Source organism: Pinus tabuliformis, chromosome 2_1 (genome assembly GCF_031772625.1).
Source record: "Pinus tabuliformis cultivar Carrire ecotype Pingquan chromosome 2_1, CPIR1, whole genome shotgun sequence".
In the NCBI taxonomy this organism is placed as follows: domain Eukaryota; kingdom Viridiplantae; phylum Streptophyta; class Pinopsida; order Pinales; family Pinaceae; genus Pinus; species Pinus tabuliformis.
In genome coordinates, this window is record NC_142299.1 from 460,047,975 (window position 1) to 460,192,153 (window position 144,179).

The following is a 144,179-nucleotide window of genomic DNA, read 5'->3' on the forward strand; positions in this document are numbered from 1 at the left end:
AAAATTTTCCCAGTGTTCAAATTGGACAAAATTTATGTCGATCTTACACTTCTCAATGACATGAACCTGATGGCGTAGTCAGAATTTTGATTTGAGCAGCAGAGATTTAGATGACCGGAAGGAGGGAATCTTTGAGGAATCTAGGGGGAATCCAAAAGATTCCTTAAGCCCTAGATTTTCACTTTATCAGAATTCAGAAATTTGAGAGTCGATTTTACACTATTTGATGCCACAAATCTGATGGTGCAATCGGATTTTCCATTTGATCATTCTATTTTTCGGCCACTTTTCAAAGTGGAGTGCAATTGTCAACGTTCAACATGCGAGCAATCATTCCATGAGATTTGCTGTTGCGAGATGGATGGTACAGCCAGCTTCAATAGTTTGACATCCTTTTTTTCAGATGGCCCCAGGATGTGAGGTATATGCAGTGTGTTCATGTACTTCTTTTGCTATGAGATGCATTGTGCTGCATAGATCCCTGTTTAATGTTTGATGTGGGATCTTGTTTTCTTCCTTGTTTTTATGATTCTAGCTTTATGTGACGCGGAATCATCTGTGGGATGTACTTGTTGTCATGATTCTTCATGTTTTGTTTGAGATCCCTTTGTCGTCATGTTGACGGGATACTCATGTGTCACCATGTATGTTTGCATTGAGATCCCTTTGATGCCATGTTGGCGGGATGCTCATTATCATCGTGCATGAGTTTATGTCATACTTATAGGAGTTGTTTATGCGTGAGAGTTCCTTTAGCGGAACATCTCATGGAGCAATTCCTGTGTGAGAGAATTTTCCTTGTATGATAGCGACATCACCACTTATGTACATCATCACTATTAACAACACTTAATGCAACGACCTACACCATCTTGACACCAGGGCCCGGAAACGTAGTACCTCCTGGACGAACTCCGTTATCAACGTCTTGTGTCTTATGTTGTTGATTCTTGTCATGTTCCTTCTTCTTTATAGCATGCATTTATGTTCTTTTATGCTATTTTAAATGCAATTCTAATCACATTAAGAAAGCAACAAATCTTGGTTAAATCTAGGAGCTGAGTCAAATTGGATCAAGTTTGGTATCATAGCGGTCTTTGTGTGGATGTGAATTGCAAGCGTGAACAATGGAACGTGCAGTGACAGAGGATGAAAAAGCGATGTACGAAACCATGCTCAAAATTTCCCAAGGGGTGGAAAGGAGATAGAGGAAAAGGAGTGATTCACAAATATTGGATGTTATAAGGAGAAGAAATATTGGTACATTATAAGGTGACAATTCACAACCATAAATCCTAATCTCTATTAAGCTTTGATATAGATACCAATCTCCTACCTTTTTCTGCTCACTTAAATGTGAAATTCTCTTAATGTTAGCTGAAATCCTTGGGACTACATCACTACTAGGAAGACAGAGTGATATATACAAAAACTGGTTAAGAAAATCATTGAATGAATACTCTTCTGAATTCTTTATGACTAGTGAGGCGAATAACAGATTGTGGTCTCCCCTACAAATCCTGCTTTTGTAGTGGCATATTAAACCTCTCAGGTTGATGATATAAGAATAGGTAAACTAACACAAACTGATGTTTGAAGGCTCTTTTTGCATTGAATTTTAAGAACTGGTCATGAATTTTATATGAGATAAACTGGCTAAAATCGAATATGATAGAAGGCTTTTTCCCAGATGAAAAGACAGACAAGAATCATAGAATAACCTCATAAACCCATTCATCTCTTTGATCGACTAAAATACAACAAACCACAGAAATTATTTGTTTGGACATTTCTGGAAACATGTATGAGGAATAAGGCAGATTATGACATGGAAATTTAGATCCTTATGGTAAAAATGACTCAAAAATATGGGCTCTCTCTTGAAATGTAAGCTTCTGATAATTTTCCATTAATGAGTTCACTGAAAAGGAATGCAAGGAATTTGGAGGATTGATTTTTAAAGTTTGAAAAATGGACTCTGGTGTTATATAAATGAAAATTTCAATAAGATACTACTTCTCTCTGACTGGGTAAATCCTTGATTTCGTACTAGGAGACAAACATGGGAAAATGATGAATTTGGGGAAAAATAAATTGGGGTAACATGGATTCACAAAAACTAAACTCATCACTAATGTCTTCAAACTTCTTAAAAACCCTATTATGTATTCATACAAATAAAACTCACACTTTGTCTTTACAATTTTGAAATATGAGTCTACCTGAGATAACTCATCCAAGTTCAGGATTGCAGGAAGCATAGAGTTTTCAATATGTGACTTACTTTTTCATTTTGAAGTATTCATTGTGAGATTGAACAGAAAGAAGGAAAATTGGAATACCAGGAAAGATTGAAGACGAAGAAAAATAATTGTGCAGACTTGGAAGTTATTTTGTTGCTTAGTCTGGATGTGGTCCTTACACTCGAGTATACAACTGGTCCTTACACTTCGTATTAGAGCGAGTTCGACCTCTAGGACCTATGGACCCTTCTTTTGGCTTCCTTCTCAAATTATTTCTTTAATTTCCCTCCTCTTGCATAGTCTAATTATTTTAAGCTCAAAAGCCCCCTCTTTGGACTTTTATTTAAAAACAAAAAACAAAAAAACAAAAAAAAATACTTTTACATTATGTGCATGCTCACGCTCCTTCCGATAACAATCTGGTCAAGTTTTAAGCCCCTTCACACTTCCATTGGTTTGCCTAGACAAGGACATCCATACTTGAATGTCTTAGAATGGACCATCGACTGACCACCATGTTTCATTATGGGGCCAGGCTTTCTTCGCTAAATGAATCAAAATTGAGATCATGTCACTTAATGATTTTACACCAGCCTACATTACATGCCTAGTCAGTGCATCGTGATTGGATGATTTTTATATGGTAAAACCCAAGCCAAGAAAAAAAATAAAAATAAAAGAGTCATCCACACTCTTGCTCCGCTTTGATTGGGTATGCCATGATTCTTTTTTTTCATGGGTTGTTGGGTTAGATCGAGGCTTTGGGTCATATTATGTAAGCTTATCCAAGGCAAAAATATTCCCATTATGTTAAAACATCATCACACGGAAGACCCTGGTGGGTCTTGTAAATCTACTGCTCCTGAGATTACAAAATCAACCGATAAATCACCGACTGGATCAACATCTGAAACTATTGTTATAGGCTATGATGGCTCAACTTAGATGGCCCTTGTATAAAGAACAATATTTAATATATATTCTGACCTTGCCACAACCACTGAAAATATAATAAATAGAAGTCCAAACGTATAGAATAAACCAACACCAGAATTTAAAAAAAATGTATCAGTTGTAGACAAATTATAACTTTGTTTTGGCAAGATGGACGGGTATTCTAATCTTGAATCTCGCATGATACTTCATATCAAAATGATCGCCTATTGAACTTACATAACAAATAAATAACACACGAGATTATTATGACCTTTAATGGCAAACAAAGCTCTTGTGAAGCCCTACATTCCAAGACTCCATGAGCGAAAGCTGAAACTTCCTTATGTGCGGAACCATCTCCCGTCGCTCTGATACCAAGTGTAAGGACCAGTTGTATACTCGAGTGTAAGGACCACATATAGACTATATACATTTTTTTAAAATCACAGCAAAATACAACCAAAAGAGAAACACATTGGGAATTCATTTCAGGAAACATATCACAACATTTACATACATTTAACTAAAACCAAAATAGTATTGCAACACATATGTATCGTTCACCAGAGGACGAGACTCTGTTTGCTTTGTTGTTGCTAGTATTCCCTTGTTGTCGGTCACCTCCGCGAATGAATGGCGAGGTACTTGATCCGAATGCGATGACCCACCTGTTAACCTCCTAGCCTACTCCTTGGGTACTCTTCTTCCCCGCAGACCCCCAAGCTACAATGGGGTTGTACAATGGAGAATTGCAATAGCTGGTAGAGGAGAAGAGTCCCCTCTCTAAAATCCTCTACCTCACCAAACTCACTATAGGATCGCAATCACTGCTTTGACATCATCTCATCCATCCAAAAATAGGGTTCCCAAAAAGTCCCTTCTCTCATGGCTTGCCCCTTATTTTATAGGAGTCCTCATAGGTGACACTTGGCATGTCATGCATAATTAGTTATTTTTTATAATTCAATAGCTTGATTATTCACCCACGCAAGTGTCACTCTCTCATCAAGGGTCTCCCAAAATTATTTACTTAAATTTTAATTTAAAACTAATATTTTCCTCACCTCAACAAGATTCCTATTTCTTCTCCTAGATGCCTCTTTAACCCCCTTTTTATTCCTTAATTTGGGTTCATTACTAAAGTCAATTAATGAGTCAAGATTTGATCCCCTATCTACCCCCCAATTTAACTCAAGTTATCTCTTAGATGGATATTCTTATGTTGGTTGTTGCCACATAGAGGTTCTCTACATTTCTCTAAATTTAATTTATTATTCTTATTTTAATTCACCTTCCTCTTCTCTTAATTAGGATTAATTAGTTTAAGATTAATCTTTATCCTTAGAATTATGTCCCTCTTTCCCCTTTTACCTAATTAAACTACATAATCTACCTAATATTTTCCAACATGGGGAGGGTAGAGTTTTTAAGATAAAATATTTTATTTCTTCCTATGATCCTCTTAACCCAAGTTTTATTCTTGATTTAATTACCTTGGTTTCTAACATCATTTACCCTTGATGTAAATTTACCTAGTTTTCATTTCTTGATTATATTTATTAATTTATTTATTTTTAATGATTGCAAGGCGCCAAGTTTGGGTCGTGCCCTTCAAGAACTTCCCTTGAAGCTCCAAGGGTGCCACGCCTAACAATTTATTTGTGATGCAAAGGGTGCAAAGTTGGTCGTGCCCTTCAAGAAATTCCCTTGAAGTTCCAAGGGTGCCATGCCTAACATTTTATTTGTGATGCCAAGGGTGCCAAGTTGGTCGTGCCCTTCAAGAAATTCCCTTGAAGTTCCAAGGGTGCCACACCACTTGCCCTTCAAGCATTCAGTGACTACGAGGGGGAAGTATAGGTGCAGCGTCATAGACCGCTATCATCTCTTATGTTGCCTGCTATAGTGATACTAATGGTGTCGAGGATCAAGGAATCCACCTTGATGCGCGACCCCCGGTAAAATCCACGTGAGCGACCCAACTTGGGGACCTGCCCTCATGGCATCATGATCTTCAAGGCAAATGTGTTTCAACCCTTACAGCCCAAGTCACGGTGGGAGTGCTAGCGGGTGAGATCAGGGACACTGTCCCACCCCTCCCATGTAGTTCCATCCACTTGTACAACCCCATCACCCATATGTGAGTCATTCTGCCAAGAAACTAATCAGTGCCTGCAACCATTAACATATCATCAGAATATAGATAAACAGATATAACAGGTTTCAAAATCGACTTAGAATTTCAAAGATAAAATAATATAAATTTTCATCAAACTAGGTGTTTTCAACTCGTCATGTGCGAGTGCCTCTGGTGGTTTCCTGCCATACTCAATAATAATCAGTAACAAGGTTTCTCAGTGTTAGTCATTGTCAGAATAGCATTATTACCATCACCTGGTCATTCACATCATTGTTCATTGTGAACCAGAACAAATGCAAGTAGGTAACATAGGGGACACATTCATCATGGCTATCATCATCATAACATCAATGGAAGCATACATATTCATCAAAGTTATCAACATCATAACATCAATTAGATAACAAACATAACCATTTATGCCACAATCATCATAATATCAATAGAGAACATGCATAACCATTAATGCTATCTTCATCATAATATCAATGGAGATCATACATAAACATCACAACCAATAATAATAGAGTCATGTGTCCGAATCCTCAACCTGAGGTCCTCAAATAATAAAGTGTGGGCCTTAGGGCTAAATAAATGTTAATCTCATATCACTCTCAGTCAACTAGAGCGGGGCACTACAATACTTGTGCAGACTTGGAAGTTATTTTGTTGCTTAATCTTTATGTAAGCACTGCAAATCTAAGCAAATGACCAAACTAATTAAGAAAACTAGGCTTTTGAAGAAAATTCTAATACTTGTTGATGATTTAATGTTTAGACAATTTAACGATATTTTTTAATTTTGGCGGGAATTAATTGCAGTATTTGGCAATTTTAAATCGACAAGTAGTGGATGAGATAGCAAGATATTATTTGGCAGAATGGATAGTGGAGGGATAGATTTGGCAAGAGTAACAACTAGCGGGAAGGTGGTTTGGGGCGGTAGGGAGGGTAGGAAGTATGTGGTTTTAGGAGAGGGCGTGTGCGCAATGCACGAACACCTACCACATATTTTTCCATGGTTTACGAAAACCATGGATTTTAGACCTCCCACCCTCCCCTTCGTTAAATGGGTGTGGGGGGGGGGTCTGCAGTCACTTATGAGCTCTTGATTGCGGCAAATAAAATCTTGGTCATTGAAACAAGGGAATAATTTACCATGCAACTTTTATTTTTAGAAATTTTCAAATAAATAATATTTACTTATGAAATAAATAAATTTTCTAGTGGCATTTATAAAAATACGCCCAATCCTTACAAAGTGCATCATATAAACCTTTTTTTTTTTGCAAATTTATTTTAAGAGAAATTTATGGGTAAAAGAAAAGTTACAATTGACTAGGCCCGTGTCATTATTAGTTTATTTCTCTCACGTTTTTTACTGACAAGAGTAACTAGATGGATCTTGCTATTGCAAGAGTTTGATATCATTATTATCGATAAGCCTGGTAAAGATAATGTTGTTGTAGACATTTTATCTAGATTGGCTAATTAAGGTGAAATTATACATGTAGAAGATAATTTTCCCAGTGATCATCTATTTGCTTTATCTACTTACTCACCTTGGTATGCAAATATTCTAATTATCTAGTTGGAGGCAATTTTCTGAAGCGCATATCATGAAAAGAGTGACAATGGATTGTTTGACAAAGTTTTAGATACTCTTGGATCCATGGTTGCCTCTTCTATACTAGAAATGACCTCATCGTTAGGTTTTGTGACAGTGAGGATGAGATGTATGAAATCCTTAAGGCATATCATGAAAATACATGTGGAGAACATTTCATGGACAAAATAAATGCTAATAAGGTACTCAATATGAGATACTTTTGGCCCACATTATTTTATGGTGTCAAGAAGTCTGTACAAAGTTGCAATAGTTGTAAAAAGTTGGGAAAGTTAGTAAGACCAAATGAAATTCTAGTACATACCCAACTTTTCATAAATCCATTTGAAAAATGGGACTTATATTTTGTAGGGTCGATCAACCCTCCATAAAAAAGAATGCTCACATTTTAGTATGTATCGACTATATAACTAAGTGGATCATGGCTAAAGCACTTACACAACCAATATAACAAGTAGTGGTATATTTCCTCTATGAGGAAATATTTTTTCATATTGGGGTACCAAATGAGATTTTTATGGATTGTGGACCTCAATTTAGTTCTCACCAAAGAATATCAACTTTGACACCAGACTACTTCTCCTTACTATCCACAAGCCAATTGGTAAGCACTAACAAAGCGCTAGAAACCATTCTAACAATAATTTCAAAGTACCATCATTGATATTGGGCCATTAGACTCCCAAAATCTCTTTGGACCTACAAAACAACATGGTGGAACACCATAAGGTTCACTCATGATCTTGTTTATGGTAATTCCCATCAATTTTGGATTAAGTTTGAGATAAAAAATCTATGGACCACTCTATATGTGAGACTAGGTTTTATATAGGCACACTAACACCAATTGGATCAACTTAATGAATTAGATGAGCTTCAAAAAAGTTCCTACATCATACTAACATCATTCAAAAGAAGTGAAAGAAATGGTATGATTAATTCATCAAGAACAAATCATTCAAATGTGGTGTCTTGGCATTGTTGTATGATTCTCGCTTTATGGATTTTAAAGGAATATTCCATACATTGTGGTTAGGCCCCTACAAAGCATACACTATCTATAGCATTTGTATTTTTAAAATTAGAACCATTGATCAAGATCATACACCCCTACTTGCAAATGGACATGAATTGTGATTTTACCATCATCCACTCTCCAAAGAGGAATTTGTAAAGATTGTAAAAGCTCAGTGAGACCTTGAAGTTGTTGATCCATATCTATCTATCTATCTATCTATCTATCTATCTATCTATATATATATATATATATATATATATATATATATATATATATATATCACTGAAAACACAATCCAATTATGGGTGCTATAGGAATTAATGTTACTAGTAAACCAATTTCTGGTTGCCATTGAGAAATAGTATATAAATAATATAGATATAAAAACATATTTTGAGGAATAATTAGAAAGGTTTCATGTGAAAACCAACATGTTGGCAAAGGATTGCATATGGAAAAAAATAACATTAAGAAAAATAATAAAAATCATTACAAATCCATCTTCTCATATATATATATATATATATATATATATATGTATATAGCAGGATCAGATACCTAGGGTTTGTTGCAAACCTTAGATCAAAGTTAAATCATATCAATATCATCGTGCCCTTAGAATATCAATTTCTACTAGGGTTTTGTTACAAACCCTAGGTTTTACAAACTAAAACATGTGCATCAACAATTAAGTTAGCATATTCACATATACACATCTAGGATGTATTATCATATACTAGAGACTTATATCAATACTTACTTGGATAAACCCTAGATACAAACATCAATATATCAAAGTTAGATATGCAACAATTTCAATCTAGGGTTTTGATTATGCAGAAGAATACATACCCAAGGTTTCATTCATAGGACATTTTTTTAGCTAATACAAGGGTCTTGCTCACAAACCCTAATTCACCAAACCCTAAAATCTAGGATTTCAACTTATTAACAACTAACCTTAACTTATCAAAATCTTAAAGATTTAGGGTTTTGATTTATAACTTGGATAATAACAATCATCCCTAAAAGACTAGGGTTTTTGCTAAAACAATATCAAATGAATAGAGTTTTTATCATAGGTTCTAGATCTCATCAACAACCCTAAGAGGATTAGGGTTTCAACATTATTGTTAGCACACCCTAAGCACCAAAAGGCTAGGGTTTTTACAGTGAACCCCAAAGGTTAGGGTTTCACAAGAATGATCAAATGATTGTATAAAAGGGTAGATTCAATCTAATGATTAATCACCCTAACAAAAATCTTTAAGATTCAAATCCCTAGACATAACGACGTCAATAATGTAAAACAAATTTCAAAAGAAAATGAACATACCTTTTCTATCAAGAGAACCTCGTAACAAAACTTGTATTTTAAGACATACCTTGAAATGTTCTTTAACAAACCTTATAGGACATCAAATCTTAACGGGCTTCCTTTACAACATAACTTCTTGCATGCTTCAAGTCTATCCTTTGAAGTTTCCTCCATAACCTTTAAGCATTCAATAAGCTTTCATGACCAAGGAAAATATAAAGAAAAATTTATTAGCATATAATACAAATAAATCTTGATATGAGAGGGAAACCAAACATAAAATAGGAAACAAAGAACAAGATACTTATCTTTTGGTAAAATGGTGAATGCTCCCTCTTAATCCAAACTTGAGGGATACCTACAACTTCTCAAATTAATTCAAAAATGTTCTATCAAGACATGTTAGACCAACACATTCTAGAAATCGAAACACAAGGAAAAACAATACACGATTAAGAATGATATGTAAGAGAGGACTTAGTAGTATAAGTCTTTGACTTTCGATCCTTCAGTTTTGTTCTTCTTAGGTGGAGCTTCATCGATAATATTTGCTTTTTCTCTATCTCTCTTCTTATTCCTTAGATCCTCAAGACGTTGATTTTGGTAATGACCCATCTTGTGACAGTGGTAGCATTCAACCTTGGATAGGTCAACTTTCTTCTTTGGTCTTTTGAACTACTTGAAGGTTCCCTTCTTGTGATGAGAAAAATAGGCATTAGAGGTGTTTTCTTCTTCATCCTCTTTCTTGTTGTTTACTAATGATATTTTGGCTTCTTCTTGACTGCATGCCTTCCACATTTGTTCGATTGTTGGAGTATCCTTCCAATTGCTAATTCCTGATGCAAAAGCACTCCAAGATTTTGATAGTCCTAGAAGAGTAGCAATTACGAGTTCTTTTTTAGGTACAACTTCATCTATTGTTGGAGTTCATATCTTATTCTAGATATCCTTACGAAGTAGGATGATACAGTATCGTCTCTTGTTATCTTTGTTGAGAAATCTAGGGCATCAAGATTAGGTGATTTCTATTAGTTAAATAACTGCTTGTGAATGCTTTTTACGTCTTGATTAGGATCTTCTTTTACTTATGTTATTATAATGTTCTTCATCAAATAACTACCAAGCGTAAACTATAAAGAGACAAGAGACACAAATTATAGGCTATCATCCTGGGCCAACACCTTTCACTCTTGAGAGGAAACCTTGAACAAATTCTTCTTCTTATAGAGATTCCAATTTCCCTTGACCTATTTGCCACTCCAAAACCAAGACAAAAGTTCCCTTGACGAGATCCTTAGACAACGACAATAAACCTTCTGCTCCTTTCCTTTTCTCGGCTCCTCTTCCACTTCGACCTCCTTTTGCTTCAAACCTTTGGCTTCCTTGAATTAGGTCTGCAATCCTAATTCAGAAACCCTAGCTCATGCACAAGACCTTATCTTATGCCTTAACTTTCTTCGCTTTGGATAGGGTCTTCTTCTAGCTTGTCTCAGTCTCCCTTCTTGACTTGACCTTCTTCCAACTCGTCTACCCAAGAGGACTGTTACTCTTCTCGACTTCTTCTGTTGCAACTAAACTCTTGTTGCCTCACACGTGTAGAGTATATAAACCCAAAAATAGACAAGAAAAAAGCTCAGATTATACTTTTCTCTCCTTCTCTTGATAATAAGCTTCCTCGTTGTACTTCACACCTTTTTACTTCAGACTTGATGATGACTGAAATTTGTGCCAGAAAAGTGTTGAGCAACCCTATTTGTCGTTTATGTTGAAGGAAATGTAATTAGGATCGGTCTTCATAAATGACTTTTGATATTTGTATTTATTCAAGAAAAGAAATATTATTTTTATAATATATGGCAATGAGTTTTTTGCTCATTGAAATAGGTCTAGCACTATTTAAAGTGCTATAGGTGAGTCAAATAGTCAAAAGAATAGGTTGAAGACCTTAAAGGCATGTTATACCTTGTATGTATATGTGTTATGGTCAAGAGAATACCTGCAAGCAAAGTCACAAGCCTCCTCCAAGCAATGACATCCTAAAAGAAGAAATTTGAAGCATAAAAGTCAAGTCGGCCTCAAGTCGACCTAAAAGAAGGAGCAGACTCTGAGTTATTTCACCTCTCCAAGAAAAGGAAACTCATCTCTGAAATCAACGAGTAAGAGTAGCTGAGAAAGGAGAGAAAGAAGAAGCGTTTAAGGAGCCTCTAGTGTAGTGAGGAAGGAGAAGACAAGACCGAAGGTTAGAGGGTTGTTCTAAGGGTCAAGCACAGCGACACGTGCGAAGGAAGGAGGCCTCTCTGTGGCCATAACAACAACAATACATCAGTCTAATACTTGTCACTGTTTGGGCTAGAAATTAAGGTCTTAAAGGCCTCCCTTTAAGAGCGAAGGAGAGACCCTCACAAACGAAGGAAGAAGGAATAAGGTCGAGGAAGAAGAGGATCGTTTCTAGGGCTAGAAATAGTCACACATACGGAAAAGAAGAGGACAAGTCTGCAACTGGTAAACAGTCCATGACATATCATTGTTTGGGTGGGAAATCAAGTCTACAAGTACTCCTAAGCCTAGTGAAGGAGCCTATCTCTCCAGCGAAGGTGGAAGGACCCTAATTCACTAAGGGTACCTTCCAGACATAAGAAAACTAGGGCAACAGAACAACAATACAATCATACACCCATACATCAAGAAGGATCTCACTCAAGAAGTCTACTTGAGCAAGGGAGAGAAGAGGAACATCTCATCTAAAAGGCTCACTCAAGGATTGTCTATCTCTAGATAGTAATCAAAGAAGGAGGACAAAGTGTTGGGGGACAAAGTGCTGGGAGAAGGAATCCTATGTGCCGGGGAACAAAGTGAAGAAAGGGGAAAGGGCTTGACTTGTGCTTGGAGGATATTCTAGTCAAGGTTCTAGGGTTTGGCATTGATCAATAGAAGCTTCAATAAGAGAAATTCACTAAAGGGTTTTCCTCTCGAAAGAAGAGAGGTTTTGGTCCTGGTAGAGAGCCAACATCTTGTGTTCTTGTTCTTATGTTCTGGTAGCAGTTTGATGAAGTACACACACATGCATTAGTAATAAGAAGAAGAAGATTAAGCTAATAAGGAAAAGTAAAAATACTCCACAAATTGTTATCAAGTAACGAAGAATCACACTACACTACTTAGCCCTAGATTCTTCAACATGGTATCAGGGCTAAGGTGTCTCATCAAGGAAAGGGCATCTCAAGAACACCCATAAAGGGAGAAGCATCTACAAAGTTGAAGCATCACACCTAGAAGTCTCAATCACTTCAAGAACAAGAAGGGTATACAATCCATCATTCATTGAGGAGGTCTACAAAGCTAGAAGAATAGCCTTACATAAAGGCACCTACAAAGAAGAGCAAATTGAAGCAGGTCCTACGTAAAGCTACAAGTCTTCAAGCAAATCTCATCATGCAAGTGCACTTGGAGAAGGCAACTTGAAGAACATCAAAATCCAAGGAAGGCAAGCCATCAAGTCTTCAAGGAGGAAGCAAATCAATCACATCTCAAAAATCTATCAAGTACATGTCCCTTTCTGAATATACATCAATGTCTTTTTGCAAGGAAAGCAATAAATTGGTAGGTACCAATAACTTTCTTGCATGGAAGAAGAGGATTGATCTACTTATTAAGGAGAATGAACTCTTAGAACATGTCGAAGGTAATATCACTGTCCCTGCTAAGGAACAAACTCAAGCCTTAGCCAAGTACAATAAGAATGAGACAAGAGCTTAAAGGATTATGATAGAATCAATCAAAGGCTCTCTCATTCCGTATGTATCCAAGTTTGAGACATCATTTTTTATTATTATCATAAGCTAGTAGAGCTATTCTCAGTATCCACAACCAGAGAAGTAATATCTCTAAGGAATGAATTATACAAGATGAAGATAACAAGGGAAGGAATAACTCCCTACTTCATGAAAATCTTTGAAATGGGAGATCAAATTCAAGAGCTTGGGGAAGTCATGTCTGACAGAGAGATGACCACTGTAGTACCCAATGCTCTACCTGAGGATTGGGGCAACTTTACATCAAGCATATATGTTAATAAGGAAGCAACCACTCTCAGTGAAATGTGGTCTCTATGCAGGACAGAGGAAACTTGACTCAAGGCAAAAGAAAATGTGGCCCTCGTAGCTAAGGGCAATAAGTTGGCCAAGAATGGGTCTTCTTATGGAGCCAAGTAGCAGAAGGGGAAGCAAATGTACAAGAGAAAGGGTAAATTTGGCAAGTTTGGTCTACAAAGAACAAACAACAAAGACCAACAAAGACATGTCCAAAATCTAATGTTTTGGATGTCAAGAATATGGACACTACAAAATGAATTGTCCTGAGCTTAAGAAGGGCAACAACAACAAAAGAAAGAGGGAAGAAGCTTACATGACTCAAGAGGTGAAAGAAGAAGGAAATAAGCAAAAGAAGGAAGATCCTCATGATCTCTACTATGACTAGGTCAAACTCTTTACTTCTAGACTTCTTTCAAAGTTTTGAGTAGTATAGGAGCATGTAGGAATAAAATAGAATTACATGGCTAGAAACATCTTCTAGAATCTAGAAGCATGTAGTACATAGAGTTCTAGATACTCATGAAGATGTAGCATTTATAATGAGAATAAAAATGCATGGGTAGAAATATCTTCTAGAATATAGGATCATGGTAGATATAGCTCAAGATATTCATATAGAAGGATCATACCTAGCATAGGACCTCATCCATGATGAAAGGAAAATTGATCATGATCAAGATTCTTAGAAGACCTCCATCATCAAAAGAAAAGAAACATTTGCAAGGCAAGGGTCTTTAAGATCCTATGATGGAATCTTCAAAAGAAGGTTCATAAACCAAAGCAGATGTCTCATTGGGAATCCCATTCATGGGATTCAAGAAAAGGATGATATGCAAGCAAGCTAAGATGAAGCAAGAAGGGCCACAACAAGGACAACCAAATGAAGCTAAGATGATCAAAGGATAATCAAGATGAGGTATGTATACATCAAAGTTTAGTCATGTTATCATTTGTATATTATTGAGTCACAGGAATAGTTCTATAACATGATCAAGTATGAAAGAATCTCTTTCACCAAGGACATGCTCAAAGGCATGTACTACAATTCATTGAAGGTCAACAAAAGAATATGCTCACATAAGGAGTATAAGATTGCTGACTACGAAGCAAGAAGAAATGTTGACTACTCTAGGAAGCAAGCAATGAAGAAATACTCCCACAAGAAGCATAAGATGGTTGATGTATCTATGTAAGAAGAAGAAAATGAAGAAAGAAATCAAGCATGTGAAGAACACCATGATCACTGAGAATCACTATCTGACAAGACACTCTAAAGATATCTCTCGAAAGAAGGAAAGACAACTATGACAAAGGAAGGAAGGACCCTTGACACCTATGAAGGCCTTGGAGATATGAAAGATGCAGATAACTGATTCTACTCTGCAAAGATGTCGTGGTGAAGAAGCCATCCGACAAAAGAAAAATCAATGTTGAAGCAATATCATGATGAAGTCATGATGGACTACTAGCATGTAAATAAGCAAGTACAAAAAAGCATCCATGAGAAGAGTATTCCGAAGCATGAATAGATGACAAAGGAGTAGCTAGATGACAAGAAAACCTGATGTAGGGCAAGAAAGACACTTTCCACGAAGGAAGCAATGACATGACAAACCAGGAAGGAAAGTGATCAATGGATGGTGCTCTACCTAGAAGAAGTTCAAACAAATATTTCATGACATCAAGCAAGAAAGGAGATCAAGCAGCTGAAGGACCCACGAAGAAGAAGTTGTTGATGAATGAAAGAGTCCCTAGTTAAGAGGGAGCTCTGACAAGTCCCTAATCAAGAGGGTGTTTTGAATCACCCTTGATTACAAAGGAGTGACAATTGTGTTTTCCATTTCATGGGTCATGCACTAGACCGGGACTAACAACCATAAGTCTAGATGAAGGCCATGAATGGAAATGTAGACACAAGATAGACACAACATTCTTGTCTTCACTTGGGAAGAAAGAATGGGAGGATTAGGTAATCATCTGGCATTCGATACTCTTTGAGGATGTGTAGGGCATCCAAGACAAGAGTAGGCAAGAGGACCGATATTCTTTGAGGGCTGGGAACCCAAGATAAGAATAGTCTTAGAAGGTCATACTGAGAGAACAACCGGGTGGGTATGTACCTTGAGAGACAATGATGGTGTCTATAAATCATTGGTCTCGCCGGCATTGTAGCTCATGGTGTCGTAGAGAGATGGAGTTGTTAGTCAAGGCCTTGCACTATGACAATGCTGATGAATATGATACTATAACAAATGGATTACAAATCCAATTTCTCTTAAGTGAATTCTTCAAGATTGATAATAGCCAAACACCTCGGAACATTGTATGAATACCTCCCTAGTTAAAAGGGAGTGTTTAAGGAAATGCAACTAGGTTTAGTCTTCATAAATGTACTTTGATATTTGTATTTATTCAAGAAAAGAAATATTATTTTTATAATAAATGACAATGAATTTCTTGCTCATTGAAATAGGTCTAGCACTGTTTAAAGTGCTATAGGTGAGTCAAATAGTCAAAAGAATAGGTTGAAGACCTTAAGGGCATGTTATACCTTGTACGTATATGTATTATGGTCAGGAGAATACCTCCAAGCAAAGCAACAAGCCTCCTCCAAGCAACGACATCCTAAAAGAATACATATCCACACATCTCTATATATATATATATATATATATATATATATATATATATATATATTGTCAAGGGCCTGTTTCTTTTTTCTAGATTCCATTAGAATCTTCATATCTTTCATGGACATATCCTAGTAAAATATTCTTGGTCTATGGATGTTGATTGCATTTTTCCATGGTTGTACATCCCACGATCTCTTCCTTGCTTTCTTCACACATTTTATTCCCATGAACTTCCAATTAGAGTTCCTCAATTATAGTCAACCACCTCATATTACATATGAGGACATATTATGTTGATTTTGTCTAGTGAATGTGTGACCCATGCATTTTTGCATTCCTTCGAAGGAGGAGATCCTTCCTTTGATTATGATCTCAAGATAGAGCATTGATCCATGTTACTTGCAACCATATGATATGACTCTTCAATATAGATTATAAGCATAAAGACCTCATTTTCCTTTGGGTCATCCATACTTCTTGCAACTTCCTTGATTGAAAGAGCTTCAATCCCTTGATTTGCTTCTCCTTTTATGTCATCATACCATCATCCCATGAATTCCACAGGTTTGGAATTCTTGATGAAACACTTGCTTCCTCTCTTGATTGGTGAACCTGATGAAGATTCCATTAGGGAATCTTGATGATTTAGAGTATCCCCATCCAATATATGTTTCCTTGTGACAAATGTATGATGAACCTTATACTAGATGACATTGCCACTTATGTTTCCAATGAGATTCCCAAGAGCTATATCCTTGACTTCCATAGATTCTAACCATCTTTCATACTTCTCTATGATGATGTCCTGAGCTCTTTCTTTCAATGCTTCTATGATGCCTTGATGCATCCCATCATGCTCTTACTTTACAACAGGAAAACTTAGAAACATAAACTATAAAACTAGGTGGGGAACACTGTCTCAATAATGGAGATCTATTACTTCCTCCTTCTTGGACTTCTTCTTTTTAGCTTCCTCCACTTCCTCGGTCATGTGGGCTTCTTCTCTTCCTCTTTCGTTATTGTCCTTTTTGAGCTTAGGACAATCTCTCCTATAGTGCCCATATTCTTGACACCCATAACATTATATTTTAGCCATGCTCTTTTTCTTTTTTTGAGGACCAAACTTTCCCTTTCTTTTTGCAATTGCAGCATATGCTTGATTTTGCTCACTTGCTCCCACATCAGATTTTCCCTTTAGTCTAGATTATTCAATCTTGCATAGTGACCATAGATCCTGGAATGGAGTAGCTTCTTTCTTCCCATAAATACTTGAAGTAAAATTACCCCACTCTTTTGCTAGTGCATTTAATACAACTGTAGTCATTTCTCTATTAGACATGAATTCTCTCAGATCTTGTAGTTGATACTAGATCTCAAATATCGTCATAAAGTATGAGGCTCTTCCATTTTCCCTTGACATCTTCAGCTTGTAGAGTTCTTGCCTTAATGAAATGACTTCTCCAACAAAGCCCACAAAATACAATTCTACCAGTTTGTCATAGATTTCCCTTGAAGTTTCAAGTTTTGATACATATGGGATGAGGGGATCCTTGATGGATTCTATGAGAATCCTTTGAGCCCTAACTTCCCTTTTCATATACTTTGTAAGAGCTTGAGCATCTTCCTTTCTTGGTTTAGTGATAGATCCTTTAACATGTTCCATAACCTCATTTTCAATGAGATTTAGATCTGCCCTTTTCTTCCATGCAAGATAGTTTGAAGCCTTAACCAATTTAGTGATTTCCTTGCAAAAAGATATTTTGACAGATTCAAATGTGGACATAAATATACTTACTTGATAGGATTCTCCTTCCCCTTGCTACTTCCTTGATGTTGATGATGATATAGAGAATATAAAACTTCTCCTTGATGAAGGTAGTTTTCTTCAAGAGTGATCCTTGATCCCACAGAGAGTGAGATCTCTTTGGATCGTTTGATGAAGATCGATGATGAATTCTTGGTGATGTCTTCATTGGTAAGGACCTTGATTCGAAGATCTCTTCAACTTGGCTTTCTTTTCTTGATGATGATCCCCAGACTTCTTTGTAGACTCCTTCTTCGATCTAGGGTTATAATGCTTCCTTTATAGATATTGTCTTAAATATGATCTTTGCTCTGATGCCTTCCTCGAGATTTGATCCTTGAGTGTCCCTTGATAAGATGCCCTTCTTGAATTTGTCACCTTACCTCTGATACCATGTTGAGAAATCTAGGGCATCAAGATTAGGTGTTTTCTCTTAGTTAGATAACTGCTTGTGAATGCTTTTTACTTCTTGATTAAGATCTTCTTTTACTTATGTTATTATAATGTTATTCTTCGTCAAACAACTACCAAGCATAAACTATAAAGATTTAAGAGACACACAATATAGGCTTTCAGCCAGGGCCAAAGCCTCTCACTCTTGAGAGGAAAACCCAAAAAAATCTTCTTCTTATAGAGATTCCAATTGGCGAATACCAAGACCAAGACCCTTGACTTATTTTCCACTCCAAGACCAAGACACAAGTTCTCTTGATGAGATTCTTAGACAACGACAATCAACCTTCTACTCCTTCCCTTTTCTCGGCTCCTCTTCCACTTCGACCTCCTTGAATTAGGTATGAAATCCTAATTGAAAAACCCTAGCTCATGCACAAGACCTTATCTTATGCCTTGACTTTCTTCGGTTTTGATAGGGTCTTCTTCTAGCTTGTATCGACCTCCCTTCTTGACTTGAAATTCTTCCAACTTGGCTACCTAAGAGGACTGCTACTCTTCTCGACTTCTTCTGCTGCAACTAAACTCTTGTTGCCTCACACGTGTAGAGGATATAAACCCAAAAACAAACAAGAAAAGATCTCGGAATATACTCTTCTCTCCATCGCTTGATAATAAGCTTCCTCGTTGTTCATCACACCTTTTTACTTCAGACTTGATGATGATTGAAAATATGTGCCAAAAAAAATACCGAGCAACCCTATTTATAGTTGTTTCCCCATCAAAATAAGTTGACTTGTTGGAGGGTGAGTCGACATGTCATTTGGAGGAGATCATTTATTCTATTTTGTAGCCGACTTGAAGGAGAGGTCTTGTGCTTGTCTTGGAGGGCTTTCATACTTAATTTAATGACTCTTACAAAATGTAACATGCCCAAGAAGGGTCCATACATGACATTGACTCAATTTGACTTTTATCACTAGATGACAAAATCTAAAGGCCCACAATGGTAGCCATTACTAAAAATAAAATTTCTTGCTCATGAAACCCATGAGACAAACATTATAATAATAATTTTATTTTTCTTTTCATCAATTACATAAAATCACAATTACACATGTCATTATGAAGACCGAACCTAGTTACAATTTTCAACAATCTTTATTGTCCTTAGTTCATTCTTGAGGCTTGCTTTTTGACCGATGTTCTTGATGGTGAATAATTTGGACAGAGCCTCCTACATTTCTTGAACGGCGTCTATGTTGGATATGTATGGAATTAGGTTATCCTGTACTGCATCTACTATTTGATTCATGGACAATATTTCGATTTCTCTAAACTTTTCTTTCTCTGCTTCATCTGTAGGCTTCTTCACTTTTCGTAGCACAAGCCCAAAACTTTGTGTTTAATGAGGATAAGGTCTATCCTCTTTTATCATGCCTTGTAGTTGGAGGCTCCTTCTAGTTTTTTTTCTCCCTTCATTGAGTTTGTCATATTGCTATCTTCTATGCCTTGTGACCTTCCTTGAAACCCTTTTTCTTATATCTCTCTTATCAATAGATCTTGAGTTTGCCTTTTTCTTCCTTCTTCACCTTAGCTCTGAAATCATGTTAGAAAATCAGAAAGGCAGGACGATTTTCGTATGTTGATAAATTACTTTTGATATTTTTGAGTTTGTATTAAATTTCTTAGGTTCTTTTATCTTTGTTTCATCAAGCAATTATCAAAAGTAAAACATGAAGATCAAGATACCAGATGTAGGCACTCTGCTAGGGCTAAAACCCCTCTATAGGGGAAAACCCAATCAAACTCTTCCACTAGCAAATTCAAGTTGAGATATACCAAGACCCTAGATTAAAAGACCTTCCTCCTCCACCAAGTCATCCTTCTAATAGATTAAGCAAATTTCAGTAGTCTCTTCTTGTCCAGTAGCTTCGGCCCATCAACAACCCATAATTTCGGCCCTAGAAAATCTAGAGTTTCTGCCCAGCTATATTACAACAATTTCGGCCCTTCCAGCAACTCAGTAGCTTCACACGTGAGAGAGAGGAAATCTCAACTTCTTGTGCTTGATAATGACCTTATCCTCCTTCGCTAGCCCTTTCCATTGTCTTCCTTGAATTTCACACTTTTCACTGCCCTGAGCAACTGTAGATTGAACTTGGTGAGTGAGTGCTCCAAATGAGGGCGAGTTGCTGCCTTTATATAGGAGATTCTACCCCTCAGTTAGGTCTACTTGGTGGAGGAGGTCTAATTGACCTATTTTAATTAAATAAATTTCTTTCTTGACTGCCAGTGCCCAAGAAGGGTCTATTACATTATGACATGGACAATGACACTTGACATAAACCCTAGAAGCCTACAATGGAGGCTTTGACCTAAACAAAATTGACCTAAGCATGAAACCCATGCTTTAATAAGTCAAATTCTTTTATAATAATTTTTCTTTTTCTTTCTTTTGAGAAACACATTACATCATGACTCATACAATTATGAATATCGACACTAGTTACATTCTTCAACAAGCCTTCCAATGTGATTCAACAAACTTCAGTAGTATCTTTTAGTCTAGCAACTACAACCCAACAACAATTTAGAGTTTTGGGTGAACTATAATACTGCAATTTCGACCCTTCCAACAACCCAACACCTTCGCACGTGTGAGACAAGGAGAGAGAAATTTGACTTCTTTTGCTTGACAAAGACTTCCTTCTTCTTCGCTAGGGGTTTCTTCCTCTTCCTTGAACTTCACACCCTTTTCTGCCTCCAACAACTATAGATTGAGCTTCTTGAGTTGATACTCCAACCGAGGTTGAATTGCTGCCTTTATGTAATGTTTGTGTGAGGTCGAATTCCCTTGATGAGGCCGACTTGTCCTTCTTTGAGGTCGACTTGATGGAGGGGACCTAAAAGACCTATTTTACATTAAAATAAATTTCTTTCTTGATAAATGAAATCCAAGAATGATCCTTTACATATTGACAAAGACAAGGAATCTTGACATAAACCGTAGAAGCCTACAATTGAGGCTTTTACCTAAAAACCATTGACCCAAGCATGAAACCCATGCTTTAAATTGTCAATTTCTTTAATAATAAAATTTATTTTTCTTTCTTTTGACAAATACATTACATCATGACTCAAGTACAATTATGGAGACCAAAACTAGTTACATTTTTCAATACTCCCTCTTAATTAAGGAGGTATTCATAATTACATACATACAAAGGTACATGGAAGATCTCAAAATGTTATGCTCTATGTAGAGTTCATAGTACGCGCAATGCTACTGATTAGATGACCAAAGTACTCTAATCAGGTGGGACTAAGGCGTATTCAAGATTTAGCCACTTTAGGTACCATCAGGGTTTTAAGCTCTAACACCAATCTAGGGATCAAGGTGCGTATCTAAGGTTGGATCTCCATGACCAACGCCACCTCCCTACTTCGATATCTAGATATCAACACATAGGTTGACTAGATGTCCTCGCAAGCCTCTTGTTGCCACACAATGCTTCATCTATGCTTTACGCCTAAATCAAATATATATCCACCACTCCAAGCATGCTTCAAACATTCAATCTTTTCACGGAGAGATCCTGCATAATCACAACCCCGATTAGTAATAAACTTATATATATATATATATATATATATATACAAGTCAACAAAAACCTTCGGGGTCCTCAATCATTCTGATGCTACTCATATCATCATCAAGTTATCCAGATACAACTTTGTCGGAAGCTTTCTTCTTTCACTTCTTTAGTAGCACCAAATACAACCTTAGTACCTCTCAAGTATTTTGTTTGTGAATCCAATAGTAGTACTTTCATTCAATATTCGATTTCATTCTTTCTCATGGCGTCAAGGTCATCTTGATCATCATCATTCTTTAGCTACTTCATCATGCTTATCATGCTTATCAACATCTTCAACATCTTGAAGATTATGTACCTACAAAACTTTAATAACAAGTACAACCAAATACAAATATACATAAGCATCTAGTCAATCACAATCATGTCATTACAATGGAAGCATCAAATCATTCAAACTTTAGACATCAAATACTTAAACCTAGTTAGGCTCATAATTAGCAAGGGTCGCATCTTTTTACATACTATACTTTCACTTCTGGCTAAGGTTTTGTGATAAACCCTAGTCTCCATCTTCGAGACACAAAACCTTAGATTCCAGTAAATAACAATCCAATCATAGTACATCTTTTTACATACTATACTTTCACTTCTGGCTAAGGTTTTGTGATAAACCCTAGACTCCATCTTCGAGACACAAAACCTTAGATTCCAGTAAATAACAATCCAATCATAGTACTATACATCAAAGGTTTCAACAATATGCTTTTAGAATTATATGACGGACTCTACTAGGATTTGTTGCAAACCCTAGATTTTATCATCAAAGCTAAATCATATCAATATTAGAAAACAATATCATCATGTCCTAGATATCAATCTCTACTAGGGTTTTGTTTAAAACCTTAGGCTTCACAAACTAAAACTTGAGTATCAACAATTAAGTTAGCATGCTCGCATATACATATCTAGGATTTCAAAATCATGCACTAGCAAATACTAGGTAAACCCAAGATGAATACATCGAACAATTTAGGCTAGGGTTTCAATCAAACAGACAAATATATACGTAAGGTTTATTCCTAGGATCTTACTATAACTATTACAAGGGTTTTTCTTATAAAACCTAATTTACCAAACCCTAAAGATCTAGGGCTTCATTTAGACATTAACAACAAACCCTAAAGGACGAGGGTTTTTATCATAACATTATCAAAATCCTATACTTCAAAAGAATATGATTTATGGACTTCATCAACGATCCCTAAGTAGACTAGGGTTTCATTATTAAAATTGACATACCCTTAGCAATATAAGAGGCTAGGGTTTTATAGTGAACGTTAAGGGTTAGGGTTTCACAGGAATAGTTGAATGAAAAGAGATAATATAATGAGGGTAGATCTAATCTAATGATTAACTACCCTAACAAGAATATTTAAGATTAAAAACCCTAGACATAATGTTGTTAGTAATGTAAAACAAAATTCAAAAGTGTTGAAAAGTGTAACTAGGTTTGGTATTCATAATGACATGTAATTGTGACTTTTGTAAATGATGTAATGAAGAAAATAAAATTATTATTGTAAGCCTTGCTTCATGGGTTTCATGAGCAAGTGATTTTATTTTTAGATGGCTCCCATTGAGAGCCTTAGGATTGGTCATTAAAAGTCAAAGAGTCTATGTCATGTATGAAGAACCCTTCTTGGGATATATCAATGTATATGAGTATACAAAATGTCTAGATAGCCCTCCAACGACAAGCACTAGCCATCCTCTTCAAGTTGGCCTCCAAATGAATAAATTAAACTCATGTCAGCTCACAGTTAAAGGGACACATCCCTTCGATAGATCATGTTGGCTTATTTATGGAGACAAACTACTATATATACACAGCTAGGCTCTTCGCATTGATACACAGAAAAATTCGGATCTGTCTCTGAGATTTTCGGATGGCAACTACATTTAGAAGTTTAGTGGTCTTTCTGTGATTTCGGAGGACAAAAGGCAATAAAGGAAAAAATTGATCAATTCAGATCTCTAAATAGAGATGAACTTAGTTGGAAGGAGAAACAAGGAAGTTAATGAAGGGACAACAAAGAAGTCTAATAAATAGTGGCAGCAAGGAAAAATTAGATCCCCTTTGTTTCAGGTCTCCTACTCGGTGAAGAAGGCTACAATTATGTGATAAAGGGAATTTAGATCCCTCTTGAGTATAGTTTGGGTGCCTGGGTTCAGTACATGAGATGAAACTCGGATAGAGAAGGTAGAGACAACTAGGACATCTTCAGTTTGTTGATGATGACAGTAAGAAGGTCCCATGAGAAGAGATCTAGATGAGATCTCAGTGATGTCAATGTTTCAATGCTCAGAAGATCAAAGAGGAAGAGGAGTCAAGAGAAGAGAAGACAATTAAGAGGACTTGTGGCTTGGTCTTGGAGTGGCTAATAGGTCAAGGGTCTTGGTCTTGGTATTCGTCAATTGGAATCTATAAAAGAAGAATTTGTGCGGGTTTTCTTCTCAAAGAGTGAGAGGTTTTGGCCCTGGCTCATAGCCTACATGTTGTGTCTCTTGTCTATTTATGTTCATGCTTTGGTTACTGTTTGATGAAGAAGAACACTAATAATCTAACAAGAAGAAGATCCTAATCTAAAGAATTAAAAAGAATTCACAAGCAGTCACTAATAAAGTATAACTCACCTAATGCTAATGCCCTAGATTTCTCAACAAAAAGAAGAATGATCAGAGCTTTTTCTGCAACAAGTTAAATCAAATCAAACATACCTTGAATTGTTCTTTTAACCAACCTTGTAGGACATCAATTCTTGAAGGGGTTTCTTTGCAACAAAACTTTTTTCTATCCTTTGAAGCTTCCTCCATAACCTTTGTATATTTTGCAAGATTTCCTATCGAGGAAAATATAAAGAAAAGATTATTAGTATACAATACAAACAAATCTCTATGTGAGAAGGAGACAAACATAAAAGAGGAAACAAGGAACAAGATACTTATATTCCTTTTTGGCAAAATGGTGAAGGCTCCCTCTTAATCAAATCTTTCTGAGGGATACCTACAACTTCAAGAATTTATAACAAGACATATTAGATATATGAATCCTAAAATTCAAACATAAAACATTACAAACTTAGAATAGTGGATTTAGAAGGATATGAGAGAGAAGACCTAATATTATAAGTCTTCGACTTTAGATTCTTCAGTCTTGTTCTTCTTAAGTGGAGCTTCATCGACAACATTCACATGTTCTCTTTCTTTCGTCGTATTCTTTGGATTTTCAAGATAATGACTTTTGTAATGACCCATCTTATGAAAATTGTAGCATTCAATCTTGGATAGGTCAACTTTTTTCCGAGGTCCTTTAAACTTCTTGAATACACCCTTCTTCTTGTGTTGATCAGTGTAGGCATTTGAAAGGTTATCTTCTTCATCCTCCCTTTTGTTATTTACTAATGAGATGCAGACTTTTTATTGACTGCATGCATTCCACATTTGTTCAAAGGTAGGCATGTCTTTCCAACTACTAATCCCTAATTCAAAAGCACGTAAGATTTTGGTAGACCTAATAGAGTAGCAATCATGAGTTCCTTTTTTGGTACAACTTCGTCTATAGCTTGGAGTTCATCTCTTATCCTAGAGATCCTTACAAAATATGATGAAATAATATCATCTTTCGTCATCTTAACTGTTTTTAGTTCATTCTTGAGACTAACTGTCTGACCAATATTCTTGATAGTGAACAACTTGGAGAGGGCTTCATACATTTCTTGAGCGAAATCTATATTGAATATGTATGGGATTAGATTGTCCTTTACTCCATCCACTGTCAGATTCATGTCCAAAACGTCAGCTTCCCTGAACTTCTCCTTTCCTGCATCATTTGTAGGTTTCTTAACTTTTCCTTGAACAAGATCCAAAACTTTATGCTTAGTGAGAATAAGATATATCCTCTTCTTCTATGTCCTATAGTTGGAGGCTCCTTCTTGCTTGTTTTTTGTCTTTATTGAGGTTGTCATAGTCTCTACATATAGTACACTTATCTTCTTATATGATAATTTCATTCTGAACTCTTCTTTCAATTGACCTTCACGCTGCCTTTTCCTTCCTTCTTCACCTTAGCTCTGATACCATGTTAGAAAATCAGAAAGGCAAAAAGATTTTCTTATGTTGATAATTACTTGTCTTATTCTTGTATTCTTATTATCTTCTTTATGTTCTTCTTTTCATCAAGCAATCACCAAATCAAAAACATGAAGATTAATGACACTAGATGTAGGCACTCAGCCAGGTCTTAAACTCTTCTCTAGGGGATAACTTAGACAAACTCTTCCACTAATCAAATTCAGATAGACCAAGACCTTAGACTTGACCAAAAGACCTTCCTCCTCCCCCAAGTCAACCTTCCAATATGATTCAACAAAATTCAATAGTCTCTTCTAGTCTATCAGCTACCACCCAAAAACAATCCAGAATTTCAGCCCAACTACGGTGTTACAATTTTGGCCCTTCCAATAACCCAACAAATTTGCACGTGTGAGACAAGGAGAGAGAAAATTCGACTTCTTTTTCATGACAAATACTTCCTTCTTCTTTGTTGACACCTAATCCTCTGCGATTGGGTGAATTTGGGATGTGAACAGTCATCAAGAAGATGAACTGATCAGTCACATTCATGTATATAAACAATAACTACCTAATGAAATAATCGAATCAGTTTTTCTGAGTTTTTCTGCCAAGTCTGGAGTTACTCCTGGCCTGACATGGTATCAGAGCCAGCACCATTTTTGGCTTCCCTCTGCTTTGTAACTCCTTATTCTGCCTATGTGCTGCCTTTCATAAAAGCGTTGTTTCTCCTGGTTCTGGCAATCTAATAACGCTCCTCTCTCATACCTGCAATTTAGGGTAACAGTCTTCACTGCTATGGTCAGTCATCTACTCATCTTTGTCATCATCTTCTGTGCATTTTATTCTACTGTTGAAGAATCGATTCGTTGCATTGAGGCAATTTTCGCTATGTTGAATGGTGTGGCTGTTGGAAAACGATGTGGTTTTACATTGTCTTGAATCTATTGTGGTATACATTGTGGTTTTACAATGTTTTGAATCTGCGTACCTCCACTTCGCCAATTCCATCCTGCACATTGTAGCCAGCACGCATGCCATTTTCTGAATCCCCTTCGCTATGCCTCTTCTGAATCCCCTTCGCTATGCCTCCACCAACGGCTTTGTTCGTATACTATAACGCCACATACCACCATATCTCTGCTCGGTCATATCTCTAAGCAGCCATACCACCATATCTCTGCTTGGTTGGTATATTGTAACGCCATACCACCATATCTCTGCTTGGTTGGTATACTATAATGCCATACCATCATATCTTTGTGCGCCATTGGTGATGTTGCTCAAGTATGATATTATGCGTTCAATGGTCACTGAGTGGTAGTTGCGGAGCCGATGCTCGCCTCCGAGAACGCAGAAGTTGATGAAGCCTTCCGAAATGTCGACGACGCCATCACAATAATACTGCTCAAAACGCAATAGAGATCAAATATATAAACACCCATAGAGTAGGCCGTATACATGATGGACCTCTGATGTTGATATGGATCCTCTGCCTTTATCTATTGCATAGCGAATATAAACTGTGTCTATCACATTGTCTAGAATACGAACAAAGAAACTGCTTATATAAGCAGTTTTCAAAGCATTCAAAGTATTGCGCAGTTTATACATATCAGTCAAAGTGTTTTACATATCAAAGCATTTGTGGTATTGCGCGTTTTATAGTAGTATTACACAGTTTTTTTTTTTAATGGTCATGTTGCATTGAAAATTTATCATTTCAATGAAATTTTGATGCTTCTATCAAACATTAGAGGGATTTGAACGCTGTAACATAAGGAAGTTTTTTTTTATCAGCAGAAGTAATTTTTTACAGAATGCATTCAATCATCTCTATGGTAGGAATAGTTCTCACTAGCAAGGAGAACTATCATGAATGGTCCTGGATGGTAAAACACACCCTCATCTACAATGAGTTGTGGAAAGGAGTGTGTGTCGGAGAAGAAGACAGAGACCTTGTGCAGCCTACATTAGACAAAGAGCTCATCATTTGGGAAAACAAGAACAGCAAAGCCTATGCATTAATCGCAGCATCTGTAAATGAAGAATTAAGTCGCCATATTTCATCATATTCAACTGCCTTTGAAGCTTTACAAAAGCTGAAAGAACTCTATGACTCACATTCTGCACTTGAAGTTGTTCAGCTTATGATTAAACTCTTCACTCTTGAACTGAAAAATAATGATCCTCTTGCTCTTGCATCTGAAGTAAAATCCATAATGCATGATATCAAATCCACTAAGGTTTAGTTGGATATCCCTCTTATTGCTTTTCTCAAGGCACTCTATCCTACTTACTCCAATTATCTTGAGTCTTTACAAGAAAATGGAAATCTTAAAGATATAACCTTTGACTCTCTTGTGAAAAAGTTTGCTGAAAGAGAGAAAGCCTTTGGAAAGAAGACAGCCCCTGAATCTTCTGAAGAAACTGTGTGCCTTGCTCATAAAGAAAAGCATCCTGCTCAAGACTCTACAAAAGGAAGAGGTGGACGAAGAGGAAGAGGAAGATATTTCAGAGGCAGGGGGGGCAGACATTCTTAAGGAGAAAAGGCAGATCTGCATTGCATTCGCTGCAAACGAAATGGATCACATGATGCTTCTACATGCAAGCTACCATGGGACAAAATTGAGCAGAAAAGAAATCAGCAGAAAGGTAAAACTGATGATACAGACAAAGGTAAAGCACCTGAATCCGCTCACTATATTGAGGCACAATGTAACATTGGAGTAAATGAAGATTTGTTTAATGCTTCACTTGCCTCTTCGAAAAATGATTGGTTGCTTGATTCATGAGCAACTTGTCGTATGACTCATAGGAAATATTTTTTTGAAGATTTCACTGACAATGTTGATGGAGCAGTATACTTTGCAGATCAGTCAAAAATCAAACCATTAGGGCTTGGCACAATCAGGCTTAAACTGCCTGGTCTTCCAGACTTTCTTCTGGATCATGTTCTATATCTCCCACAGCTCAAAAGAAACTTGTTGTCCTTGGTCCACATCCACCAGCAAGGTCACTCCATTCATATGTTTGATGGAAAGCTTGAGGTAAGAAAAGCATCTGACCACTCACTTGTCATGAGGGGAATAGAAGAAGAAAGACTTCTCAAACTGCAAGGAACCTCTGCTCATGCACAACATTTCTCATATATTTCTCATCATGAAGAAGGTACACTTCCATCAAGTTTATTATGGCATGCTAGATTTGGACATTTAAACTATGACAGCCTCCGCTTATTGAAGAAAAATGGTGTTGCTGGTTTTCCTACAATTCCTAGGAAACATAAGGAATGTGATGCTTGCATTCTAGGAAAGCATAGCAAACAGTCTTTTCATGATTCACATTCAAGAGCACATAGGAAGCTTGAACTCATTCATTTAGATTTATGTGGTCCAATGCCTGTTCCTTCTGCAAATGGAAATAAATATATCATGACATTTATTGATGATTACACCAAAATGTGTTGGGTTTATTTATTGAAGAACAAATCTGATGTTTTTCAAACATTCAAGAATTTTCATAAATGGATTGAAAATGATGCACAATCTCATATTGGGTCTATTCGCACTGATAATGGAAAAGAATATACATCAAATGAATTTGACAACTATCTTCGCCAACATGGGATCAAACATCAAACAACTGTACCTTATAATCCCCAACAGAATGGTGTAGCAGAAAGAATAAATAGAACAATTTTGAATATGGTACGATCCATGCTTTTCTTCAAAAATGTAAAGATAATGTTTTGGGCTGATGATGTTCTATGTGCTGCATATATAAAGAATAGATGTCCATCTAATGCTATAAGAAACAAGACTCCTTATGAATTGTGGTATGGTCATGTTCCTTCGGTAAAACATCTCTGGATCTTTGGTTCCACCTGTTATGCTTTAATACCAAAGGTACATAGAAACAAACTTGGTGCTAGAAGTCGTAAGTGTATCTTCCTGGGGTATTCAAACACCTCTAAAGCATATCGTCTCTATGATGAAGTAAATAAAAAGTTTGTTGTATCTAGAGATGTCATTTTTCTTGAATCATCCAAATCTGACAATGTTGTTGAGCGGCAACTTGATCGCTTGGATAGATTCACAAAAACGAAATCATTTCAAGAGTTTGATAATCAGATTCCACATCTTGAAGGGGGGATTCCTATACTATATCAACATATGGAATCTTCTTCTGAAGAACAATCTCCCCTGCATGAAACTCCAACAACGGATGATCCTTTAAGTGATGTAATTGATAGAATTGGGAGACTCAATCTTGATTCAGTCCCAACTCAATCAACAGAGCAGCCTGGACCATCTCAGAAAGGTCCCCCAAAGTGGCTGACAAAGACACTTGAAAGTGTTCATCCTGATGAAATTGGAAAAACAGGAACCAGAAGTACAAACCGACAAGATGGAGGTGATGTAGATGACTCTAATTCACCTGTTGATAGGGATGTTACTTATGATTGTGAATTGAACTTGTCTACATATTTTGAACCAACTTCCTTCAAAGAAGTTGCTTCTCATGATGAATGGAAAGAAGTGATGCAAAAGGAGTATGATGCCCTCATAAAGAATGGCACTTGGAAGCTGGTTGATCCTCCATTTGGAACCAAACCAATTGGCTGCAAGTGGGTCTACAAGAACAAGTACAAAGCTGATGGCTCACTTGAAAAGCACAAAGCTAGGCTTGTGGCAAAAGGTTTTGCACAGAAGGAAGGGGTCGATTATGAGGAAACTTTTGCCCCTACAGCAAAATGGGCCACCATCTAGACACTCTTTGCACTAGCAGCTCAGAACGGTTGGGAAGTCCATTAAATGGATGTAAAAACTGCATTCTTGAATGGAGATCTAAAAGAGAATGTTTTTATGTCCCAGCCTGAAGGATTTGCTGTGAAAGGACATGAAAATAAAGTATGCAAACTTGTGAAGTCCTTGTATGGCCTCAAACAAGCACCACGAGCCTGGTATGAAAAACTAACTGAGCATCTTCTGAAACTCAACTTCAATCATTTTGATCTTGATGATGCAACTTTATTTGTCAAGAAAGTTGGCAAAACAGTTGTATATCTTGTGGTATATGTCGATGATCTTTTAATGATAGGGAACAATGAAAGCTATATTGCATCCATAAAGAAAGAATTAGGAAAAAGTTTTGAAATGATTGATTTGGGCTATGTTCATTACTATCTTGGCATTGAAGTAAGACAACATCCAAAATCCATATTTCTTTCTCAAAAGAAATACATTGGAGATTTGCTAAACAGATTTGGCATGACAGAGTGCAATCCTTTTTCTACTCCAATGGAACAAAACTTAAAACTCACATCTATTGAAGGAAAGGAATTTGAGGATGCAACAAAGTATAGACAACTTGTAGGAAGTCTCATCTACCTCACTACTACCAGACCAGACATTTCATTTACTGTTGGAATCCTCTCCAGGTTCATGCAAAAGCCTTGTGAGGGACATTGGTTTGCTGCAAAAAGAGTTCTAAGATACTTGAAGGGAACTCAAGACCTTGGAATCAAGTATACACAGGTGGAGGACTTCAGCTTAATTGGATACTCTGATTCAGACTTCGATGGAGACAAAGAAACTGGAGTATCTACTTCAGGATATGCTATGAGTCTTGGATCAGGAGCTGTCTCTCGGAGATCACGCAAACAATTAGTTCCAGCAGATTCCACAACAGAAGTAGAATACGTGGCAGCAGCTGAAGCAACGAAAGAAATTGTGTGGCTCAGGAAAATTCTTGAAGATTTGCAAGTAAAACAAGTACAATCAACTCCACTCATGATTGATAACACCTCTGCGATAAAGTTGGTCAAGAACCCAAAGTTCCATGATCGTACTAAGCACATCAATGCTAAATATCATCTGATCCGACATCATGTTGAGGCCAAAACAATCCATCTCCGTCATTGTTCCACAAATGAACAAATTGCAGACATCTTCACCAAAGCGCTTGGAAGAGAAAAGCTTGAAAGATTCAGAACGATGCTTGGACTCACCAACATCCCTTCAGATTAAGGGGGGGAATGTTGACACCTAATCCTCTGCGATTGGGTGAATTTGGAATGTGAACAGTCATCAAGAAGATGAACTGATCAGTCACATTCATGTATATAAACAATAGCTACCTAATGAAATAATCGAATCAGTTTTTCTGATTTTTTCTGCCAAGTCTGGAGTTACTCCTGGCCTGACATTCTTCACTAGGGTTTCTTCCTCTTCCTTGAACTCACCTTTTTTTGCCTCCAACAACTATAGATCAAACTTTTTGAGTTGGTACCCCAAATGAGGTCGAATTGTTGTCTTTATATAGTGTGTGTGAGGTCAAATTCCCTTGATGAGGCTGACTTGTCCTTCTTTGAGGCTGAATTGATGGAGGAGACCTAAGAGACCTATTTTACATTAAAATAAATTTATTTCTTGATAAAAGAAACCCAAGGAGGGTCTTTTACATATTGACAAAGATAAGGACTCTTGACATAAATCCTAAAATCCTACAATGGAGGCTTTGACCTAAAAACCATTGACCCAAGTATGAAACCCATGCTTTAATAAGTCAATTTATTTAATCATAAAATTTCTTTTTCTTTCTTTTGACAAATACATTACATCATGAATCAAATATAATTATGAAGATCAAAACTTGTTACGTTTTCAACACTTGGTATTATAGTGGTCAAAGCATGGGTTCTTGAAGTATAACTTCCTCATATAGAGTTCAATTAAGATGCCCTTTGCACTATTGGAAAGTCCTTGATGAGTAGGACACCAACAAGGGGTTTGGAATTTGGTTATAAAAGTTTTTCCCTCCCCTAAAAAAACCATATAAATCTTGAAACAAGGTTTGAACGTTCCATGATCCAAGTCACTAAATTAGAATATGCCCTTAACATGGGTTTGACAAGGCCATGCCTCTAATTTTCCACCTTTGGAAATGTCAAAATGGATGACAAATAATATAGTAGTCCATTTTAGATCATTCCATGCCAAACCATCTTTTGCTTAGATCAAAATAAACACAAAGGTATTTCATACTTTCATAGAGATTGAAAGTCCCCAAGAAATATAAATTTTAGCACATGTAGATAGCTTTGTCCAATGTTTTCTGGCACCGTGTTGAAGAAAAAGAATAAAAATTAGTGAACACCATGGGTTTGTTTCATTACTTTTGGGTTTATGTGTTATGGGAAAAGTTTTCCATTGATTTCAACGAGTGTTGGAAAACTGAATGAATCTTTGTCATACTCACCTAAAATATCAAGTTTGTATTTACTTCCTAAGTAATCTTGATTTACTAAGCCTTGGGGAGTCTTGTTACTATGACACTGAGATAATCTATTTTTGGATAAGTATGGTGTAAATATTATCTCACATCTAATAATAGATTTATATATTTTAAGCTTTATATATTTAGTTGAAAGAGAAGCAAGGATACTGAAATCCTCTATTTTGGGGTGCCCTTGCTCTGAATTCTTTATCCCTTTCACACCATTGATCTGTAAATTGAGATGGATATTCCAATGGGCTATTTGTCATAATAGATTTGATAATTATGCTTAAAATCCGAAATCTACACTATGAAGGTTAATTTCTCATTATATGTTTGGATTCGTTATTCATTGTGTTATGGATGCAATACACAAAATATGCAGAAAATATAGAACAACAAAATGAAACTCACAAACCAAAAATTAACACAAGATATAATTTGGGAAACCCTTTAGGAGAAAACTTAGTTGGAAGGTGAGGCCACTTTACTGTCTTTCTCTGAATGGAAGATGGATGCAAGTACAAAGAAGTGAGGCTTGTGGCTCGTGGAATGCTATAGTGCATAATCCTCTTTGTTTTCTCTCTCCCTATCCATTCTTGGATACTCAGCTCATCTATTGAACAAAATACACTTTAATAAAATGGAACCCCTTTTATTCCTAGTGGCCCGGTTATAACACAACTCGATAACCTACTAGTGGGTAGGCTTGACTCCAACTCTTAACTAGAGTTACAATATGGAATCTTCTAGAGCTTTTTTTATCATGATCATGTGGCTAGCCCTTTTTTCATAAATAATGAGGGTTGACATGGCATTCTCTCGAATTATGGTGGTCAAAACAGGAATGTTAACTTCTGAGTGGCATAAATTTTGCATACGGACTCCAATTGAGGCAATTCTTATGCTATTGGAAAAATATTTGTTTGTTAAATAGTACAAAAATCTGTGACGATTAAGCGAAAAAGTTTTACCCCTTGGAAAAACGTCGTTTGATGCCTCAAACTCTGCTTGGAAGGTTTAAGATCAAAATTTTTAAAACTAGGCCCTGTTGGTAAAAATGATCCTCTAATTTGATTTTTCCTCTTTTTACACTTTGAAAGCTTCAAGGTGGATGAAAAACAATATAATGGTCCAATCTGAATCACCCCTCCCTATGTTTGGATGCTTTTATGCCCAAAAGTTTCTACTGAATGAGGTGGGGAAATTTTTCCTCCACCTTCTTTTGGGTGTAACTTTTAGCTTTGCTTGGAAGATGTCCTTTCAACCTAATCTACCAAAGGTCATGCCGCCCCTGTTTAGTGGTTTTGGACCTCTTTTGCAAAATTGTATCCTTTGTCAACTTTGCTTGCGCATCTGGTGCCAAATCCTCTACAAAAGGTATGACCTGTTCCTCATCCTAATCTAGAATATAAAGCTCATAGGGTTTCAAATTCTCTACATTCACCACTGAGTAAATGCGCATGTATGGAGGGGGACTGAGTCTATAGGAATTATCTTCCAACTTTTCCAGTATCTCAAATGGACCATATCATAGAGCCTTGATATTCTTACCAAGACCTTGTAGCCTCTCCTTGTTCAATTGTAACAACACTTTGTCTCCCACTTTAAATGACCTCTCTATTTTGTGTTGATTATGCTTGGCTTTGTATTTTTCCTAATTTATGTGATGCCTCCTATACCTTTGGATGGATCTACCTTATCTTCTGAACAATTTTTTCTGCCCTTAAGGCATTCCTTGTCGATGTTTAGAAATAATACAAGTTATTTCTTCAACATCCTTTGAATTCTTGGTGGGATAGACCAAGAAAGATGGGTACGTAGCTTGGGATTTTATAGCCCTGTTAATTAGGAAAAGTAAAAGAAATCTAAAAAGTAATGGTTATCACAAAATAAAGTGTAAAATAGGTAGTAATACTAAACATTATTACTAGTATCATCCTAAGGGTTATAAATATTCACAATATATAATTCAATGAGCTGTAACATCAAAACATACAATAGAATTGTATCATATGTCTACCATAAAATTAAAGAACAAGAGAGTGATAATATACAAAATAAAAGAAACTAAAATAAGGGAAGTACAGAAAAGAAATATAAGCAAAAATACACAAGGTAGTAAAATAAGATAAATATCCTTCATTGAATTTATTTGAGAAAATTGTTCAGATATAATGAGTCTACTAAACATATTACAATAACATGTGATCAAGTAATTCTTTTACAAATGATGATGTTTATGACTGCGCGAGTCAAATGAAAATAGCTAGAAACAAAATATAGCCCAGGACTCACTACAACTGGATCATACTCAACTTCTTGTACATTGGTATAACTACAAAAAATTCAATGGTCAACAATGATAAATAAATAACAACATTAAAAAAAAACTCATTAATGACCAAATTTAATGATATGCCTTCCTAGCAAAACTAGACTTTCAACCTCCATTCATTACTATTTTTTAAAAGAAAAATTGTATCTAAAGTTTCATAAGACTCAAGATATCTAATCAATCTTAACAAATCATCAAAACTAAACAAGTCTTAACTAGATCATACCATACTCTTATGTGAATAAATTCAGGGCAAAATATCCCTATAGTTGGATAACTTCTCTTGAGATGTTAACAAAATGGTTACATCCTTTTAGCTTTGTCTAAAGTTACATATGGTAACTAGTGTTTTCTATTCATAGCTATCCACTTAGTTTTCAAATAAAGGAAGGAAAATCATGAAATACAAGATATGAAATGGGACGAGTGGAAATATGACTTAAAGGGAGGGAGTGTTGAGAAATCAATGCTAGTAGAGTTAGGGTTAGATTTCTCTTTTTTAATAATTACTTGTGAATTATGTTGGCTTCTTTTACTTCTTTGTTATATTATTTTTCATCAAGAAATTACCAAATTATGTGTATATGAAGATCACAAAAACACAAGACACAAGATGTAGGCACTTTGTTAGGGCAAAACCCCTATCTAGGGGAAAACCCAGTCAAAATCTCTTCCTTCAATAGTTTTCTTGGGACTCTTCAACCTAGACACAAAACTCCTCCAACCTCCAAGTCAACGTCTTCTTCCAACAACTTCGACCTTGAAGCAACAACACTTCGACCCAAGAAATCCATAATTTTGGCCTTCCAGCAGCAGAATTGTCGACCCAACACTTCCAAAATTTCGATCTCTCCAATAGTAAAACTTCGATCCAACAATTTGTCGAGTAACTTCGCATGAGAGAGAAAGAGATACCCAAAATCTTTGACCTTGATCCTTCCAACACTTCTTCTTCTCTTCTTGGAATTTCACACTTTTTTTGCCTCCTTTTCTTGGATATCGAACTTGTGAGAGAGATACTTCCAAATAAATTCGAACCGCTATATATATAGGCTTTAGGTGAGGTTGAATTTCCCTGTTTGAGTCTGAATTAATCTCCTTGACGCTGACTTGGTGTGGAGGTGTCAAATACCTAATTTAGCTCTATAATAAACCTTTTTACATGATTCAAAAGCCCAAGAAGGGTCTCTTAAAATGTACAATGACTCTAATGACTCAATATAAATCCCAAGGGTCCATAATGGAGACTTTGACTAATAGAAGATGGCCCAAGCATGAAACCCATGCTTTAATAAGTCACTGTAATAATAATAATAATTTTCTTTTTCATTCTTTTGAGAAGTGCATTACATAATGACTCAAATACACTTATGAAGACTGAACCTAGTTACATTCTTCAATATTCCTTTTTAACTAGGGAGGTATTCATAATAACATATACAAGGACAAAGAAGATCTCAAAACATATGAACTATGAAAAGTTTAGGCACCACAATGCCATCGATTAGATCCGTGACGAGGGAAATTTATCCATGTGGGACTAAGATGGGCTAAAACTTTAAGCCTCTCTAGGTACCACCAGGCTTACTTGCACCAAGTTCCTAATGTAGTGGAACTTATTGTTGATATGCTTCGTCCTAGCATGAAACCAAAAATTTTTAGAAATCTTGATGCAACTTTGATTGTCACAGTTGATCACAGTAGGACCCAGAGGTTTCTTGAATAAATTTGTCAGAAGCTTCCTTAACCATACAACCTCCTTTCCTACCTCACATGCAACCATATACTCTGCTTCAACACTACTCAAAGCAACATGGTCTTGCTTTCTACTAATCCATGAGATCATGACAAATACCAAACTAAAGCATCCACCTGTAGTGCTTCTTCCATCGGTCTTAATGCCATCCCATTCAGAATTTGTGAAGCTAATCCACTTGACTTCCTTGCTATCGTACTTTAGGCAGTGATGTATATTGCCACGAAGATATCTCAATATATGCTTGGAAGCTATCCAGTGATCATGATGAGGCTCCAACTGAAACTGGCTACGAATATTCGCAGCAAAACATATATCCGACCCAGTATTTACCAGATACATCAAAGAACCCACCAACATACGATAGGAGGTAGGATCTACGAGACTTGAGTTAGAGCTCCTCAACTTCCTGAGATTGGTGATCATAGGAGTAGTCAAGGGCTTGGAATTCATCATTCCAAATTTGTACAAAACTTGATGATATACTTTCCTGTCCCAGATATATCTCCCCAGGTCTCTCCCATACTTTTAGACCTAGGTAATAGTGCATCAGTCCTAGATCCTTCATCTCAAATTCAGTTGCCAACAACTTTTTGCATTCTTCGCTCCACACCTGTAATGAATAGATCATCCACATATAGTAGAATAATGACTGGCTCATTATCTACAAACTTGATGTAGAGATTTAGATCAACAACACTTTTCACGAACCCAAGTATGCATCTATTCTTGCATACCATGCCCTAGGAGCTCACTTCAAACCATATAGGACCACCTTGAGTCTACAAACATGAGTGTCTTTGCTATTTACTTCAAAGCCTTTAGGTTGTTTAATGTATACTTCCTCATCGATGGTCCCATTTGATAATGTTATCTTCACGTCCATTTGATGGATATTCCATCCCATTGTAGCAACCAATGAAACCAAAGATCTAATGGTAGTATACATTGTGGTGGGTGCAAAGGTTTCTTCATAATCAATGCCTTCCTTTTGAGGGAAACTCGTTGCAACAAATCTAGGTTTGTATTTATCTATACTTCCATCTTTGCTTGATCTTGTAGATCCATTTGGATGTGACAACCGATTTGTCACTAGGTCTAGAAACGATTTCCCAAACCCCATTCTTCATGATGGGTCGATGTTCTTCTACATTGCCTTCTTCCATACTTCTCGATGAGCAACTTCTTCAAATGTAGATGGTTCAACTTCAATCAGTTTTGTCATATATGCAACATATCCATAATATCATTTCGGCCTTTTACTTTCTCTAAAGGTTCCTTTCGTAGCTCCATGTCCTTCAACATCTTCAAGAGTAGCTTTTAACCAATTTGGCCTCTTCCTTGTGTTTGGTATGATCACAGGTAGAATAGGCTCACTTGGTTCGTCTTCTTCTTCTTGAATTGTAGATGGTGTGTTGTGTTGTACTTCTTCTTCTTCGAATATTGGTATATCTTCGTCATTATAATCAATAGGAATGTCCTTGGATCTTTTGTAGGAATGATTTTCATAAAATATAACGTCCTTCCTTACTTCAATATGTCTTCCTTCATTGATGTAGATTCTATATGCCTTTGAAGAGAGACTATAGCCAACAAAGATCCCTTTGATGCTTGTAGAATCTAACTTATTTTGTTTGTGTTTTTGAATGTGGATATAAGCAGGACTCCCAAAGTTTCGGAGATGGTACACCCTCGACTTTTTCTCTGTGAATGCTTCCTCATGTGCCATACTCTCAAGAATTATGAGGACTTCTATTTTGTATATGTACTACTGTCGTTGCTGCTTCTCCCCATAGAAATTTTGGTAAGCCTTGATCAAGGAGCATTGTTTGTATACCTTCTTCAATTGTCCTATTCTTTCTTTCGACCACTCCATTTTGTTCGGGATAGTAGGGAATAATGAGCTTCCTCTTAATTCCTGCTTCTTTACAATATGCAATCAATTATTTAGAAGTGTATTCCCAACCATTGTCGGATCTCAAAGTATTTATTTTTCTTTCGGTTAGGGTTTCCACTTTAGATCTAAACTCCTTGAATTTCTCAAATACTTCATCCTTTTTCTTGAGAAGGTAGAGCCATGTCTTTCTAGAGTGATCATCAATGAATGTTACATAGTAAAGATGACCTCCAAGTGATTTGTCAGACATAGGCCCACATACATCAGAATGAATGAGGTCTAATATTTCTTTATACCTTGTTTCACTATTTGTAAATGGTTTTCTTGTATGTTTACCGAAAGAACATCCCTTGCAAACTCCTTCACGATCTTCTTTGATATTGGGGATGCCATGAACTAATTGATTTAGAGTGGGAATGACCTTGTAGTGTAGATGATCGTATCTTCTATGTCATAGCTCAATGGGATTGATTTCCATATGAACAAGAGCTCGAGGAGGTGGTGTAATGACTCTATATAAGCTTCCTTCCCGAACTCCAATAACCCTAGCTTTATCAATATAGAAATATTTTCCCCAAGCCAAAACCTTTCCATCAAAAAAAAACAACTCTATCCCCTTTATCTTCTAAGCAAGAAATTGAAAGCAAATTCTTTTTCAAACCTGGAACATATAATATATTATTGAGATGTAGTTTAGCTCCATTCTCCAGCGTCAAAGATGTTGATCCCAGGCCTCTAACATCATAGCTTTTGTTGTCTCCCAATTCTACTGCATGAGAAGATGGTTCCTTTCATAGAGTGTGAAGTTGTTTACTTTTCCTTGTCATATGCCTTGATGCTCCACTGTCAATAATCCATGCATTATCACCATTAAGTGAACCTGTAAGTGCAACTAAGAACCCTTGACTTTTGACCTTGTTGAATAAGTATTAGAAGATCTTCTTGATCCAACTTCCCGCAATATTGAATCCCACTCTTATCATAGAGGGAGTAGTAATTTCCTTCAAGCCAACATAGTGATCTTCAATCTTTCTTGACCTTAGCTTTAATACCATGTTGAGAAATCAATGCTAGTAGAGTTAGTGTTAGATTTCTCTTTCTTGATAATTACCTGTGAACTATGTTGGCTTCTTTTAATTCTTTGTGATATTATCTTTCATTAAGAAATTACCAAATTATGTGTGTATGAAGATAAAAAAAACATAAGACACAAGATGTAGGCATTCTGTCAGGGCAAAAACCCTATCTAGGGGAAAACCCAGTCAAAATGTGTTGAAGAATGTAACTAGGTTCGGTCTTCATAAATGTATTTGAGTCATTATGTAATGTACTTGTCAAAATAATGAAAAAGAATTTTATTATTATTATCACAATGACTTATTAAAGCACAAGTTTCATGGTTGGGTCATCTTTTATTAGTCAAAGTCCCCATTGTGGACTCCTAGGATTTATATTGAGTCATTGGAGTCATTGTACATTTTGTGAGACCCTTCTTGGGCTTTTGAATCATGTAAAATGATTTATTATTGAGTCAAATTATGTATTTGACACCTCCACACCAAGTCGGCCTCAAGGAGATCAAGTCGACCTCAAATAGGGAAATTCGGCCTCACCTAAAGCCTATATACACAAGTAGTTCGAATTCATTTGGAAGTATCTCTCTCACAAGTTCGATATCCAAAAAAAGGAGGTAGAAAAAGCGCGAAATTCCAAGAAGAGAAGAATAAGTGCTGGAAGGATCAAGGTCAAAGTTTTTGGGTATCTCTTTCTCTCTCTTATGCGAAGTTACTGGACAAATTGATGGATCAAAGTTTTACTGCTGGAGAGGTCAAAATTCTGAAAGTACGGGGTCGAAGATTCTACTGCTGGGAGGCCGAAATTCTGGATTCGCTGTGTCAAAGTGCTGCTACTTCAAGGTCGAAGTTCTATGTTGAAGTTGTTGGAAGAAGAGGTTGACTTGGTGGTTGAAGGAGGTCCATGTCTAGGTTGAAGAGTCTCAAGAAAATTATTGAAGAAAGAAATTTTCACTGGGTTTTCCCCTAGATAGGGGTTTTGCCCTAGCAGAGTGCCCACATCTTGCGTCTTGTGTTTTGTGATCTTCATACACACATAATTTGGTGATTGCTTGATGAAAGATAAAATAACAAAAAAGTAAAAGAAGCCAACATAATTCACAAGTAATTATCAAGAAAGAGAAATCTAACCCTAGCTCTACTAGAATTGATTTCTCAACAAGGAGGACCCATTTTCCATATCATCATGTCATAACAATTTTCAAACCAAATCACTATGCATGATAAACTTCTTGTGCATTCCATAACATGCATTGCACTATTCAATTATTTACGTGATTGATCATCATTTAAAACTAAGAACATAATACATACATATATATTAAAAGAAATATATGTGCAAAAATATTTGTTTACATCTGTGTTTTCTGCTGCTCAAAATAACTATCTTTCTATTATCATGAAAGTAAAAAAAAAAAAAAAATCTATTTAGTAGAAACTAAAATGAAGTTTCAAAACTTCAACAGGTGCCTTGTCATTTAAAAATACTCTGTGCAAAGTGAACAAAATGAGAAGCTATTCCAGGAAAAAGGTCTCCATCTGCAAGTGGTGAATGACATGTAGAAATTTTTAAATGTTTGTTGGTTGAAACAACTTCCTTTTTCTCTCTCTTCCATATTTCCATATACTATGAGGCTTATTACCTTTAGCACAACCTCTTCTATCTAATCAAAGATAAAATAAACTTATTTCTTCCAACATGAGTGTAGAATGAACACTGTATGTATTAAGCTATTTTCCCTCTTTAATCATTACAACAAGTTGCATTTAAAACATAAGTCAAATGAACTCTATATAACAAACAAATATACAATGGCCGAGGGAAGGGTGTGGCGAGTGGTACACAACAAGAGATATAATAGGACTACACAACATTTCTACGTTCTCTGCCAAGCTTAAAACATTCTTAGCACGTTTACATCGAAACTTTCACTGTCTTTTGAAAAATATAACTTATGATTGTTTTAATGCTTCTTATATCTTTCATAGGTTCACCACTCTCTATACTAGAACAAGAGGATAATAGTTTCCATTTGATTGTCTCAATATCAAGCCCTTAGATGTTTGCATGAATACATAGTTTTGTGGGAGATGGAAATTTTGCAAGAAGGCATGTGGAGGTGGAATGACCGATGATTATATGACTGAGGGAACTGAGATTCGACTTTAGAAGACAAGAATTTTGATTTCCAATGTTGTAATTTCCATGACTAGATGATGAAATCGGTGTTGGTGGCATGCTGGTGGTAAAAATTATGTTTCTTTCTGTGAAAATCGATGACAAAGGGGGGGAGGAATCATTATATAGAGCATAGGGGGCTTGGACTTAGAAATATAGAATGAAATGACCATAAATGAATGAAAGGCTTACACATTTTCTAGATGAGGAGTTTTTTTCAAAATGCAAATGAACATCATTCCTTGTCATCAAATGTATGATATAAAAAAATGACTTTCAAACATCTATTTTAAATTTGTGCCCAAATAACCATTCTAACAATTTGTTTTTAAATTTGTTGTAACCCACAATACACTTTTTTACCATGAAGAAGCAAAGTCAGTTTTGAGGTTGATGGCAACTTATATCAAAGGTAAAGAGAACAATTTGAGGTTATGGGTTTGTGAAACATAGCAATCGAGGAAGGGATTAATGTTGATGGAGTGAGTCCCAAATACAAATAGAGGAATAACTTCCCTTTTTCAGACAAATTCTCTATTTATTTGGGTCAGGAACATAGGGTTTTAAATGTTGTATTTAACAAATAAACACAAATATGCTCTATTGCATATTAGTGTTCTTGTTATCTAAAGTCTTGAAACTGACCCTTCCTTTTTTTTTAAATTTTATTTTATTAAGGGAAAATGTCGAATAGGGATTTTCAACAAAATGGGGGCTTGGGGTAGAAAATACGGTGATAGGGAAAGCCAGAATGTGAACCTTAAACTTAGTAACAACGAAAAACAACATAGTGCAAGTTACACGGGACAAGCGAGGGAAAACAAAGTCCATCAATATATATTCAAAATATAACCACATCGCATGATTAACCATGATGGTTATTGATGATGATCTCTTTTATGTGCCACGTAGACCTCCAAAACCTCAGGTGTTGGCCAATCAAGCAAGACAAATCCAACATGAGAACTTAAAATTTCTTGTTTTGCACTAGATGTTTGACAAGAATTAGGGCGAAATTCGTGGACGTGCAAGCTTCTTAGATAGCCCAAGGCATGCAAAGAGGACTCAAGTTTTTAGGAAGGTATTTTCTCGACACATAACAGAAACTTACCAAATGGGGGGAAAACAAAGTCTGAATGATACATGCATTCCATTTCCCTATGAACCTTGTCACATGGCAAGTATAACCAGGACCAATGATCACAAAACCCTAAGAATCTACACAATTTATTTGAGGAGTGGTTGTTGCTTGAATTTATTTAGCCATACTTCAGTCGAATTTTTGCATAATACCATTGCCAGCACAACTTGCACTATGAGTTTAATATTTCCTAGTAATAATATATGCCAAGCACATCATGCATAACAAGTCTGCCATGATCACTACAAGACCAAGACATGACATTTCCTAGTGTGCCTTTCATAACAATGTTTCTATATATTCCATTATGCCATAACACATATGGCCATAACCAAGAATTCATATATTATAAACTTTGTATTTAATGTGCTATGACAAAGTCTATTAATCAACAAAAAGGGTCCCTTGAATAGGTGTAATAAAATTCATGATTTAGTACATTACTTTTTTCCTTTCCATTTGGTCACACACATATGTTATATTTGTATATGTACCTTCCTTTGCAAATATTTTCAATGCACATGCATATATAATACATTTTGAAACCAAACAATATTATGCATTCCATCTAGTCTTCATGTTTCATAATTGAATATGGATTCAACCATAAAACTATATGCTCATTAATTCTCATGTGGTGTCCTCCCTCCCTTTGATCCTAGCATTGTTGTAAAATGTATCTAGGTCTAGTCTTCATAATGACATGTAATTATGATCTTTGTAAATGATGAAATAAAAAGAATAAAATTATTTTTGTAATGCCTTGCTTCATGGGTTTCATGAGCAAGAGTTTTTATTTCTACATGGCTCCCATTGAGAGATTTAGGATTTGTCAAAGAGTTAATGTCATGTATGAAGATATGTCAAGAGTATTCTAGTTTATAGGAGTGTCAAAATAACCCTCCAAAAGACAAGCACAGTCCTCTTGATGTTAGCATGCAATATGTATTAAATAACTCATGTCGGCTCATATAATGAAGACACAACAGTTCACTCTCTCATGTTGACTTATATGTATGACAAACCACTATATATAGGTGTGTAAGGATCCACATTATAGGAACACAAAAGTTTGACCATACTCTAAATTCAGATAAGAGTGCAGAAGACAATTCTGATAAGAAACTCGGATACCTCTGAACAATTTCAGTGGGTAATTACAATGACAAAATTCGAATGACAAATCACAGTGAATAGACTTCACTGATCTGAGATTTCAATCGTGGAAAGTTGGAAATAGAGAACAAAGTTCATATGACTGAGTAGACAGAACAAAATTTGGAAAATTTTGGATCGGTACAATTATGATCCCTCTGTGATTTTAGATACTTCTATATTGCAGTGACAATGTTTTGATGTTGAAATGAGTCTATAGTTCGAAGGCTATGGTTCGGTATAATTTCATATGGACAAAGGAATCTCGGTGCTGCCACAAGAAGAAGGATCCAGTGCTAAACACAATCTCAATAATGATGCAATTCAGACATGCTTGCAGTGATATTACAATGATGAATTTCATATTGCTCTAGTAATGAAGCCTCAACAGTGGAAGAAGAATCTAAAAGACAAAAGTAGAAGAGGACTCGTGTCTTGGTCTTGGAGTGGCTAATAGGTCAAGGGTCTTGGTCTTGGTATTCATCAATTGGAATCTCGATAAGAAGAATTTGTGTGGGTTTTCCTCTCAAAGAGTGAGAGGTTTTGGCCCTAGTTCATGTCTACATGTTGTGTCTCTTGTTTATTTATGTTCATGCATTGGTTACTATTTGATGAAGTAAAACACTAAAAATCTAACGTAAAGAAGATCTTAATCTAAGTAAGTAAAAAATCATTCACAAGCAATCACTAATGGAAGAGAAATCAACTAACATTAATGCCCTAGATTTCTCAACAAGGTAATAGAGCTAAGGTGTTGAAGTCAAAGGAAGGGCATCTAATCAAAGAGACATTCAAGTATCAAGTTTCAAGGAAAGGCATCAAAGCAAGTTGAAGGCTATCAAAGAAAAAGATCAAGATCTACATTGAAGAATCAAACCCTAGATCTAAGAAACAATTTACAACAACAATAACTTTTGTTTCTATAGTCATCATCAAAAGGCCACAGATACCCTCATCAAGTTGTCTACAAGGAAAGATGGCTCGAAGGATTTTAAAAATGAAGATTACATCATCTTGGAGAAAGTCAAAACCCTAGAAGCATTTCTAATCTACACTATAAGAGGAGTCAAAGTATATTGAAGGGAAGAAGGCATTGTCATAATTTTCAAGGTTATAAAGCAAGCAAGGATTCTCTCCTCGCCTTTGAAGAAGTTCATCCAAGGAAGCAACAAATCATTCTCATCAAAAGAAGCAACCTTCTTTATTGAAGGAAGGATTTTTCATTTGAAAGAAGATCATCCAAGAGGGAGCACTAATACATCTTCCTTAACCATCATCAAGGTGAAGATTTCATCTTCACTCGTCAAGTAAGTATCTTTCATTCCTTAATCAATGTAGTAAAATGACTCTGTGTTTGCAAAGAGATCTATAAATTGGAAGGGTCGTCGAAATTCCTTGCATGAAGGAGGAGGATAGATATAGTCCTATAAGAAGTTGAAGTCATTGAACATATCAAAAGGTCTCCTCTGAATTCTTGAAAATGGATACTTATGAAAGATCCCCTCATATAGAAATATTGGAGATATCAAAGAGATACATATGATAAACTCATTCTCTCAAGGTATGATAAACAGGGTCACATGAATTAGATCTAATCTACATAAAGTAAAGATATCAAATGATGAAGGATATATTCATAAGATCTCATTTAGGAAATCTAGGAAAGAAGATAATCATCATTGATCTATAATGCACTCACTGATAATCAACGTAAAAAATATCCATGGGATAAGAAAGTTACCTCATTCAACAACTTGTGATTTCTATGCAAGATAGAAGAAGACAAGTTGAAGGAAAAAGTTTTGAAGGTTAAGTACTCAAACATTCACTGGAAGGAAAGGAAGTTGGAAAATTATGAAAGAAGAACATCGCTGATATTCAATGCTATGAATGCAAAAACTATGAATATTACAGGAAATATTGTCCTTAGCTTAAGGAGGAAAAAAAGAAGAAGGATAGAGAAGAATTCCATTTCATGGAAGAAGTGGAGAAAGCTGAAAGAAGTCCATGGAAGAGAAGCATTAGAAGCAAGAGCTCATGACCTCACCATAGGGAAACATGAAAGACCGTTGGAACAAAATATATGGTAGTCAACTTTGGAGGATATAGCTCTTCATGACCTCATTGGAAGATCAAAGGAAGAAGTCATCCAGGACAAGTCTCATCATACATCAAAGAAACAAGTGCTTCATCAGGAACTCCAACTTGTGGAGTTCATGGGATGATGACATAAGAGATGAACAGATCAAGGGGTTGAAGATCTTTTCAATCAAGGAAGTAGCTGAAAGAAGCCTAGATGACCTAAAGGTAAAATGAGGTATGTATGCTTGTATTTAATATTATAAAGTCATGTCATATGGTTGCAGGTAACAAGGATCACTACTTCTATTTTGAGAAGCATGATCAAAGGAAAGGAATCTCCTCCTATGAAAGAATGTCAAAAGGCACGAGTCACACTAGATGAAATCAACATAATATGTCCTCATATGATGTATGCGGTGGTTGACTACGATTGATGAAATCTGATTGGAAGCCCCTTGGAATGAAGTGTGTGAAGAGCTACGAAGAGATCGTTATAATATGCAATGAAGGTAGAGGGCATTCAACATTCGAAGTCCAAGAAGATTTGACTAGAAGATCTCCTGGGAGGATGTGAAGGCTCTGATGGAAGTCGGAAAAAGATAGAGACCCTTGACACTGAACATATGTGGGAAATGTGTCAATATGCATATAGGATGCTGATACTTACAAGATGTCACGGTGAAAGATCATCACAAAGGTAAATATGATTTGAAGGTTTAGTTATTGTTTTTTAACTAGCATCTGGTTGGGCTTATGTAGGATTTGCCAAAGGGAAGATCTGTGAACGACTTCCAAGCAAACCATATAGAAGGATGTAATGTCCTTCTAAGAAATATGGCATGAAAGCAGAATGACATGAAGCAAAGCTATATGGAAAATCCGACGGATCACTTTTTGATAAGTTCAGGACATGATTAACTCATGGATACAAGTGATGGATGATTTGTGCCATATATATAGAAGTTCCCAAAAGTTGAAGACTCCTTAAAGAAATTCATGAAATCAAAGAAAGGAGATCGTCATGCAGCTAAGTGTTCTAAAGAGTTGATACAGGTCCCTCGTTAAGAGAGAGCGTAAGAAGAATTTTCTTACTTGGAAGAAACTCAAAAATTTCTAAGCCAAAATCTTAGGTACATTCCTCTGTGATAGGAATGAGTACATTAAAATAATAAAAACCTCCTCGTATAATTAGGAGCAATAGACATGTTGTTCTGTTCTTCACCTGAGAAGACATAATGGAGGATTGTGTAATCATTTGGCATTCAATGCTCTTGTGGGATGAAATAGGGAATCCCATGGAAGAGTAGTCGTGGGGGATCAATATTCTTTTGGGGACTGGGGAGTCCAAGAGAAGAATAGTCCTCATGGAGCACATACTGAGAGAACTCGGGTGGGGTATGTTCTGAGAGAAACCATGATGGGGATGTCTATAAATCATTGGTCTCACCAACATTTTGCTCTGATCTTATGGAGAGATAGAGTTGTTAGTCAAGGCCTTGCTATATAAATGCTGGTTAGTATGATGCTATATAAATGAGTTACAAATCCGAATTCTTCTTATGAGAAATTCTTCAGATTGAGAATAATTAAGTACCATTATGAATACCTCCCTAGTTAAGAGGGTGTGTTGTAAAATGTAACTAGGTTCGGTCTTCATAATGACATGTAATTATGATCTTTGTAAATGATGAAATAAAAATAATAAAATTATTTTTGTAATGCCTTGCTTCATGGGTTTCATGAGCAAGAGTTTTTATTTCTAGATGGCTCCCATTAAGAGCTTTAGGATTTGTCAAAGAGTCAATGTCATGTATGAAGATATGTCAAGAGTATTCTAGTTTATAGGACTGTCAAAATAGCCCTCCAAAAGACAAGCACAGTCCTCTTGATGTTGGCCTGCAAGATGAATTAAATAACTCATGTCAGCTCATATAATGAAGACACAACGGTTCACTCTCTCATGTCGGATTATATGTATGACAAACCACTATATATAGGCGTGTAAGGATCCACATTACAGGTAAATAGAAGTTTGATCATACTTGTAATTCGGATAAGAGTGCAGAAGACAGTTCGGATAAGAAACTCAGATACCTCTACGATTTCGGTGGGTAATTACAGTGACAAAATTCAGATGGAAAATCACAGTGAATAGACCTCGCTGATCTGAGTTATTTCAATGGTGGAAAGTTGGAAACAGAGAACAAACTTCGCATGACTGAGTAGACAGAACAAAATTTGGAAAATTTTGGATGGGTACAATTCGGATCCCTCTGTGATTTCAGATACTTCTATATTGCAGTGACAATGTTTCGATGTTGAAAAGAGTCTACAATTCAAAGAATATGGTTTGGTATAATTTTAGATGGATAAAGGAACCTCGGTGCTGCCACAGGAAGAAGGATCCACTGCTAAACACAATCTCAATAATGATGCAATTCGAACATGCTTGCAGTGATATTACATTAATGAATTTTGGTTTGCTCTAGGAATGAAGCCTCAACAGTGGAAGAAGAATCTAGAAGACAAAAGTAGAAGAGGACTTATGTCTTGGTCTTGGAGTGGCTAATAGGTCAAGGGTTTTGGTCTTGGTATTCATCAATTGGAATATCGATAAGAAGAATTTGTGCAGGTTTTCTTGTCAAAGAGTGAGAGGTTTTGGCCTTGGCTCATGCCTACGTGTTGTGTCTCTTGTCTATTTATGTTCATGTATTGGTTATTGTTTGATGAAGTAGAACACTAAGAATCTAACGTAAAGAAGATCTTAATCTAATTAAGTAAACAGAATTCACAAGAAGTCACTGTTGAAGAAAGTGTAACTAGGTTTGGTCTTCATAAATATGAAATGTACTTTTGATTCTTGTATTTTGTAAAAGAAAGAAAAATGATTATTATTATTATTATTGAGCATGGGTTTCTTGCCCAGGAAATTTTTTTTATAGGTCAAGCACTAATTGAAAGTGCTTCTAGGGTTGTCCTAGGTCAAGAAGTCAAATAGGGACATTATCATAATATGAAGACCCCATCGAGCATCTTGTAAATTGTAAAAAGAATTATTTTTGTGTTTTATTGAGCCTTCCAAGACCAAGTCAGTTTGCCAACCTGTTAAGTTGGCCTAGAAGTTGGAATTCGTACCCATAGAAGACCTATATATAGGAGATAGTTCGACCTCAGTTTGACACATTCATTCATGTCTCTCTTATGTGAAGGAAGAAGCATAAAAGGGCAGCAAAGAAGGCAGAAGAAGGAGAAGAAGTGTTGTGGGTTCCTCTCTCTCTCTTTCTCTCCACATGTGCGAAGAAGAGGGCTGAAATTCTACAACTTTTCGCTAGGGTTTCTGCTGCCGAGCTAGGATTTCATTGTGGAGGTTCGATCTAGTGAAAAAGCGCTGAAGGAAGGGTCAACAAAGTCCCCTTCTAGATCCAGAAGCCAAAGTAGGTCAAGCGAGGCAGTTGAAGGCAAAGAAGAAGCAATTCTAGTCTAGTGTGTGAAGTAGCAGCTGCTGTCGGGGGGGCCGAAGTTGCAAATCTGCAGTTAAGGCCGAAAAGCTATGGTTGGAGGTCGAAGTAGTGTTGTCGGAAGAGATTCTGCTGGGTTTGGAAAGCAATGAAGCAAGCACATTCTTGAGAAGTTGATCTTGGTCTTGGAAGGGCTTCAATGTTCGTCAAGTGTCTTAGTATTTGTCAATAAAGAATCTATAAGAAGAGATTTAAGGGTTTTCCTCTCAAGAGAGGTTTTTCTCTGCCTTGGAGCCTACATCTTGTGTACTTGTATCTTGTTGATCTTCTTGTTTTCGTAGCTGTTTGATGATTGAAGAACACACTATAATAATAATAATAATAAGAAGAAGAAGAAGATAATCCTAATAAGTAAAAAGACATCACAAGCAGTTATCATAGTTAGAAGAATCATTAATGTCATCTCGCCATAGATTCTTCAATAATCGCTAATGGAAGAGAAATCAACTAACAGTAATGCCCTAGATTTCTCAACATGGATAAGCTAGATATAAGATTTTATTTTAATTTTCCTTTTCTTTGGGTCAACTTTATGGGTTTGACAAGCAATGAGGGAGAGTAATTTTGTAGCTTAATACAAAATCCAAAAATGGTGAAAATTATAATCAACACCCTCTAAGATCCTCCCTCACTCATCCATCCTGCTCATATGCAATATCCAAAGGTGAAGGTGGCAAATATCCAAAACAAGTTTCAAATGGGGACTTATCTATAGAAGTGTGGACTGCTCTGTTATAAGATTGTTTATATATATCAGATTTTCATCCCAGTTTTTCAGATGTTTCTAATTGTAACCCCTCAAAAGTCCCGTGAAAGTATTTTTGACTACTTATGTTTGCTCATTTGTGTGTGGATGGAATGTTCTAGACCTCTTTAACTTCATGTCCATCATCTTCCACAATGTAGTCCAAAACACACTAAGAAATCTTGTGTCCTTGTTTGAAACAATGCTCCTTGGTATCCCAAAGTGCACCTAGACTTGTCTAAAGAAAAAGTTTGTTGCTTCTTTCTTGTTGATGGACTTTTTACAAGACATTGGAACAAACATCTTGTTGGGAACCTATCAACTACCACGGATAAGTAGTCATGTCCCTTCTTAGTTGTGGGTAAACCTGCCACAAAGCCCATTGAAATACATTCACAAGGAAAAGTGGGTACATGTAAGGGATGATATAGACCCTATTTCTTGTTACTAGGCTTGATGGTACACCAAAGCGTGCATCTTCTTATAAACCTAACTACATGTTCTTGCATCTTGGCCCAATACACATTCCTTTGCAAGTTGGCCATTGTCTTCCCTACACCAAAGTGCCCTGCAACCTTGGAGATGTGAACCTCTCTAATTAGTTATAATCACTCACCTTTAGGAAACATATAACTTATCCAACCTATATAGTAACTTGCCCTAGAGATGGTAGTCAACTATGCCATCACCATTGTGCACATGACAATAAAGTTACCAACTTAATGAAAATTGTACCAATTTGTTGTTTTTTTAGAAGTCGCACCAAATCATGATTTCATATTGATTTTAAAAAGTGTTGATGCAACATCAACCTTTTTTTTGGAGAAACAAACTTTTGACATTTAAATTTTTTTATGCATTAAGTATTGACATGTTTTTTAATTGTTGGTGATTTCCATGTCAATTTTGAACAATGTTGATGCAACATCCATTTTTTTTTAGGGGGGCATATTTTTGACACTTTAAATTTCCTTATGTATTAAGTATGAACATTTCTTTTTTAAATGTTGTGATTTTCATGTTGATTTTGAAAAGCGCCGATGCAACATGAACATTTTTTTGGGCATATCTTTGACACTTCAAATTTTCTTATGTCTTAAGTATGCACATTTTTTAAAATGTTGATTATTTAACTATTTTTCAAGTTGTTTTGTTCTTGTTCTTGAGATGTTTGTTTTTAAGCATTTTTGAAGTTTGTGTTTTTGGTTTTTCTTTGCAATGATTTTTTAATGAAAAATTTGAATTTATTTGCAATGTAAAAAAATGATAAAATTAATATTTTGAAGTTATGATATTTTATATATTTATGTATTATTAATTAATACTTCGATACACATATCGGGCAATTCTTGGAGGTCGGTAGCTCTAGCGAGGGAGGGCCATTGCTTCCGGCATTCGGCTCTGTGGTGTTCACTCTGGGTAGCTCAATGGACAATGCAGGAGTCAATGCCCACGTTTCTGTTCTTTTCACAAAAATCCCTGAAGAATTTGGAGCCGGAAATCCTCTGGGCGCGTCGGAGAAACCTCCAGAAGGCTCTGGTAAGGACGCGATGGAGAAGCCTCCAGGAAGTTCTGGTAAGGACAGCCCTGATAAGGAAAGCCCTGAGGTGTTGCCACCGAACGAGGCAGGCAATTCGGGGAAGGAGACTGTGCAAGGCACCTCACCCCCATTGGGGCCAGCACCTCAGGGCATTGATGAGGACAAGTGGAAAGCGATGTGGGAAGGAGTCCCTGAGGGACGGGGGTGGTGCTACGTGGTGGAAGACAAAAGCCTCTGTGAGGACCAGGACACTGAACCCCGGCTCAACACAGATCCTCCTCTCTCAGCCCGAAACCAGGATTAAAGCTTCTGCGGGTATGTCGGTTCCGGATTTCACTATGTTTGTTGGCTGGCAATTTATGCGTCTGTCTGTCTGGTTTATGTATGTCGGGTCTAGTGTCAATTTTCTATACTGTTGGGTTCAGTCAGTTTATGTCGAAAGCCCCTGCGTGGGCAGTCATGGGTCTGTTCAGAGTAATGAGGCCCCTTAGCATGCTGACTCTCATGTCTATTGGGCCTCCAGCAGCAATTAGATTTTGGAGGGACTCTGTTAGTCTGGAAGATAATTTTGGAAGTTCTGTAGGTGATGCCCCTGCGAGGGAGCTTTTTGTCTCAAAGTTAAACTATCCAAGGTGCAACTGCTGGCCCTGGAAAGCCTGTCTCACTGTTTGTAAAGTCTACTTGTAAATATAATATAATAGTCTAGATAGTCTTTTAACGAAAAAAATACTTCGATACACATAAAATAATTGTCACTGAAAAAGACAATAAGTTTAAACACAGAATAAAAACACATTTTTCATGTAGATATAATTAAAAAACTACACATTTTAAGACATTTTTTCTGCTAAAAATGACATGTAAAATAAAATAATTTTTATGGAATAAAGGTGGACAAAAAAGTTAAAAAAAAAGAAAGACAATTTTTTTTGAAAATTTTATGAATTTTGTGTCAAAAAATGATAATATTTGAAGTTTTTTTGTTTTCCAACAATAATGATTCACATGAAATTTTAAGGAAAAATAACAATTTTTTAAACAATTAAAAAGAATTTTAACGAAAAAAGAGAGGAATGGTCAAAATAGCAAAATAAAAATAAATTTCATACATTATCTTATAAATACATAATATATATTATATATATCTTATCAATACATAATATATATTATATTATATAATATATAGTATGTTTAAGTAAAATAATGTTTTTGATATGTTGTGTAACTTTATACATATTAAGGATGACGTGTTGAAGAACATCAAAGTAGTTTTTGAATGGTATCAAAGCACATCCAAGAATTCGCAACCTTCTGGACGAACATCTCAATGTTTAATGTGTCAAAATGGCATTCCCTAGGCTTTGCAGACTAATGTAGAAATATATCAATTGAATAATAAACCAACAAAGCCAATATTTAAGTCGAAACGAAAACTTGGATGCACAAGTTATTCAATTTAAGGGTTTTTTTTATACATTATATTTGATGTCAACGAGTTCTTCTATCCAGCCATGCATTAAATAGCTTACAAATTACTCGTAAGTTTAGGATTGACTCACAGGTACTAGGCAATCTCACTCACCACATGCTCCAAAACAATTTAATCGTGTTCAACTAGTAGTGTTTGCCTATAGGGTAATTAGACAACAACCCAAGGGAAATCTCCCTCTAACCTAAAAGAAAATAAACACAAACGCTAAAATTGAACCATTATTGTTTTACAAAGTAGGCAAAGGCAGACATATCTAATTAGGTGTAAAGCTAAACTATGTATTAAGATAAATCGCTATGTATTAAGATAAATCTTACCATCGAAGATACTTGTAATTCAATGGTGAGTATTCGATTATCCTATCAAAATCCTGTGAAAGAGTATCTTGTAAATCATCCCACAATGTCAAATTGTCAAGTTTAATTACATAGAGAGAAAAAGATAGGAATGACTTTTGAGCATGTTAAATATACTTCCAAGAAAACATCATAACAAACTTTTGTAAAAATAATCTTGAGATTCACTTTAAATCATGTCAAAGTGCAAGGTGACTCTTGTCAAATTTAAGTACACTGTCAAAGATATGAAAGATTTTTGGGCATCAAATGCACTTCCAAGAAATCAGTATATGGTTTATGTTGGGATTTGCTCTCGTTGAACCAAGGCCAAACTAGATGAATTGAAATTATACCCAAGAAAAATGAAAAGCACTATGTATATGTGTGTTGCCATTTCATATGAATTTTCTTGAAAGTTTAGTTCTACCCTGAATCCCATAATCAAAAGCAAAACACATAAACACACTGAGTTGATCATGACTCAACAATGCATTAGGAGGACAGTTTGCCAATTCAACTATTAACAGCTTGTGATCATTGAATTATTGACCAAATAAATTTTCAATGACAGCATAAGAAAATGCTTGCATTGAATCCTTTACATAGGGAAATTTATAAAAAGAATGGGAGCCAGAAGGTGTTATTTACATTTAGTTTAACTACAAAATGAAACATAACTTCAGTCAGTTACTGTACTCGAAGTACTTAGGATCTTCCGGAAAATGATACTCGACTTGTAACTGCCACAGATCAACAAAGGCAAGTGTCAGGAAAAGTAAGTGTGCATCTCTGGCCCAAAACAATCAAAGATTATAGACACCCTCTTTTTGAATATTTGCCCACATAATGTTGTTTATGGTCTCTACATATTCTCCTCTCTTATATCAATTCTTGTCCTCCAAGCAATTTTACAATTTTTTTCATGAAGATGAAAAGCTTAAAGGATTCTTTTAAGCCAAAATTTCAATATGGTTCAGGCCACTTTTCAGTCGTACGAAAGGAACATTTCACATAGCTAATCTGAAATGCAAAATTTTGCAGAGCATTTTATGTAAATAGAGAGCTTGATTCATTATATTACAGGTAACTGAAACAAGCAAACCATAAGTGTAAGCAAAGAAGATACAAGCAGAAATAAAATGGAAATCAGATACGTGTGCTAACTATGATCATTTGATTATATGGGAGATGTGACTTTGAATTTATTTTTAAACATTGTTAGATTGCCAATTTATCATAAAACACAACTAATAATAAAATTTTCAAAATCACATACCAATGAAAAATGACTGATCAATTAGAACCAATATCTACTCAAGACTGCACCCTAATGAACAAGATAAGGTTGTGCAAATAATACAATACCCTTTTCAAACAGGGATATCAAAAAATGCCAGAAATTTTGAAGTTGAAGTAAACAGAGGCTGTGATAATTTTAAGTGGACAAAGGAAATGCTTTGGTGTGCTGGGGACAAAAGAATCTCATCATACTTTGCTTACAGGCCAATTTTCAAGCATGTGAATGATGCAAAAGCCTAGGATGGCATTCTAAAGAATATGCAAAAAAGGAAAAGATTCTTCAAAAGGTTTCCATCTGCAGAGGAGCCTAGAAAAACTCACAAGATCAAAACTGGAATTTTCAAATGAAGCTCCCCAAAAATTCATAAAAATTATCATGTAGTATGGAAAGTACACCATGCAGACTAGGGATGGCAGTGAAGAAAAAAATAATATTCAAAGAATCTGCAAGTACCCTTCACACTGAGAGACTAAAGTCAGCCAAACCACCATTCCTGCTAAAATCTGCAACTTTAAACTGTACAATGATCATCCACACATTACACAATACTTCGATAACAAAGATCATACACCCAACATTCAGTGGAAGAACATAAGATATAGAATGAAATACCTTTCTGCATCAACCCTCATTAATAGTTACAGATTAAAACTTGTCCAAAGTGTAATTACCATTACTAGCATACAACCAAATTACAATTGTAAAACAGCAAAATAATCATATGCCAGCCCCTCTTTTTGTTTCAACCCAGATAATGTGTAGAGTTACAAAATTTAAACCTTAAAAACTATACAATTCAATATGAAATATATAATCATCCATCATATCTGAGCTACAATAGAACTAAAGTGGATGGGGTACGATATAAACAGATTCCACATGCAGATCATACCTCAGAATTTTTCAAGAAATAATTAAACTGTAACTCAAATTATATACACTTTGTGACTGAATAGTTTTTCTTTGTAACTCAAGTTCAATATATAATCAGAGAAACCCTAAATTTTACAACTCCTTACATCAAATGAATTACTCTTATGGTATTAAAACTATAGAAACCATGCACATTCCAACGGGGAAAACCCTTCCTTATAGTGCATCTACCTCGATTTGACCTCTATATCAGAATTAGCCTTGAATAAATTTGATTATTTATATTTACATTTTTAAAACATTTGCTAGACATAACCTTTCCATTGTTTTTGGGCCTACTAGAGTAGACCATACTGGTTGCACTTCCTTTTGCTTTCAAAAAACACAAAAAAAAAAAAACATATTAAATTGTTTTCCATAACAAATACAAAAGCAAAAGTGGATCTTTCAAAATTTTCATGAAAACCAAAGTCGATAGCTTGGGTAAAATGTTTAGTCAAAAAAAGAGCATAGCAAACCCCATACCTTGCCTTCATCTGCATCTGATTGTCGTTGAGGGAAAACAACTCGCAGATCATTGTACAAGTAGAAGCGCCTTTCCTCTTCGACTTGCATAGAATTATTCAACATTGGAGAAGGCGATGCGGAATCTGAGTTGCATTTTAATGATGAATTTGAACCCCTTTTGAGGGCAGGGCACAAAAAACGGAGATGGAGTGCATAACGAAGAACACCACCACCTGATGCATTTTCATTAACCTTGGCTGAATTATATCCAGCTTTCTTGCCAGAATTATTACAATTGTCTATTGAACTATAATCCTCTTTTTGGACACCCCAATTTTGGGAAAGGGTTAAATCACCATTTAAAATACTTTTATCCACAGTGACATTAATCACATCATTATTTTCCAAAATGTTGTCAGGTTCGGATGAAGTTGAATTCATTGTATCAGAGCCCATGGCAATGTTGTAAATATCGCAATCCACGGGCTTTTGTGAATATGTACAAGCTCTGATTTCTGTACAATCTGAATTAGTCAAACCATGATTAATCTGTACACTTCTGTCTTGTACAGGTTCCAGTGAAGGTGCCGGATTCCTTGGAGAACCCTCTCTTGTCAAGGCTGTTGTGATTCCACTCGACGCTAAAGTGACCTTTTGTCGCATAAATGTCTGCTTCCATTCAAGTGCACCAGAAACCCATCAATAGTATGCCCCACTGTACAAAGTTGAACAATATTTGCTGCAAAAAATAAAAAAGAACTGATTGAAATGGACAGATAGCAGGTGGTATAAAATACACGAGAGGAATAGAGCTGTAGGCCAGTTGACAGGGAGAAGGCTTTGCAATCATCGGCTTAAGCCAAAGTATCTCTTTATCATATGTTGGTTTGAGCAAAGGATGCACAGCATCTCACTCATTTAATTCAACTCTTCTATACAACCCTAGCTTCACTTTATCCATAGGTTGTTTGGTATAAAAGAAAATAGAATCAACCTAACTAAAACCTGACCATGGCAGTTAGATGCTGATCTGGCTTCACTTGATCAGAAGGAAAACTAGGCAACAGGCAGGGGAGAAATACGTGCATCTACTTTATTATATCAAGTTTCTTGCCTAATTTACTGGTGGAGATAACCTAAATCAAAAAAGAAAAATAAAAGATTGTTATATACTAAAAATCATGATTTGAGGCAATCTTCCCCCAAATAGATAGACAACAAAACAAAACAAAACAAAAAAAGATTAACAGAATAGTAAGTGCATAGGTGCATAAGGCAACATATACAGTAATTGCTAAATATGCAGAAGCAACAAGAAAAATAATCGGTGTTGGAAGAAATTTTTTATTTTTATTTTCATAGAACTACACTTGCTCTGTTCAACAGTCTCTCGAGCATTTTTCATCATTGTACAGCAGCAAAATGCAAACATCAAAAGCACAACTTCAACGCAGGCTTTTTGTCAGACAATTTCGAGAACACGTATATTTTGTTAAAGGTTGACGATACCCTTTTTCATCTTATAAAATTTAAAGTTTCAAGGGTGAATCCTAGCTAACCTGAACACTTGAGAACAGTCTGTAAGCTTTTTTAATACTGGTTACATTCTTATTTGAAACATCCTTCATATTCATGACCCAAGATGTAACAGTTGTGTCCCTCAAGCTTTATATGTTCATTAAAATAGGCCTCGTAGATGAATGTCAGAACCCTTCATTTACAGATTGTTGAATTTTCATTGACATCCCAAATAAGAAATTGGAGAATCAGCACCCTAACCCTATTTTATAAATAGAAAGATTTAATTTATACACTGGAAAAAGCAAAACAAAAAATGTTCTGAAAAAAATATAAAAGTTAGAGACTGCATTGTTTCTGACTTCATCATTCATAAATTATAATTCATATTTGAGAATGAGATTCATCATTCAAAGAATCATACATAACCAAAATTCTGAAACAAAATTTCTGATTACTAATACACTGTTAAACTGTTCGGTATTAATAGAAATTCAGGTTCTTACATAACCAGAATTTCTATTCTAATTTTGTGTTTTCATTTCCGATATGTGAAAATTAGCACTGAGAAATCACATCATATATTCATAAATGATAATCATAATCATAGAAATGATGGATTTTCACCTGAAAAAAGGAGATTTCTATATACGTTGCACTCCAAACTCAACAAATGAGAGTGTTACTATGCCAAATCTACACTCCAAACTCACCAAATGAGAATGCCGCTATGCCAAATCCACTCTCCAAATGCATGTTGTTAGATTGTCACTATGACTATGATAATGCTCTCGAAATCCTTATTTCTATTAGAGATCTGAGGTCTCGACTTCTACATATTGCAAATAAAAAGTGAAAAATGATGTTGAGAAGGTTTAGGTTTTGGTTTTCTAGTGTTTCAGTTTATTTCATGTGGTTGTAGGATCCTCCACCCCCTGTCCCACCATATTTTCTTGATTTTCCCATACCAGCTTTGTTTTTAAATTCTTATTGCCCTTTTTTCAGCAAAGGATAAATTTTCTCTCCTAGGAAACAGATCCATTACATCTCAACCATTTCTATTTATAGGAAACATTTCCAAAATGAAATTGCCAAAAAACACAGTGATTATGAACAATGTTTTTAAAACCAGCCAGTTTGGCAGGTCAGACCTCCAAAATTCTAAACCAGGCCTCAGACCAGTTTGGTGTTCAAATCAATCTGCGACAACCCACGCAAGGTTTCGCCTAAAAAACTAATTCTAAATTAAATCTAAAAACCAATGATGACACCTTTCTGCCCCTAAACCCTAAATTGAAGTTATATGTAGCTGCCCCACCTCTATTTGTCAGACACCTCTCTCATTAAGCATTTGTGAGCACTTGGAGTTTGTGGAACCGTAGTAAAGAGCTGTGATTTGGACTACGCTTGGAGTGAGCTTGACATTCCTTGTGGGCTGTTTGTCATGGATTTAGCATCTAAATTAGGAGGCTAAAACACATCCACAAGTTTGAAGGTGTCCTTGACCGGTTTCTTGTGCCCATTGATCTCATTCAAAGGTATGCTCAATCTGACTCTCTCATAAAATTGCAGATCTTAAATAAATTTCTTCTGCTGCAGAAAATTTATATAATATTTTAAGATTTGTTTGCATTTACCATGCAACCTGCCCCACCACACAGAATCCCAAGGCACTTACCCAGCAGCTTGAATCCCAAGGCAGAGATGGCTGGCACAAAACCTGAGAAGGTACAGTATTCCTCAGCGTGATTTTCAGGGAGCTGAGAGTAGAATCCACATGGTTTTCAAGGGGATACTGGGTGCATGAAATGTGGTCTAACAGGCCTGCATTTTAAGGAGATAAAATCAGGTCCAAGGCTCAAAAATCGAGGCAATGAATGTGCTGTCAGTGACATGCAGACCGAGGTACAGCAGTCAGTCTGACTGATTTTCAAGGGCATTCATTGTTGACACGAATTTCGAGGGACAGAGGTCTGACCTGTGGCACGAAATTTGAGGAAGGACACTAGTGAACAGTGGCTCGAAATTTGAGGCATAGAAGTCTGACTGGCACAAATTTTGGGGGCTAATATTGCTGGACTGTGGCACAAATTGCAAGACAGCAGCAGGGAGATAAGTACCTCTGTGGTTGTATTTACCGTTGTGATAAATTCTCTAAGATCAGCAAATTAAATCCCTCTTCTAACTGGTCTTCCATTCGGGGTGAGGGGCTGTGATTGACCAAAAATCAGTGTCCTAAATTTCTGTGCATGCTTGTGAACTATTTTATCAGCTGCAAATGAAAGTGAAAAGTAGTGGTAGTTCTTTAGTGTTTCAGTTGCAATTTAATATTCACATTTAAATCAGCATTAACCAGGGAAAGTGGCCATTAAACATGATGTGTAAAACAAATTGAAACTGGGGTGGGCTACTCAAACAAGAATTTTCTACATGGTATCAGAGCTCCAGTGAACCTACAGCTGATAAACAGTGAACAGCAAGCAAAAAACCAGCCTATATACCCAGATATTTGTGTTTGAGAGGGATGTTGGTTGTTCATTCTCAGTGTCCAATAGTATTGGTTGAGAGGGTCAGATGGCTACTGGTTTGAGGGTGGAGGGCAGGTTGAGTGGGGCTGAAAATTTTGGTCCCTGGAAGGAAAGGATAGTCTTGTTGCGTGAGGAATTTGAGTTGTGGGATATTGTAGAGAGTGCAGTAGTACCACCTACTAATCTTGTTCAATTGTCAGAATTCAACAAGCATAATGTCAAGGCTAAGAGGATCCTTCTAGATGCAGTGAAAGACCACCTTATACCTCATGTATCAGGGAAGAAGTTTGCCTATGAGATGTGGGAATCCCTGATTACACTTTACCAAAACACCAATGAAAATAGGAATATGGTATTGCATGAAAAGCTAAGAAACACCAAGATGACCAAGACTGACACAATGACTTCATACTTTACCAAGATCACACAGGTGAGAGATGAGCTGGCTACAGTGGGAGAGGCTATCCCTGATGACCAATTGGTCAGGACGGCACTAAGTGGTTTTTCCAAGAAGTGGGATGGATTCATAGATAGCATTGTTGCTAAAGAGCATCTTCCAAATTGGAGTAGGAAGTGGGACGATTGCATCCAAGAGGAGTGCCAAGAATGGCAGACAGCATGGTGGGGTTTATGAGGAGGAGAATGTTGCCCTCGCAGCGAAGTGCAAGAAGAAGGCCAAGAAGGGGCCTTCTAGTGGGGCCCAGCAAAAGGGGAAGCAGAAAGCCCAAGAGGAGGACATAAGCAAAGTGAGATGCTTTGCTTGTCAAAAGATGGGGCATTATGCATTTCAGTGTCCCAATAAGAAGGGGAAAGAAGAAAGGTGTTGTGGCATCAACCGAGATGGATGAGTTTTCCACCAAATTTGACACAGTTTGCTTTAGTGGTGTGTCTTGCACTAGTGTTACATCCTCTAGTGTTTGGTTTGTAGACAGTGGAGCTTCCTAACATATGACTGGAGTGAGAGAGCACTTCACAGATCTTTCAGAGACTAATATAGATTTGGACGCAGTGCTTGGAGATAACTCCATGGTCAGAGCAGCAGGAGCAGGGGCTGTATCCTTTCAGAGGGAGTCATTGCCTCCCTTGAAAGTGACAGAGGTCCTATATGTTCTAGGGCTGAAGAAGAACCTGATTTCAATTTCCAGTTTTGAGGATAGGGAGTATGTGGTGTTGTTCTGAGATGGACAGGAGCTTTTGTATCCCAAGGGATCCAATATCACTTCTGCTAGAGTGATTGGAATCCGTCATGGGAGACTTTACAAGTTTATGTGTCAGCCTACCAGAAACTTAGTGTCTAACTTCCAGCAATGATTTGTGCAGGTTATGGCACAGGAGGATGGCCCACTTGCACCATGCAGCATTCAAGATGTTGAGTGAGATGGTTATAGGTTTACCACATTTCAATATTGAGCATCATGATGTGTGCAAGGGGTGTGCTTTGGAAAAGTACACCAAGACTCTTTTCTCGAGCAGTGACAATAGGGTAGCAGGTATTCTGGATTTGATTCACTTTGATGTATGTGGTCCTATGTCTTTTGTATCATTCAATGGATTTTCCTATTATATGACTTTCATTGATGACTACTCTAGGAAGACCTGGAATTTTTTTATGAAGACCAAGGATCAGATCTGCAAGAGGTTCCAAGAGTTTAAGGCACTTGTGGAAAAGCAGACAGAGAAGAAGATCAAGCTCTTGAGGGCAGACAATAGAGGCGAATATACCGCAAATAAGATTAAGGAGTTTTGTATGAGAGCGGGCATCAAGAGAGAGTTCAAAGTGCCATATAACCCCAACCCCCAATAGAATGGGGTGGCAGACAAGAAGAACAAGGCCATAGTGGGGGTAGCAAGAGCCATGGCACATGATCAGAGGCTACCTTTCTTTTTATGGGTTGAGGCTTGTAACACTACAGTGTATTTGTAGAACAGGAGTCCACACAGAGTGTTGGGGAGTAAGACTCCAGGGGAGGCATTTTTTGGGAAGGAGGCAAAGATTTGGGAACATCATAATTTTTTGGTGCCTTACTTATTCACATGTCCCTGGGGAGAAGACGGCAAAGTTGAAACCCACCAAAGAAAAGGATATTCTTGTGGGTTACAATGAGACTTGCAAGGCCTATCAAATAGATATTCTTGCCAAGAGGAAAGTTGTCCTGAGGCGAAATGCGATGTTTGAGGAGATCTTGGGAGGATGATCATGTAGAGTAGCATGCTCCTCAGCAGGGGAGCACACCACAAGTTTCGGGATCAGGATCACCAGGGTCAGAAGGATCACCAAATTCGAGGGTGACATGTACACAAAGTTCAGGATCACAGGGCACAGATTCTCAAAGTACAAGTTCACCACAAGCCACAGGGGCATCCTTATCAAGAGGGTAGGCTCCAAAGGTAGAACCCACACTAGTTTAGGAGGCTACATCAGGGAAGAGTAAGACAAGATGGCTTTATGAGCCCCCGAAGGAAGCACAAGAGTCAGTAGTGAGACCCAAATGGTCAGTAAAGGATAGAAGACAACTAAAGAGGTTGGGCGACTATGTGGCGAGTGTTATGGAGACCAAGCCAGCTAACTATGAGGAGGTTGTGAGTCAACAAATCTAGAGGGATGCCATGGTGGAGGAGTTTGCTTCCATCATGAAGAATGATGTGTGGGAGATAGTGCAGACACCTGAGGGGATGTCATTGGTGACTTCTAGGTGGCTTTACAAGATCAAATATGTTGTGAATGGTAGCGTGGAGACGTTCAAAGTAATGTTGCACTAATCGTTATCGGGATAATTTCGGCGTGGGGAAAAAATTGTAAAAATAGAGAAAAAATCGGTAATAATCAGGAAAAAAATTGTAACATACAAAAATATTCAATTTTTTCAATTTTTTTAATATCTAAACCATCTACAACATAAAATAACTACATTGACACATAAATATGATAAAAGAACTAATATATAAGATGTTTAATATCATTTCTAGTGCTACATCGCACATAACAGTGAATCATATCCTAAATAGTAAGTCCTGACTCCTGAGTCCCAACTCAGCCTCAAAATATCAACAAAAAAATATTATAATGTATCTCATATCATGACTCATAATGTCATATACAATGAAATGAACCAAATAACTAAAGTCTAATACTATTGATTTCCTTTGCCCCTCTAGATGTAGATGTCGGTGGAGTTGGCAGTAGATTCTGTTATGCTCTAGAAGCTGAAGAACTAGGAGCTACAAGAGATAGACCACGTCCTCTACTGGTGACAGGCGTAGCTTGGGTCACCTCCTCCTCATAAAAAAAAAATAAAAATAAATAAAATGAAAAAAAAAAAAAAATCCGAAAAAATCGACAATAAAAAAACTGGATTTTATCGCCCAATTTTATCTTTTGTTGAAGAAATTGCGATAAAACGATTTTATCGCGATTTTTTGGCGATTAGTGCAACATTGGTTCAAAGCTCGATTTATGGCACGCAGGTTCTCACAAGTAGAGGGAGTTGACTATGAGGATACCTCCACACCATGTTGAAGAATCTGGGGCAAAGTAGTGTAGTGTGATTCTTCGGTTACTTGATAACAATTTGTGGAGTAATTTTACTTTTCCTTATTAGCTTATTCTTCTTCTTCTTATTATTAGTGCATAAGTGTGTAGTTCATCAAACTGCTACCAAAACATAAAAACAAGAACACAAGATATTGGCTCTCTGTCAGGGCCAAAACCTCTCTTCTCTTGAGAGGAAAACCCTTTAGTGGATTTTCTCTTACTGAAGCTTCTTCTATTGATCAATGCCAAACCCTAGACCCTTGAGAAGAGGATCCTCCAAGCACAAGTCAAGTCTTCCTTCCTTTCTGCACCTTATATCCTGGCACTTCTTTCGGCACTTTGTTTCCCGGCACTTCGTCCTCCTACTTTCGGCACTTCATTCTATTACTATGATTCTTGTCTAGAGATAGACCTTCTTTGAGTGAGTCTTCTAGATGAGGTGTTCCTCTCCTATTCCTTGCTCAAGTATACTTCAACTTTGACCAACCGAGATCCTTCTTGAGTGTATCACTGTTTTGTTGTTCTACTGCCCTAGTTTCTCACACGTGTGCGAGGATTACGAGGTGTTATATGCTCTTCTTTCCTTCGCTTGAGTGTCTTTCTTCTACGTTGAAGTAGAAGGCCTTGTAGGCCCAAGTTTTAGCCCCAAATGAAGATAGATAAGTGTTTATGGATTGCGGATGTCCTAGCCGCAAGGACAGACCTCTGTTTTCCTCGCATGTGTGACTGCAGCAGCCCTAGAACAAACCTCTTGACTTCGGTGGTATACCCTTCCTCTTCACTGCCCTTGGAGACCTTCTTCCTTCACTCTTTCTTCCTTTTGCCCTTCACAGATTTCAGAGCTCATTGAGTGCGTTATGGAGGAGTGGACAACATCTATATATAGAGGTATGTCCCTCCATTTAGGCTGACTTGTCAACTGTTTGTAGGCCAACTTGAGGACTACTAGGAGGCTGATTTGTTGAGCAGACTTCGGATAGTTTCCATGGTGGTGTAGCATGCTTCAAGGAGCTTCTTGATGTTGCCATTGCATAGGAGTAGACTTGACTTTGCTTGGAGGTTTTCCCTTTGAATTTAATATATATTTATACATGGTATAACATGCCCTTAAGGTCTTCAACCCTTTTTCTTTTGACTATTTGACCTACCTATATAGCACTTTAAATAGTGCTAGACCTATTTCAATGAGCAAAAAACTCATTGACATATATTATAAAAATAATATTTCTTTTCTTGAATAAATACAACTATCAAATTACATTTATGAAGACCAAACCTAGTTACATTTCCTTTAACACTCCCTCTTAACTAGGGAGGCATTCATACAATATTCCAAGGTGTTTGGCTATTATCAATCTTGAAGAGTTCACACAAGAGAAACCAGATTTGCATTCCATCTGTTATAGCATCATATCCATCAACATTGTCATAATGCAAGGCCTTGACTAACAGCTCCATCTCATCATGAGAACATGAGCTACAATGCTGGCGAGACCAATGATTTATAGACACCTACATCATTGTCTCTCAAGGTACATACCCACCAAGGTGTTCTCTGAGTATGACCTCCTAGGACTATTCTTATCTTGGGTTCCCAACCCTCAAAGAATATTAGTCCTCTTGCCTACTCTTGTCTTGGATACCCTACACATCCTCAAAGAGTATCAGATGTTAGATGATTACCTAATCCTCCCATTCTTTCTTCCCAAGTGAAGACAATAATGTTGTGTATATCTTGTGTCTACATTTCCACTCATGGCCTTCATCTAGACTTACGGCTATTAGTCCTGGCCTAGTGCATGACCCATGAAATGGATAACACAATTGTCACTCCTTTGTAATCAAGGGTGATTCAAAACTCCCTCTTGATCAGGGACCTGTCAGAGCTCCCTCTTAACTAGGGATTGTTTCATTCATCAGCAACTTATTCTTCAAGTGTCCTTCAACTGCTTGATCATCTTCCTTTCTTTGATGTCATGAAGTCTTCGCTGGAACTTCTTCTAGGTAGGGCACCATCCATCGATCACTTTCCTTCCTGGGTTGTCATGTCTTACTTCCTTCGTGGAAAGTGGATTTCTTGTCATTCATCAGGTTTTCTTGTCATCTAGGCTACTCCTTTGTCATGTTGTCCATGCTTCGAAATATTCTTCTCATGGATGCTTCATTGTACATGCTTGTTTACATGTTTTGACCTAGTAGCCCATTATGACTTCATCCCGATATTGCTTCAACATTGCTTTTTCTTTTGCTGGATGGCTTATTCATCACGACATCTTTGTAGAGTAGAATCAGTTATCTTCATCTTTCATATCTCCAAGGCCTTCATAGGTGTCAAGGGTCCTTTCTTTCTTTGTCAGAGTTGTCCTACCTTCTTTCAGGAGATATCTTCAAAGCATTTTGTCAGATAGTGATTCTCGGTGATCATGGTGTTCTTCACATGCTTGATCTCTTTCTTCATTTGCTTCTTCTCAGATAGATAGGTCAACCATCTAATGCTTCTTATGAGAGCATTCCTTCATTGCTTGCTTCCTAGACTTGTCAACATTTCTTCTTGCTTCTTAGTCAACAATCTTATGCTCCTTATGTGAGCATATTCTTTTGTTGACCTTCATTGCAATGTAGTACATGCCTTCAAGCATGTCTATGGTGAAAGAGATTCTTTCATACTTGGTCATGTTATAGAACTATTCCCATGACTCAATAATATACAAATGATAACATGACTAAACCTTTGATGTATACATACCTCATCTTGATTCTCCTTTGATCATCTTAGCTTCATTTGGTTGTCCTTCGTGTGGCCCTTCTTGCTTCATCTTAGCTTGCCTGCATATCATCATTTTCTTGAATCCCGTGAATGGGATTCCCAATGAGACATCTGCTTTGGTCCATGAACCTACTTTGGAGATTCCGTCATAGGATCTAAAAGATCCTTACCTTGCAAATGCTTCTTTTCTTTTTGATGATGCAAGTCTTCTAAGATTCTTAATCATGGTCAATTTTCATTTCATCGTGGATGAGGTCCTATACTAGGTATGCTTCTTCTACATGAATATCTTGAGCTATATCTGCCATGCTCCTATATTCTAGAGGATGTTTCTACTCATGCAATTGTGTTCTTATCATAAATGCCACACCTTCATGAGTATCTAGAACTCTATGTACATCATGCTTCTAGATTCTAAAGGATGTTTCTAGCCATGCAATTTTAATTTATTCCTACATGCTCCTATCCTACTCAAAACTTTGAAAGAAGTCTAGAAGTAAAGAGTTTGACCTAGTCATAGTAGAGATCCGGAGGATCTTCCTTCTTTTGCTTATTTCCTTCTTCTTTCACCTCTTGAGTTATGTGAGCTTCTTCCCTCTTCCTTTTGTTGTTGTTGTCCTTCTTAAGCTTAGGAAAATTCCTTTTGTAGTGTCCATATTCTTGGCATCCAAAACAGTGGATTTTGGACATGTTTTTGTTGTTTGTTCTTCATGGACCAAACTTTCCAAATTTACCTTTTCTCTTGGCCATGATAGAAAATGCTTGCTCCTTTGATCCCACATCTTCTTGTGCCTTAAGTCTAGTTTTCTTTGTCCTGCATAGAGACCACATTTCACTGAGAGTGGTTGCTTCCTTCTTGGCATATATGCTTGATGTGAAATTTCCCCACTCCTCAGGTAGAGCATTGAGTACTACAGTTGTCATCTTTATGTCGGACATGACTTCCCCAAGCTCTTGAAGTTGATCTCTCATTTTAAAGATTTTCATGAAGCAAGGAGTTATTCTTTCCCTTGTTATATTCATCTTGCATAATTCATTCCTTAGAGATATTACTTCTTTGGTTGTGGATGCCGAGAATAGCTCTACTAGCTTATCATAAATTTCTTTTGATGTCTCAAACTTGGAGACATAGGGAATGAGAGAGTCTTTGATTGATTCTATCAAAATCCTTTCAGCTCTTGTCTCATCCTTATTGTACTTAGTTGAGGCTTGAGTTTGTTCCTTAGCAGGGATAGTGATATTCCCTTTGACATGTTCTAGAAGTTCATTCTCCTTGAGAAATAGATCAGTACTCTTCTTCCATGCAAGAAAGTTATTGGTACCTACCAATTTATTGCCTTCCTTGCAAAAAGACATTGATATCTATTCAGAAGGGGACATGTACTTACTTGATAGATTTTTGAGATGCAATGAATTTGCTTCCTCTTTGGAGACTTGATGGCTTGCCTTCCCTGGATTTTGATGTTAGTCAAGTTTCTTTCTCCAAGTGGACTTGCTAGATGATGAGATTTGCTTCAAGACTTGTAGCTTGACGTAGGTCTTGCTTCAATCTGCTCTTCTTTGTAGGTGCCTTTATGTAATGCTCTTTTTCTAACTTTGTAGACCTCCTTGATATATGAAGTATTGTAGACCCTTCTTGTCCTTGAAGTGATTGAGACTTCTAGGGTTGATGCTTCAACTTTTTAGATGCTTCTCCTTGATGAGTGTTCTTGAGTTGCCCTTTCCTTGATGTGTCACCTTCACTCTGATACCATGTTGAAGAATATAAGGCAAAGTAGTGTAGTGTGATTCTTTGGTTACTTGATAACAATTTGTGAACTATTTTTACTTTTCCTTATTAGCTTATTCTTCTTATTATTATTAGTGCATAAGTGTGTACTTCATCAAACTGCTACCAAAACATAAAAACAAGAACACAAGATATTGGCTCTCTGTCAGGGCCAAAACCTCTCTTCTCTTGAGAGGAAAACCCTTTAGTGAATTTTCCCTTATTGGAGCTTCTATTAACGAATGCCAAACCCTAGACCCTTGAGAAGAGGATCCTCCAAGCACAAGTCAAGTCTTCCTTCCTTTCTGCACCTTATCTCCTAGCACTTCGTCCAACACTTTGTTTCCCGACACTTTATCCTCCTACTTTCAGCACTTCGTTCTCTTACTATGATTCTTGTCTAGAGATAGACCTTCTTTGAGTGAGTCTTCTAGATGAGGTGTTCCTCTTCTATCCCTTGCTCAAGTATACTTCAACTCTGACCAACCGCAATCCTTCTTGAGTGTATGATTGTTCTGTTGTGCTACTGCCCTAGTTTCTCGCACATGTGGGAGGATTACTAGGTGTTTTATGCTCTTCTTTCCTTCACTTGAGTGTCTTTCTTCTATGTTGGAGTAAGAGGCCTTGTAGGCCAAGTTTTGGCCCCAAATGAAGATAGAGGATTGTCTATGGATTGTTGTTGTCCTAGCCGCAGGGATAGCCCTCTGTTTTCCTCGCACGTGTCACTGCAGTAGCCCTAAAACAGAGCTCTTGACTTCGGTGGTATACCCTTCCTCTTCGAAGTGCTTGGAAACCTTCTTCCTTCACTCTTTCTTCCTTTTAGCCTTCGCAAATTTAAGAGCACATTGAGTGCATTATGGAGGTGTGGACAGCCTCTATATATCAAGGTTTGTCCCTCCATTTAGGCCGACTTGTCAACTGTTTGTAGGCCGACTTGAGGACTACTATGAGGCTAATTTGTTGAGTAGACTTCAAATAGTTTCCATGGTGGTGTAGCATGCTTGAAGAAGCTTCTTGATGGTGTCATTGCATGGGAGTAGACTTGACTTTGCTTGAAGGTTTTCCCTTTGACTTTACTATATATTTATACATGGTGTCACATGCCCTTAAGGTCTTCAACCCTTTTCTTTTGACTATTTGACTTACCTATAGCACTTTAAATAGTGCTAGACCTATTTCAATGAGCGAAAAAACTCATTGACACATATTATAAAAATAATATTTCTTTTCTTGAATAAATACAAATATCTTAGTTACATTTCCTTCAACACACCAGTGGCTCGATATACCTCTATAGTGATCTCCATTGCAGCATAGATGGGGTGGAAGATTCACCAGATGGATGTGATGACTACCTTTCTCAATGTCGTAAGGAGGTTTACATTTGACTACCTTTCTCAATGTCGTCACACAAAAGGAGGTTTACATCGAACAGCCACAGGGCTTTGAGATGCATGGGAGAGAGTCTCGTGTGTAGGCTTAAGAAAGCTCTTTATGGTCTAAAGCGGGCACCAAGAGCATGGTACAAGAGGATTGACTTATACTTGCAACAGATGGGCTTCCAGAAGATGGACGCAAATCCAAACCTATATTTCATTATGGTTGGCAAGGATCCACTTATTCTAGTCTTGTATGTGGATGATTTGTTTATTACAGGAGAGGAGAAACTCATTGAGCAATGCAAGAGATATTTTGCTTTAGATTTTGACATGATTGATCTAGGACCGATGCACTACTTTTTGGGGATGGAAGTTTGGCAAGAGAAGGGCATATCTTCATGGACCAGGGCAAGTATGTAGGGGACATACTGACAAGATTTTGTATGGAAGATTACAAATGTATGGCTCTTCCAACGAGTACCAACTAGAAGAAGTTGCATGCTTCTAATTCTGAGTTAGTAGACCCCACATTATATCGTCAATTGATCAGTTCATTGATGTATCCGGTCAACATTGGACCAAAATTTTGTTTCGCAGTCAACATGTTGAGTCAGCTTATGATGGAGCCTAGGAGGGTGCATTGGGTGGCTGCAAAACATGTGATACTATACCTATAGGGCACAGTGGACTATGGACTTGACTATATCCAGGAGGATGGAGTCTAGTTGACAAGTTGTAGAGACTCAGACAAGGTAGGTATTGGCCGCCAACAACTCCCCTACATTATGGTCAAAATGAAGGGGACCCCAACATTAATTTTTTTTAGAAAATTACCTTCTTGTCGCTCGATTGCTTGGTTGCCATGGGTTTTCTACATCATCTTCTTTTTATTTGGGCGTATGCTAATTTCAATGACCACATTGGCTTCGCCACTCTCACCACTTTTGATTGCATAAAACTTGCTTGATTTAGATCTCCAGAATGAAGACTGTTTTCAAACGTTGTTTTTTATTGACTCTTGTGGAAACACAACTTGGTTGATAAATTATTGATTCAACTTGGTCATTACCTTACATCATTTTAAAACTCAATGTGAATATTTAAGTAAACCTTTCACAAATGGAAAATATGCCCATGTGATTGTAACAAAAATTGCCTAGATAGATTAAATTTAACACAGATGTAAATATTTAATTAAGTTCGATATTATTCTGTAATTATGCACTAACTTAATATCAAATTTTGCATTTTATATATATATATAGATATGAGAAATAAATATAATAATAATATTGTACATAATGGGTTATCTGTATTGTATAAAGTTGGTTTATTTGTCACAAATTTAAAAAACAAAACAAAAAACAATATAATATATAACCATCTTTATATACATGCATTACCCATGCATAGAAAACATGTGTATAGTTTTAATATGCACGCATATATATGTATTTAGCTTTGTAAAATCCACCAATTAACGACACAGACCATAACTAAAAAAATGATGAATATTATTCATTTACAGAAGGCTAACTTAGTTTTCAACTTAGAATGGAGAGACTAATAAATATCGACGAAGTATTTCTAAACTTTGGTTAAGGTTTACATTGTATTATCTATTAGTTAACTGATCTAACGACGGGTGTCCACCCAAATTCATTAGAAATATATATATTTTAATTGTATGTCTTCACTCGACTTTGTTCAAAAGTTCCTTTCAAAATCCATCTCAATACAGACATGTCTCTACTGTCCATGAGTGGAATGGTTAACAAAATGTATTTCTTAAGTGCCAAGAGGGTATATAGCGCAGCACAAACATACCAATCTCCATGCACATTGCCATTTTTGTGTAACAATTCCACGTTACAAGTTGTTAACATGCACTGGCACATATATTTCTCACCTCGAAACTTGTATTTAACATATTACCAAAAGGAAATGGTCTACGCCACTGATGTTCAACTCAATATGTTGTAATGACTCGTCAAACCCGTTGTCAATTATGTTGAAAAATGTGTAACTAGGTTCAGTCTTCGTAAATATGTAATGTAATTTTGAGACTTGAATATTATAAAATAAAAGAAAATTTATTATCGTTATTTTTGAAGCATGGGTTTCATGCTCAAGGTCTTTTATTTTAGAGGTCAAGCACCCATTGAGTGCTTCTAGAGGTTTTCCTAGGTTAAGAAGTCAAAAGAGTTATTTTCATATGACGAAGACTCCATCGGGCACATTGTAACTTGTAAAAAGAATTAATTTTGTATTTATAAGTGTTAAAATACCCTCCAAGACCAAGTCGGCCTAATTTGGGGTATTTTGTCCACCTTGGAAGCCTATATATACGAGGGAACTAGACCTCCTATGAACACAATTCATTCTCTCATCAAGCAAGCAAAGGAGAAGAAGAAAAGGCTAGTGAAGGAAGAAGGACGAAGATCAAGTGATTAGGTTATTTCTCTCTCTCTCTCTTCACACGTCTAAAGGAAAGACACTAGGGTTTTCTGCTACTAGGTTAGGGTTTTGTTGTTGCAAGATTGGACTCGGAGAAAGTACAGAAAGAAGGTCGAAGAAAGGATCATTAGGTCATCCTCAAGGCCTAGAAGAAGGAGAAACTCAAGCGAAGGTCTCAATAAGCCTTGGAAGCCCTAAACTAGCTCACATGTGTGGAAGCAACAGTTGCTAGAAGGGCCAAAAATTTCAGATCTCCATTAGAGGCCGAAATTTTGGTGTTGGGGGTCGAAGTCGTGCTGCCAGAAGAGATTTGCCTAAGTTTGACTTGGGCAAAGGAAGCACTTCATCAAGAAGGTTGGACTTGGTCTTGAAAGGGTATTGGTCTTGGTATAGAGGCCTTGGAATTCATTAATTGAAGAATCTATAAAGAAGAGGAGATTTGTGGGTTTTCTCTCAAGTGGAGAGGTTTTGGCCTTGGCTTGCAGCATGTATCATGTGTTCTTGTGTATTCTTGATCTTCTTGTTTTGCTAGTAGTTTGATGATAAGAACAACATAATAATAAAAGAAGAAGCTAATAAGTAAGAAAAAATAAAAAGACATCACAAGCAATTATTAAGTATAAGAGAAATAATTATAACCATTGCCCTATAGATTTCTCAACATGGTATCAAAGCTAAGGTTGGCTAAGGGCATGATGAAGATCACTACTACCTTGAAGAAGTTTCTAAAAGTGTACTACAACAGCAAGACGTCTCAAGAAGGGCATCAAAGAATTGTGGGATATCCTATTATCTATCAAGAAGGATATGACCAAAACATCTACAAAAAATGAAGGACTATTCTCAGCACTTACAGGCACATTTGAAGAACATAATATTTAGGTAATCGACAATGGAGCATCAAGACATATGACTGGTGAGCACAAGCAACTAAACACCTTATCAAGAGGAAAATCTTCTTACTCTGTTGAGCTTGGTGACAAAAAGAGCTATCCTGTAAGAGGAATTGTATCAACCTCACTGGAGCTGGAAAATGGAGAAAATATTCAACAAACATCCTATTTGATCCAGGTTTGCAAAAGAATCTACCTTCCATTTCATGTCTAGAATAGAGTTTCTTTTATAGATGGAAAGGTTATAGACGGAGGATGTTTTGGTTTGGGATCTGTTAGGATATTCCGACACATAGGAAATAGTTAAGTACAACTTGGTCTAGTATAGAGTTAGGTATAGAGTTAGGTAAAGTGTGTTTCTTTACCGTTGTACTTTTTTGTAACTTACAATCCGACGGTCACGATATGTAGTGATCCGACGGTTCATTCTCTCCTCGGTATTACCGACACTTGATCCGTGGCTTGACACCCGATTGGTCCATGAATTCTATTTAAAGCGCATGGAGGGTCATTAGTAGGGTAATCCGTGCATGAGAGAAGCTTATGTAAATTTTCATTCTTTGATTAATAAATTGCCTGAAGTGGCCGCGTTGGCTCAGGCCGTGGACTGTTTCTCTCTTTGAGGGTTTTAACCACGTCAAAAATACTGGTGTATTGATCTGTGATCTGGTTGTGAGCGGTGTCCTTTTGGTGTTCTTTCTGAGGAACTTACCCTGTAAATTCCTACATGGTATCAGAGCTATTTGAGGGCCGCGTCCGTTGGTGATCCAAATCTGAAGCCGGTAGAACTGCATCCGACTGTCGTTTCCTAGATCTGCTGTTTCTGACTGCTTTCGGGCCGAGAGGACTGCTCTGTTGTGTTCGGAGCATCTGCTCCAGTGAGGAACCCCTTTCGTTTCACGCGAAAAGGTTTCCGGTAGCCCTAGCTGCGTCATTTTTAAGATCTGGAGGTATACAGTCTTTATTTGCAGTTTACTGTTACTTTCTCTCTGTTTATTTCGGTTTCGGTTTATTTAGCCTTTTTATTACCGGATCTATACCTTTCATTTCTGCGTATGCTCTTTGCCCTGCGATTCCGTGCAATCTGGGCAAATCATAAACAGAAAGGAAGGATTTTTCTCATGCGTATGCTCTTTTCCCTGCGCCTTAGGGTGATCTCGGAAAATCAGAAACATTGAGGAAAATATTTAGTTTCCGGCCAAAGCTAACTTTGAGCCGCAAGGTTCATTTTTCAAAATATTTAGTTTTTCGGCTAAAGCTAACTTCGAGCCATAAGGTTCGTTTTCTTTGCATGTCCGTGTTGGGTTTTGTGTTTTTTGTTTTGTAGGGAAAAAGAGCTTTCTCAAAGCAAGCACGCAACCCAAAGCCCCCCCCCCCCCTCTCTCTCTCTAATTTTTTGTATAGATCAATTGGTTCAAAGCTATTTTAAGAGAGTAGAGGTCTTGGGTTCAAGTCTCCATTTTGTGGGGGCAGATTTTTTCATTTCCGCACATTCCCACACTTCGTCGGCAACTTCAACAACTTTTTTTCAAAAAGCCATAACTTCTTCATCCGGAAGCCTTTTTCAGAGCCGTTTTTTTAAACCAGCCTAATTTTTCGAGATCTATCCATTGGAACACTTACTTTCAGCATCTTCAGCTTCAGTTTCTGTTGAAATGGAAAGTCAATACCAAGTTACCCTTGACAGCACCAACTACTTCCAATGGTTGTCTTACATTGAGGATTTACTTAGAAGTAAAGGTCTCTACAGAATAGCCACAGGCCAAGAGAAGAAACCGAAGGATGAAGATAAGGTTGCTAAATGGGAAAATAGACAAGATCAAGCACGTGGTTTGATAGGGATGTCTATTTCTCCTGATCTTAGATTCCATATTGCAGAACTTGATACTCCTAATGAAGCATTGGAACAAATCACTAAAGTTTTTGGGATTAAAAATGAAATTAGAGCCCATCAACTTGAAAATGAGTTGCTTACATTGGACCCTAATAATTTTTCTTGCATTGAAAATTTCTTGTCCAAGTTCAAGACCCTTAGATATCTCTTGGAAAGTGTTAAGATTAAGAAAGAAGATAGTAACCTTATTTATTCCATCTTTACTAAGTTGAGACCAGCCTACTCTGTATTTGTTTCCACCTTCCATTCTACAAGAGAAGCCTTCATTTCTCAAGGAAAAGACTACAAGCCCCCTTCCTTTGACTCTTTTTGTGATTCTTTAATAAGAGAACAAGAAAAACTCTTACACCTTGGTCTTCTTAATCTTGGAAACTCTTCCAAGAAAGCGTTAGCCGCCCAGCAGCAACCAAATTCAAAGAATCCTAAGAAGTCATATCCTAAAAAGAATGGTCCTAAACCAAACAAGGGTCCTAAGCAATTTCAGCCCCAAAATGAAAAATCATTTCAACAAAATGATAAGACAAATAAAAACAAAGGGAAGAAGACTGATAGACATTGCAATTTTTGTAATCGAGATGGCCACTTAGAATCAAAATGCTTTAAGAAGATGGAAGCCTTGGAAGCAGCAATGAAAAAGCATAACATCCATTTGGGGCAATCTTCAACTTCAACTTCATCTTCAGGAATGGCACTTTCTGCATGTGGTTGTCAAGCATCTCGGTCTGGCTATGCATTAAATGTATCTTCTTCTTCTCATTCTCATGAGTGGCTCATTGATTCTGGAGCTTCTTATCACATGGCCAAAAACAAAGCCATGTTTTCTTCTTTAAATGATTGTAACACCAAAAATATATATGTTGGTGATGATAGATCTCTTAATGTTGTAGGGACTAGAACTATTCATCTAGACAATGGTCCGTTTAATGATGTATTATGTGTTCCAACCTTATCCTGCAACCTTCTATCTGTATATCAGATAACTCATTCAGGTGAAGGTAAAATTGTTGAATTTTCACCTCATGATGTTGTAATCAAGGACTTAAGAGATCCTAAACAGATTTTGGCTACTGGCATTGCTGATGATTCTACAAGGTTGTATAAGTTTCACAACTTTGGGTCATCAAATCTTCCCTCAGTATTTGTTGCTCATAACGATGAAGTGAGCAAACTTTGGCATGAGCGATTTGGTCACTTAAACTATCACTCTCTTCAACATCTATGTAAAGAAAATATGGTGACAGGTCTTCCTATGGTATCTTGCAGAGATGGTGTTTGTTCCAGATGTGTACTCGGAAAACATCATCGGGACAGTTTTGAAAAACGTGCCTCTTGGCACGCCTCAGCCCCTTTACAGCTTGTGCATAGTGATTTATGTGGTCCACTTCCTGTTGTTTCATTCTCTGGCTGCAAGTATTTCTTAACTTTCATTGATGATTTCTCCAGACGCACTTGGGTATACTTCTTAAAACTCAAGAGTGAAGTATTTAACACATTCTTGGCCTTCAAAGCCTTTGTTGAAAAACAATCTGGACATCAAATTCTTAAGTTAAGATCTGATAATGGCGGAGAATATGTTAAAAACACATTCATCAACTATTGCACCGAGAATGGAATTCAAATGCAACATATTGTTCCATATACTCCACAACAAAATGGTGTAGCTGAAAGGAAGAATCGCACCTTAAAGGAAATGGCTAATTGTATGCTACAATCTAAAGGACTTGGTCTTAGTTTTTGGGCAGAAGCAATTAACTGTGCAAATTACATAATAAATCGCACTCCTACTAAGGCTTTAAAGAATATCACTCCAGAAGAAGCATGGAGCTCAATCAAACCAGATGTAAGTCACTTTCGTGTTTTTGGAAGTGAAGCGTGGGCCCATATTCCAGATGAAAAGCATAAAGCTTTAGAACCTAAGAGTGAAAAATGTACTTTTGTTGGATATTCTGAAGATGTCAAAGGCTATAGACTTATTCCATTTAAGTCCAAAAATGTTATCATTAGAAGAGATGTAAAATTTGATGAAAATACATCGGCCTGCGAGCCTAGTCCGGCTGTTGTGCCACCTCTCCCTATCTCTTCAACTTTTGAAAACATTTCTTCTTCAGATGATGAAAGTGAGGATGACAATCCTCCCCCACCATCTCAGGATCCTCCTTCAGCTCTTGAGCTTCCAAAATGGGTTCGTGCTACTCGAGATGCAGCAGGTGATCTTGTCGGTGATCCTACAGATCAGCGACGCACACGTTCTCAATTCGAGAGAGCCTCTTCTTTACTGGCTCAAGCTCCAATAAATTATGATCCTGACACCTTTGCAGAAGGTTCAGGCCATCCAGATTGGGAAGCAGCTATGAATGAAGAATATCATTCATTATTGGCAAATGATACATGGGATCTTGTTCCTTTACCAAAGGGACGAAAACTTGTTAGATGCAAATGGGTTTACAGAACCAAGTATGGACCAGATGGGAAAGTTGATAAACATAAAGCTCGTCTTGTTGCTAAGGGCTTTTCACAGGTTGAAGGCATTGACTACACTGAAACCTTCTCCCCTGTTGCCAAAATGAACTCTATCCGCCTTGTTCTTTCCCTTGCTGCCTCTTTCAAATGGGAAGTCCATCAGATGGATGTTGAATCTGCCTTCTTGCATGGGGACTTGCATGAAGAAATCTATATGGAACAACCCATTGGCTTCATACAAACAGACTCCAGCCTTGTTTGTCGACTTAAGAAATCCCTTTATGGTCTCAAGCAAGCTCCTCGGGCTTGGTATGCCAAAATGGATAGCTTTCTTTTAGAATCTGGCTTTTCTAGGTGTCATTCTGACAATACTGTCTACACCAAGAAAGTGGGCAACTCCCTTATCATCCTTGTTCTTTATGTTGATGATCTTATCCTTACTGGTAGTGATCCCAACCTTATAAACCATGTGAAGTCTAGCCTCAAAAGGAAATTTGAAATGACAGACTTAGGACACTTACACTATTTTCTCGGTCTTCAAGTCTTGCAATCCAAGAAGGGTATTTCCCTTTCCCAGTCCAAGTATGCTTGTGATATTCTACGTCATTTTCACATGGAAGACTGTAAGCCAGCCCCTTCTCCCTTTCAGTCTGGAGTCAAACTCTCAGTCACTTGTACTTCTCCTGAAGTTGATACTACCTTATACCGTCAACTTGTAGGAAAACTTTTGTATCTAACCCATACTCGTCCTTACCTTTCCTTTGCTGTTGGCCTTGTTGCTCGGTTCATGCAAAACCCCCGTGAAAGTCATTGGAAAGCAGCTAAAAGAATACTTCGTTATGTTCGAGGTACAGTTCAGTTTGGGATTCATTACAGTGCCAAAGCATCTCCTCTATTGGTTGGTTTCACTGATTCTGATTGGGCTGGTGACCCTGATGATCGGAAGTCTACTGTCGGTTATGTGTTCACTCCTAGTTCAGGACCTATCGTCCATGGTCTCCTAGATGAGCAGAAAGCAAGAATCGTTTACCTTCAATAGTGTTGAGATTAAATATATTGCAGTGTGTGAAGTAAGCAGAGATGTTGTTTGGTTAAGGAAGCTATTATCCAACTTGTTTGAAGGACCAGTGGACCCTACAATGATACATAGTGACAACACCAGTTGTATAAGATCGTCTCGAGACCCAATGTTTCATGGAAAGACAAAGCATATAAATAACAAGTATCACTACATTTGAAAGTTGATGCAGGATGGTGAGCTATAACTGCGGTATATCTCCACTGACGAACAGGTAGTTGACATATTGACAAAATCTCTTCCTAATAAGAAGCTTGTGTACTTTAGAGACAAGCTTAGATTGGTTGACATATGCTCCCTAGTCGAGAAGGAGAGATAGACACATCATTCTTGTCTTCACCTTGGGAAGAAAGAATGGAGGATTGGATAAGCATCTAGCATCCGATACTCTTTGAGGATCCAAGATAAGAGTAGTCGTAAAGGACCGATATTCTTTGAGGATCGGCATTCCAAGATAAGAATAGTCCTGGAAGGACATACCCTGTGAACACTTGAGTGGGGTATGTGCCCTGAGAGATAATGATGATGGTGTCTATCAATCATTGGTTTCGCCAACATTGTGCCCTGATCTTGTGGAGAGATAGAATTGTTAGTCAAAGTCTTGCTACATGACAATGTTGGTTGGTATGATGCTAAACAGATGGCTTACCAATCTGACTCTTCTTATGAGATCTCTTTAGATTGAGAATGTCCATGTACCATTTATGAATACCTCCTAAATTAAGAGGGACTGTTGAAAAATGCATAACTAGGTTCGGTCTTCATAAATATGAAATGTACTTTTGAGTCTTGTATATTGTAAAATAAAAGAAAATTTATTATTGTTGTTTTGAAACATGGGTTTCATGCTCAAAGTCTTTTAATTTAGAAGTCAAGCACCCATTGAGTGCTTCTAAGGTTTGTCCTAGGTCAAGGAGTCAAAAGAGTCATTGTCATTTGATGAAAACCCCATCAGGCACATCATATCCTGTAAAAAGAATTATTTTTGTATTTAAAAGTGTTAAAATACCCTCCAAGGCCAAGTCGAACTACCAGCTAAGAAGTCGGCCTAATTTGGGGTACTTCGTCCACCTTGGAAGCCTATATATACGAGGGAACTTGACCTCCTATGGACACAATTCATTCTCTCATCAAGCAAGCGAAGGAGAAGAAGAAAAAGGCTAGCGAAGGAAGAAGATGGGCAAAGATCAGGTGATTGGGTTATTTTTCTCTCTCTTCACATGTTTGAAGGAAGAGGAAGGACAAAGATCAAGTGATTGGGTTATTTCTCTCTCTCTCTCTCTTCACACGTCTGAAGGAAGGAGACTAGGGTTTTTTGCTACTAGGTTAGGGTTTTGTTGCTGTTGGATCAAACTTGGATAAAGTACAGAAAGAAGGCCGAAGAAAGCTTCATTAGGTCATTCTCAAGCCCTAGAAGAAGGAGAAACTCAAGCGAAGGTCTCAAGAAGCCTTGGAAGCCCTAAACTAGCTCACACGTGTGGAAGCAACAGTTGCTATAAGGGCCGAAAATTTCAGACCTGCAGTAGAGGCTGAAATTTTGTTGTTGGGGGACAAAGTTGTGCTATTGGAAGAGATTTGACTAGGTTTGACTTGGGCAAAGGAAGCACTTCATCAAGAAGGTCAGACTTGCTCTTCGAAGGGTATTGGTCTTGATCTAGAGGTCTTGGAATTCGTCAATTGAAGAACCTATAAAGAAGAGGCGATTTGTGGGTTTTCCTCTCAAGTGGAAATGTTTTAGCCCTGGCTTGCAACCTATATCCTATGCTCTTATGTATTGTTGATCTTCTTGTTTTGGTAGTGGGTATCAGTACTGGTAGTATAGAGGGCATCAATATCTGTAGTGAGGATAGGACAACATTGTTGGGGAGAAAGCATTCGGGAAAGAAATGCCAAATAAACATTCAGTAACCATGAGAACATTTTAACTTTTTGTAAGTTTGCCGATTTGGTTTGATCCATTCAAATATTGCTTATAGTAATCTTATTTTTTCATAGTTGCTTCTTTTGATTGGCTTTCTGGTTCTCTATAATCTGATTTCTCAAAATTTGGAAGATTGTACATTGGCGTTCAATGACTTGATTCTACAAATAGACAGTAAATATTTTTGCATTTATTTTCATCGATATTAGTCCAGTTTATATTATTTATATTTGATCATTGTCGCCCTTCAGTGACTTGTGTCCTAAGGGGGGTAATCAATCTAGACATTCCTCTGATCTGATTTTTCTTTAAGAATTGTTTCTAGAAATTCATATCACTGAGAGGTGTCATTCTCTTTATATGAACTGAGCTGATATCTTTGCTTCTCAAGTATACCTCAGCTGAGAAATAATAATTAGATGGTATTAATAGTTTTTCTGAATTACATTATTTACTCATGATGTGAACAATTAAAGCAAACGTAGTTTGATCTACCTTTGTTTAAGAGATTGAAGTCTTACATAGTTGTAGTTTTTCATCTCTTATTTTATGTCATCGAGAACTATCACCATTTATAGGTTTAACATTGCATTCTTAGTTTACAATTAGTGATCCATTTGTATTTGAACATTTTGTATAATATACATTTATTTTCATCACTAGTTACAATATTTTATGGCGTTTACCCTATGTGTGTGTGTGTGTGTGTGTGTCGGTCGAAATTGTCATTGATGTCAATATGAGCATTGACTCCTAATGATGGCATGAATGTTTGTTGAAGGTCAGACTTGGATCCCTAATGAAGAAGCCCTCCCTTATCCTAGATTCATGACACCTTGCTCTAATGACTTAATGCATGAAGAATCCTAAACCCCAAGGTCTGTACTATAATTCTTGCACTGTCATAAAGAAAAATAATTTTGTTAACATTTGAGACATCATATTACAATGACTCTTTCACCAGCTTGTAGAGGACACCTTCCTCTTTCCAATGAGCCCTTACACTTCCTTAACTCCTCTTAGTCTAAGAGAAAATGATTTTTTAAGATAATATGATATATCCTTTACTCTATGAGCCCTTACTCATCCTCTAACTCCTCTTAGCGTAAGAGAAAATGCTTTTTTAAGATAATATAATATATCCTTTAATCTGGCCGACCTACACCTACTTGTACAAGTCGGCATCACCTCTGAGAGACGTGTCCCTTCACTTAAGGTCAAAATTTGTATAAATAAAGGATCGAACTCTTCATTTCGATCATCCAATTTAGGTGAAGATCAACACAGGAATACAGAACAGCAAGAAGAGTTTACAACTTGTGAACTAAGGAGGCTGAGGTCGTAGAAGTTTATTGTTTGGGCTAGTTGTTGGGTTATCATTCAAGCTAGAAATACAAACCTCGGACCTAAAGGAGCAGACCTCGGATTACAGAACAGTGAACTAAGAGGCTCGGATCTCCAGGTTTGTCGGGGCTCGGATTGCTAGAATCAAAGTATAAATTTGTAAAAGGGCTCGGACATTCTCCACTAAAAATGCTCGGACCTGTGGAAGCTCATATGTGAAGCTCGGACCAGTGAACAGTCATGTGCAAGAGTTATAAACCTTGACCTATGGTCAGTCTTCTGCAGGAGGACCGGAACAGTGGACTATTACCATTGCAAAGGCTCAGAAAAGTGGATTGTTTCCATTGCAGAGGCTCGAAACTACAGATTAGGAAAGGCTCAAGGGTAGGAAAAGCTCAGACCTGTAAAAGAAGGCTTGGACCTGCAGTTGAAGAAGCTCGGATCTGTGAACAGTCAACAGTGGAGGCCTCGTTACAGACTTTTGGAACCTTGGTTCTAAACTCGGATCTGTGGTAACTCTGCCTGTACCTCAGATTTGTTAACATTTCAGACTTGCCTCTGCACCCTTTTGGGCAGTGGAGATTTGGAAGGGATAATCAAGCTTGTGGCCTTTCTTGAAGGCATGAATTTGGAGGTGTGAACAGTAAAAATTTGTGACTAGAACAGTGAAGAACTTGGAGAACTTGAAGCCCAGACAGTGATGAACTTGGAGGTTTGAACAGTGAAGAACTTGCACTAAATCAAAGAGAAGAAATACATCTCGAGCAGCCAACAAGACTGAATCCAAGACAGCTAAGTGACCAAGTCTGCCACAACCACAATTGGCTGTAAGGCTAAAACAGTAGTATAGGGACAGTAGGGTCTGCTAATGCAATTAGAATTAGAGTGTGTTATAGGGAGGACTATGGATCTGTAACCTATGTTAAATTGGCTTTTTCTGTATGAGTTGTTGGTGCAATCAATTACTTGTTGACACTATTTGTCCATTCAATATTACATCTGTCTGCAAAATTTAAGGAATATTGTAATATTAGTTAGAATACAAATTTTGCCATGTGCTCTTTTTCAACCCTAAGGGATATTACAAAAAATGTGCACAACTTGAAGAACGAATAGGATTGAGCAATCTAGAGCAAAAGACTCGTGTATGTGCACTCCAACCTCCATCTTATATACAAGATAAGGGAAGAGTGGCTGAAGGAAAAGACAAAGATATGGAATGTACTTCCTGATAATATATGAATATGGACAACAACATTGAGCTAGCTCCAGTCAATTTTGATAGTGTTGATCAATCTTGAGGGATCATCCTCCACACCAGCACATGCAGAATGTGGACTGGATATAGAAGTACATGGAGGAGAGGGCATTGGCAATGATGGTGATCTTGATGATTCTATAGAAGTACATGGAGGAGAGGGTAGTGGCAATGATGGTGATCTTGATGATTCTATATAAGTACATGGAGGAGAGGGTAGTGGCAATGGTGGTGATCTTGATGATTCTATAGAAGTACATGGAGAAGAGGGTAGTGGCAATGATGGTGATCTTGATGATTCTAGTTATGACATGGAGGACCACCCCTGATGCGCTATGAGATTCTTCCGTCGACAGTTCTAGTATCTACGCTATGTTGTTTTCTTCATTGGCATTCCCACCTATAGTATCAATATCATGACTATCTATGAACTTTCAACTTATCTATCTAATACATTTTTCCATCTTGATTTTGATCAGATAAATTGACTCGATGAGAAAACTGCAGTTTATGGTTCTAAAATCTAAATTTATATTTTGTGTATCATCATAGTGAATAAGCTAAATTTTTGTGTCTTTGATATAGTAACTAGTTTTATCAATATGATTGTATCAATATGTTAATGTTCTGAAAATTTGCACCTATTTATCTCCTGTCCTTTCACTGAGTCAGTACAGATTGCAATCAGGAATTGATTGGGAGGTGTTTTGAATTAGCATGGTGCATCATTCTGGGAAGCATGGAAATATTGGCGGGAGCAGGTCACTCCGAAACATCTCAGAAACATGCCTCCTCTAGTATGCTGAGGCATATGGAACACTTGAAACAGAGCTAATTTCAAAGACAAATCCTCTATCCCAGATCGGGTGGCTGCCAAACTATTTTCAGATTATGATCTCATCCCTGTTGATGAAGAATCCCATGCTCCTAGGATCATTGTCACTGAGGAGGTAGACAAAACTCTTCCTTGGGCTTTTTTTGATGGTGCATCCTCTGAAAATGTAAATTATGGAGGGGTGATTCTATACATTCAGGAAAATCATTTTTATAAGCTACAGAGTGGTTTGGGGAGGGGTACAAACAACCATGCGGAATTTTTGAGCCTTAAACTCATTCTCCTTTGTGCAATTGAAAAGGACATTCATTCCTTGAAGATCTTGGTGATTCAATGATCATTGTAAACTGGTTTAATGAGTTGCAGCGCTGTCACATTCACACACTGAGACCCATTCTTGAGGAGGTTTTTTACAGCTCAAAGAGTCTTTTAATCAGATTTCTTGTCGCCATATTTATAAGAACTGGAATCAAGACACAGACGCACTCTCAAAGGCTATTTCAACACAGGCTTTAGGAGTATGGAAAATCTGGGAGCAGCTGAATATTGTCTGACTTTCTACAGAATATTTTCACGGACCCTTCATTGAAGGACTACAGTTGGATATCCCTGGTGTTAGATTTTGATTAATGTTCCCTGGACTTTCTAGTTTTTAGCAGGTTCCTCGTGCAGTCATATCATATATGTCATTTTGTCATTTTGATGTTTTTTGAAGCTGTAGAGGCTGTTGATGCTGATTTTGTATTATGGTATACAGATGGTATTGTATTTATGTCGGTCGTTTCTGGTCTGTCTCTCGAACAGCTGGACAAATATGTTTTTGGGTCTCGGGCCTCTATGTATACTATGAGTGCAACATGCACATACAGAATATAATTTTATTTCTATTAATGAAATTACGGTTTTTTCTTAGAAAATCAAAATACACACACACAAGTCACATATGTCACATTTCCATGGGTTTATCTGTCCCATGTCAAATACTCAAATCCTCATGTCCCATGTCAGGTGACTTATCACAACAGCTATATTCCCCACTATAAATGCGTATTCAAGAAAATTGATAAGAGACAATAACAAGAGATACATGTATGAAATTTGAATCTAAACACACCTTTGTACTGGGGGGCATGTCACTTAAATCATAGTTGCACATAAAAGTATGTACAGGTGTCTTTTCCGGATTGCTAAGGACCTGCATAAATCAACAGGAATTTGCAAAAATATTAAATCTAGTATATATAACAAAATATATAACAGTCCTGTTACAGGCACAAATATGCACAATTATTAACAGGGGAAAATAAAATTGAAATTGTGCTTTCATGCAAAGAGAAATTTAAAACTGAAATTACGAAGTAGATAGAGAAGATAACAAATCTCATTCAGGACTTACCAATTTTTAGTTAGCTGCTTCCCTCTATAAAATGAAAGGGTAAACGGTGGACAAAAATACTTGGTGATAAAACGATAGTTATGTCCTATTGCTCACACAAATCTTCATACATAGCTACGAAATTATTGTAAAATAAATGAAATTCTTCATTGAAAGAAGCATGTTTAAGTATCTTAAAGGTTGCGAGGACAACATTGGGATTCCAGACTAGTAAATGTACAAATATTGTCTGAGCCCTTTGTATTAGAACTTTGTTTCACATAAAGAATTGTAAGTTTCACTAATTTAATCCAAAATCCTCCATACCATCTGTAAATAGAAAAAAATTAAAATTAAAAAAATACATGAGCTGTATTTGGAGGGCTAAGTGGATGCCCTGGAATTTTACAATTTCAACTTATCTGATATTTGAAAAACTCCTCAGATACAAAATTGCTTTCTACTTGCATCAGTTATCATGCAGCAATACAAACAACTCCTTCACCATACATTCTTCACAAACACCATTTATTGGCACAGCATTTGTGTAAAATAATATTACTCCTCTGGAAATGTGTTCCCAGTACATCATTCACTAGTCATACAAATGTGCTTAAAACAGATACTAGACTAAATAATGGGATACAAATTTTGCAAAGCCTAAAAACAAACAGAAATTGGCTCTACTATTCATCCAAAACCAGGCATTACCCAAAGCCCTGATTTGAAAATCCAATGTAAAAATGTTGAAGAATGTTCCAGTCATGCAAAATAAGGTAAATATTCTACTTAACAGCATTTTAAACCTTACAGTATATACAAGTCCAATGTCAGTATGTTCACCTTGCTACATGTTGCTCTGTAATAACATGTTTGGAGATCAACTATCATATGTCAATGATAGCCTTTTAATTGGCCTTCTATCAGGTCAACCAAGTCAACATAGCTATTAGCCATATAGTCGACATGTCAGTTTTGTTGAAATTTGGTACCGGAGGACAGGTGGTTCCCTAAGGCTTTGATCTTTGGCCTAGGGAAAAGTGTGCAAAAGAATTTAATTTTTCTCCTAAAGTAACTTTATAATTTTTATAAAGTTAAATCTAATTTGAAAGTGACTTTAAGTGATAAAGTTACTAAGTCTAATTTTAAAGTGACTTTATAAAGTCAATGAAAAATTAGAAAGGAAAAGTGACTTTGGAAATAAATGACTAAGTGGGTCTTTATTAAAGTGGGGTGAATTAAAAAATAGAAAGTGAGATTTAAATGAGCATTTAATCTCAGCCATTGATCTAAATCTATTTCAGCCATTGGATTTAGGGATCACCCAAAAGTCATTTAGGGTTGGGTTAAGGGAGGAAAAGGTGGAAAAGATCATTCAATTCTTTCATGAGCAGATTGGGAGAAGGAGAGCAAGAGAGCAAGGGAGATTTCTGGACAAGGAGGAGAAAGAGGCAGCAGTTTGGCACACACACCAAGGCAGCATTTCAGCAAATCTGAACAGCATAAAGAACAAGCAGAAAAAGGCAGATTTAGTGAGCAAAACAGTGAAAAAATTATTTTTCAGCACGAATATCGAGGAGGCGATTTTCTGCACTTTTCCCGAGGGCTGTCCGTACAAGTCCGTACGGCCGTCCGTACAGTCCGTACGGTCCGTACAGCTCTTCCAGCAGTTTTCAGATTGTCGTGTGGGCTGAAAACAGATAAGTTTTGCTTGCTGGAAAAATTTCTGTTTTGCTGATTTTTTTGCTGAAATATTTTCTCTGTAAAAGGCATTTTCCAGAAATAAAGAAGAGCTCTCAAACTGGTTTTCCCCAAGAGTTGTAGGGGGTTTTTCCAGGGTCAAGTTGACCAAAAATCACTGAGTTTAAATGTGTTTTTATGGCTGTTTTAATTGCTGATTTTTTATTTCTGCAATTTCCAGCACTCTGAAAAATTTCCAGAATTTGTGTTTTCAGCAATATTTATTTTTTCAGTCTGTTAAATGTATGGCTATGGGAATGGGCATTTAACTATATGGGAGAAATAAGGTGAAACTGAAAACCGGGGTGGGAAACAGAAAATTTTACATGGTATCGGAGCTTGAGTGCTGAAGGGCAGTTTGGGACAACAAAAGAGAAAAAATACAGCTGCTGATTTTTTCACTCAGAAAATTCCAAGCTGATTTTTCATAAACAGCAGGTTTATCTTTACCACAACAGTGCTATTTTTCAGTTTTAGGACAGCAAGATGTCATTGGGATTGAGGGTGGAGGATAGGTTGGATGGGCATACAAATTACAGCGTTTGGAAGGAGAGAATGCAGAGTATCTTTGAGGAGGCAGAAGTCTGGGATATCATGGTGCATACAGCACAGCACCCTGTTGTTGTGCCTACTGATGCTACTCAGTTGGCAGCTTATAATAGAAAGAACAACAAGGGTAAGAGGCTGATTCTAGACGGAATCAAAGACCATTGCATTCCTCATGTGAGAGGAAAGAGCAATGCCCATGAGATGTGGACAGCATTGTCCAATCTCTACCAGAGTACCAATGAGAACCGGAAGATGGTCCTGAAGGAGAAGCTGAAGAACATTAAGATGGGGAATGATAGTGCAGCTGGATATCTCACAAAGATCACCAATGTGAGAGATGAGTTGGCAGCGATTGGAGAGGCCATTCCATCCACTGAGTTGGTGCGTATTGCAGTGAATGGCCTCCCCCGTTCATGGTTGAACTTTGCTGATGGGGTTTGTGCACGTGAGACCCTTCCCACATGGGAGAGGTTTTGGGATGATTGTATACAGACAGAGATCAGGAAAGGACAGCTTGGGGCAGCCAAGCCAGTTGAGCAGGATGAGGACGTAGCACTGGTGGCAGGAGGCAAGAAAGGCAAAGGGAAGAAGCAGGCTTCCACAAGCGGTGGTGGAGGCAAAGGCAAAGGTAAAGGTAAACAGGGTAACTCACAAAAGGACTATTCCAAAGTGAAGTGTTGGAATTGTCAGAAGATGGGACACTATGCAGTTGTGTGTCCGGAGAAGAAGAAGAAGAAGGGGAAGACCCAGGATGTGGCAGCGTCAGCTGAGATTGAGGACTTTGCAGGTCGTTTTGACCGGGAGTTTGCGTTCACTACATGTGAGTCCTCTAGTGCAGGATCACCTGCCACACAGGTTCAGAGGGAGCATGCTTTTCCCTCGATTAGCGGAGCATCTACAGGTATCTGGTATGTGGACAGTGGGGCTTCACGTCACATGACAGGAGTCCGGGAGTACTTCTCAGAGCTTTCAGAGAGTGGCACTGATATTGAGGTAGTACTCGGTGATGACAGAGTTGTTAGAGCAGTCGGGGTGGGGACAGTGACATTTCAAAGGGAGTCCAAACCTCCCTTGAAGGTGTCAGAGGTTCTTTATGTGCCAGGGATGAGGAAGAACCTCATATCCGTCTCAGCGTTGGAGGACAGAGGATATGAGGTACTGTTCAGGGAAGGACAGGTGTTGATGTATCCCAGGGGCTCTCCAGCTGATTCAGCTAGAGTGATAGGTGTACGCCATGCAAAGGTGTACAAGTTTGCATTCCAGCCCCCTTTGGCATTGAGCTGTAGTACCGACAGCAGAGCTAGCAGTTCTGAGCTATGTGAGATTTGGCACCGCAGGATGGGGCACATGTCTCATGGAGCCTTGAGGACATTGCGGGAGATCACTACAGGTGTGCCAGATTTCAGTACTGATCACCATGATACTTGCAGAGGTTGTGCGATGGGCAAGTTTGCCAAATCCCCTTTTCCCAGCAGTGACAGCAGAGCGACGGGGATACTTGATTTGATTCATTCCGATGTGAGCGGTCGGATGTCTCATGTTTCCTTGAGTGGATATGAGTACTATGTCTTATTCATTGATGATCACTCCAGGAGGACCTGGATTTATTTCTTGAAGACCAAGAGTGAGGTCTTCAAGCGGTTTCAGGAGTTCAGAGCTCTTGTGGAGACTCAGACAGGTCGAAAGATCAAGTCCCTGAGGTCGGACAATGGAGGAGAGTACACCCTTGGAGAGTTTGTTGACTATTGTGCAGAGGCAGGCATTAGGAGGGAGTTCACTGTTCCTTACAACCCCCAGCAGAACGGGGTTGCGGAGAGGAAGAACAGATCCATCATAGGGGCTGCCAAAGCCATGTTATATGATCAGGGATTGCCATTGTTCTTGTGGGCAGAGGCCTGCAACACAGCTGTTTACTTGCAGAACAGGAGTCCGCATCGTGCCTTGGGGCACATGACTCCGGAGGAGGCTTTCTTTGGGAAGAAGCCTGATCTTGGTCATCTTCATATCCTTGGATGCATTACATACTCCTATATACCCAAGGAGGAGAGGACCAAACTAGAGCCCACCGCAGAGAAGGGTATCTTTGTGGGCTACAGTGAGACCTCAAAGGCCTTTCGGATTTACATTCCTGCACAGAGGAAAGTTGTTGTCAGACGGGATGTGAAGTTCGAGGAGGACAGGGCCTTTAGGAGGTCACGGGAGTTAGAGTATCTGGATCAGCCAGACCCTCAGCAGCAGTTGAGTCAGTCGCAGGGATCCAGTGGGCAGGGATCAGGAGGATCCGGAGGTACATCTATGAGGATGTCAGGTCCATCAGTGAGCAGTGGCTCGCCGAGCCAGAGGGGTGGTGCTCCGGGCAGCATGCAGAGCAGTTCACAGAGCAGTTCACTAGGGAGTCCACTGATGGACAGTTCACACGGTACCTCAGCTTCTACAGGTTCAGGTGCAGGCAGGAGGACAGCAGACAGACAGTCAGGAGTTCAGGCTACTGATGGGGATGAGGAGGAGGAGTTTCATTCTCCTATGGGAGAAGCATGCTCAGGGAAGAGGAAGCCCAAGTGGCTTCAGGACACCTTGAGAGATGCCACATCTGTTGCTGAGCCGAAGAGGCCAGTCAGAGAGAGTAGACCACCTGAGAGATTTTGTAGCTATATGGCGATGGTTACCAGCATCCTTGACTCTGAGCCTTCTAGCTATGAGGAGGCAGCTAGCCAGCAGGTCTGGAGAGAGGCCATGCAGGAGGAGTATTCTTCTATCATGAAGAATGATGTTTGGGAGGTGGTGCCTAGGCCTGAGGGCAAATCCGTGGTTACTTCCAGATGGCTTTACAAGGTAAAGCATGCTGCAGATGGCAGCATTGAGAAATTCAAAGCAAGGTTTGTGGCTAGAGGGTTCTCACAGGTAGAGGGAGTTGATTATGAGGAGACCTTCGCTCCCGTGGCTCGATATACTTCGATCCGCTCCATTATATCGATAGCAGCAGAGATGGGTTGGAAGATCCACCAGATGGATGTGAAGACCGCATTTCTCAATGGCTTCATACAGGAGGAGGTGTACATTGAGCAGCCACAGGGCTTTGAGGTGCATGGGAAGGAGTCCCATGTGTGCAGATTGAAGAAGGCCCTTTATGGCCTGAAGCAAGCTCCCAGAGCTTGGTACTCCAGGATAGATGCATACTTGCAGGGGATGGGTTTCACAGAGTGAGGCAGATCCGAACCTTTACTTTATTGTGATTGGTGAGGAGCCTCTCATTCTGGTGTTGTATGTGGATGACTTGATCATTACAGGTGCAGAGAGACTCATAGAGCACTGCAAGAGAGATCTTGCAGCGGAGTTTGAGATGAAGGACATCGGCTTGATGCATTACTTTTTGGGTTTGGAGGTGTGGCAGGAGGAGGGGCATTTCTTCCTGGGGCAGGGGAAGTATATTGTGGACATCCTTAGCAGATTCCACATGGAGGATTGTAGACCCATGTCGACACCGATGATCACCAACTGGAAGAAGCTTCATGCTTCGGATTCCGAGTTGGTGGATCCCACATTGTACAGGCAGCTGATTGGTTCCTTGATGTATTTGGTCAACACCAGACCAGATATCTGTTTTGCAGTCAACACGATGAGTCAGTTTATGTGTGAGCCTAGGAAGGTTCACTGGGTGGCTGCAAAACACATTTTGCGGTACTTGCAGGGGACAGTGGATTATGGTCTGGACTACAGGCAGGGAGATGGAGTGAGATTGGCAGGATACACTGATTCTGATTGGGCAGGTTGTGCTTCTGATATAAAGAGCACTTCAGGGTGTTGTTTTGGGTTGGGTTCAACAGTAGTGTCATGGTTCAGCCGGAAGCAGCAGTCAGTAGCACTGAGTTCAGCGGAAGCAGAGTATATGGCAGCCAGTCTAGCTAGTTGTGAGGCCATCTGGCTTCGCAAGATGTTGTTTGGCTTATTTGGTCAGCCGTTGAGACCTTCAGTGATTTACTGTGATAATCAGAGTTGCATTAAACTCACGGAGAATCCAGTATTTCATGACAGGTCAAAGCATATCGGGATCAGATATCATTTCATCAGAGACCATGTTCAGAAGGGAGCTGTAAAGATTGAGTATATTTCCACTGATGAGCAGGTTGCAGATATTCTTACCAAAGCCTTACCACGGGGCAAGCATGTCTACTTCAGAGACAAGATGGGTGTGGTGAGGAACACCTTCCTCGGTAAGAGGGAGTGTTGAAATTTGGTACCGGAGGACAGGTGGTTCCCTAAGGCTTTGATCTTTGGCCTAGGGAAAAGTGTCCAAAAGAATTTAATTTTTCTCCTAAAGTAACTTTATAATTTTTATAAAGTTAAATCTAATTTGAAAGTGACTTTAAGTGATAAAGTTACTAAGTCTAATTTTAAAGTGACTTTATAAAGTCAATGAAAAATTAGAAAGGAAAAGTGACTTTGGAAATAAATGACTAAGTGGGTCTTTATTAAAGTGGGGTGAATTAAAAAATAGAAAGTGAGATTTAAATGAGCATTTAATCTCAGCCATTGATCTAAATCTATTTCAGCCATTGGATTTAGGGATCACCCAAAAGTCATTTAGGGTTGGGTTAAGGGAGGAAAAGGTGGAAAAGATCATTCAATTCTTTCATGAGCAGATTGGGAGAAGGAGAGCAAGAGAGCAAGGGAGATTTCTGGACAAGGAGGAAAAAGAGGCAGCAGTTTGGCACACACACCAAGGCAGCATTTCAGCAAATCTGAACAGCATAAAGAACAAGCAGAAAAAGGCAGATTTAGTGAGCAAAACAGTGAAAAAATTATTTTTCAGCACGAATATCGAGGAGGCGATTTTCTGCACTTTTCCCGAGGGCTGTCCGTACAATTCCGTACGGCCGTCCGTACAGTCTGTACGGTCCGTACATTCGTACGTCCGTACAGTCCGTACAGCTCTTCCAGCAGTTTTCAGATTGTCGTGTGGGCTGAAAACAGATAAGTTTTGCTTGCTGGAAAAATTTCTGTTTTGCTGATTTTTTTGCTGAAATATTTTCTCTGTAAAAGGCATTTTCCAGAAATAAAGAAGAGCTCTCAAACTGGTTTTCCCCAAGAGTTGTAGGGGGTTTTTCCAGGGTCAAGTTGACCAAAAATCACTGAGTTTAAATGTGTTTTTATGGCTGTTTTAATTGCTGATTTTTTATTTCTGCAATTTCCAGCACTCTGAAAAATTTCCAGAATTTGTGTTTTCAGCAATATTTATTTTTTCAGTCTGTTAAATGTATGGCTATGGGAATGGGCATTTAACTATATGGGAGAAATAAGGTGAAACTGAAAACCGGGGTGGGAAACAGAAAATTTTACATAAAATTGAAATTGTGCTTTCATGCAAAGAGAAATTTAAAACTGAAATTACGAAGTAGATAGAGAAGATAACAAATCTCATTCAGGACTTACCAATTTTTAGTTAGCTGCTTCCCTCTATAAAATGAAAGGGTAAACGGTGGACAAAAATACTTGGTGATAAAACGATAGTTATGTCCTATTGCTCACACAAATCTTCATACATAGCTACGAAATTATTGTAAAATAAATGAAATTCTTCATTGAAAGAAGCATGTTTAAGTATCTTAAAGGTTGCGAGGACAACATTGGGATTCCAGACTAGTAAATGTACAAATATTGTCTGAGCCCTTTGTATTAGAACTTTGTTTCACATAAAGAATTGTAAGTTTCACTAATTTAATCCAAAATCCTCCATACCATTTGTAAATAGAAAAAAATTAAAATTAAAAAAATACATGAGCTGTATTTGGAGGGCTAAGTGGATGCCCTGGAATTTTACAATTTCAACTTATCTGATATTTGAAAAACTCCTCAGATACAAAATTGTTTTCTACTTGCATCAGTTATCATGCAACAATACAAACAACTCCTTCACCATACATTCTTCACAAACACCATTTATTGGCACAGCATTTGTGTAAAATAATATTACTCCTCTGGAAATGTGTTCCCAGTACATCATTCACTAGTCATACAAATGTGCTTAAAACAGATACTAGACTAAATAATGGGATACAAATTTTGCAAAGCCTAAAAACAAACAGAAATTGGCTCTACTATTCATCCAAAACCAGGCATTACCCAAAGCCCTGATTTGAAAATCCAATGTAAAAATGTTGAAGAATGTTCCAGTCATGCAAAATAAGGTAAATATTCTACTTAACAGCATTTTAAACCTTACAGTATATACAAGTCCAATGTCAGTATGTTCACCTTGCTACATGTTGCTCTGTAATAACATGTTTGGAGATCAACTATCATATGTCAATGATAGCCTTTTAATTGGCCTTCTATCAGGTCAACCAAGTCAACATAGCTATTAGCCATATAGTCGACATGTCAGTTTGACTATAATTAAATGTAACAGACAAATGGTAGACTCAGATATTATATGTTCAAGGAGAAACTGAGACCTCTGCTTCCATATACTTCATACTTGGTTGAATCTTCCTTCTTTATCATCATTTGCTTGGTTATTCGATCAATGTGATTGTTTGTCTTAAATTTTAATGTCTATATGTTATCTTTCTGCTGGTAGACAACAAGAGACACTTCCTAAATGATCCAATTTGATGTCCACTATCATCTATGCCTTCTTCAATGCTACATTATATTATTGGTCCTCATAAAATATCATAACAAACAGGTTTATGCACTGTCATCAAGAAATATTACTTGAATAGTGAAAATGGTCAAACATGCATGTAATCCACAAGTGGCATCCTCTTGGTCAGTGATCTTATTTGAGATGTCATGCAAGTAATGAGAATTTGCAATTGCAGAAAACTGTAGTGCATGCACCTGGATTTGTGATGATGATGTTCTACAGGGTCCATTACCTCCTTTATCCTATTAAGTCGCATATCTACCTGACCTAGCAGTCTATTCACCCAATGTGCCCATGGAAAACAATTTAAATATCCATAAGGATTCATTAGGTCACATACTGTTGAGAAATCTATAGGGCGATAGTTACAATGATTTCTCTTTTCTTGATAACTGCTTGTGATCTCTTTTTACTTTTTCTTACTTATTAGCTTCTTCACTTCTTATTATGTTTGTATATCATCAAACAGCTACCAAAACAAGAAGAGCAATAGTACACAAAAACACAGAATGTAGGCTGCCAGCCAGGGCTAAAACCTCTCCACTTGAGAGGAAAACCCGCAAATGTCCTCTTCTTATAGATTCTTCAATTGACGAATTCCAAGATCTCTAGACCAAGACCAATACCTTCCAAGACCAAGTCCAACTCTTCTGGAAAATGTGCTTCCTTTGTCCACATCAAACCCAGTCAAATCTCTTCCAGCGGCAGAACTTCGACCCCCAGCTTCAAAATTTCGGCCTCTACTGCAAGTCTAAAATTTTTTGGCCTTCCAAGTAGCAGTTGTTGCCACACGTGTGAGTTTATTCTGGCCTCCTAAGGCTTCTTCAAACCTTCGCTTGGCTTTCTCCTTCTTCTGGTGCTTGAGGATGACCTAATGTGACCTTAGCTAACCTTTCTCTTCTATTTTCAAGATCGAACTTGCAGAAGAAAAACCCTAGTCCAGTTGCACAAACCGTAGCCTTCCTTCGCACGTGCGAGAGAGAAATAGCCCGGAAACAAGTCTTCTTCGTCCTCTTCCTTCTTCGCTGCCTTCTTGCTCTTCTTCTTCACTTGAATGAGTGAGTGAATTAATGTCTTCAAAGGAGGTCAAGTTCCCTCCTTTATATATGCTTCTAAAGGTGGACGAGGTTGCTCAAAATAGGCCGACTTCCCGGCTTCCAGGGCGACATGGTCTTGAAGGGTATTTGACACTTTTAAAGACAAAAATAATTTTCTTTACAAGTTACAATGTGCTTGAAGGGGTCTTCAACTTATGACAATGACTCTTGTGACTCCTTGACCTAGGACAAATCCTAAAAGCACTCAATGAGTGCTTGACTTCTAAAATAAAAGACCTTGAGCATGAAACCCATGCTCCAAAAAATAATAATAATAATTTTTCTTTCATTTTACAATATACAAAAATCAAAAGTATATTTAATATTTATGAAGACCGAACCTAGTTACACATTTTTCAAGACATACACCAGCTTAGGTCTTAAAATCCCCGAAGTTGATTAGTTTAGATGCCTAAACCCATTAATCACACTCACTTGAAACATTTTGGTCCATCCATAGAACTCATCAAGTCCTAAGATCCTGATTGACTATGTGCCTAGAGACATATAATGCAGCCATAACCTCCCACACCATTTAGCCAATTGGGGGCCCCAAACCACTCAAATTAAAGAGAATTCGAGAGTCACCTAGAGGATTTCCACCAAATGGATATTGAGATTCTCCCCACATCTTACTTTAGAGCAGAAATCTTCTGGAAACTAACTAAATTGTCATTTAAACAATTAAATCATACTCCTGTGCATTCAATGTTTCCCATGGGAGGCACAAGTCTAAAAAACCACTTTAGGTGTTCTATGCACATTCCATTAGATTCCTAGAAGAATGATCAAAAAATTGACATTAGAGAATATAAAAGAGCAGAAATACAAATTGTAGCTTAAAGTTGAACAGTTGGTGATCATGCAGTATGTAAGCCACATTTTTTCAAAAATTGTCGACAATACTTTTCACTTAGGCATGATTGTAAAGCCACTATAAGGAGAAAGCAGTTGCCTAATGGTTCTTCAAGTGAGTTCAATTTCACTTCATCCACAATCTTCACTATATAGTATTTTGTTTATCGGTCTCTTCTTTCTCACTGCCCATTTACACTTTCAACATATGCCGAGAGTATTTGACAAGCCACATGGAGATCTAGTTTCCTAACAAATTGTTTCAAATTTAATACTTGGTTGGACCCTTGCTAAATTATCTAATATGAAATGCCAACCATCATCTATGTGTTGTCCAAAGACTAATACTTCATTGATTCTCATGAAAAATCATAATGATGCATAGGCCACCAAGAATATGCAATAAAGAAAATATCCAAACATGCCAATAAATCCACAAGTGCCATCCTCTTCATAAGCACCCTTTTCCCAAGAGGTCTTAACTGGTAGGCAGATGTAATGAGAATTTTCAATTGCAGGAATAAAGCACACATATGACTTGTACACAATTTCATCTCACAAAAATGTTATACAGGGTGCTTTACCTCCTTTATCCTACTAAGTAATACATCTACTTGATGATAGATTTAACAAATGAGCTCGTGCATAACAATTTAAAATATCCCAAAGGATTCCTCGGGTCATGCACCCAGGTTGAATCCTTGTCTCAATGCCTATGGATTAGCTTAGGTCTTGGAATCCTCGAGTTGATTATTTTACATGAATAAACCCATTGGACATGCATCCATCTATAGCCCCTTCTAATCCCCAAAGTCCTAGTCAATTGTGTGCTTGGAGACCAAACCATGCCCAACCATTTGACACACTTCATCCAACTAGGGATCTCAAACCACCCAAGCTAGGGAGGATTATAGAGTCCCCCAAAGAATGTTCACCTAACAGATGTTGAAATTCTCCCCACAACCAACTCTGAAGCAGGAACCTTCTAAACACTAGAAAACTTGACACTCAAGCAAACAAATCATGCACCAATTTGTTCCAGACTGCCCAAGAATGCCACTATTCCACATTCCCCATAGTAGATATACTCTCTAGAAATCCAATTCTAGCATACTATTTTGTTCCCTATGCATTGACGCATGTTCTCATGTTCTCGTGCACATTCCAATAGGTCCCAATAAAATGTCTAAAAACTTAGCAATAAAGAGGATAAAGAAGCACATATAAAAACTGCAATTGAAGGCTAAAATAGGTGATGACTATACAATATGAAAGCCACTCTCTTTCAAGTATTTCGGGGATTGTTGAGGAAGCTTTTGGCTTAGGCATGATTGTGAGAAGCCTTGTGCAAAGAGAGCTAATTCACTTAATGATTCATTAAGTAACTCTAACTTCACCTCATCCACAAGATTTGTTATTACTAATTAGCATGTTTGGTCTTCATTTTGGCCACCCGTTTACACTTAAGGTATATAAGGAAAGATTCAACCTATCCACACAAAGAACTATTCTAATAATAGAGAGTGTTCCATGGGGATGCATCCCCCAAGTTGGGGTGCATGCACCACACACTTCCCATGCACCTGGGACAGGATGCCTATGAAAACATTTCAACATGTCCCCCTTTTGGGGAGACGCAAGGAAGGGGGGGAACGTTGCCCCTATGTGGGGGACGAGTTTCCTAAAAAGAGGTTCTTCTAGGTGTCCCCCCTTTTGAGGGGGGATACCCAGAAGTACCTGTTTTGAGTTTGAGTTATATCAATTTACTATTACAATCTTTCGACTTCGATCTCTACTACAGTATATTTTGCTTAGTAGTAATTAGATTCTAGAATGATGAATGATGAATTAAAATTTGAAATCAATTTAGAATCTAGAATGATGAATGATGAATGTAATTTTTAAATCAAAGTAGATTTTGGAATGATGAATGATGAATGATGAATATGGATCAATGCATTTCAATATTGAATCTTGTGGTGTATGGATGAATGATGAGTATGAATGATGTTAGTATGAAAGAAGGATATGGATTAGTGTATTTCATTATTTAATTCAATTATGTATGGATCAATATATGTATGCTTTCATTATTGAATATGAATTTAAATATTATATATATATATATATATATAGACACACGCCTCGACATCCCCCCTAAATTTCCCTAAGATTCGAGGGTACTCCCACATGTCCCCCCCTGTGCATCTCACCTGTCCCCCTTGTGCATCTCCCCGCACCCACATCCCCCTATCCTGGAGTCTTCATGGAACATAGATAATAGATTAATTTTGTCTAGATGATTAGACAGAGGCTTCCTCCATAGTTTCATCGGATATACACACACCTCAACATCCCCCCAAATTTCCCTAAGATGCGAGGGTACTCCCACATGTCCCCCTTGTGCATCTCTCCGCACCCGCACCCGCACCCCCCTGTCCTAGAGTCTTTGTGGAACATAGATAGCAAAATAATTTTGTCTAGATGATTGGACAGAGGCTTCCGATAGTGTCACCAAAGCACAAAGCGAAGCAAGAAGTGACCCTTCCCAAAAAAACATGAGCTAAGTGTTCATGTGAACACTCCACACACACATTAATGCACATATACTCAAAAAAAAGGTGCAAAATACCAAATTGGTCGCAGAAAACATAGATTTAATTGCTACTAGTATGCAAACACTACAATATTGAGGTGTTAGAAATGTGATTCATGGTAGATTAGAGCTTCCACCATTCAGTACAAGTCGTATGAGTTTCTAACTAACATGTAACTATTAGAAGTTGCAGAGTTGTAAAATCAGGTAGGATGGAGTAGATTAGGAAATTTAGTTGAACCAAATAACATCAATCATCTATCAGTTACAAAGACATCAGATAAGATGGAGTAGATTAGGAAATTATGTTGAGCCAGAGAACATCAATCATCTAGCAGTTACAAAGACATAAGCCAGTACAACTTGGATGTACTTGCAAACCAAATGCTAGTAGATGGAAAGCAAGTCCCTGATTTCCACCTCCATAACGCATTATTATGCTACCTTCGACAGCACAAATTGTGTTCCAACTTGCAGAAATGCACCTTTGGTATGAGCCAAGTCCAATATTTGGGTTACATCATAGGTGAGTGTGGTGTGCATGTGGATCCGACTAAGATCCAAGTCATTCGGGATTGGCCAGCCCCGACCACTCTAATAGAGCTTCATTGCTTTTTGGGCCTTGCAAATTTTTATAGTGAGACACTTCCGAATACAATTCGAAAGTACCCCACCTATGATAAAGAAATATATTCCATCGTACAGGTTTGTCGGCAATGGAAGCATTACATTATGGGAAAGGAGACGTCATCCACACTGATCATCGACCTCTTCAATTTATACAAAAACAAGGGAAGTTGCAGAACGATTGCCATCGAAAGTGGTCTACATATCTGCAACAATTCCACTTAAACATTAAATACAAAAAGGGTAGCACCAATCATGTTGCAAACTGCCTTAGTTGGCCCCCAATTGCAGCATTGACTATTATCTCAACTCTCGTGGCCATGAGACCTCTGGATTGCCACAGCTATACAAAAATGATCCAAAATTCACCTCCACATACCAGATGCTAGTAAGATGGAAAGCAAGTTCCTGATTTCCACCTCCATAACACATTATTATGCTACCTGGGCCACCTTTGTGTTCCTTCAAGCGAGCATGCCAAGAATGATTTGGGAAGCGCACTACAGTCAGGTCACAGAACACTTTGGTATGGAAAAAATTGTGGTTGTACTACAAAAGTACTTTTATTAGCCAAAACTCCAGCTGAATGTTGGGAAATATATCAGACCTGCACTCCTATGTCATCGCCAAGCCAACCATCAAGAAGCAAGGCTTGTACACTCCTCTACCTACTCCCAACCAGTTGTGGGAATCCATCTCCATGGACTATATGTCTGACCTCCCTTCTACCAAGCATGGTAATGATTGTGTATTTGTGGTCGTGGACAGATTTTCTAAGATGGCTATATTGGCGGCCTGCAAGAAGAGTATCACAACAAAGGACACTGCCAAACTCTTCTTTGAACAAGTGTGGGTACATTTTGGGATCTCGTAGACCATTATATCAAATTGGGATAGCAGGTTCCTAAGCACATTCTGGTCAAGCCTCTAGACACTATTGGACACCAAGCTCACCAAGTCGACTGCATTCCATCCCCAGACTGATGGCCAGATGGAGGTCGTTAATAGGATGATAGTGCACATACTCTGCATGTACAACTCCAAGCATCCACGAACCTAGGATGAGAGTCTTCCCTATGTGCAACACAGTTATAACAGAGCTCTCCATAGCTCGACTAGTCGCAACCCCTTTCAAGTGGGTCTAGGATTTCAACCATTGTGTCTGATTGATGTTGCCATGCCTCATGCGACTACACAGACAAAATCCACACATGTATTGTCCAAGGCTGATAAAGCGACCAGATTTATTGAACGCATCCAACACATTTGCCAACAAGTTCACGACATCTTGGAGAAGTCAAATGCCAAGTACAAGCAGCGACATGATCAACATCGGGTGCCACACAAGTTTCAGGTGGGCAACAAAGTTTGGTTGCATTTACAGAAAAACACCTTACCGCAGCCCATCGAAAGTTCAGACCACTCCAATATGGTCCTTACACCATTACCAAGGTTGTGCAAGAATGCTTTTGAGCTCAGCATTCCCCCATTCCTTGCCCTGCACCCAGTGTTCAATGTGGACCGCCTTCGACCATACTTCCCACAATTATTAGACACATCAAACATTGTAGAATAGGTCACACCAACAGAATTAAACCCAGACAACATGGAACAGGTCACAACTGATCGGATTATGGACACAGGTCGATAACACTCGCCAGCAGAAGATCCATATATATCGAGTTGTCAAAGCTGGCCAACTCCTGCACCAAGGCAAGTGGCTCACCAGGAACCAAGTTCAGCAAAAGTTTCCCCATCTCATGGAGGCACTCAATGTAATGGGGACCATTGCTTTTTAAAGGGGGAGGAATAATCCAAGTGGGGATGTTGGTGGCCACCCATCTATTCCACTTGGACCCCCACCATTGTCTCTTTTAGTTTTTCAATTTTCTTAATTGTAGCACAGTTTGCTATTTTTAGCAATTTTTGGGTCCTGAACTTCCAGAGTTGTTTTGAGGCCATAAACAACATTTTTTGGGAAAACCAGAGCAAACGTGGGTCTTTGACAAATGTTTGCCACTCGAAAGTTGTAGTCCTCAGATAGATCTTTCTAACGAGGTATTGTGTGTGTCAAACGAAGATCATATGCTAAAGTTACGAGCCCAGGAAGTTGATGTGCCAATTTACCCAAACGGGGCCCATAGTTTTGTCGCTTCATCTCCTATGGTTAGGTTTTTGAATGTTTAGGGTTTTCCATTGTTTCTCAATAATAAATACGCCTTCGAGCCTCATTGTAACATAGTTCAGAGGCATGTAGCCGCCACATCTCTCCTCAAAGATAACCTACCATCGCCTGAGCTAGTTTATTTCCATTTTGTTTGTAAGTTTATTTCAATATTTGATATTAATGAAATGAAGTCTTATTTCTGTTGCATCTCTATATTTATGGTTATAACTGTAATTTGTTGCATTGTTGTTTAAGTTCGAATCAGTGTCTCTAATAATCGATTCACATTTTAGTGATTTTCATACGTCCTTGAAAGATGGGTATAAAAAATTAACAAATAGGAAAGTTCATTTCGAAAGTTTCTCTATAAGATTACAAAGTGCAGTAAGGCTATTGCAGCGGAATGGTCTTTGGGATATGTCTTCTAGTTTTATCAAATTTTCCATTATAAGTGTAGCAATCATTTTGAGTAAATTTAAATGTCTAACAATCTATCAAAAAGAGTTACAATATTTGCTGCAAAACATGCTCCTTCCTCCAAAGGAACCTTCAAAGCATTTCAAATTTATTTTGCCATCCATATGACAATTCAAGCACTATGACCATGTTTTTCTACTTCTTACTTCTTCATACAACTTATCTTAGATTATAGGTATACTTTTTCATTGAAGTTTACCCTTAACTTCTCTTCGTCTAACAAATATTTAATAAAACATTTTTGTCATCATAACGGTGCAATATGCAGTGAAAATTCCTTTAGGTTTAATTTAGGATGTCTATCATTGTCTATTAGTTTTTGTATAATGTTCCAAGCGGAAAAATACAATAGATAACAGAAACAAAGAACTAGCTACAACTATAGAATTCAAAAATGCACAACCATACACATTAAACATTGAAAAATGAGCAAAAATTTTGGGCCATTATATTACTATGGGTAAATTTGAGTACAACAAATGAGAATAGAGGAACTAGAGCTTGCTACTGCAAGTTATGATAAGAACCCAGGTGTGAATACAATGCTCAAATGCTGGGAGATTCCCTAGGAAGAATTACTAGCTGCTTCTAGGAAGGAAATTGGAGAAACTGCTCTGTAAAGTGCTCGGACTGAGATGAAACTAGGTGGTCAACCTCCTCGCAAGAACCCTAGGAAAAGCCAAAAATATCTCATGAACCCAAGTAGTGTAAATGGTCCCACAGTTAACTGCGCCATCCTCCAATAATTTATGTTGTTAATTGTTGAACGGAACTAGGAATTCTACCCTCAAAAGTGCTCAGAAAATTCTGCAAAGTAATCCTAGCCTCCTCTCACCAAACCCACAAAAACCCAAAACGGGTTTGGGTTGAATCCCCCACCCCCGATGACCCCCAACAAGTGTGAATTGCTCAATTTGGCCAAAAAATGCCCCACAATTCTGATACTGTTGAATTAGGCCCAAATCCACCACTGGAAATTTCCTCACGCTCTTCTACAAATTTATCTTCAAAAGCCCAGTATTTTTTCCAACCCCTTGCTCCAAGAATCAGCGCTCTCTCGATGTTTGCGGACGTTGTGTCTAGGAGACTCTGCGCATTGCTAGAATTAACAAATTTAGCCCACAAAATAATGTTGATCTCAGTCCTGCAAATCCACTACAAAATCACTGACATCAATAGAGAAAACCACCTACAAAATAATAAGAACTCCAACCCATAATAGTTGATCCTCCGATGAGCAACTCAAACTACCTCTACGCCCTAGGAATGTGCAAAACTGAGTGAATACCTGCAATTAAGCTCTCTGGAAAACTTTAATTGGACTCCCCCAAATTACCTCACTAGGGTGACACTCGAAGTTCTCAAAATGAGGGTGGAAATTCTGCTCAGAAATTCCTTGTGCTAGACAACATGGGTTGTCTTTGCCAAGCATCTCAAGAGAACTAATTGTTGAATTACCAAATGACCAAAGATTTCAAAATGAAGCTCTCCTCCTCTATTTATAATTGTTGCTCCATTCCCTCCTTGTGACCCCCACTAGTTCGAACTCCCTTTTTTGCCTCCTCCCTTGATTCAATTTCCTATGCAGTTCGAATTCTTCTTTTTTGGGTGGCCCTCACATCCCACTACAAATTCAATTTTTCTTTTCTCAAATGTTTGCAACCTCCTTTTCTCCAAAAATTAGGTGTAGCCTCCATAACCCACCTTTCCTAAATTTTATATGCCAAAAATATTTTTCAACACCAAAATTGCAAAAGTGATTATTTTCCTTAGAAAATTATTATTGGGGACATGACATTTTGTCATTTACGACCCAAATAACATATATGTTTTTCAAAAGTCAAATTTGTGTGTTTATCCTCCTTTAAGAACTTTTCAAACTGAATTTATTTTATTCCAATCATGTACTTTCATAAAGAAAACCATCCTCTTTTCAAACCTCTTTGTTGTATAGTATATACTTAGCTTATATTAATATCATCGTGTACATTGATAACCTCATCTCCAATTGAAACAAAGATAGCAAGCTTTGGGTTCAATTTGTTACATCGCCTTTGTGGAAAAACATCAAGAAAAAAATATCAAAATGTTTGGTTCAAGTCATTTTGCATCACTTTTGTTGAAGAAGTATTGACAGAAATATATTATCCTGGTGAAATTGTATTTTGAAAATTTAAGCCCATTATTGTGTTATATGGACACCATACATCATTTTCCCCTTGTGATGAAGGGTTGAAAGAGCTAAGAGGCTTCTTTGATATATTGTAAACTTGCAAAGCATATAGTTGCAAACTTGTCTCTTCGAACTATTACTGCCTAACGCATATGTTTTAATTTTTAAATTAAGAGCTACTTTTTCCTCAAATATATCACAGATTAATTTTCCTTGAATTCCCGAATAATACTACCTAAACCAATCTAATATATAAGATAACAGTATCAAAATGGCACACTTAGAAGAAAATGATGTTCACAATGAATTGCTCTTCTTTTTGCCTTGGCCAGTGTTACTTGGGAGCGGGAGCAGGAGCGGGGAGCGGGAGCGAAAACGGGAGCGGGAGTGAATCCGGGAGCGATTTTTTAAAAATATATATATATATTATATATTTTTTAATTTTTGATACATATATGTCAACAAAAACAAGTAGAATGATGAATTAAATATAAAAAAACATAGATTGATCATTGAAACATATCACATCAATCATATAGATTCTATAAATTATAATTTTCATCAACCATGTCCACAAGTTAGTAAAATACATATTACAACTGCAACATAATGAGTCTCGTGAATCATGATTCATCATATTCAATCTTAAAGTTTCAACTTCAAGCTTTCAAAAAATTCAATATATAACATTTATCATCATTGATCACCAAAGTTGTACTTGTAAGCTAAGTTTAACGGTTAACCATTACAAGAAGTAATATCTTAGATATTTCTAAGTCCTAACTTCTAACTGTTAACATGGAATGAAATGTTACAAAATGAAACATGAATAATGAAATGAAATGAAACAACTTTAGTCTTTCACGAAGCATCATATTCATAATTCACAATCATTACCAATGAGTTATAATTGCCAACTTCAAACTTCAAATTTTCATTGTCACAGTCATATATTGTTTACAAAAAATATCATTATGATATGAAAGAGTCAAGAGTCAAGGACTCAAAACTCAACAGTTATGAAAACTAAAGTCTAATAGAAACTAGAAAAGACAAGTAAACTGTAAATCTACATGTGGCCCTTGCCACGAGAATCTTCAAGAGTATAAGCAAGTCGTGTTGGTCTTCTAGGAGTCTCCCGCACAGACCGACGACCAGAACTAGAACCTCCACGTGAGGGTGTAGATGGAGGTGGCGACAGCAAAGGAACAAGAATCGGACCTCGAGCACTGCTAGGATGGTGGAGGTGGAGGTGGCATGGCTGTTGCAGCAGCTACAGCTGCTTCATCTTCATCCCTTATAAGTTCCTCTTCCAGTTCTTCAAGATGCACTGTACCATCCTCCAAATTGTCATCCTTTGGGTGATTGTCCCGAATTCTATATGTGGGATCCTCATAAGCCCGATCACAGTAATGACTCAACAACCTCAAGTTGTAGTGCACATAAACCAAGCTTTCTGCTCGATTTTCACTGAGTCTGTTTCTTTTCACATTGTGTATGAAGTTGTAGTTGCTCCAACGCCTCTCTGCAGAAGAAGTATTCACAACCTGTGATAGAACTTTTTTTTCCAATTTTGGCAAAAGTCCATGGCCGCCATATGTTTCCCACCATGTGAGCATCAAATCTGTCTCTGTCTTCCATTTCATGGAAGGTACCAAAAAAACCAGTGCCACTGAAGTATCTGCCTATTTCAAGGCGCACAGCTGCACATTCCTCCCTGTCAGATATCAACTTTTCCAATGCTTGCAAATATCCACTAGTTACCTCTGCATCTAAATGGGGTTTGGTCCTAATCCCACCCCCTGGTGCAAGTTGGCCCAACCAAGATGTAGAGTAGTATTTTGGCGTAAGGATATACGCCAAGCAATGTAGTGGAAGATTAAGTTTATTCCACCGTACACACACAAAATCGTGAATCATTTTGTACAAGTCAGGATCTCTGTTATGAACAATATCTTTTATTTGCCCCAACATGGTATCCATCTGCTCATACACCTCGCCAATCACTGGTTTGTCTGTATTTGTAAACCGAATCATGTGATAAATGGGCTTGGTGAAATCCAACACTTGCCTCACACTTGTCCAAAACTGACCATCAAGAGCGGCCTCCTCCACCAGTTCAAAACCTTCCCTGTCAGCTGCATTTGTAGCCCTTTCCTTTAATACCTGCCAATGTGGACTTGATACCATGCTAGCCAATGACTCTCTTACCTTCAAAAGGCGCCTAAAGGTGAGGTAATAGCTATCAAATCTGGTCTTTCCAATCTTCAACAACTCCAATCTCGAGTGACTGCGGAAAACGCCATGTGTATTGCTATGATTTGTAATAAATTTTATCATTTGTTTGCCTTTTTTGTACAAATCACCAATCCATTGGTATTGTGCATTTTTGTTCTTGACAACATCATGCATCAGAAGGTTCAATGTGTGAACCAAAACTGACCATCAAGAGCGGCCTCCTCCACCAGTTCAAAACCTTCCCTGTCAGCTGCATTTGTAGCCCTTTCCTTTAATACCTGCCAATGTGGACTTGATACCATGCTAGCCAATGACTCTCTTACCTTCAAAAGGCGCTTGAAGGTGAGGTAATAGCTATCAAATCTGGTCTTTCCAATCTTCAACAACTCCAATCTCGAGTGACTGCGGAAAACGCCATGTGTATTGCTATGATTTGTAATAAATTTTATCATTTGTTTGCCTTTTTTGTACAAATCACCAATCCATTGGTATTGTGCATTTTTGTTCTTGACAACATCATGCATCAGAAGGTTCAATGTGTGAACCAAACATCCAGACCAAAATATGTTGGGGTATTTATCCTCAATAATTACTCCCGCTGCCTTACAATTAGGAGCATTATCAGTGATGACTTGGATGACATTTTATGGCCCAATACGGTCAATTGTTTCAAGTAATGCTTCTGCAATGTTGATGTTGGTCCTAAACTTGTCTGAGTAATCATGTGCAGTTAGAAAGTTGGCACCACTAACAAACACAGCAAGAACACTTATCAATGGCTTGCCTTTTACATTTGTCCATCCATCAGATACAATGGACACCCCATGGTCAGTCCAAGAACTTGTCATTCTATTCAAAGAATGTGATATTTTTGCTTTTTCATGATCAAGTCCAACGATTCTTGCCTTGTCATACCCAGGGCTCTTGTATCCTTTAGGGGCATCATTTATGCCAGAAACCATTTCGTGCCAATAAGGTGAGCGAAGAACATTGAATGGTATCCCACATGCATAGAGAAACCTGTAAACCTTAGAATCCACATCATTCCTACACCCCTCATCAAGGAAATCTGATATGGTTCTACGCCTTAAACCTGATGACCCTGTGCCTCCATATCCACTGCCTTGGGAGGATGCTGAAGGAGTTCTTTTTGCTTGTGATTGTGAGCTTGGTTCAAAGAAACCCCTTGATTTTTTTGATTTGTATTGGGCTTCCTCCTCTTCCCTTATGTATTTGGCTCTATCCGCTGCTGACACTGCTGGACAAGTTTTGATTCCTATTTGTTTGTCTCCATCCCATGGCCTTTTCCTACAGAGGTGTTTTCTGGCACGGGTGTATGAACCTGTGTAATCATTGTTGCAATGGGGGCAATGAAATTTAGTGGTTCCACCCCCTTTCCCTGCTTCAGGCCTGTTAACATATTTCCACAATGGGGTTTGGTCTTGTTTAGTTTTTTGAGAGTCATGTTCACCCTCCTCCAGCTCCTCCTCATCGGAGTTTTCATCAAATCCACTTTCTCCAGCTTCTTCATCCCCCTCTTCATTTTGGCCCCTCTGTTTCCTACTCTCCAACACCATAATAACCATAAAAGGGACCAGGAAGAGGAAAATCCCAAGAAATATAGCCAGGTCCATGATGTTTGATATTTGTAGGGTTTTGAATCTACAAATTAATTTAGTTTATTTAGATTAATTAATTAAATAATTTTAATCTACTAATTTAATTTAGATTCATAATTTTTTTACTAAATATAGTTAATAAACTAAATTAAACTACCTAAATTACTACCTGACTAAATTAAACTAACTAAATTACTAAGTTACTTACCTCTCTGCAGGCTTGCTCCTCACTCCTCGGCACTTGCTCCTCGCTTCTCCTCACTCCTTTGCTCTTGCTCTCCTTGCTCTAGCTCTCATACAAGTGATAATGAAATGTTTGTTTGCCCCATTGGGCTTTTAAAACATTTTTTTTAATTGGAAAAAAAATTTGCGTCCGTAGCCTTTCTTCCACCCGGATCGCTCCCGGCGTCGGGCGATTCGCTCCCGGAGCGAATTTTTAACGTTCGGGAGCGATCGGGAGCGTTCGCTCCCCAATCGCTCCCGAGCATTAAAATTCGCTCCGGGAGCGACGGGAGCGAACGCTCCCAATGTCACTCCCTAAAATGGCAGGGAGCACAAATTTTTTTATCAGGAGCACGCTCCCGCCCGGAGCGCGAATTAGGAGCGGGAGCGGGGGCGGGGAGCGCTTCCCCGCAACACTGTTCTAGTCTCTTTTGTTTTGGTAACTGTTTGATGAAGTAAGAGAACACACACCAATAATAATAAGTGAAGATTATGCTAACAAGACAAAGTAAAGGTACCTCACAAATAGTTATCACTGTCAGAAGAATTTCATCATAACATAGATGCCCTAGATTCTTCAACAATACCAATGACATTTTTTGCTCTTTTTTTCAATTTTTTCTGGCATGCATCATGATTTTTCATTTTTTTGGTTGTCAGTTCTTACTTTTTCTAACATGGTTAATTCGTATAATACAAAATGACTAAGTCAAAGTTTACAATGAGATACATTTGCATAAAAATGTTAGTATTGACCCTAATGAACTCTACTCAAGACACATTGTGTCTACCCTTCCAACAAAAAGTGGTAAACTTGGTTTCTCAATCTGAGGCAGATTTCCATATACCAAGGAAGTTTAGGATTCACAAATTTTCCATTAATGCAATATTATCATTTGCTCCCACTCTCGTTATGTATCTATGTCATGAATGGTTGGCACGGATCAACCAAGATGCCCTGCATTATGCATTATCTCCACTTTCACCTATCCCTTATCCCCAAGAATTGAGTGAGAAGTGATTACATTGCCTAAATTCAATGGTGGAGCAGAACCAGACAAATTATTGGAATAGCCAATCGGGCAGAAGTACGATATGCATAGTCCCAGATCAGCAATTGTCTAACTCGAGTATAATATAAACAAGGAAATATGAAGTTTGCTTTCTCTTGTTGAATGGCATGAACAATTATTGTCATTTGATGTTTTAGATTGGTTTAATATAGACAGATTTGGTTGAGCCTAGGAATATCAAGTTTTCTTTCTCTTTTTGAATGGCATCAACAATTATTGCCCTTTAATGTTTTACATCGGCTGGCATTACCTGGAAACCTAAAAGTTTCAATCAATTGGCACCATCAAGTAGCTTGTTTCCCTTCTAGGTTTCAATCTTTAAATCCTACAATTCCCAATACAATAGGTCTAGCAGGAATGGGGTTGACAACGATTTGTTTTGCACATAAAGTGAATGTTGAAAAGGTTTTTAAGAGTGCTAATAACTTAAAAACGCCTTCTAGGGTATGGCACATCCCACCAATTAGAATACCCCCAAAATTTATCAAAACCACCAAGGTTCCATCCAGAGTTTCTTCCTTTGATCCTTGGATGGTAGAGAGTGGGGCTTTCGCTTTCCTATGCTTCCCCAAGATCATACAATGGAGCCCCCCCAGCATTATTCCAGAGATCGACAACTCCAACAGCGAGCTAGTGCCTTGGTTCACCCCATAGTTTTAAAACTCGGAACCGATCTTCAAACTAGATACCTATCAAACCAGGTTTTGACTTAGAATTGGATCGAATTGGATTCAATGAACCAGTTTTTAAAAAATACATTAAATAATTAAATATTTAATGAAAATTTTATTTTTAAGATTGCAAACATTAGAGACAAAATATGAAAAATTTGGTCATTTATATACCATGTAAGGGTGAATATATCAAAATGGCACCAAGTGCAACAAAATACATAATCAGTGAGGCTCACAAAAGCTCACAATGGGAGGTGTGAAGCAAATTGGAGGGGGAGGGTTCTCTTTATAGCAAAGTGTGAGGGTTTAGAGAGGGAAGTGCCCCCTCTTTATAAAAACCAGCCCATAAACCCATTTCAAGTCCGCACATGTGGACCCAACCGACTCAGTTGGTTCAAGATGAGACCACCTAGTTTGCACTGGTTTGGTATGCACATGTGGTTCAAACAATGAAAGCAAAATATAAGTAAAGGTAAAATGCCAACCTTAAAAGTTAAATACAATTCCAAAGAGGAGGTTGCTTGGATGACATGACTAGGCTGAAGGTGATCGAATAGTAAACAAAGGAATTTAGGTTTCTATCTTGGAAATTAAGAGGTTTTGTGTTTTTTTTTTTGTGGGTGTGGGATCAGTGCCTGAACTAGTTGGCTGGACTGGGATTCATTTTCAAACAAAACATTGGTACTATGGCATATAAATTGGAGCTTCTTGCATCTTCCCAAGTGCCCCCAGTTTTCCATGTTTCATGCTTAAAGAAGGTTATTGGTGAGAAGATCCCAGTTCAAACAATATTGTTGGAACTTGACGAGGAAGGAAAAATCATATTGGAACCTGAAACAGTCACCAAAACAAGAACCTGACAACTACGAAATCGATCAATTTTAGAGTATTTCATCACGTGGAAGAACTTGTCCGTTAAAGATTCCACATGGGAGGATGAGAATTTTATACAGAAGCATCCAAAACTACTCGAGCGTTAAGGAAAACACTTTTTGAAGGAGAGGGACATGCTAGGTCCCTATACTACTAGTGTAACCCCTTATTGTTATTGGTACAACCCCCTTATTATATTGTTGTGCCCATGTAGTCCCCATATTGTTATTATTGTGCCCCATAAAAGCTCACTATTGTTATTGTTGTGCCCTTACATTATTATTGTTATGTCAGCTCTGATTATATTATGACCCCTTAGACTCCTATATATAGAAAGGAGGCCTTGTTATTTGTATCAGCCAAGAATTGTTCATCTGTATAATGTAAAGGAGGTTGCCCCCTCGAAGAGGCTGATTTCTAAGTCGTTGATCTATCTTTTCTATCTTTTTGTGAGCTGGTTTCATAACAGCTACACTTTGGATGCTTCTGTATATCCACTGTCAAGTACGATTGGTTTTGTTCACATGAATAAAAGGAGCTGGAACTTACAGTTAAAAGTTAAAACTAAAATCTAAGACCTATTCAAATGGGTCAACGATGTCCCCCCTACATGATTTGAGCACTAATCCCTTGCATAAGTTAAATCTGTGTATATCCTATAGAATCCAGGTCTGTGTAATTCTTATCATTTGTGTATAGAAGTAAAGCAATTCCACAGAAATTGAATTAGATCAAAACATTTTTAACAAAGGTTACAAACACCTAAACCAGCCCTATTTTAGTCAATTATTGATGCATAAATATCTGATGCTATAAACAAAGGATTATGATAGTACAATTTAATGAATTTATCCTTAAACAGACAAAACACATTAGACATTGACCCTTACCCAACAATAAATATGAAACTAATACATTGACCGGTTTTTCTGAAATACAAGGGAATTGGTTTATGACATGACTATATCAATATAAAAAAGGATTTCACACACTCTAGAATATGCCCATCTTATCATGATTATCATGATGGAATGCTCATAACCATTTACAACCTTTATATAGTAGCTCTTTCTTTTTCAGATATACAGTCATATGTACAGGCAGATGAAATAACATTTATTTAATTATTTATTTCAGACTTTACACTGCATTCTTTTATGTGATTATAAGATTAAGGTAATATTAAATATATATTACAGATTTCCCTAATTTCTTGATGTGCTTCGACCTACTACGACTAGCTTATTGAGGAATTTTAACTAAACACTACATTTCTCCCTTCGATATATTCTACCACTACTTTGTCCTAATTAGTCTGTGCATAGTAGCCCTCATAATTTTGATCTTGCAACTCCTGAAGAGCTTATTTGACAACACCATATTTGCAGACAGGCATACGAGGTAAATTGCAACTTGGTGATAACTTTGTGCTACCTTCTTATGCACACTCGTGAAACAGGTCTCGGAAATTTAGATGGATTCCTGACCTGCAGAACTAAGATTATACATAAGATAGTTTTCAATTTTCCAACTCTAAAATACATACCTGAGATTTTTCCACCATGACATTTGTTATTGGCATATAAAAAGCATGCACAGAGGTTTTAATAATTTGTGGTGCCTTCTTAAAATTACTCTTGGAAACTGGGCTTGATATTCAAAATGATCCCTGATAGGCAATGCCAATATCTTATAGGTCTAGATTTCATTCTTCATGGAATTGAGCTAAGCTCCTGCACAACTCATGAAACTATTCTTTTAGCTGTCAAAATTATTTGTTTAGTGACGATTAAGTCTTTATGAACTCATTTGTTTGAATAATACTCACTTAGTCCTACTGACTGTTTTAGAAATTTTACTCACACTTAATCATCTACAATAAATCTGAATACTATATATTTGTTCCAGTAAATATCATCCCCCAAATATAGTTTGGAACTTGCCATAAAGGTACTTTGACACCCACTTCTTAGTTCTAACCAAATATAAATGTAGATTCAAAATAGTTATAGATAGTCTTTCTTCTTTGGCCATTCATGATCAAAATGCAATTGTCAAATACTCTCAACTAGCTACTTTGGACAAAATACGCTTATTCTATTTCATCCTGACATGCACATTGGCTCAAGCACTTTCTTTGGGGGAACAAAGGGATGAGATTTCAGGGAATTCCAACATCCTCTCAGAATTCAACGCCACTGTTGATTTAACAAATTGATAAAGAGGACCTGAAAGAATCTAAAGTTTAAACTAAATGAGAGGATTTGAAAGAATCAATCTGATAAAAAAATTGGAAGAATTCAAGCACGATGACAGTGAGTTGATACTTACCAGGGGGATTTAGAAAACAATAACATTCTTAAAAATAAAGAGCAGAAAAAACATTCAAGGGGGAATTGACTAATCAAGAGAATATTCAGCTCTGTATGAAAAGTAGACAACTCGGGTAAAGTAAGATAGATCCAATTGAATCAAATTCATTCTTATTGACTGTAATCTGCTAATTATATTTTAATATGATAGTTAATAATCTAAATCACAATACCAGTTGTATGCGACCTTTCACCGGAATTCGAAAACGACTCTTGGCAGCTCGGGAGTCCTCATTGCTGCCATTTTTCTTGGTTTTGCTCCCTCTTGACTTGCTTTGAGGTAAATTCCCCGCTAGATCCACAGATGAATAGTAAAGTAGGGAGCTGTCTCCATCCACACAAGTCACAGAAAATGGAAGCTTCCGTGATGGTGGAGAAAAACTCCCTCCGGTCACACTTAATACTGCAAGAAATCCATCTATCCTCTGCACAATAGCAAAAGAAATCCAACCAAAATTAGTCTATGCAACAGAAGGAAATTGCATGGATCTTACAAGCACAAAGAAAAAAAAATTCAAATTAGACCCTAAAGCTTAGAGAATTTTGGAAAACAACAACTTCAGCTGTTTGACCTCAGAAGCCATTTCAGTTAGCCCAAAACAAGTCAAGCCTGAAATGAACAATTGACTGGGATTCATCATGCAAGCATTAATGCAAGAAAAGTACCAAACTACTTCATAAAGCAAGATACTAATGATAAGTTAATCTCAATATGCTGTCAATAGTAAAGAATGTTTCCTCATAACAATATAAAAAGTGATTCTGCAATATTGGTAACGAAATGATCATGGAAAAATGTCAGTCTACCAGAAGACCACTATATTCACCTCTACAAAGATGAGGCAAGACTGTAAAAATCTATCAAATGCCAATGAATCATTAACAACTATTGAACTAATGGGAAATCACTCCATGGACAAAGTGGACCATTTTACAACATATCATAACATATGGCAAGCAACCTACAATGTCTGGTTTGGAAAAAAAAAAATAACCAACCTGACTCGCTTTGCCAGATGAAAACCTGCCTGAGAGTAGAGATTCTTCAAATGACCCAACAAGAGATCTTCTCGTTGGCAATCCATTTAAGTTTCTAGCCAACTTGATCCCAGTCTGAGGTGCAGAAGTAGATTCACGACCCCAATGCAAACCAACCCCTGTGGACTTGTAAGGTGTAGTAGGAGCAAAGTCTTTGTAATAAATGCCAAAATGAAAATCCTGAAATGCCTTGCTTGCAATTCCAATTTCCTCTTCCAGGACAGCCGCATTATTTGTCTGACATTCTGTGTGTATGATATCTACATGTCTGGGTATTGGAGAACACACATCCACCGCAGCTTCTCCATTTTGAGGCACACCAAGAGAGTTTTCTCTCATTCTATGGGCCCACCTTGGTCCAAGAGGTGACAAAGAGAGAAGAGGTGGGGACTTGGAACATTTAGTTATCGATGTGCTTCTGCCAGTAGCTTTCTCATATAATTCACTGTGTAACTGTTTCTGATCAGCACCCAAATAGTGATTATCATTGACAAGGGTATTAGCACCATCAAGCAAAGGGCCATCGGTTTGAATGACAGAGCAATCTACACTGCAATCTCTACTAGAATGGTGTTCCCACATATGATACCTAGGTATAGGCAATGGCATGCTAGGAGAGGAACTGGCACAATTTGCCTTCTTATAGTCATGCCCATCAGACTTGGAATATTCTTCCTTTGTTTCACAAATCTCGCTCTCAGAAAGCCCTGATGAACCTCTGCTCTCATTGTCAACATTCCCAGTAAGCATGCCACCATGACCTGAAGAAAACATGTCACTAAGAGGGGACAATGTTCTCTTTCTGATATGTGGTGCATGTGGATGAGAATTATCCTCAAATGTCCGAACTGGGGTATAAATTTGTAGGCCTTCAGAAACAATATTATTTGGATCATTGTCGACCAAATCCGTAGGTGACCTGAAGCCCACCACCCTTGAAGCTGGATTGATAACTCCTTGACCACCTTTTAAGCCAAACTGGCTTTGCTTTTCATCAAGTCCAACTCTTCTTCCATGTGTACTAGCAGAAACATCAACGGCAATTTTTGAAGAGACAGAGCAATGTGAGAATTTGGGGAGCTCAAAAACATTCTTCCTTCCAGAATCTCCATTGCCTATACAAGCCGTGCCTCTAGTAAACCCAGGTACATAGCTTCCTGTATTTGTATTGCCGCGATCATCACTTTCCATTGTCAGTGGTTCACCATAACCACAACTACTTATTCGAACAAATTGTGGTGAAGTTCCCAGGGAACTATTTGATTGCATTGTTACCTCGTCAGCCACACCAGATCGTGGCAACCCCATTGTTGCTTAAAGTACTTAAATACTTGTTAGAAACTTGAGAATGAGGATTTCCCTATCTACAAGTTAGAAAACCTGTTACTGCACTAATCAGATGCCATTATTGTTTGCTCAGAAATCAACCCAAATAAGGTTCTTCCTTGATTCCACCAGAGATGGAATATTCAATAATATTAACACCAAGGAAAGAATGGGAAGTGTTGTCCAACCACATCAAGCAAACACTTTGTTTACACCGCACATCATTCCCCTTCAACCAATATCCATATGCACAGAAAATGCTTTATGTACAACACATCTCCACAAATGCTACAAACAATATTGCATATCCATAGTTTCAGAATTCCTTCCCCAACTGCATTCCCTAGCATAGCTCCCATTCACGAAATAAAACATAGCCAAACCCAACCTTGTGGATATGAACATTCTACAACAATCAAGTGCATACCAAAATCCATGGGCCCGAGACTGATACATGACTCCCAAGCAGGTCTGGAGGGTTCCGGATGGAATCTTGATCAACACAGATCCAAATACAGGAATCAGCAAGGAAACAGTGGCTCCAAAATGGTAGAAAACAAGAAAAAAATCCCAATAATAACATTCTCCATGGTACAATAAATATCATCAAAGAAGAACCAATAAGTATTATTTTCTTAAATTATTTGTCTACTCCGTTATAATTTTTGGACCGAAAAACAGACTTTGTTTCAACTTTAGCTTCAGCTCTAAATTATAAGGTTCCCAATTTGGTTTCAGAAGGGAACAGGAGTTCAAGATACTCCGTACTCTGTATCCTCTGCTAATATAAAATCCTCTCTTTACCAGCCCAAAAAGAGGTAGTATAAAATTCAGACTTCCAAGCTTAAAGCTAAAATAATAATGTATCCTCTTATCCATAGCACCCAAAGAAAAGCCTAGAACTATTCTACCTCGATTATGATGATTTCTGGAGGAGAAATATCGTACAGCAAAAAAGAATAATATAAATCCCCAATCACATGTACTACTTGTCAAAGAACCCACTACCACACAAAACGAATCATGCATTCGTCTCCACACCAAACAAATGCTGAGATTCGAACCGCGTCAGAATCAAGAAAATCTCTGGGCATTTCTTTCGCTCAAAAGATCCTGGTCGGCATTCGTTTCGGAGTTCTTTAATTAAAGACACCAAACCATCCATCAACAAATTATTTTATTTACTAACACAAGCAATGGCGAAAAGCACACCGATACTGAACAGCTTGAAGCGAGAAATATAGGCAAGCGATTATCATAATATGATTTCAGAGCGATCCGTCCATTACTATTAGAAAAAGTTTATAATCAACTCCTCCTATATCATAAAAACCCCACAAAATCTATGAACATATTCATCCTTTCAATGCAAAGCAAACTGCCTCGAAATAAACAAAAATCGGAACCGTAACAGCACAGCTTTAAAATCCGGCACACAAAAAAGATGGCTGGGCACCAAAGCCTGCCAATCCCCCATTACTGGGGCCTAAAAACAGAGCATTTTATTGAGATCGCCATGGATTCTCACCTGCTATCGGGAATCGAAGCCCTTCGCAAAGAAAAAATAAAAACAAGGTACGTCGGACGATTTCCTCGGTCTTTTTGGGCGGAAAGAGATTCTTTAAGCTGCAAAATTTTCAGAGAATTGAAAGCTCACAAGGCACGGGTGGCTGCCATGGCCAAGGCTTCAAGATGCCGGTCGATCATCCATCGATGGCTTCAAACCCTCTGGTGATAATAATAATTGTTTCTGGCTTCACAGCGACAGAATGGGGGTGGAATGGCTTCTTATGGCCTTACGATAGATACAATGTCATCATGTTAATTATTTTTATTTGTGTTAAGTGTTACAAAATGCCTGCCTGCCCGCTGCGTACACATGCGTTCTTTTTCCTTTTTTACATAAATTTAAATTTCGTATTTATTTTCTCGTATATACGTATGGATGAGAAGTATATACGTATACGTATCTACGTTGTAATTTTCTTTGCTTGTTTGGTTAGGAAGCATAGAATAAGTTTTTTCAAAGAATTGAAGAGTGTTAGGCTTGGTTTTGCTTTGTACATGATTACACAATTTTATTTAGTGATAAATTAGGGATTACTTTTATTGACCTCTCTGCCATCATCATGAACATTCCACTCTTCTAGAAGTCTTTTATAGTTGGGGTATTTATTTCTCAGTGGTCTTTTAGGACACTTGAACAATGAAGATATTAAAAATGTATTTTTTTTATCAACTATACAAACCTTAACTATTATATTTCAATTCTTTATTTCTACATAATTATTTTTAGTTTATTAAAAAAACATGTACTTTTTAATCACATATAATTTGTAAATCTCATGTAAAATAATAAATAATAAATTATAATTTGGAAATTTGAAATAAAAAATTTAAATGTTATGTTGTTGGAGATATATAATAATAGTTGTGGTTATAATTAGTTATAATTAAAATGTTTACGAGAGATTTTTCGGTGTAAATCACAAGATCTATTATTTGTCACGCTTTTTGAACCAACTAGTGTGTTCATAGTCAGGACAAGATCTATTATAGCGTTTTAACATGCAAAGTTGTATATGGTTCTTCAACTTGTCTTGCCGATGAACCACACTAGTTGGTTCGAAAAGTGTCGACAAATGATAGATCTCTGGTAAACGTGATATAGATCACAGAAGCCTCAATTCAACAACTAAAATGTTCAAAAAGTTTAAATAAAAATATGAATAAAATTTAAAAATTTAAATTGCTATGTTATTATTGATGATGAATCACCACAAAAAAAATTTGATGTGATTCTATCGAAAAACATTTTTCAATGGTAAAAAATTATTGAATTTGAGGCTTCTGTGATCCATAATAGTTGTAAGCATAACTTCTGCGAAAATCACATGAGGAAAGACCTTTGTCGACGCGTTTCGAACCAACCAGTGTGGTTCATCATCAGGAACCACACTGGTTGGTTCGAAACGCGTCGACAAAGGTCTTTCCTCATGTGATTTTCTCCAAAATTCTACTTACAAATATAATGTATTTTTAAAAAGTAAATGAAAAAAATAATAAAGATAATTTTTTACCATTATTAAACTAAAAACAAATTATAAAAAATCATGCGAACAACAATTTTTAATATCTAAATACAATACATTTGATAGTTTACTAAGAAAATTAATTTAATTAATCTAACAATGGGAGCCTACCCATAAGATAGCATTGTTTCTTTTTATGCACCAACAAATCATTTTAAAACGAGGTTTAGACAAATTTTCATATTTAACATTTAATTATTTGTTATTAAATTTTTATAATAATTATTTGTTATTAATTTTTTATAATTCAATTATTGCTCAACAATATTGTGAGTGATTATCTTTAACTAAATTTCAAAAAGCTTTATATTATTAACTAGTGATTAAGCTCATGAAGAATACTTTTACCTTTTTCAAATATATTTTAAGAATTAAAATTCATATAAAATATGGCAAATATAAAAATCATAATTTTCAAAAAAATCAATTTATATTTCAGAATTAATTACAATATTATTAATATAATTAAATTAAAGGACTAGTAAATGTTTTTAGTCATTAATCCATAATAAATATTAAAACATTTACTTTATTATACATCTTAATTTGTTAAAATTTAAAAAATCATAAAAACTAAATTATAACTTTATTTAAAATTATTATTATTTATAATAAAAAATAATATATATACACACACATTTTGAGTGGGTCTAATGGTTAAGAAATTTTGAGTGGGTCTAATGGTTAAGAGCATGTGTTTCCTCTTAAAAGGTCACAAGTTCAAAACCAGAGGGGTAGAGTATGTATGTCTTCCTAGATTTAGTCCTCAAATGCAAACAAGGGGATCTCATACACCAATTTGGTGTTTGGCTTGGCCATTGGATAATGGTGTTTGGGTTGGCCGTGACTTTAAAATTGGATAATAATAATAATTTATTTTAATAAAACATATAGCAAGATTGTTAATCATGGAGATTCACCTCATTTTATTACACCAATTTCGATAATAATAATAATTTATTTTAATAAAACATATAGCAAGATTGTTAATCATGGAGACTCACCTCACTTTATTACACCAATTTGGTGTTTGGTTTGGTAGTGACTTTAAAATTCGATAATAATAATAATTTATTTTAATAAAACATATAGCAAGATTATTATCATGGAGATTCACCTCACTTTATTATAGAAATTTTTAATTTATAAATATGCTTTGTTACAACACCATGACTTATAAATACCACATACTCAAAAAACTATAATTCATTTTATATAACATTTTTTAATTAAAAAAAAAAAACAACAACAACATAATTATTTTGAAAATAAATTTTAACCTTTAATTTATATATTGCTAAAAATATTTTATAAAATAATTGATAATTAAAAAAAAAATCAATCATACTTTAACCTAAATCATAAATACTCAATAAAATTCTATATTATTTATACATAAATTAACTCTATATGGAAATCAGATTTGACTGTGAAGTTAGACCAACTTTGTATTTTTTCTTTGCATTTTTCTATATTACGTATATAGTAATATGACAAATCTGTAGGTCAACTTCCTTCCCATGCCAACCACGAAACAAATATATTAAATATATATACAGATATATATATATATATACAAATATATTAAATATATATATATATATATATATATATATATATATATAATTGCTTGCTAAAACACCACATGAATGTGAACACATAATTGTGCAAAACCATTTGCGGCGACTTTTAATTCGAGGAACGGAAGTAGCAGAGCGTTTGGGTTTGAATATACACACAGGTTCACGTCAATGTCATGATTATACATGGTGGCCAAGTTGCTTCTTATGCACTGTTCTCGCAATTAATTTTGCTCCGGAGAATCATTATTCTAGTTACTTCACAGATTCTTTTTCTTGTCCAACTTTTTAACTTTTTAGGTTATTTATTAGATTTTAATATTTTTAATTTTATTTTTATATAAATAATTAAATTTGAAAAGGTTTAGTTTTTATTATTTTATATTTTATTTTTTTAATTGAAATAGCTAAAATGATTTTTCGAGAAATTGTGATTTTTTATTATTTAAATTGTATTTTTGAAAATATAAATAAATTTAATATTTTAAAAAAATGGATTACTTGAATTATATAAAGTATGTATTTGGAACTTATAATTTTAATAATTTTTTATTAATTTTCAACGAAAATTAACCATAAAATATGTCCCAGAGAAATCAAAATATAGAATAATTAAACTAAATTAAATTAAGGTTAAGGTTAAGTGAATTGGTGTAGTTATTATCCTTAAAGCATCTTTGTGATTGAGAGGTTATAGGGTCAATTCAATTTTCTCGACACTTTTAGGGTTAGGCTCCTTGGTTGAGTGATCCTCTCCCTATTACAAATATTTCACAGACTTATACAAATATTTCACACATCTGAGTCCATGACCCACATATATAGGAAAAAATAATAAACTAAACTAAATTAAATATTTGTTCATGATTTAACATTTTGTGCATGAAAATGGTATATCCTTAATTATTAAGCTCACTAAAATTTTATAATGTGTAAATACATTCAAATGCATTTTAAATGTTTTCAATTTTAACTAAATTAAATATTTGTTCGTGATTTAACATTTTGTGCATGAAAATGGCATGTCCTTAATTATTAAGCTCACTAAAATTTTATAATGAATAAATACATTCAAATACATTTTAAATGTTTCAACCCCCAAGAAGGGTGTTCAGGACCACATGTTCCCTCCATATCTTGATATGATGCTAGTTTACACGAAAGGGAGCTACAACTCACACTATGCTTAGCACATTGCATGTGCTCTAATTACTTCGTCAATCATGGCATAAAGTCAAAATAAGGTTGAATGTCATTTGAATATTGCAAGAAGTCTAAGGTTAAACGTCATTTGAATATTGCAAGCAGCATAGGGAGGTACAGGAGGACTCGACAAGAGAAGGTATAGGATGAATTCTCTCAGATTCACAGAGCTAGAGGAAAAAACTAACAATATAGACCATAAGTTTACCATTCTAGCCAAGGTATCAACCAACATCTCATTCTCCTTGAATGAGGGTAGTGAATAGCATATAGTTGTTATGACTCATTGGCTTTTTGCTTGCACCACTAGCAGTATTTTTTATGTAGGTCTAGGTCAAGAATAGCTAGCTTATTTTTAAAAGTAACTTATCTTTAGGAGTTTCTATTTACAAGATGTTATGGGTAGACTTAGGAAACCAGAAAATCTAAACTTATGTTACTGGTATGGTTTCCTTTAAGAAAACTACTAGTAAAAATTTTAGGAGTTGTCTTCAGTGCGACTTTTTGGACTTTTCGGAATCCCACGGAAAAATTTGAGGTGGAATCTTGATTTGTGTAATTTAAATTGGTTTTTTTTACTATATATATATATGGATTCAGCGCCCTGAAAAAAACTAGACCTAAAAAACCCACCAAAAAAACTTCCAAAAAATCTCACTAAAAACAACTCGAAAAATTATAATCTATATAATCCTCGTTGAATATAACCCAAAATGATTACGTAAGAGTTACCCATCAAACTTGTGATTTCAATATTCTTGAGAGATTTTAGAGAAACCAAAAACACCCACAAAAAAACTTCCAAAAAATCTCACTAAAAACAACTCGAAAATTTATAATTTATATAATCCTCATTAAATATAATACAAAATATCAAACTTCCAAAAAAAATTATTTAAACAAAATTTATAAAATTTAAAGTTTAATTATAATAGTAAAAAAAATGATATTAATTCCCACCCTTAACAAATCTAAAATATCTTTAATCGTAAATATTAACTAATAGATATGAACTTGAAAATGTAAAATTCATTATCAAATAAAATATGAGCTTAAAATTAATATTCTTTTAAATAATCATCATTCTAAACCGGTTTTTTATTTCTAAAATTTTTATTTTTATTAATTTTAAATTTATTAAATATTTAAAATAATAATATATAATTTTTTAATTAAAAATATTTAATATACATATAATAAATTTAAAATAATAATATATAATTTTTTAATTAAAAATATTTAATATATACCTATATTAAATACTTTTAAAAAATACAACTAATATATAAATTTTTGTGGTAAAAAATCTTTCAGGAAAAATAAAAAATTTAGCAATAAGAAGAAGTATGAAAATCTCTACTCTTAAATATAATTTTTTAATTAATTTTATTTAAATATATATATTTAAGTGATAATTATCGCTTACTAATTACATGTCCACATATAATTATCCGCATTTAAGGTTCAATACAATTTGTGTTTTAACATAAATATATTCTTTAACCTAAAGTTTCTCTTAACATGCATCATCCATTCTCGATACCATCCTATACTTTTAAAGTGACAACCAAATTTGATCAATTTACCAATCACCTTACACATTGACCCAAAAAAAACACTTTAACAATCACGTTACAGATCACACAACCCAAAAAGCATGTTTTAACTCCTACTAGAGTAACAAATGTGCCCAACTGCATTATTTATAACCAATTTAGTGATGTATACATAAATCAAGAATTAAAAAAGGTTTTAATCACAATTAATTGTGTGTTGTGATTAGAAATTCAGTTATAGTATAATTTTAAATTAAATTGTTTTTAGCGAGATATTTTGAAAAAAAAATTGCTGGGTTTTTTTGTTAATTTTTTTTAAATGTGGTAGGAATTTATTGAAATCACAAGTTTGATGAGTAACTTCTCACAATTAAAGTGTCCTAAGAGTTTTTCATGGTGTTGAATCCATATATACAGTCAAGAAACTATCATAATAACACAAATCAAAATTTCACTTTAAATTTCTTCACCTCATTTTAGCATCTAAAAGTCCAAAAAATCACACTAAAAACAACTCTACTACACATTGTATTGTAACAATTTTTTCTTTTTAGGCACGGGACGTGCATGATATGACCGCTGGGGCGGATGGCTTTCGCACCCCCACCAGGATCGATTCCTGCGGCGGTGTTTCGTTGTGGACCCCGCTCTTTGGTCATCTGTTGGCTTCGGCCTTATGAACGATTTGTAACGGCTATGCCGTAAATATTCTAAAATTCTGCTGGCTTCCGCCATATGTTGTAAAAATTTGCTGGCTTCGGCCATATTGTGTAAAAATCTGCTGGCCCATATGTTGTAAAAATGTGTTGGCCTCGGCCATATGTTGATTTTCCCTCTAAAAAGAAAAAAAAAAAAAAAAAAAAAAAAAATTTAAATAAATTTTAAATTAATTTTGTTAAAAATAAAAATAATAATAATAATAATAATAATTTTATTTTAAAATATTAAAATATTTAAATTCATTTAGTATTATAATACGAAATTCACGAATTTTATTATAAATTAAAACTCATTTATCAAATAAATTGTGAAATTTGTTATAGAAATCTTTATTTATAAAATGAATGATTTCAAGACTTCTTATATTGAATAGTTTGATTCCTTAACTGAAATGACAATCCATTCAATGGAGTAGGTAGGGAGGTAGAAATCTTTTTATTTATAACAATGAATGATGTCAAGGCTTCTTATATTGAATAGTTTGATTCCTTGAATGGAGTGACAATCCATTCAATGGAGTAGGCAGTGACCTCCCATGTTTTTGACCCTTTTGCATAACCACCGGTTAGCTTTTCTTCTTTGAAATCACAAAGGGGATGGTACATGACTTAACGAGAAGAGCAATAATGAGGGGTGTGAAGCCCAACTCAATAATCTATAATAATGTAAGTTAGTGGAAGTTGCTATAAGGTTATCTAAGATTTAGATGATGAGGGACCTCGGAATTATGAAATTTATAAAGACCAATTATTTCACTGTCATGGAGAAGAGAAGAGAAGTCAAGGAGGAGCAACAAATATAAAATAAGAGATGAGAGGACAAGTTGGACACTCATTCTCTAGAGGAGTAAACCATAGGTAATATGGTATATTTTTCTCATAGTTTTGTGGGTTTTCATCTCTTTTCCAAGTGGTGGTTACGTTGAATGGAGGTCTATTGGGCTCAACAATGGTACGGTCCATGACCCTTTTACGAGGGGAACTTAGGGGACACAATTTTGGAATTGGGAGCAACCCACAATGCGGAGCAGAGAGAATTCAATGCAATGGCGAGCTTTGACCTTAATTAGAAATGCCACTCGTATCGTATTTTAATATTATGAGTGTCTCTATGGTTTTACGAGATTTATCAATCAGTCATGGAATCGTCGAGGTGGAGGAATTGCTTGGATGGTCAAAAGTGGTTGGAATATGGGCAAAGAAATTTAAAGGCAATGCTTGAATTGTATTTTTGATGGTGGAAATGGATTCAATGCCATCAAGAACATCTAAAACACTTGAAATTTTGAAATTTAACAACTATATTGGATTTACAAAAAAATTTGTCAAATTTTCTCTAAATATAATCAAAATTTCCATAACTTTCCAAGCAACTCCTTCACTAATTAAACCACGAAATAAATAATTCCAGTTGATTAAAACACAATGGTTGAAGACTCAAAGAGACTCTGGATAGACAAGTCATACATCCTCATCCGCTCACCCATCTCACCTCACCAAAGCGAAGAGAGGCAAAGGCGGTGGAGCACAAATATCGAACTCATGTCTTGGGGAAGGTACAATTGGAGAAACTAGAAACCAAGGTGGTCACAAAATGGAATACTCTATTAAACAAAGAAGTTGATAATTGAGTTTGAGATCCAATCTACTCCAAGATACCAGAGACTAAATTCTATAAAGTTTTTCAAATGTATGGGGCAACTAAGACTATAATAATCTAGTAATTAGAAATATCTCATATTAATTTTAAAGTTTCTGGAATAAAATGATAAATTAGTTGGTTTGAAACGACAAATGAGATTCCATGTGATTTTTGCCAAAATCTTTCTCTAACTTAATATGAATCACAGAAACCTAAACTCGATTATGATAAATTGATGGGTAAAACATTAAAATTGAATAATTAATGTGGATTGGTGAGATTAATTGCAAATTAATTTCAAACACTAAAAGTCCAAAAATTAAAATTAATAATAAAACTCGTTTTTATATTACTTACTACCAGATATTTTCTCAAATATATACATGTACTCACAAAATTTATAATAATTTATTATTGTAATCATAATCACGACAACTGACAACTGACCCATGATAAGGTTGCGAAAATAATAATCGCTCAGATCGGACGGTGCGTAACGTACAGCTCACTCGCCAGCGTCCTGCTGCTCCATTGTTACCACAATCACCACGTGTCCAGCTCTTCCATACGCCGCCTGCGTGAGCAACTGCAAAACGCAACCACTTTTTAAATCTCTCGTATCTTCTCCGAGCTGACCATATCTCTCGCTTCTCTCCTCCCCATACGATTCAGCCAGACGCAAATTCTAATTTACATATTATCCATTTTTTTAATTTAATCTTCTCTACAATCATTGTTTTATGTTACGAAACTGTTCTGTAAATACGATGCTCTTCGGACCGTGCATGTGTTCTTCCATATGACCACCGTCGGATCGGATCGCTTTCATCTTTTAACCAAAAATTTCTGGAATTCTGTATACACAGTTTCCTGTCAAATTGAAAAAGATACTTTTTGCTATTTCCCAGGAAAAAAATTAAAAAAAGGGCCATCACTCTGCCTTACGTATGAACCTTGCTCTCTTCTATTATCAATACACACTTTCGCTTTACGAAAACCTAAGGATTACATTTTGCTTAATCTAAAATTTGAAAATAAAACTCAAATTTATATTAAAATTAATTTAAGTGATTAAAAGAGCACTATTTTCAAGGTGAAAATTTCATTTTTTTTTTTGTAAATTTAAGGAAAGGTTTGTAGGTTAAGAGATTCCATTGTTCTGGCCACTTGATAGATCCCTATTAAAAATGGATCTAGACTAGTTTAAAATATATAAAGTTATATTACTTAAGAATATTATTAGCAAAACCATGGGTTGTCAAAACCTGAAGCCCAAAAATGACTAATGGCGATCTCAATTTTTTTTGTTAAGCTTGGTAGTACCTCCTTTTTCTATTAATTTAATAGCAAGTTACAACCAGTTTTAAAGATAGTTAGGTGGCCTCAACTTGCCCTGTGGGAAACCAAGTCTGTTGGCCACCTAACAACATGGTATGCCATCCAAAAACAATAAGTTTTAAGTCTTTCTAACCATGCAATATATGACTGTATGTCTATGCTTATCCTACCATCTACTTGCCTAATGGCATAACTGTCTATACATTGAAAAGTAAAATCTATTTGCATACTTGTAAACAACATCAAAAACTTCAGAAAGAGACATCATAATAACTAATTTGCTTCCTCAGCTAAAGCATATTACACCGATTTCAGGGCTTTTGCAGTGGACCCCGGGAGTTCTGTCGGAGAAAGGATGCAAGGTAGGTGGTTTTCTATGCGTCGGAGGCGCCCATCCTGCTTCTGCATTTGGAACTGGAGTTTTTGGAAGTCTTGCTTGTAGTTCGGGAAATCCTACACTACGGTGGCCATGCTCATAGATATATGTTCCAGGGCCTTGCCCAGAATCCCTTTCATAGACCAATAAAGAAATAAGGTATGTTTAAACTGGGTTACGCGGCCTTGAGTATGCCCAAGATCAAGCACCAAGATCCGCCAATCCTCAACATCAATTTCCATTGAACCTGCCTGGTGGTTCAAATCTGCCTCCCATTCCTCAATCAATTGTCTTATTTCCTCAGTTGTGCTTTCGTGGTAGGCTTTTGCAGCATCATTAATGATGCTCACAGTAGGATTTCTACCTCTAGGTTTGCCACCGGGTGAACTGGATTGGCCCACTTCCTACTTGCCTTTGTTCTTCCTACCACAGCCCCACAGGGCAGGGCTTCGAGTTCAAGCCACCGCACGAGCCATGGCTGTCATTTTGCGGCCTGAGGGTATGTATGACTAAGTACTCGCAAGTGGTATACCAAACCCACAGCAACCCGACTTTCGGGTCCTGTTACCAACCTACCCACCTATCCAGAGACCAACAGACAACCGTAAAACCAAAACATGGGTCTTAGCGGCCTTCCTTTCTTCGCAAAAAATTTTAACAGTGTTCCTCGAAACAGGCAAGGGTTCCATCACCTTACACCGAGACCAATAATTAGACACCAACCTGTCAATGTAAACCCTATGGGGTTGACGACCACTATGACCTTCATTTTTAAGGGGCAAACTCGACACAGACTAACTCACAGGGAAAGGGCCCAAAGGTTTTCTCCCACTGGGCATCCAGGGTGTCTTGGTAGCAGCATAGCCCCCCCACACCAGCTTACCCAACACCAACCCATCCCAACTCGACTCAAAATTCCGGCAACCATAAGCCCGAGACTTCACTAGACTACCCCAGAGCCAAACTAGGTCTAACCTGGACAGATACGAAGCCATGGGGTCTATTACCGCAAGGAAGCCCTGGATTAATCCCCTTCAGGACAACCAGATGCCAAACATAATAGAAACAAGAGCATGACCAACCAAATTACCATAATTTTTCCACCAGACAAATGCATGCATTGTCAAGACAGGACGTAGACCCTCTAATCCCCACGACTTCGGACCAGGCCAACCCAATTCTTTTACCCAGAAGACTCTCTTCATGGAGAAAAAGGAAAGGTAGCGGACTACATACCAGATAACCAACACTAAGGAGGGTTGAAGGCACACCAGTGTCAGTATTTCTCCGCAGTAGCTAACACCATCCGCCAACTCCCTTTGAGCTAGGACCAAAGACTCGCCTCTGAACCACTGCATGCAAACCAACATATGCCTACGCCTTGAATGGCTCCCCCTACCACCACCCGCGATGATATTATCTTCCCTCATGCATGAGGCGACCCTGCCAGCCTTGCCACGCATGTGGAAGGTGGTGGGTTTGTCCTTCGAGGTACCCAACATTAATTAGGGTGAATGTGTCACGGATCTAGTACACACCCCGATCAAGGAAGAGTGATCTCAATTTTACTTGAACTACCGTAACAATATTTATAAGCATTAGTTTATTATAATTTTTTAATTTAAATTCTATTTTTATTATTTTTACTTAACCTAGTCAAAATGTTTACATAACAGGACATTACATCTCTTTCATATTGGTTGGACAACCCCTCTTGGTGCAAGCCTAGATCCATGGTAATTTTCGATATATCAAGTGTTGACAGAGAATCTTTCAAGGTGCAAACCTCTTCTTTTAGTGCAAAACTTGAGGAAAGATTTCCACCTCAAGAGATTTGATTGCTTTTGGCGCTTGATAGATCCAAATCTAGTTTGGTTTAAAATATATATATGTTATATTACATAAGAATACCATTGCCAAAACCATTAGTTGTCAAAACTTGGAGCCTAAAAACCGCGTAAACTGGCTTTATGATCTCAATTTTTGGTTCTTATATAGTTTGGTTTATTATATATATATATATAAGAATACCATTGGAAAAACCATGGGTTGTCAAAGCTTGGAGCCCAAAAATGGCCAAGGGTAAACTGACTTTATGATCTCAATTTTACTTGAACCACTGCAACGATATTTATAAGCATTAATTTGTTATAATTTTTAAATTTAAATTTTATTTTAAATAATTTGAATTTCATTTATTGTATCTTTATTTGACCAAGTCAAAATGTTTACATAACATAACAGGACATTACAACATCTCCTCCATACTAGGCTAGAGAAATTTTAAAAAATAAATTTAATAATTATAATTAATAAACATCTCTTCCATATTGCCCTTGTTGTAATTATTAATGTCCCCTAGATAATTAAAATTAAAAATTAAAAAGGAGGTTTGCAATTCGATAGATTTGATCCCTCTTGACACTTGTAGATATGGGGTTAAAATGGGTCTATGAGCTTGATAGATTTAGGGTTAAGAATATTACAATCAATATGAGCCATTTTTATCTGATATTTTTTTTTGTAAGCTTAACAGGACTACATCTTCATAATCTCCAATATATAACCTTGATCCCTCTTGACACTTGGTAGACATGGGGTTAAAATGGATCTATGAGCTTGATAGATTTAGAGTTAAGAATATATATATATATATTTTTTTTGACAAGAACGGTTATGGATTATATTAATGGATCGGTCTGAATACCAATTTTCTAATTACAATAGGAGTAGGCCCAATCCAGTTGGATTCGTCCTTCTGAGATACTGTGAGGCTTGTATTCCCCTTCCAGTTCCTTTTGGGATCAGCTAGAGAGTTTATTTCTGCGATTTGCCCAAGTTTAAATATACAAACAAACAGCTTTAGAATCAAACAAAAAAACATATTTGCTGCAAAGATTTAAGGAATTGGGACCCATGTTTCTTCCCCGTCACTTTTCATTGCCCCGGCCGAGAGTTGTGTTGCTTTGTTGGCTTCAAGGTCTGCTTCTTTGTTGTTGCCTCTCAGCACGTGAAAGTATTTCAGATTTTGGAGCAGCTTCGCCACGCTTCTGATTCTTTGGATCAACCTTGCTAATCTTAGATCCCGTGGAATAGAATTGGTCACCATGGTTTTTATGATCACTTCGGAGTCCCCAAAAATAATTGCCTCCTTGATTTCCAGCTTCAAGAGCAGGTTGAGTCCTTGGTAGAGGGCTAATGCCTCAGCTTGGATACTGGAATTGATTCCCAGACCCCAGGCAAACTGAAGGATCGATACACCATCAATGTTTTTAATAACTCCTCCTGCTCCAGCATTGCCCGGATTTCCTTTTGCTGCCCCGTCAAAGAAGAGGGAGTGCACCTTTTGTTTGGGGATCCAGTTTTGAAAATCCTCGCTATTTTTTCCCCTGATTTTCCATTCCTCAGGAGGGTCCATGCTTCTGATATTTTGGCGAAATTGCAGGTTCAGGGAGGACCCCCAATCTATGTCTATCTGGTTGAGGTTTGAGTCATATTTTTGTTCTCCCAAACATTCTTTTAATTGGCTCTTTACCTTGGCCGCAATTTTGTTGGCATTGTGCTGAATGCTTCTGAAGATTCTGCCATTTCACTCTAACCATAGTTGCCAGCAGCAAATTTTGAGCAGTGATGACCAGGCCACTTTGATCACTTTGTTTTTAGGGGAGGGTCCGGGATAGCTGTTTTTCCAAGTGGCGAACAGGCCTGTTATAGAGGTAGGAATCTCGAATCTGGGGTTCCAATCGTCCATTAATTCTCTCCAGACCTGTATGGAGAACTTGCAGTTGAGGACAAGGTGCGTGGCACATTCCTCCGATTCTTGGCACAAGGAGCACCTGGAAGGGCCGTAGTAGTCGCGCCTCTGGAGTTTGTCCTCAGTTAAAATTTTTCTGTGGCATAAAAGCCAACAGAAAAAATCAATTTTCGGTAACGAAGTAATTCCCCAGATGGCCTTCCACGGCGCCGGATCGGGAGGCACATTTGGGATTGAATCAAGATGCGCGTAGCCCTAGGCGACTGAGTAGCCAGCCGACCGATCTCCCCATCCTCGCCTGTCTTTCTTGCGGCTGTGCAAGGGCGCAATTCCGTTCAGAAGGCCGCGGAGGTGGATGACTTCTTGTTGGAGGTCTGATGGCAGGTCCGACAGTTTCCAACCCGCCCATTGCGATCTGTTCCATGATGTAATGTCCCACAGTTTAATTTTTCCAGAAGCCATCAACCATTTTTTCAACGCTGTCACGTTTGGGCAGTCTCCGATTGGGTCTCTGTCCATAATTCGGTCTTTCCATAAGTTTATTTTTTTCCCATTCCCAGGAATCCAATAGGCTCTGGATCGAATCAATGAGGCTGCTTTGGAACAGAGACTGATGAAAGGCGAGGTTCCTTGAGGAGGTGGCCCATCTAAACATCTCGATTGCGTGCCTTTGAAGTATTTTCTCCAGATTGCTAATTGTGCCCAGCCAGGATTGGGCGCTATTAGTCTCCAGAGGAGCTTGCCACCCATTGCTATATTCTGCAGATGAAGTTTCTTAATATTGAGCCCTCCCTCCATCTGAGGTTTGAGGATCGTCTCCCATTTAACCAGCGGGAATCTCCTCTTGTTGTGTTTGCCCCCTTTCCAAAAAAAATATCTGATATGTTGATCCATTTTCTGGAGAATACCATTGGGCGCAAGGAGCACTGAGAACTGATATAGTGGGAGGCTGCTAAGGACGGCTTTTATGAGGGTTGTCTTTCCTGCCATGTTTAACCAATTAATCCCCCATGACTGAAGCTTGTTTTTAAATTTCTCTACCTGTGGCAACCAATCCCTGTTATAGGGGCGCTTGAGAAAAATAGGTAAACCCAGGTACTTAAACGATGTCCAATCTGTGGTGGCGACAAATCCAAGACATCTGGTGATGGAAATAAGCTGAGAGGGGGGAGTGTTCCAGCAGTAAGTGTGACACTTACCCTTGTTGAGGTTGCTTCCAGACTCCATACAATACTCATCTAGTACCTCTTTAAATTTTCTGGCTGAATGAATCGAAGCTGCTCCAAGAAGTAGAGTATCGTCTGCAAATAGGGCGTGGTTTATGTTTTGGACTCCCCTTACTATGGAGATCCCTGGGATCTCTTGCTCTTGCATTTTTTTGTTTAGATGAAAGTTGAGAACTGAAGCTTGAATAACGAATAGCAGAGGAGACAGGGGGCAGCCCTGTCTTAGTCCTCTTGTTGCTTTGAAGAAACCTGCAGGTCTACCGTTAACTAAAGGAGCGATCCATGGTTCCGATATACAGGCCCAAATCCAATTGATAAATCTCACTCCAAAACCAAATTTTTTCAAAACATTTAAGAGAAAGCTATGGTTAACTCGGTCAAAGGCGTTTGCTAAATCCAATTTGATTGCCATACCTTGTTCTTTGTGCTGCTGACTTGACAGGATAGCCTCTTGGACTAGAATGAAGTTGTCCACCAAATATCTTCCGTGGATAAAGCCTCCTTGGTTCTCTGGAATGATTCTAGGGAGAATTTGCTTCAGCCTGTTAGCAATAATTTTTGTGATCAGCTTGTAGCCAATGTTACAAAGGGATATGGGGCGAAACCTATTGAAAGAGTTGGCTCCCTTTTCCTTGGGAATGAGAGCAAGGAATGAGGAGTTGGTGCCGCCTCCTAATTTCTGACATGCCTGCGATTTTTGAACCATTTTATACAGATCTTTCCCCGCTATATTCCAGCAGGTTTGGAGAAAAGAGGCGGAAAACCCATCAGGTCTTGGGGATTTATTAGGGTTCATAGCATCAAGGGCACTTTTGACTTCTTCCATTGTGATATTGTTTTCTAGATAATGATTCTCCTCAGCAGATATTAAGGTGGGAACCCTGTCCAGCAGATAAAAATTATGTTGTGTATTCGCCTCTACACTGTACAGACTTTTGAAATGTTGATGGGCTGCATGTTTAATATTTGCAAAGTCTTTGTGAATGATATCGCCTTCTTTAATTTATGTTATGGAATTGAAGCGTTTCCTGGATTCAGCTTGTTTGTGGAAAAATGAGGTATTTCTGTCACCTGCCTTTAGCCATAGACAGCGCGATTTGATCCTCCATTGATCCGGATTTAAACAGGAACGCAACAAATTACAGAGATAACCATATACACAAAGATGCAGCGGAAATAATACTTCATTTCATTAATGGAAAATACTGAAATATGCTTACAGACAGAAATGGAAATAAACTAGCTAGGGCGATGGTAGCTTATCTCTGAGAAGAGATGTGATGGCTACATGCCTCTGAACTGTGTTACAATGAGGCTCGAAGGCCTATTTATTGTTGAGAAACAATGGAAAAACCCTTAACATTCCAAAACCTAACCCTAGGAGATGAAACGCCAAACTATGGGCCCCGTTTGGGGGTAAGTTGGTACATCAACTTCCCGGGGTCGTAACTTTGGCATATGATCTCCGTTTGACGCGTACAATAGCTCATTAGAAAGATCTATCCGAGCACTATCATTGTTGGAACGGGCAACACCAGTCCAATCCATGGACTCGTGTTGCCCCCGGATTCCCCAAAAAACGTCGTTTAGGGCCTCAAAACGGCTCTGGAAGTTCAGGACCCGAAAAACTGCTAAAAATAGTAAGTTGTGCTACAATTAAGGAAACTGAAAATGCTGAGAAAGACAATGGTGGGGGTCCAGGTGGACTTGGCAGGTGGCCACCAATATCCACCTGGATCATTCCTCCCCCCTTAGGAAGCAATGGTCCCCATTGCGTTGAGCTCCTCCATGAGATGAGGAAACTTCTGCTGAACTTGTTCCCTAGTGAGCCACTTGCCCTGCTGAAGGAGTTGGCCCGCTTTGACAACGCGATACAGTTGGATATTCTGTTGGCGAGTGTTCTTGATCTGTGTCCATGATTCGATCAGTTGCAGCTTGTTCCATGCAATCTGGATTTAATTCTGTGGGTTTGAGCTGTTCTGCAATGTCGGATGTGTCTAGCAATGGTGGAAAGTATGGCCGAAGGCGGTCCACATTGAATACTGGGTGCAGGCCAAGGAATGGGGGAATGCTGAGCTCAAATGCATTGTCTCCCATAGCCTTAGTAATGGTGTAAGGACCATATCGGAGTGGTCTCAATTTCCGATAGGCTCCAGTAAGACGTTCCTTTTGCAAATGCAACCAGACTTTGTCGCCCACCTGAAACTTGTGTGGCACCCGATGTTGATCATGTCGCTGCTTGTACTTGGCATTTGATTTCTCAAGAATGTCATGGACCTGCTGGCGAATATGTTGGATGCGCTCAATGAAGCTGGTGGCCTTATCTGTTTCGGACTGGACATGAGCTGAATTCATGTGAGTAGCTGCAAGTGGCATGGCCACATCAATGGGGCATAATGGCTGGAATCCCAAACCCACCTGAAAAGGGCTATGGCCAGTGGAGCTGTGAAGAGCTCGGTTGTAGCTGTGCTGAACGTAGGGGAGGCTCTCGTCCCATGTGCGTGGATGCTTTGAGTTATACATGCGCAGAATGTGCACAATCATCCTATTGACAACCTCTGTCTGGCCATCAGTTTGAGGATGGAAGGCTGTGGACTTCGTGAGTTTGGTGTCCAACATTGACCAGAGACTGGACCAAAAGGTGTTGAGAAACCGACTGTCCTGATCTGAGATGATAGACTGTGGGATCCCAAAGTGCACCCACACTCGTTCAAAGAAGAGTTTAGCAGTGGCTTCTGCTGTGATATTCTTCTTGCAGGCCATCATAATGGCCATCTTTGAGAACCTGTCGATGACCACAAAAACACAGTCATTTCCATGCTTAGTGGAAGGAAGGCCTGACATGTAATCCATGGAGATGGATTCCCAAGGCCGACTAGGGGTAGGCAACGGGGTATAGAGGCCTTGCTTCTTAATGGTCGGTTTGGCAATGGCACAGGCAGTACATGATCGGATGTACTTCCCAACATCCTGTCGAAGATTCGGCCATTAGAAATAGTTTTGCAGTACTGCCACTGTTTTCTCGACCCCGAAATGCCTAGCAGCCCGACTGTAGTGTGCTTCCCAAATCATCTTGGCACGCTCGCTTGAAGGAACACAAAGGTGACCGAGGTGGCATAATAGGGCATCTTGGAGGTGAAAATCTGCAACCTGCCGACCCTCCAAGAGTGTCTGGTATGTGTGGCCAAATTCTGGGTCGCTTTTGTAGAGAAGTGGCCAATCAGAAGTCTCGTGCTCGCAAGAGTTGAGCATGGTGGTTAGCGCCATGATCGGTGGTCGACTGAGGCAATCTGCAACATTATTGGTGCTGCCCTTTTTATACTTGATATTCAAGTGAAACTGTTGCAGGTATGTAGACTACTTCTGATGGCGATCATTCTGCAATTTCCCTTGGGTCTGTATGAACTGCAGAGGTCGGTGGTCTGTGTGGATGACCGTTTCCTTCCCCAAAATGTAATGATTCCATTGTCGGCAAGCCTGTACAATGGAATACATCTCTTTATCATAAGTGGGGTACTTCCGGACTGTGTCTGAAAGTGTTTCACTGTGATATGCCACTGGATGTCCATGTTGAGTAAGGACTGCCCCAATAGCATAGTCAGAGGCATCTGTCTCGACCTCAAATGGTTGTTGTAAATCTGGTAACGCAAGCACTGGTGCCGTGCAGAGGCGATCCTTCAACTCCCTGAATGCCTTATGTTGAGATTCAGACCAAAAGAATTTTGCTTTTGCCCCGCCCTTGGTGACTTGACTCAAGGGCCAAGAAATATGAGAAAATCCCAACACAAACCTGCGGTAGAAGTTGGCAAGACCTAGAAAGCTGCGGAGCTCTGTTAGAGTGGTTGGAGAGGGCCAATCCCGAATGACTTGGACCTTGGCTGGATCGACATGCACCCCCTGTTCATCAATGATGTATCCCAGATACTGAACCTCGGTCATGCCAAAAGTGCATTTCTCCAAATTGGCACATAGCTTGTGTTGCCGCAGTGTTTGGAGAACCTGTCGGATGTGTTGGAGGTGCTCTTCCCAACTCTGGCTGAAGATCAGAATGTCATCCAAGTATACTACTACAAAGGAGTTGGTGAATGGCCGCAAGATGTCATCCATTAGCCTCATAAAGGTTGCAGGAGCATTCGTCAATCCGAAAGGCATGACCAACCATTCGAAGAGGCCCTCCTTGGATTTGAAGGCAGTCTTCCACACATCTGAGGGTTCAATTGGTACCTGGTGATATCCTGACTTCAGATCGATCTTGCTGAAATATTTCGCCCCCTTTAGTTGGTCTAGGAGGTCATCAATCCGCGGGATCGGGTACCTATTACGGACAGTGATCTTGTTCAGTGCCCGATAGTCAATATAGAGTCTCCATGTCCCATCCTTCTTCTGTACCAACACTATCGGGCTCCCACAGGGCGAAGAACTCGAACGGATGTGACCTTTCTGCAGGAGCTCCTGAATCTGCCTCTTGATTTCATTGTTCTCCAGAACGGAGCGCCGATAAATTGGTCCATTGGGTAGCGGCGCACCTGGGGTCAGATCGATGGAGTGCTTGACTTGACAGTGCAGAGGAACCCCTGCCGGGGAGGTGAAGATGTCTTCGTACTCCTCCACAATCTTGTCCATCTGTAGCTGCCGTGCAGAGGGACCCCGTTTGGAGGCCGCGGCCACTGTCTTCTTCTTCCCTTGAGGGTGTATCATCAGGAAAACAAATTTCCTGGTTTTGGAAATGATCTTACTGCATTGTTTTGCAGTAATCAAAGAGATGGCGGCAGGTGGTGCTACCTCTGGTATCCTGAACAACTTATTTCCCAATGTAATAATAACAGCACAGGGCCTTGATTCATACACAGCATGTCGCTTCCACAAGTATGGTTGTCCTAGTAATACATCACAAACTTCAAGGGGAGCAATGTCACACAATACCTCATCCGTGAAGGGCTTGATGTTGTATGGAAGGCGACACTGCTGGCTCACGCGAAGATCTCGCCCTTGGTGAAGCCACCCAATGGTGTATGGTTGTGGATGTGCTGTGGTCGGTAAGCCCAACCGCTTCACGACCTCTGCCGAAATGAGGTTCTTTTGACTCCCGCTATCAACAATGAACTGTATCGGGGAGCCCTTTACCCACATCTGGGAATGGAAGAGACGCTCCTCCTCCTCTGGATCTTCGGGTTCATTTTTCTGGATCTTTGCGGTAGCAACAGTGGCGTTGGGATCCGCATCAATGATCTGCTTCCCTTTTTCATACCCCTTATCGGGTTCTGACTCAGAGTCGGAACATGCATCTGATTCTGAAACCTTTAGCTCAGCCACCAGTGACTGCTTGGCCCGACACTCACTTGTGTTGTGAGTGGAGCTCTTATGGAACTCGCACCATTTTCCAGTGTCCTTTCTCGGCTTCGCGGTGTTGCTCTTTGCTTGCAGCTTCGGCTGGTTGTCTTGGGCTGTCCCGCCTTGGCTTTGTCCTTTGTTCTGTGGTTTAGGGGCACCTTTCCCCTGCTTTGGATTCGCAGATCCAAAGTCTCGCTTCTTTTGTTTAAACTTCTGCTCGACCTTGACGGCATACCGGTATGCTGCGCCGAGCGAGGGAATGTTTAGGAACTGTATTTCTTCCTGGATGTACTTGTGCAGGCAGCCACGGTATTTGAGTATCAAATGTTGCTCCGAATCCTTGATACCCAACTTTGTGCGAAGGGTATGGAAAAGATTGGTGAACTCCGGCACGTCTTGGTCCCTTCCCTGCCGCAGCGTGGTCCACTTTATGTATTCATCCTCATAGCTTCCAACAGGGTAGTACTGCTCCTTGATGGCATCCCGGAACGAATCCCAGGTGGGTGCGGCTGAAAATAGTGAGCCAGTACTTTCATCCTTCTGCTCGCAGTAGGTTTCCCACCAGTCCTTGACGTGGGGGGCTGCTTTGAGAAGAGCAAAAACAATCTTTTCCCGACTCGAAAATTCATGAACAGAAAAATAACCCTCTAGCAGATTTAACCATTTATCTACGGCATCGGCGTCTATCTGACCTTCGAATATGGGGATTTCAAAATTAACTTGTACCTTAAAGGGTGTGGCGTTTCCAGAGGAGCTGCTGGAAGCCGATGCGCCGCTTCTGGGTAGCCGCTGAAGGATCTGCGCAAAGCTGTCCATCATCGCGTTCCGTTGTTGCTCGAGCGCTTCTTCGAGCAAGATTTTGATGGGATCTCCTGCCCCCTCGTCTTTCTTCTCGTCCGCCATGGGAGGCCGTCGGGATTTGCGAGGCTGGTCTTGCAAAGGTTCAACCAGTTCAAGCCCTAACTCCTTATATCCCGACCTTGTTGGGGACATGCAAAGAAAAACAGAGAAAAAGCAGACCGCTCTGATACCACTGATCCGGATTTAAACAGGAACGCAACAAATTACAGAGATAACCATATACACAAAGATGCAGCGGAAATAATACTTCATTTCATTAATGGAAAATACTGAAATATGCTTACAGACAGAAATGGAAATAAACTAGCTAGGGCGATGGTAGCTTATCTCTGAGAAGAGATGTGATGGTTACATGCCTCTGAACTGTGTTACAATGAGGCTCGAAGGCCTATTTATTGTTGAGAAACAATGGAAAAACCCTTAACATTCCAAAACCTAACCCTAGGAGATGAAACGCCAAACTGTGGGCCCCGTTTGGGGGTAAGTTGGTACATCAACTTCCCGGGGTCGTAACTTTGGCATATGATCTCCGTTTGACGCGTACAATAGCTCATTAGAAAGATCTATCCGAGCACTATCATTGTTGGAACGGGCAACACCAGTCCAATCCATGGACTCGTGTTGCCCCCGGATTCCCCAAAAAACGTCGTTTAGGGCCTCAAAACGGCTCCGGAAGTTCAGGACCCGAAAAACTGCTAAAAATAGTAAGTTGTGCTACAATTAAGGAAACTGAAAATGCTGAGAAAGACAATGGTGGGGGTCCAGGTGGACTTGGCAGGTGGCCACCAATATCCACCTGGATCATCCATGCTTCCTCTTCGGCCAGACATGTTTTATGATAATGTTGTTGGAGTTGAGCCTCTTTGTCTAAGATTTCTCTAGTGATATATGCCTCTTCCGTGTGCAAATGATGGGCTTCAAGCTGAGTTTGAATACTTTTCCTTTCAGTTGCTCGATTGGCCAGAGATTTGGCCCAACACTTTAGATTTGATTTCAATCTTCTGATTTTTTCTTCCCATATATAGAATGGAGATCCACTGACAGGCAGGGACCAACTTTCTTTGACAATCTGCATGAAACTGGGTTCCTTGATCCACAAGGAACTGAACTTGAAGGGTATAGGGCCAAGGTCAGTGTGAGCTCTAAGATTTAGCATAATAGGATTATGGTCAGAGGTGCTACAAGGGAGTATGTGCATGCTTGCATCTAAACCAAGCAAGAGAAATGAGCTATGAACAAAGAATCTATCCAGCCTAACAGCGATATGTACGAGGCCTAATCTTTTATTGGACCAAGTAAACTTACCCGAGACAGGCTTGATATCTATCAGATCCCAGTCTAGAAGGAGATCCTCTGCCCATTCCCTTGCCGGGTCTCGCACAATGCAGCCTCCTCGCTTTTCTGAAGAGTGCAGCGTGATGTTCAGGTCACCTGCTATGATGACATTATCCAGATTGCCCAGATCTGCTTGCTGTCTTAATGAGTCCCGGCAGATCTTTTTTTCTCCAGCATTGGCTGGTACATAAACATTGAAAAGACAAAAAATTTCTTTTGTGATTTTGTGCTACATCTTTAACATCGCCCAGTGGATATTTGATGCCTCTGACACCAGCGAAAACCTACTTTCATTCCAGAGAGTACCCAACCCTTCAGAGGCTCCTCGGGCTGAGACTGCTGTTGCGTTACTTTTTTTCCAAAGTTTTTTGCTTACCTGAAGGAAATCTTATTCCTCCATCTTAGTCTCCTGGAGAAGGAGTATGTCTGGGGCCTCTATTCTAATTAGATTCTGAATAGCTTCTTCTTTGATCTTGCTACCCATACCCCTACAATTCCAGGAGATTACTTTCATTATTTACCTTTGCTCGGTTGGGCTCCCTTGGAGCCTTGGTGCTGGTTTCTTGCCATCTTCGGCTTTTTTGCTAACAACTTCTCCAGAGTTGGTTGGCTGCCCTGTAGTTTGTCCTTGTACGTTTCGTGCTCTCTTTTTTCCCAATCCGTTTTGCGCCCTCTTGTAGATCTCCTTACAGAGGATTGGGGCTCTCCTATTTCTCCTTCCTCCTCCAAGTCTTTTGGTTCTTGGTCCTCCTCCTCGGCTACAACGGGGGTTCCTTTTGAGCTTTCTGGAACTCCCGTGTCTTTAAAGTTGTGAGGTGGGGAGCCTTTGTCTGGGGACATTGAATTTTGGTTTGCAACTGCATGAGGTTCCTCTGGTTGGGAGCTGAGAGGATCGAACCTGTTCTCTGGGGTAAACTTGGGCTGGCTTTGCTGGATCTGCTGAGCTAGGTCCTGTTGAAGTCCTTTGCCAGTGGTTCCTCCTGGCTTCTGGATATTGGATGGTATTTTGGATCGTTTAACTTGGTTCCAGCCGACCTCCTTCCCTTGAGCTGCTTCGTTAGCCGTTGGGCAGTTCTTGGCGAAGTGCCCATAAACTTGGCATTTTCGAAATTTGAAGGGAAATTGTTCGTAGTCTAGCTTCTGTACATGAGCCCCTCCTCCAGATCCACCTAAACGCAGATCCTTGCACAGTCGTATTGATCCTTGCTGTTCACGCGGTCTATGAATTTCCCCAGGGCATTTCCGATGTGCATCAGAGAATCCCAGTTCTAGCAATGAACTGGGAGATTTGGTTGTCTAACCCAAACCGGGACTGCTTTGGGGACATCCACTGCTGGATCAAAATCAGGAGTCCATTTATTCATATATAGGCCCTCGGGGCCCATGAAGTAAGGACCGTTTCGGAAAATCAGATCTTTGTTGTCTTTGGTGTTAAATTCAAAGAGGAAGAATCCTCGCCCCAGAAAATAAGAGGTCACACTTTCTTTGATCAACGACGACCAATTTCTTTTAACCTAGCTCTCTGTGGATTTGGGGGATGGCCATAGACCAGTGAACTGGCCTATGAGAGCTTGCTCAGACAAGGACAAAGCAACCTGAATCGGGGTTTCTGGAGGAAGAGACATCTCTGGAATATCATCTAGCTTCTTTACGAATTTCGCCGCTTCAACATTTTTCTTCTTAGGCAACCCTTCTAGAAGTCGGCTGAACGCCTCAGCTGAGGAGATCGTCGACGGAGGATAAGGAGGGGCCTGGGGGGTGCCTAGCACCTCCATGGACACTAGATCAAGCTTGCAAACTGCTCAGGGTAAACAGACACCCATGGCCAGACAGAACGTCAGGATGAGATCCACCGGGCAGACCCGCGACAGATCAGAAGAGATCAGGCCGCGTAGGGATAGGAAAGGCCGAGCTAGGCCGAGGAGAAGCGTTCGGGGATTGCTCAGAGCTTGGCCGGTGGGAAAAATTTTTAGAGTTAAGAATATTACAATCAATACAAGCCATTTTTATCTGATATTTTTTTTTGTAACCTTAGCAGAACTACATATTCATAATCTCCAATATATCACCCCGATCGGGGTAGGGAATTGAACCGGTGACTTCACATCAAGGAGTGCCTTAACAGAGCACCTGATCACCATCTATCTAAGGCCCCATGGACTTTATTTGATTAATTTAAATTAAGTAGTTCAAGTGAAATATCATTATCTTTTATTAATTTATTGATATTAATTTTATTTTTAGTATATTAATTTTTTATTATTTAAATTTTATTGGCCAATTACAACATGTCTTTAGAGACTTGAACCCACAGGGGAAACAAATTATTCACCAAACCACAAACTAAGATCATGCGACATTTAAATTTTATCTTTATAAGGGATGTAATTTTTAATTTTATTAGTCATAATATTTCATATAATATATTATAAATTATAGGGGAGGGAGCGGGAAGGGCCCTATTCAGCCCTGATAGAAAAATTATATCGCAATATACCTGGGGATTAGGCCTATCAACTAATAATCAAGATGAGTATCTCGCTCTATGGAAAGATCTGGAAATAGCTATTGCAAAGAAAATTCCTAAACTAATAGTTTTCGAATATTTAATGCTTGTTATCCAACAGATGACCAAGGCTAAGAAGACGACTTGCTCCGATTTCTCTCCTTTGCTTCAGAGGATAGCTGTTTTTATCCCCCAATTTGAGCAGTTGGATCGCTTCCATGTGTATAGGCAATTGAATTTGGTGGCAGACACCCTTGCTAAAAAAGGATCTACTTTGGGTCAAGATAGGTTTGGAATTAGACCTTAGTCTTATCAATTTTCCCATTCCTTAACTATGACCGAACTATCAAGGTGCAATCAGGGGTGTTTGGAAGTGAGCCTTAGTTTCTTCATGTCTTCACCCGTGTTTGGAAGCCAAAGAAGCAATGATTCCTTTATTAATTTCGTCATCATTAGGGAAATCCTTCGAATTGGTTTGTGGCCATCTTCTGCTCTCTTATTCCATCACATAACTCATCTTCAAATCAAGAAGGGTCTTGGGATCTGGCGGCCTCCCCTTTTCTGGCCACAGATCCTCAAGACTCCCTCCTGGTGTCATGTTATTATCTACAAGTGGCATATTTCATTAATCTTTAGTACTAAGCATCTTGTATATTTAATTTGTTCCCGGTGGGAGTTGTTATGGATATCCTCAACTACAGAGTTCAGTTTATTGAGCAGTGGGATGGCATTAATTTCGATGTCCCGCGGTGTTCTTCAACCTTCAATTCTCTATCCTGTTAAGGATTCCACGATGGCTCCAGAAATCTTATTGTAATTTGGCTCGTGGCAAGGCTTCGTTTTGTCTATTTATTGAAACATTTGACTTCCCAGACTAATTAGGTGCCATTATCTCAGGTCAACAAAAGAACGTGGGGAATTCTTATTAGAGGGATAGTTCGTTGGGCACTGGGTCTATGTTTAGAGATGACAAACTCTTTGGCTTCTCAGGAGGCATGGTTTTAGACAGGTTATTGATAGTGACTCAAGCACTATTGATCTCTATTCAAAAGTTGTAAGATATGGTGGAAAGGAAATGGTGTTCTTTCCATCTCTTTCTCAAGGCTAAGTTACTCAGGAACCACTCTTATATGGAGGAATTGT

The 144,179-nt window shown here is 37.8% G+C and overlaps 1 protein-coding gene across 2 annotated transcripts; it reads right to left on the minus strand.

The window, feature by feature from the left end:
- Nucleotides 1-54,938: 54,938 nt before the first annotated feature.
- On the minus strand, nucleotides 54,939-118,338 carry LOC149200909 (uncharacterized). Of its 2 annotated transcripts, none has more exons than XM_089402822.1 (6): nucleotides 118,046-118,338; nucleotides 115,153-117,009; nucleotides 114,327-114,578; nucleotides 85,895-85,975; nucleotides 57,167-57,817; nucleotides 54,939-55,208 (listed from the first exon to the last, which is right to left on the minus strand). In XM_089402822.1, the coding sequence occupies exons 2-6, from the start codon at nucleotides 116,497-116,499 to the stop codon at nucleotides 55,152-55,154; spliced, it is 2,388 nt and encodes a 795-aa protein (XP_089258948.1). In that variant the 5' UTR covers nucleotides 116,500-117,009; nucleotides 118,046-118,338; the 3' UTR covers nucleotides 54,939-55,151. The 2 variants fall into 2 exon arrangements, with proteins under 2 accessions (XP_089258948.1, XP_089258947.1); XM_089402821.1 differs by having other exon boundaries at nucleotides 55,171-57,013.
- Between the last annotated feature and the right edge of the window lie 25,841 nt (nucleotides 118,339-144,179).

Bases quoted from the DNA above. Each gene is read 5' to 3' on its own strand.
- LOC149200909 (XM_089402821.1), bottom strand. From the start codon at position 116,499: ATGGGGTTGCCACGATCTGGTGTGGCTGACGAGGTAACAATGCAATCA. The intron at 114,579-115,152 runs GTTGGTTATTTT...GCTATTGTGCAG, and splicing joins CATCTGGCAAAGCGAGTCAG to AGGATAGATGGATTTCTTGC. The intron at 57,818-85,894 runs GTGTGTTTAGAT...GAATGGAAGCAG, and splicing joins ACATGCCCCCCAGTACAAAG to ACATTTATGCGACAAAAGGT.